The 120,719-nt window shown below is 37.8% G+C and overlaps 2 protein-coding genes, 1 long non-coding RNA gene and 2 pseudogenes across 5 annotated transcripts in view; 3 read left to right on the forward strand and 2 right to left on the reverse strand.

The window, feature by feature from the left end:
* LOC142637283 (zinc finger BED domain-containing protein DAYSLEEPER-like) overlaps positions 1-1,580 on the reverse strand; it is a 5,266-nt gene extending 3,686 nt beyond the window's left edge. Inside the window, exon 1 of the mRNA XM_075811561.1 lies at positions 1,438-1,580. The gene's annotated coding sequence lies outside the window, so the exon portion shown is untranslated. The remainder of the gene's footprint in view (positions 1-1,437) is intronic.
* A 49,338-nt stretch (positions 1,581-50,918) lies between these two features.
* Positions 50,919-57,445, reverse strand: LOC142634241 (putative disease resistance protein RGA4). 3 transcript variants are annotated; one of them, XM_075808535.1, is made up of 4 exons: positions 54,437-57,445; positions 53,607-53,847; positions 53,303-53,507; positions 50,919-51,420 (listed from the first exon to the last, which is right to left on the reverse strand). In XM_075808535.1, exon 1 carries the CDS (start codon positions 57,333-57,335, stop codon positions 54,462-54,464), a length of 2,874 nt encoding a protein of 957 aa, XP_075664650.1. In that variant the 5' UTR covers positions 57,336-57,445; the 3' UTR covers positions 50,919-51,420; positions 53,303-53,507; positions 53,607-53,847; positions 54,437-54,461. The 3 variants fall into 3 exon arrangements, with proteins under 3 accessions (XP_075664650.1, XP_075664651.1, XP_075664652.1); XM_075808537.1 differs by lacking the exon at positions 50,919-51,420 and adding an exon at positions 52,632-52,799; XM_075808536.1 differs by lacking the exon at positions 53,607-53,847.
* Positions 57,446-63,345: 5,900 nt separating this feature from the next.
* On the forward strand, positions 63,346-77,059 carry LOC142636262 (topless-related protein 4-like; annotated as a pseudogene).
* A 10,744-nt stretch (positions 77,060-87,803) lies between these two features.
* Positions 87,804-91,849, forward strand: LOC142636261 (protein EDS1L-like; annotated as a pseudogene).
* A 526-nt stretch (positions 91,850-92,375) lies between these two features.
* On the forward strand, positions 92,376-95,647 carry LOC142636264 (uncharacterized). Its single transcript, XR_012844288.1, has 3 exons — positions 92,376-92,777; positions 94,483-95,024; positions 95,371-95,647. It is a non-coding gene; the product is annotated as an uncharacterized LOC142636264 (long non-coding RNA).
* Positions 95,648-120,719: the final 25,072 nt, after the last annotated feature.

Raw genomic sequence — 120,719 nt, forward strand, 5'->3', positions numbered from 1 at the left:
ATGTAGGCTTGTGAATTACATAAAAAAAAAATAATAATAAAAAAAAAAGAAAATAAAAAAAAAAGAAAGAAAGAAAGAAAGAAAGAAAGAAAAAGAAAAAAAAGGTGGCATGTTTGTGTGAGAGATGTCTAATGAGCAGCAGACTAGTTAGGATAAAGTTTTGATGCATACATGGAAATTAGGAAGGCATGATGATCTAAGACGCAACAACAATATGGCAATTCTTGCAAAATTACGACATGACATGGTGAGAAAACAACAATTAGTTAACTAATACCTATATCTTTAGGTATATTTTATTTATTTTTAGGAATTTTTTTTTATGTTATCTTAAGTTTTCAAAACAAATGACTATTACAAATTCAAAAATATCTTAAATCATTATATATTTCCTCCTTACACACGCTGAGTACACGCCATGCACGACTATCGCTCTGTCCCTGACACGAATACATCAGGGGATTTGGAGCATCCATGCTTCTTAGAGGATGATTATACATACAGAACTCAGGACCAGGAAAGCCTAAAGCCACACAAACAAGACTAGATTCTGATTATTTAACCAACGTCACAAAACCAATTGAGGGAATCATAACTCCCTATCACAATGCCAAACTCTAGATCATCTCAATTCACACAGTAAGTTAATAGTCCATCTGTTTAATTCTTTTTCTTATCTATAATATTAAAATAAAAAATAAAATAAAAAAACTTTACCACCTGAGCTATGATCCAGGGGCAGGTTGCTCAATTAACAAGAGTTAAAAATAGAGTTTCCCTTTTCCAATGGTTTTGATACTCAGCCAAAATACGCACTCCACCACCCATGTTTTGGACTTAAAAAAAAGTTTAAAAAGTCTCACTTTGGGCCATCAAAAGGAGAGCCCATTGGACATGAAAATCTAATGAACTGAAAAACACTTGTATGTTGCAAATTTTATAATTCAAAATTTTAGACTCGTCCCCAAAAGGGAAAAAAAAAAAAAGGAGGCGTGTATCTTGGGGGGCGCCTTTAAAGACGTTCCCTAAAAAACGCGTATTCTTATCTCAATCAGATCGGCCTCCAGTTTCAACCAAAACCCTAAATATACACCCAGTCCGTAATAATCAGAGTAAACTATACATACACATAATTTTCACAGCCACATATTCCACATGGATTCATTTCAACCTAGAGTTTGCAACAGAAAACTGAACTATAATCCCAAACAGATGCTTTAAACACATTAAAACCAAAATTTGAACAAAACCCAGAAAACCCAATACCCAAAAGCCACCACAAATCCAAAGAACAACAAGAATCGGATCCAAAGAGAACCCCCCCCCCCCCCAAAAAAACCCACAGATATCGCCAGAAAACACTGAAAAACACCGAATTCAATACCTATGAACAATAAAACTGAACAAATATATAAAAAAAGTGGAAAGTATTCTTACAGTGAATCAATCGCCGGACCAGAATATCAGAAAAAAACCTCTGCTCCCGAAACTCCGAAACTAGGGTTTTTGAATTTTCAAAGTTTCTGGGGTTTATGTACTTTGAATTTGTTAATAAAAAAAAATTGAATGTTGAAAAAAAATTGAAAAATTGGGCAGAGGGAAGAGGTTGAAGACGAAGTTGATGGGCTTTCTTTCGGTTGAATTTTTGAAATTTCAGGTTCAGAGCTTTCGGTATTGAAAACTCAAAACCCTAATGGACCTAATAACAAGGAGGGCTAGGGCTAAAGCCTTTAGGCCTTTGGAGTTTGTTTGTTTGTTTGTCTGTCTGTCTTTTAGGTTTTTTGGTGGAGTTGTTTGTTGGGGTCCATTATTTATAGTTATAGTAAGAGCCCAGATTGTAGCTGAGGAATCTGGACCGTTGGATTCTGATGGAGCCCACTTTGATTTCAGTTTCAATGGCGGTGGGAGGGTTTTCTTGGTGTGATTCGACTAATCATAAGAGGACACGTTTAATGGGAAAGAGATTAGTGGGTTTTTTTTTTTCTCAAGCAGAATTAATTACTACAATTTAATGGCGGTTGGTATTGCAAAAAAAAAAAAATAACGAAAACGGAAAACAAAGGACGCGTAGTAAATAGTAAAATAAAGACCTATTTGATTGATTAATGAATATGTAATTTTAATTTAATGATTTTTTTTCTATTTTTGGGTAAATTTCATTAACATAGCTGAGATTTGGGCTAGTTCAATTAGGTTCAAAATTTTTTAAACCTGATCAATTTGATTTCTAAAGCCAACTTAATCTCCAAATACCGTTAGGCCAATTAGTCATTTTTCTTAACTGTCTTAGAGATTATAAGTTGGTTTTAGGGACCAAATTAATCAGTTTTAAAAATTTTTGGACCTAGTTAATATTAGCCCAAACATGAGTGTATGCTAATGGAATTGACCCTCAAAAAAACTCTAGAGTGCCATCCAATAGTTTGTCTTGTATCTCAATTTTTTAGTTGTAAATATTTTTTTAAAAAATAAATCATTCTAGGATCACAACAAAATTTCTTAAAATGTTTTACAATGGTTGTATTTGTCAAGTTAACAAGATATTAATGGTATTATGATAGATAATAAAGTAAGGGGAAAGACTTAGATACAGTACTTAGATGCTGTTCCTTAGGTTTCTATCTTAAGATTTTGCTATGTAGATTTTTTTTTTCTCATGGAATTGAAGTGTATTTTTTTAGTTAATTAGTCATATGGCTGAATTTTAAGAGGAGAATCTAAGGAACAACACCTAAGGTACTTGATGATGCCGAAAAATCACCAATAAGCTGCAAGCACTCTCAAATTGAAACAATACTTACAAAATGAAAAGAGAAAACCTAACAGAGAGCACTGGTGTGGTGCCGGCCAAAAACCCTCCAAAGGTCAAGTTAGAATTTTTCACAACCCTAGAGTGTCAGAGTTGAATCAATAATGTGTACCTTAATTTATGAGGGTTTTAGTGTATTTATAGTAATGTAGGGTTAACCTCCGTGCCTTGACCATGAAGTCATTTTCTTATAAAATTGGAACTCTTTCCTTTTACATACCTTCTAGAGTTCTTTTCCTTATAGGAATCATTTGATCAAGGTTTAAACGTGTGACCCAAGAATTCTTCTCATACACGTTTGCGTGGAGATTAAGCAAAACCACATCAGATGTAATTATAAAGTGTAAATCCTCTTTAGGGGTTCTTGGGGCCAATGGCTACCACATTGTATCTGTCCGTCCACTGTGGATCCGACCTCCTTGTCTGTCATTATCAATCCGTCACCCTTATACCATCACATCAATCACCTAGATCCGTCATGTTCATTTTAATTCACCTTCAGTACTGTATCTAAGTTTTGTCTATAAAGTAATGTTAATGGTAGACTTAATCCATTAAAAAAAAAAAGAGGGGGCTCTAGGTAGGAACCAATAAAAACTTGTCAACTTAGTTGTTGTTAAAAGTGTTGTCATTATTCTTAAGAAAAAAAAGGTATTCCATCCGATGAAGGAATGAATTAGGGATGTACATTGGTCAGTGTGGTTGACTTTTAGGGTGTGTTTATTTGGAGGTGAAATAGGATGGATGGAAAACTTTGGAGAGAAAATGAGAAGGAAAACTTTTTTGAAGTGTGTTTGGTTAGGTGAGGAGGAAGGAAAATAAATGGTGGGGTCCAAGTGTTTTCTCTCCGAGCCCACCAAAAAGTTTTCTCCTCAAAATGGAGAAAAAACTGAAGGGAGAAAATGAGGCTATTTGATGAACAAAAATACCCTTGTGCACTTGCACATGGGCTTTGTTTGTATATCGTCTTCTTCACCTTTTTTTTTTCCCCTCCTCCTAGACGTTGCCTCCTTTTTTCTTTTCTTTTTTTCCCCTCTCTCTTAAACGCTGTCTCCTCTTCTTTCTTTCTTTTTCTTCCCTCGTTGCCTCTTCTTTCCTTTTTTTTTTTTTTTTTCCTTTTGATTTAAGTGTACATTGCTCATATCTATTTTTTCTTTTGCTTTCTTTTGTGTTTTTTTTTTTGGTTGTTTGTCACTTTTTTAGTTTTAATTAGGCATCATTTTTAACAAGAGTACATGAGTAAATTTATACAAACGCACTTTCTCCATCCCTCCACTTTTTCACTCCCAACCAAACAAAATAGAGAGAAATTAAAATCTTTTCTATCCTTCTAGTTTTTCATCCTTTCATCATTTTCTATCGTCCCACTTTTCCCTCCCTCCAACCAAACAAACCCTTATGAGTTTTATTTGTAATTAAACTCTCTCTAACCAGCACTATAAAAGGGTAGCCTCAGTTGCGCATAATTCAAAATTTTTTTTTCATAGTGCGTAAGTTCAGAATCTCAAAACAAAAAAAACAACAAAAAAAAAAATTCTTGAAGCCATAAGATTTTTTTCCTTTCTTCTTTCTCAACCAGGTAGCAAGGTATGATTTTTCTTTTTTTTATTGTAACAGAGGCCATTTTGCACCACACCGACCTCGTTGGTATAGAAACCACACTGCATTGTTGGTAGAGGGGAAGCCAAGTTGCACAAGCCTCGGTTTTTCAATAACTTGGGATTGGCTTGGTTGGTGTTGCAAGAGAAACAACAAAATTCTAAAAACCACAAATCACAAAAAATTACCCCATAAAAAAGAAAAAGAAAAAAACCCGTAGAATTTAGAATCTCATATTCAAGAAAATAAAAGGTTTGTCATTGATTTAGAGAAAGGAGGAATGGAGCTAGACTGAGAAGCCCTTCAATTTAAACATGATCTCTTTTGGTTTTCCCATTCCATTCTTGAATAATAGCAACCCTTTTTCTTCTACTATGTTTTTGTTTCAATAAATTGTCTTTGCTCTCTTTATTTTGGAGTTTGTAAGCTTTGCTCCCTTTGATAGAACCATGAATTTTATTTTAAGGGCCCATGTTATAAGTATGTATTAAAAAGAGCTTAATGAAATTATTTTTCTTTTTTGAGAAAGATGTAAACTAACACCATATGAAAATTACTGATTCAATTTCTCTTTTAAACTTCTTAACTTTATATTTTATTGGTAGCTTCTTAGAATTATGAGTTTTAATTGAATACCATTATTTTATGTTGTGTTTGAGAGAGTTAGAAGCAAAGTTTTGTCATGTAAGAGAGATAAAGACTAATTTTTCCTAGTGAGTTAGTGTAATGGCATCTTTGGGTGTGTTAGGGGTTTTGGGTAAGTTCATGTAGATTTTTTTCATGTGTGTGTGGGGGGTTGTAATTCTTTTTATTAATAGTGAATTTTGGTTGGTGTAGGATTGGAATTAGCCTAACCATGTTAATTTTGTTTTTGTGATGCTTCCTATATTATTGTTTTGTGTTTAGTTCACGATATAATTATAAACTAGCTTGTAATCCTATATATGCATACACATGGATATATTTAAAAAAAGAATCATAAATATATGCTTATTAAAATTTCCGCCTAAGTTGAATGCTACTAGTTGGTGCGGTAGTCACTCTACAAGTACAAGTGTTTGTGGAGTGCGGGGGCAAGAGTCGGAGTTCAAGTTTCCAGGAGGGAGTTTTACACATATATACATCTAGATTAGGCTAGAGTAGAATTTTTATCTTGTATTTAAAAAAACAAAAAAGTGTTTTCATTGAAGTTTATATTTGTAAGATAAATTGGATTATTTTTAAGTGGATAATAAGCGATTTTGAATGAGGTTTAAATAGAATGGGCTAGAAGTAATTTTAGGGACTTAAAATGTTTTAAATATGTTAGAAGTATTAGAACATTCACACCAGTTTCCTCAAATATTTAGCTAAACTAACCCAAGAAACACTATTTTTTCTAATTTAGCTATCTTTATACACACACACACACACACACACACACACACACACACATATATATATACATATCAATATTTCAATTAAATATTATTTCTTCCTCTTCACAGCAAAACCAAAACAAAAGCACCCTAAGGCTTCTTCGCCATCATGATCCAATTTAGTAAATCACAACCCAATCAAATCCAACACCAAACTTCAAACCCAACATCATATCACTATGTCGTTGATTTGCAAGGGGGTGAGAGTGAAATTTTGATGGAGTTCTATGCACTCTAATCTCTAGAACCATTTCTTCTATCTGTTTACACACACACACACACACACACACACATACATATCAATATTTAAATTATTATTTCTTCCTCTTCACAGCAAAACCAAAACAAAAGCACCCTAAGGCCTCTTCGCCACCATCGTCCCATTTAGTAAATCACAACCTAATCAAATCCAACACCAAACTTCAAACCCAACATCATATCACGGTGTCGTTGATTTGCAAGGGGGTAGAGAGTGAAATTTTGATGGAGTTCTATACACTCTAATCTCTAGAACCATTTCTTCTGTTTGTTAATAACCATGGGTTTTGCACACCAATCCTCCACCGTAGCCTTATTGGATTAGATGTGGCCTTTTTGGATTTGATTCAATTCTGGTTTTGATGTGGTTTGAGTTTTTGATGTGTTTTTGTTGGATTCAATTTTTTTGGTGTGCTTTGGAATTGGTGGTTGCTAATTTTTTGGCGGGCTTGGAACTAGTGGTGGATGCTCATGAGAGAGAGAGAGAACAAAAAAAAAATACTTTTATTTTTAGCTTTGGCGAGTATTTTCTCTCTGCTTGTGGCGTGTCACTGCACATTGTTAAATTTTCTAGGTCAGTTTGGTGAGTTTTTATGTGTCTTTAGCCATAATTTTAGCATCAAACTAATTTAGCTAGTCTGATAAGAATGCTCTTACATATTCAAAGTGTTACATGGATATATATATATATATATATATATATATATATATATATATATATATATATATATATATATAGACACACACATGCAATAAATTTTAATTGAGCAACTTATAATTTTTTTAAGTGGAGATTCATCAATCTATAAAAGGACATTTGAAAAACAATTAGATATATAATGACTTGGTACAAAATTCAAACTCAATTAAAATCCAAGAATCTATGGCATCAAATTAAAGGGAAAGTAGAAGGATACTTGGCACAAAATGGGAATGCAATTAGAATCCAATTTGGATGTTTGCTTGAACTTTAATTCAATTTTCACTTTAATTAATATAATATATACTAGTGACAACCCTTGCATATGCGTGGCACAATTAAGAATAATCACAATTACATACACTTATGAGTTCAAATTATACCTAATTGAAAAGTTACACATTTTTTAAGACATAAATATATATATATATATGAGTTTTACTTATACACACACACACACACACACAAATACGAGTTTACACTTTTTTTATTGGACTTTTGATGCTTTATTTATATTATTCTCTTATTTTTTTGCACAACATTAACTCACCTAAAACAAAATTTTTTTAAAAAAAAACTTAGATAAGACATGTGACACAAAATTAGACAACAATTGGAATCCAATTTAGAATCTAATTGGATTTTCTCTCAAAGTTGGATTTAAAAAATATATATGAAGTGCATATGGAGTTCTTTTTTTTATCTAAAGAGATATATAAGACAAACATATGCGAATTGGTAGAATCAAGATACAAAAACTTTTATCATTCAACTTAATCTATTTATGTGCTTAGATTTTCTAGCATCATTTTCACAATAGTTGTCACAAGCGGCTATAAAGGTTTTTTTTTTTTTTTTTTTATCATATTCAATGGATGCAATAATTATTTGCATGGTATGACTCATTTTGATTGGTTGGATGGGTGATACATGGTAAATGAGTAAAAATTAATAATATCATTCAAAGTTTATACCTGATTTCCATTTATAAAGGACTTTGAAATTTAATAAAACAATTGAAATCCAAAGTAATGGATGAATAAATGATATTATTGTGGTCATCGATTTTTGCAATGAGTAATAAACCTTCGCGCAATCACAGCTCTCTTTTTCGTCGTGAGAGTTCAAGCGCCCAAGGTTTTGTTTCTCATAGAGATGAAACAATCAGCGGAAGAGATGAGGAAAATAACAGAGGACCTACCTTACCAAGCAGTGTTTGCAGTGCCTAGTTTGGGAAGAAGTGGTGGCTTGCCGATGCTTTGGAAGGAGGAAGTAGACTTGCACATCTAGATGTATTCCCAAAACCACATAGATGCAATCATCTATAGTTCCATGGGTCCACCTTGGAGAATTACAAGTTTCTATGGCCAACCAGATGCGAACCGTCGACATGAAACTTGGGGCTTGCTGAGGCATCTCCATTCCTGATACACAATGCCTTAGATATGTATTGGGGATTACAATGAGATCCTATCATTGGAGGAGAAACAAGGAAAAATCCCAAAACCATTTGCTCAAATGAAGGCTTTTCGCAGCACCTTGCTTCATTGTAGCCTGATCGACCTTGGGTATGGGCTATTTGGAGTGCACAAAACAAATTCTACTTTGAGAGAGCTCAGCTACAGCCTCAGGTCATTGTCGATGGAGCTACTGGCCTCTTGACAGAGTACCAACGCCTCACAGTAGCCCAAACAACCTCTTAATGTACACCTTGTCTGCATATTTGTCTTCTACTTTCTGCAAGATAACACTTTGTGTCGCTAGGCATCTGGTTTTGGCCATTCCTTCTTAGGCTTCCACGTTTTGGTATAAATTTGCCATTGTGTTTAGCCTCCTTGTAACAGTTTTTCAAACACAGCAATGTATTTTCTTTCTTCATTCTCAGAAAAGTAATAAACACTTGCATCAAAATTAAGAAATTGAATTGACACTTGATACAAATTTATACTCCAATTTAGAATTTAATTGGATCTTTTCTCAGTTTTGGTTACACACACACACTAGTGTATAAGCCTATACATATGCACAAATACGATTAAAATTTTAAAAGATGTTCAAATTATACATAGTATTAGTTTACACTTTTTTTTTAAACCATACATTTCTAAAAATATGTAATGGTTTCTCATATTATATATATATATATATGTGTGTGTGTGTGTGTGTGTGTGTGTGTATGATTTAGAATTTAATTGTGTTAACGTGTAATAGGTTGTGGACTTTAGGCCCACATTGTCTACTTGTACTACACACATACTTGTATCATGCACTCTGCCTTTTATATAAAGGCACTCTTGTATATTTTATTACTTGAGAAATACAATATATTCATACGCTATAAAGGCACTCTTGTATGTTTTGTTCTTCTTCAGCCACATGAGTATAAAAAACTTGAGCTTTGGTCTAGACTTTGTTGTTTTCTTAGTTATGTCAAAACTCAAAAGGGGTATCTATGTTATGATCCTGTCTCTCATCATCTTCGTATCTCCCGCAATGTTATCTTTTGGGAGTATCGCTCCTTTGTCGAGCTTTCTCACTTCCGTGCCTCCATATCTACCTCCTCTGAATTAGATCTTTTTCCAGATGAGCTATATATTCCTTCTGTAGTTACTCCTGATCCTCCTATAGACTTTTTTGTCCAACCACCAAATATTTTTTATGCCTCTCCTAGATCACCCTTTAATGAACAAGTGGAAGATGAGCCACCCAATCCTGAGCTTGGGTCCCTTGCTCTTGCTTCGCCTGAAGATCTTGCACAAGACATTTCACCTCGTCACTCAACTCAAGTAAGATCCATTCCTGCAAATTTACTTGACTATCATTATTATACTACCCTTGCTACATTGCACGAGCCTCACACCTATTGTGAGGCCTCCACTGACCCTTTATGACAGATTGTAATGAAAGAGGAACTTGATGCATTATCTAAAAATCATACTTGGGATTTGGTAACTCTCCCCCTTGGGAAATCTATGGTTGGTTGTAAATGGATCTACAAGATCAAGACTCACTTTGATGGGTCTATTGAGCGATATAAAGCTCGTCTTGTTGTAAAATGTTTTACACAGGAGTATGAAATTGATTATGAAGAGACCTTTACTCCGATTTCTCGAATCTCATCTATTCGTGCCCTCTTAGTTGTTGTCGCTGCCATTTCAGATGGATGTAAAAAATATCTTCCTTAAAGGGAATTTAAGTGAAGAAGTTTATATGCAACCTCCTCCTAGTCTCTCTGTTGAACTGAACAAGGTTTGTCACCTTTGACGTGCACTTTAGGGCCTTAAACATGCTCCACGATCTTGGTTTGCCAAGTTTAGCTCTACCATCTCTCGCTTGGGTTACATTGCCAGTCATTATGATTCTGTCTTATTTCTTCGTCGCATCGACAAAGGCTCCATTTTGTTTCTCCTATATGTAGATAATATGATCATAATTGGTGATGATCTCAATGGCATTTAAGAACTCAAAGATTTTCTCAGTCAGCAGTTTGAGATGAAAGATCTTGGTCATCTCAGCTACTTCTTGGGTCTTAAAATCATTTATTCTACAGAGTGTCTTTTTATTACTTAGGCCAAGTATGCTTCTGAACTTTTGTCTCGAGTTGAACTCACTGATAGCAAGACTATTGACACTCCAATTGAACTTAATGCGCATCTGACTCCCTTAGGAGGGAAACCATTGTCTAATCCCTCTCTTTACAGACGATTGGTTGGCAGCCTAGTTTATCTTATTGTTACTTGTCTAGACATATCCTATGTTGATCACTAGGTGAGCCAGTATCTGTCTGCTCCACGATCGACTCACTATGCTGCTGTTCTGCGCATTCTTCAATACCTAAAGTGCACTCTCTTCCATGAACTTTTCTACTCTGCTCAATTTTCTCTTGTTCTCCTTGCATTTTCTAATGCTGATTGAGTAGGAGATTCTACTGATCGTAGATCCACCAGTGGTTATTGCTTTCTTCTTGGTTCTTCTCTGATTTCTTAATAAAGTAAGAAATAAACCCTTGTGGCCCACTTCAGTACTGAAACAAAATATCGTGCCCTTGCTAATACCACATCTAAGCTCCTTTGGCTACGATGACTTCTTAAGGATTTAGGTGTGTCCACGTCCTCTGCTATTTCTCTTTATTGTGATAACCAAAATGCCATTCATATTGCTCACAATGATGTCTTCCATGAACGGACTAAACACATCGAGATCGATTGTCATTTTATCTATTATCATCTTGTCCATGGTACTCTCAAGCTATTTTCGGTTTCCTCTAAAGATCAACTTACAGATATCTTCACCAAGTCACATCCTAAGGGACACCTTCGTGCTTTAGTTGACAGTCTCAAGTTGATCTCACACCCATCTTAAGTTTGAGGGGGGCTATTAACGTGTAATAGGTTATGGGTTTTAGGCCCACCTTGTTTATTTGTACTACACAGCCTCTTATATAAAGGCACTCTTGTATATTTTATTACTTGAGAAATATAATACATTTAGCGAATTGGTTTTAGACTCTTCAGTTTTTCCACCAAATAATTCATTTTTTATAAAAATAAAAAAACTTAGATAGACATGTGGTGAAAATTAGATTCCGATTGAAATCCAACTTAGAATCTAAATTGGATTTCAATTGGAATCTAATTACATTTGGACTCTTCAATTTTTACACTCAATAATTCACTTGGCACAAAATTGAGAATCCAATTAAAATCTAATTGGATTTTCTCTCAGCTTTGTCTATTAATATTTGTATATATAGATATATGGATTAGGTTTAACTTACACTTAGTATAACTTTAAGCAATGTTACACGACGCAATATTTTTTAATTGGATGTGAATTTTGACAAATCCACCATTAGATTACATTATCTTTATATATTCTCCATGCTTGCAAAATTTCAAGGTGATCAAAAATTAATAGTCATGTCATCAATCAATTATTTAATTCAAGTTTTTGTAATTTAAAATAACGTATGAAAGATGAGTTTATGGATTGACAGGTAAATAACATTCAATTCACATGAAAATTGGAATGAATGTTAAGAATATATAGAACATGTAATTCAACAATGAGATTTTAAAATATGAATTTTATAACAAGTTATTGAGTGGTGTAACATTATTTAGAGTTAAACTAGGTGTAACTTGAACCCGGACATATATATATATATTATATCTAACGTGACAATACCCTAGTTTTTGTCATCTTTAAGTGGTGATAATTCTCCTCATCTCATAAATTTTAAGAAAGTGATGATTTGGATGTTTAAGTTCGCTTGAATTTTTTTGAACAAAATTAATTAAACTTTTACTTGAAACACTAAACTATAAAATTATACTATTCAAAAACTATAAAAAAAATATCAACTTGCAGTTAATTATTTACAAAACTTCATTGAATTTGACCAAGGCATGTCGTTTCAAGCGAGGAGTACCTAGAGTCATATCTAGGGATGACAATTTATATCTGACCCGCAGATACTCGGCATGGTCCAACCCTAATGGGTCGGATTTTACCCGGACTAATGAATTATAAGGTCGGATATGAGTTTTTTTTTTTTAAACCCGAAGCGGGTCTGGGTTGGGTTCGGGTTTTATGCATACCCGGCCCAAACCCAACCCGTATACACATAATATTAATAAAAAAAAGTTTAAAACCCTAGTAGTATAAATATTCTCTTTTCCTCAGATTTCATTTTCTAACAACTAAACCTAACCTTCACTCTCTCTCTCTCTCTCTCACCACCGGCCACCCTCCCTCGCCCTCAAACGCTCCCCTCACAGTCACGGCCTCACTAGTTTCATAGCCCCACGGCTTCATCTCACCTCACGCTCCACTTAAGGTGTCACTCCGCCTCACCGCCCCTTACCTCTCTCACTGTCACTCTCGTTTTCTCTCAGCTGCCCCTCACCCAGTCACCTCACTCTCATTCACTCACCAACCTACCCTCACCCTCACTCTCATCACGTGGTGGTTGTTGTTTTTCACGGAGGAGCACGGATCTGGTGGTGGTTGAAGTTTGTCACGAAAGAGCATGGGATTGTTAGATCGGAGCATAGAATTGTTAGATCGGAGAGAGATTAGATGATCAGAGGAAGAGATTGTATTTTCTGTTTATGATTTGTGTTTTTTTTTTTTTTTTATGAGTGAAAAATCTGTATTAACAAAGAAGAGCCAAAAAAACAAGCTGATTAGTGTTTCTATTTATGTTTGGGTTTATGAATTGTGTTTTTTTTTTTTAATGAGTGAAGAGTCTGTATTAACAAAGAAGATAAAAAAAATAAAAAAAAAAAAAAAAAAGAAGCTAATTTGTGTTTATGTTTGGGTTTGAGATTTGTGTTTTTGAATCTGTGCTGATTTCTCATTTCTGGATGTAAAGTTGATTTTTTATTTATTTATTTATTTATTTATGATTGGGTCATATTGGGCCACGACTTTTGATTAGGCTCAGAAACTGTTGGACGGGGCCCACGGGACCTATGGAGCCCGACGGGGTGGGTTTGGATTTTTTTTTAAAACTCGTTTATTGAACGGGCCGGGTTCGGGTAACGAGTAAAGATCTGCGGATCGGGTTCGGGTATCAAAAAACCCAGCTTGAACCCGACCCATTCCCATTCCTAGTCATATCCCCTATTGTGAGTAGTAAGGTGGGAGTTTTAACCAAGTCTAAGTGTGCGTTTAGAGCAATGTGCCCTCAATATCCATTTTTCTAAAACTAAACATAAACATGTTGTTTAACATAAACGTTATTTAAGAAAAATAATTTTTTTTACATTCATTTTATGTTTTCATTTTTTTTTCTATGTGATACACATAAAACTGAAAATATCTTGATTTTAATGGCCATAACAAAAGTTTGAGCTGCAAAATATTTTTTTGAAATCTAACATGTAAAAAAAAAAAAAAAACCCAGAAAAGAAAGAAAAAAAAAATAAAGGGGGAGAAGAGTCTATCCCCTTTTGTCTATCCTAAACAAAAGAATCCTCTTAAAGAATAGTGTACATTATATTTTAATATGATATGACTTAATTTACTTAGAATTATTTATGTTAAACACCAAAATTATTTATGTGTTTACGCAATTTTTTATACTATAATTATAATTTTGATGTATTCTATAAGATGTGGAAGAAAAACGATTTTTCATAATGTAGGGGAACAACATAAAGAACGAAATGCTTTAGAAAGTCTTTTCTGCTAGAATATATGTTTAGATTATAAAGCAAATAGTAAGACTAACGTTGTTATATTCAACAGAGCAATGCTAATTCGTTAGGCTTTTTAGGCACAATTTTGATTTTATATTTATCAATAATTATTATTCTTCAAAAGTGTTTACACAATTTTATTTTATATTTTAAATTTAAAATTTAATATTTTCCATAGGCTATGACAAAAAACAGTTTCTCATGGTGTTAGGGAATAACTTAAAGAATGAAATGCTTTCGAAAATGATTTTCACTGGGATTTCAGTTTTAATTATCAAGCAAATCATAAGACTAACGTTATATTCAATAGCACAATGCTAATTCGTTAGGTTTTTCGGGCACAATTTTGGTTTCAAATTTATTAATAAATTGTTGTTATTTTTCAAAAGTTCTTACACAATTTTATTTTATGTTATACTATAATTATAATTTTAATGTTTTCGATAGGATGTGACAGAAAAACAATTTTTCACAATGTTGATAAACAATTCAGAGAATGAAATGTTTTAGAAAATCCTTTTGTAGGGTCATTGGGCCCAGGAAATATGTGTGGGGTGGTCCAAGAGTATTCTTCGGGCTAAAGGCCCAGTCCGAGGACACTGAACAGTCCGGGAGCGTATGAATGTTAACTCATAAAGGCAGTACTAAATAAAAAAGAGATAATGTCTGAGCAAATATGTCCAAGAAGTTAGTCCGAGGAAGATTATGTCCTCGGCTATGTGAAGCCAAGGTAGGAGAAGGGTTGGTTAACATCCACAGGCTATGTTCTCGAAAATCCTACAGATAAGGTTAGATACGGTAAACGTGGAGGATAAGAAGATGGGCGGTGGAATATTTGAAATAAAGCTGTTACCACTGTCCCTGCATTGAATGCTCTGCAACTGCTATTTTGGCCGCATTAATGGGGAAGTGAGACCTGAACATGAAAGTTGAACTTTGCTCCTATCTTCAAAGATTTCAAGGGAGGTGGATGAGACAAGTATCTAAACTAGGAATCTAACCCTAACATGGTAGATGAAGAGGAAAGGAAGGAGGGAGTATAAAAGAAAGAAGGGACCTTCAGCAAAAAAAAAAAAAGGAAGAAAAAAAAAGGGAGAAATACATTGTAGAACTCACTATCCATAATTGTAATCTATCTTGGGAAGAAGTAATATAAGTCATCCTCGGCTTGTGTCCGAGAAGAAGATTTCTTTGAAATTCATATAAATAGTTCCTTATGTGTATCATAGTGATCAAAACCCATCATTTTTTTGTTATCTAAATATCATTAGAACCTAGATTTCAAGCCCACTCTCTACAAATTTTATTGTAAAAAGGCCTTTTAGGCCCATCCCCTTCTGACTGTGGGTTCGGGCTCGAATTGTGTCCTTACAATTGGCACCGTCTATGGAAAATCTTGTGTTTTAAGAGGTTTAACATTATGGTAGGCTTAGGACCACAACATCGTGCGGAGTCTATGGAGTCTCAGCATGAGGATCATTCCTTGCATCTTGAGCGTGAAGAGGACCGGGAGGGCAGTGTACATACTATGCATACTAATAGAAGTAAGAGTCATTCACGGGGAGGAAGCAGAGTTCCTCACGAGGAAAATGCTAAGGCCATGCAGAAGGAAATTGACCACCTAAAAAAGAAGTTACATCGTGAGAGGTGAAGGCGAACCCATTCTTTCTCTGATCCCTCTTCAGAGGGCTCTGGGGATGACAATTACAGGCAGAGGTCAAGGACTCCCCTAGATGAGTCTTTCTCCGACGAGGAAGACAACCTGCATAGGCAAAAGGGTAAAAATTCTTCTTCCAGGGGCTTGGGAAATGATGCTATGGGTAGGGTATTACATCAAATCTCCAAATCACCCTTCACACACAAGTTAGAAGAAGGGAGGCTCCCTCGGCGCTTCACACAACCAGCATTCACCATTTATAATGGCCGAACAGATCTTGTGGAGCATGTGAGTCATTTCAGTCAGAGGATGGCAGTTCATTCTAAAAATGAAATTTTGATATGCAAGATCTTCCCCTCTAGCCTAGGACTTGTGGCGATGAGGTGGTTTGATGGCTTAAGGGCAGGTTCTATCAATTCTTTCAAGGAACTTACTAGGGCATTTGGCTCTCGCTTCATTACGTGCAGTAGGGTTCCTCGGCCTTTGGATTCGTTATTGTCCATGGCCATGAGAGAAGGAGAAACCTTGAGAACATACTCAAACAGATACTGGGAGATATTCAATGAGATTGATGAGGACTTTGATGATGTGGCGATAAGGACCTTCAAGGTCGGCCTACCTGCAGAGTATGACTTGAGGAAATCTTTGACCAAAAAACCTGTCAGGAGCGTATGTCGGCTCATGGATCGCATTGATGAATATAAAAGGGTTGAGGAAGATTAGCAGTAAGGGAAGGGAAAGGCGAAGGTTATCCCTCAAGAGAGGAGGGATTTCAAGTCGGACAGATACAACAATAACAGGCTTGGTGGAGATTTTACCAGGCAAGCTGGTCATACCGCCCTATAGGTGATTAATACCATTTTTAAAGAACTAGTGCAATAGCTATTAGAGAAAATTAGGCATGAATCATACTTCAAATGGCCTAATAAGATGGCGGGAGACCCCTTGAGGGGCAACTAAAATCTCCATTGCCATTATCACTAAGAGAGGGGTCATACCACTGAGGATTGTCGGACTCTGTGAAACCATTTAGAGCAATTGGTTAAGGAGGGAAGATTAAAGAAATTCTTATATCGGCCTGCTGGGCAGGGAAACCACACAGGGGCGGTGAACCAGGATAGCACTTCATCAAGGCATCCTCTGGGTACAATCAATGTTATTTTTGCTGCACTTGGAAGGACTGGCTCTCATCCTTCCAGGCTAATGTCTGTGGCTTGGACCCTGGCCAAGGATTCTAGGGATCAGCCGAAGAGGATTAAAGCGAATATCCTACCAATTTTAGGTTTCTCAGAAGAGGACAAAATCGAGACTATCAAATCACATGATGATGCTTTGGTGGTTACCCTAAGGATAGGGGCTACAATGTGAGGAGGGTGATGGTTAATCAGAGTAGTGGTGCAGATATCATGTACCCTGACCTATTTAAAGGGTTAAACTTAAAGCTTGAAGATCTTACAGCTTATAATTCACCTTTAATCAGCTTTGAGGGGAAGGCTGTCGTACCAAAAGGGCAAATTAGGTTGCCTATACAATCAGGCCCAGAAGTGGTAAACGTGGATTTTATTGTGGTAGACGCATATTCTCCCTACACAGCCATTGTGGCAAGACCTTGGTTGCATGCTCTAGGTGCCGTGTCCTCAACTTTGCATGTTAAGATCAAATTTTCGTTTGGGGATCAGATAGAGGAACTGCTTGGAAGTCAATCTGTGGCTAGGCAGTGCATGACGACTGCAATTTTGCATCAGCCTGAACCGGAGTCCTTGGCCTTGACTGACGAAAACCCATAGCAATCAAAGTCTCTGGCCATAACCAGGGTACCATCGGTAGAAGAACCTACATGTGAGGAATTGGAGAAGGTTCTTATAAACGACGACCCTGAGAAATTCTTTCAGGTAAGAGTTCAATTGCCACTTGAAGAGAAGGCGGAGCTGGTTATGTTTTTGAAGAAGAATGTAGATGTATTTGCATGGAATGCTTACGAAGCCCCTGGGGTTAATTCGAGTTTCATTTGTCATCATTTGAATGTCAATCCAACTGTAGCACCAAGGAGGCAACCACCTCGGCGATCCTCTAAAGAGCATTCAGAGACTGTTAAGGAAGAGGTGCTCAAACTCAAGAAGGCAGGTGCTATCAAAGAGGTGTTTTATCCTGAATGGTTGGCTCATACAGTAGTAGTAAAGAAGAAGAATGTAAAGTGGAGAGTATGCGTGGACTTCACAGATTTGAACAAGGCTTGTCCTAAAGATTCTTTCACAATACCTCAGATAGATCAGTTGGTGGATGCTACTGTTGGGCATCCTTGGATGAGTTTTTTGGATGCTTTCTAGGGTTAAATACCTCTGGCTTTGGAGGACCAAGAGAGAACGACATTTGTGACTCCTACGGGAAATTATCATTATAAAGTAATGTCTTTCGGTTTGAAGAACGTTAGAGCTACTTATCAGAGGATGATGACAAGTATGTTTGAGCCACAGCTAGGAAAGACCATTGAAGTATATGTGGATGACATGCTGGTGAAAAGCAAAGCAATTTCCACGCATAAGGAAGATCTTAATGATACTTTTCAGATGCTAAGGAGGTACAAGTTGCAACTTAATGCCTCTAAATGTTCTTTTGGTGTTGGATCAGATAAATTTTTAAGTTACATGGTAACTCACCGAGGAGTTGAGGTTAATCCGGCTCAGGTCAAGGTAATTAACAATTTGCACCCACCTCGGAATCCCATAGGGGTTCAGAGGTTGACAGGAATAACTGCTGCCCTTAACCGGTTTATTTCTCAATCTGCGGACAGATATAGACCTTTCTTCTAGTTGTTGAATAAGTGGAAGGGATTTGTGTGGACTAAGAAATGTGCTACGGCTTTTCAACAACTTAAGGATTATCTTTCACAACCACTCATTATGTCTCGGCCAGAGATTGATGAAATTCTGTTCGCATATATTGCGGTGGCTGACTATGCCGTTAGCCTAGTTCTTATACGAGATGATAATAATGTACAGAGGCCAATTTATTATGTAAGCAAGTCTTTGCAAGAGGCCGAGGTGCGTTATTTACCGTTGGAGAAAGCAATCCTGGTAGTGGTGCACGTTACGCATAGGCTTCCCTATTCCTTTCAATCTCATACAGTTGTTGTTCTAACTCAACTCCCTTTTAAGTCTATACTTAGGAGTGCTGATTACACGGGAAGGATTGCCAAATGGAGTACCATCTTAAGGGCTTTTGATATCAAATATATGTCTCGCACCTCTATAAAGGGACAAGTCATTGCTGATCTGGTGACGGAGTTTGCTGAGTCTTCATTAGAAGAGAATGTTAAGGGATCAGACATGGATGGAAAATATGTTGGCATGATCTCGAGCAAAGAACCTTCGTTGTGAAAAGTGTATGTTGACGGAGCAGCGAATCAAAGAGGATCTGGCATGGGGCTAGTTTTGGTATCCCCTAAGGGAATTACTTTTGAGAAATCCTTGAGATTGGGGTTCTCGACCACCAATAATGAAGTAGAATATGGAGCTCTACTAGCCGGAATGAACATGGTTCATAAAATGGGAGGAAAAATGGTACAAATGTTCTCGGATTCACAATTGGTAGTAGGCTAAGTGGAAGGGAAGTTAGAGGCAAGAGATCCAAGAATGCAAGGATACCTAACTCAGGTCAGGTATATACGATCCAAATTTGAGTCTTTTTCCTTATTACATATATCCAGGTGTGGAAATACCCATGCTGATTCTTTGGCCACACTCGCAACATCCTCGACGCAAAGCCTACCTCGAGTCATCCTTGTTGAAGATTTGTGGAAACCCACTGGGACAAGTAGTGACGCCATTCGAATTCATCAAATTAGGGCGGGACCTAGTTGGATGGATCCAATAGTGACATTCCTCAAAGATGATATCTTGCCCAAAGAAAAGTCCGAAGCAGATAAGGTACGCAGGAAAGCACCTCGGTTCTGGCTATCCGAGGACTAGAAATTGTATAAGCGCTCTTTTTTAGGACCATATTTGCTATGTATACATCCAGAAGCAACAGAGTTACTTTTAGAAGAGTTGCATGAAGGAATTTACGGTAGTCACACAGGTGGGAGGTCTTTAGCTCATAAAGCTCTTACCCAAGGGTATTAGTGGCCTAATATGCAACGAGCGGCACGTGATTATGCAAAGAAATGCGACCAATGTCAGAGGTTTGCTCCCAACATCCATCAACCAGGGGGTGTCCTTAATCCTTTGTCTAGTCCATGGCCTTTTACTCAATGGGGCTTGGCCATTGTGGGGTCTTTCCCAAAAGCAGCAGGGAGTAAGAGGTGGCTGCTCATTGGAATAGATTATTTCACTAAATGGGTTGAAGCTGAGACATTTTCGAATATCAGGGATATGGAGGCGAAGAAGTTTGTCTGGAAAAACATCGTCACCAGGTTTGGAATCCCTCATACTCTCATTTCGGATAACGGTCTATAATTTGACAGTAAGGCCTTTAGAAGATATTGTTGTGATTTAGGCATCACGAATAGATATTCAACTCCAGCTTATCCTCAAGAGAATGGGCAGACCGAGGCAGTCAATAAAGTGATAATCAATGGGTTCAAAAAAATGTTAGATGATACTAAGGGAAGATGGGTGGAAGAATTGTCACACGTCTTGTGGACATATTGAACTACTCCACGAAAATCCATGGGAGAAATACCCTTCTTTATGACTTATGGAGTCGAGGCTGTAATACCTCTAGAAACTGGGTTCCCAACACTAAGGACGAGCTCTTTCACTCCAGGCAGCAATGACAATCTATTGGAGAAAAACCTAGACTTAGTCGAAGAACGGCGTGAGAATGTCATGGTTCAGTTAGCTTATTATCAACACAAACTCAAGCAGGGGTATGATTCTCATGTAAAGTTACGGCTACTTACACCTGGAGACTTGGTACTGAGGAAAGTTCTGGGCACTACAAAAAACCCAACATGAGGAGAACTGGCGCCCAACTGGGAAGGACCTTATCGTATTACCTTAGTCGCAGGCAAAGGGGCTTATAATCTTGAAGATCTAGATGAGTATGTTGTACAACTTCCCTAGGATGTAAATAACCTATGAAGGTACTATTATTAAATGAAAGGTACTTTTGTCATTTTTATTTTTATTGACACTGTATTGCGTTGATTATCATCTTTTTCTAAGTATTAAACTGAAGCTTGGTCATACCTAGCTCCTCGGACCACACACCTCGCCTAAATTGATATTTTGTTAAATGTTGAACAAAACCTTAATTATGTCTGGTCCTCGAATCATTTAGTTTGGGAAAATTAACACTTCAGTTTATTTAAATATCAAACTGAAGCTTGGTCATGCCTGGCTCCTCGGACCACATACCTCGTCTAAATTGATATTTTATTAAGTGTTGAATAGAACATTGGTTATGTCTGGTCCTCGGATCATCTACTTTGGGGAAATTAACACTTCAGTTCATTTTTCTAAATATCAAATTGAAGCTTGGTCATGTCTGACTCCTCGGACCACATACCTCGTCTAAATTGATATTTTATTAAGTATTGAATAGAACCTTGGTTATGTCTAGTCCTCAAATTATCTACTTTGGAAAAATTAACACTTCAGTTCATTTTTTTAAATATCAAACTGAAGCTTGGTCATGCCTGGCTCCTTGGACCATATACCTCGTCTAAATTGATATTTTATTAAGTCTTGAACAAAACCTTGGTTATGTCTGGTCCTTAGATCATCTATTTTGGGGAAATTGACACTTTGGTTCTTTTTTCTAAATATCAAACTAAAGCTTGGTCATGCCTAGCTCCTCAGATCACATACCTCATCTAAATTGATATTTTATTAAGTGTCTGGTCCTCAGATCATTTACTTTAGGGAAATTAACACTTCTTGTTATCCGTGTATCTCATGTATGTTGATATTCTATTGGGCATTGGTTAAAATTTAATTATGATTGATCCTCAGCCTATTTATGTTTAAACTTGAATCCAGGCCTAAGTTTGCACTTATGCTTGTAAAACTTGAAGACTCCTAGGTATAGTGATAAATGGATAGAAGCCCATGAGCATCACTTAAAGCATTTGCAAGTATACTGAACATATTTATTGCCTAAATTCATTCTAGATTTCTTCCTTAGAATTGTTAATTAATTTATGAAAGGAAACAGACTATTGTTCTAAGTGTGGTAAACAAGCATCAGGTAATATGAACAAGATAACAAAGCAAATATCAAGTAAAAGAAATAAACTGCTTTTTCATTGATCCAAATTTCAAGTCATCAAAATTACATAGAATACAAGTAAAAGGGAAAATAATGATGAGGGGAGCAGTCATTGCTTCAGCTTTATCTTCAAAAGGCCTTTAGGATCTTTTGGAAGCTGAGGTTGGGCCAAAGAGTCAGAAGCAGTCCCTTTGTCTTTTGGATCTTCCTTAAGGATCATGGGAATGGTTGCTAGGACAAGCTCTAATGTCTGGTCAGACCCCTTTTCTTTGGAAGATTCTTTAGGAGCTTTAGGAGGCTGGATACCTTCATGTGCCACTCCTACTGGTTTAGTATGTTCTTTGGGGGCTTCAGGTTGCTCAACCTCCTTATACTAGCCTTTAGTAGAGGCAGGGTATTCGGCTACATTACTTTGCTCAACGTCTGGCCTTTGACTAACAGTATCATCATTGGCACTAAGTGGAGCAGAGACTCGGATAGCTGGGGGATAGTAGACGTTCTCTGTCTTCCAGAAGGTAGAAGAGGCATCAACCCTAGCTTGGCTGAGTGCCTCATTCGAAACTTGGAGGCATTAGTCTCTACATAATTCCGAGAATTGTGATTTGAGGTCTTCCGTTGTCTCAGCCACACCGACCTCATATCTGGCTTGCTCAGCCTTATCCACTGCCTCTTCTTTGGCCCTTACAGCTTCTTCTTTTGCTTTGTTGGCCTCCTCCCTAGCCTTCTTAGATTCCTTCAGGTTTTTCTTTAAATCCTTTATTTGTTTCTTCGCCGCTGCTTTTTCCTCGTCGGCCTGGCGGAGTTACAAACGTTGGGTCTTGACCTATTTCTCGGTCGTCTTTAACACCACCTCGGCACTTTTCCAGTCACTTTCTGCCTTGGTCAGTTGAGTGGTGACCTCTTGCAACTTTTTCCCTGATACCTCAAGGGTTTTCTGAGTGTTGTTGCACCTTATCTCCTCATTCCTTAAGGCTTTGTAGGAACTAATAGCAATCTCTTCAGCCCTATAAGCATATTGGACAGCCTATTTACAAATAATATTCGAGACATAGGAAGATGGTTAAAATAAAAAATCTAAGGGCAAAAGAGGAAAGAAACGAGAGATAATTAAGCAAGATTCTTACCATGGCAAGCTTTTTTTTTAGCTTCATAAAGACATTTTGATCTCTCATCATCCTTAACTCATGCATGTCCTCAGGCAATGAGAGAGATTGCTCAAGCACATCTGCCACGCATGCAGCAGTTCCTTCATCAGACTTCCTGATGGATGTGTCGACTGGATCAGTGCGTTGGGACTGGGTAGGGGGGGAGGAGGGGTTTTGATTGAGAAGACTTCTCAAGGCCTTTGTCCTTCGCCTGAGGCATTTTAGTCTAAGCAGCCTTATGGACCTCTTGGCCTCCCACCGGAGCTTCCATTAGGTCTTTCAGCTTCTATCTAGGTTTGCACTGGATACCCATTTCCTCAGAGTTGTGAATTTCTCCTTGAGAGAGGGCTAGGAAGGTATCGCCGAGGATAGTATCTTGATCCACAATGGAAGGGGGTTGATCGAAGACCTCAAATTCGTCCTTGGAGGAATATGATACTTCAATAATCTCTTCTTCTTCTTTTATATTGAGTTGGGAAGAGGTTGCTTCACCAATTGTAGGCTAATTTGGAATAGGGACTAGGGGAACACCGTCTGGGATGGGTTGTAGGGGTTGTATGGGTTGTGTAACCAGGGTACCTTGAGGAATAAGAGCTCCCTCAAGTAACAGAAAACCTTCAACGGTAATGCTTATCCGGTGTAAGCGTGGATCCTTCGCTTTGATCACACACTTCGGTGCCTGAAAAGCTTTGGAGATGGGATCGTAACCGAGGTTTAAATGGGCTGCTTGGAGCTAGCCGTCTGAGTGCACAAACACTTCAGCTTGCAGTATTCTGTCTTATCTTGCGAAATCGACAAGATGAGAATGGCAATCTGCTGCGTGTGGGTCTGCAAAGGCATTGAGAAGAAAAAACAAGGTTATAGTAAGTAAATACTTTATATGAACCCAAGTTTAAAATAAAAAAGTAACTGTGAAGTAGATTAGTTGAATCTAGAACTTCACCTGGTTCCCCCTCCCTTGTCGGACAGGGAAGACCATATTGCCAGTCCCCTGATATGATTAGGAAGTCTTTTTTTAAACTCTTGTTGGAATCGGGGAGGCAATGGATTAATCTAACTTCGAGATGCCTAGATTTTAAGTAATATCCCTATCCTTTTAGGTGGTGGAGGTTGTAAACCCAGTTCACATCGTGATAGGTGAGTCTCAGATTCATCTTTTCATTTAAGGCATCTACTGAACCCAAAATCCCAAACATGTTAGGGGCGCATTGGGTAGGAGCTAACCTAAAGGCCCTAAGGTAATCCCTCATAACTGTCCCCATGGGGATTTTATCCCCTCCTCTATGAAGGCGATCATCGAGATTACTACCTCTCCTTCTCACCTTTTTAGGAGCCATTCTCCTTCCTTATAGTGTTTAAGGGACACCCCTTGATGGAATCCTATACTTAGTCTTAAATTGTTCTATTTTTTCGTCTGAATCTACTAGGGATGCAAATCTACCCATTTTTTGGAGCGAAGTGTGGGTGCGATGGAAGAACTAAGAAAACAGATGAGCCGAGGTGAAGTAAAACACCAAAGAAAGAAAGAATAAGAGAAATAATGAAAGATGAAGTCTGGAAAAACTTACTTTAAGAACGACAAAGTCACCTCGGCCTAGTTCTTGGTAAAGGTAAGGGCGCGTACAGATTGCGAAAGGTTGGCAGATACGTTGAATGGGTGTTGTATATGTGTAAGATAGTTTGAATTGCTACTTTTTATACCAATGAAAATCATAAAGCGGGAAATTTCCCGCCTATGACTCTATGTTATCCTCAACCGTTGGATGCGCATCACGTTGCTGAGCGTGGGGGACAGAGGGACGTTAGAATTTAATTTGAAGGCATGTTGATATGTTAGGAATGCGTTTCGGGCAGTTCAAAAGTCATCATCCCTGTCAGCAAAAATGTATGGTGTACACAAGCTAATGCTAACAGATGTCGAGATCCTTCTTTCCTCCCGAGGTAACGAAATGAGAATCTCGAGGGGCTATTGTAGGGTCATTGGGCCCAGGAAATATGTGTGGGGTGGCCCAAGAGTATTCTTTGGGCTAAAGGCCTAGTCCGAGGATACTGAACAGTCTGGGGGTATATGAATGTTAACTCATAAAGGCAGTATTAAATAAAAAAGAGATAATGTCTGAGCAAGTATGTCCAAGAAGTTAGTCCGAGGAAGATTATATCCTCGGCTATGTGAAGCCGAGGTAGGGGAAGGTTGGTTAACATCCATAAGCTATGTTCTCAAAAATCCTACAAATAAGGTTAGTTATAGTAAACGTGGAGGATAAGAAAATGGGCGGTGGAATATCTGAAATAAAGCTGTTACCACCGTCCCCACATTGAATGCTCTGCAACTGCTATTCTGGCTGCATTAATGGGGAAGTGAGACCTGAACATGAAAGTTGAACTTTGCTCCTATCTCCAAAGACTTCAAGGTAGGTGGATGGGACAAGTATCTAAACCAGGAATCTAACCCTGACATGGAAGATGAAGAGGAAAGGAAAAAGGGAGTATAAAAGAAAGAAGGGACCTTCAGGAAAACAAAAAGGAAAAAAAGAGAGAAATACACTGTAGAACTCACTATCCATAATTGTAATCTATCTTGGGAAGAAGTAATATAAGTCATCCTTGGCTTGTGTTCGAGGAGAAGATTTCTTTCATATTCATATAAACAGTTCCTTATGTGTATCATTGTGATCAAAGCCCATAATTTTTTGTTATCTAAACATCATTAGAACCTAGATTTCAAGCTCACTCTTTACAAATTTTATTATAAAAAAGCCTTTCAAGCCCATCCCCTTCTGACTGTGGGTTCGGGCTCGAATTGTGTCCTTACACCTTTCAACTGGAATATTTGTTTAAATTATAAAGCAAATACTAAAGCTAATGTTGTTGTATTCAATAGCACAATGCTAATTCATTAGGATTTTATGAACACTTTTGATTTCATATTTATTAATAAAATTACAATTATTTTTCAAAAGAATAAAATGATACTTTACTCATACTTTAAATTAAGTACTTAAAATTTTTTAATGAATTTGCACAGATATGTCTTTTCTAGCAAAAGAATATCTAGAGGCATAGCACCTATGTTATGAGTAGTTGAGGAGAGTCTTAACAGAGAGTATCTTTAGAGCAACTTAACCTCCTCAAACATTTTACTAAACCTAAACTCAAACATATTGATAAACATATATTTTATTTAATAAATCAATAATTTCTTTTTGTTCATTCCATGTGTGCGTATATATATGTGTGTGTGTATACAATTTTTTTCTTTCATAAAAAGAGAAAATATTGAGATTTTTATAACCATAACCAAAATTTGAGCTACAAAATATTTTGGAAATCTAGTATGTAAAGAAAAAAGTTCTAAGAAACCACAAAAAAAGAAAAAGAAAAAGAAAGGGCATAAGAGTATACATATTTTTCTAGTTTCCAACACGTAAGTTAAAAAAAAAAAAAAATCAAAGAAGTGGGGTTATGATGTTAATGTTTCAAAATTTACACTATTTTATGCCAATGGAATACAAATTGGTGCATGTGCAATTAAGTGTCATGATTTTTTTCATAGAGTTCTTACTATGTGTTTTTCATTATATTGTATTTGAAATATAAAATTAGTATTGTATTTTAATGTAATAATTCTTGGTTGGATTCAGCTACCTTTCTAGTGTTTAGGTGTACTTTAGCCAAAACATTGAGTGGGTGAATGAAAAAATAATGGGTGAAGAACACTATTGCGATAACCACAAATGTGGTAGCCATTTATGGTGCTATCCTTAGTTGCAGTCATATGGATAAATTTGGTAGGATAAAAACACTTCCTCCACAAATAAAAAACCAAATAAAGACCCTGACCCTTCAAGCCAGATCCAAAAGAATCATTCAGTCCTCCATGATTACCTCAAGCAACACCAACGCCATTTCCTTGCCCTTTTTCCAGAAATTGAGCAACCATGGAAAACTCCATTTGCATTTTGGATATCAAACTAGACTGTTGTACACTACCTCTACATGTGGTACTTACTCAATGAGTACTACTTGTGCCTCCATTTCAAACCAGAATTCTAATCACACATTTTTCCTCGAGAGAATAAGTATTTTTACAAATTTTGGCGTGAAATTTTGAAAAATGATGCTCATGATGGTCAATGGTTCAAGTATCCCAAAATAGATTACCCCCGTTTTGGTCGCAAAATTACTTCTGCATGTATAGTTCAAAAATAATGTTCACGCAGAATGAATTTTTCACCCTACAAATATACATTGGGTAACTAATGCTGATGGTACTCTTCACACACACATGGACGTGTCTTGGATATCTTGTCACTATTCCCTCACAATGGCAGAATCTCTTAATCAGGAAATCTTTCCAGACATAGTACCAGCCAACCCAGATGTTTGCAGACAGCAATGACCACATGAAGACCATTGGGAAATGCCTGATCCTTTATTTGGCTTTGGTGATCCTTATTACCATAACCATAACCATGATCCAGATGCAGATATTGATGAAGAATGTTTTCAAGGAAGAGACGGGTGGGATGATTAAAAATAGATATATAAAAGATATATGAAAAAAAAAAAAAAGTTGTTAGGAGACACTTTTGTTGACTTTTCAACAAAAGCTCCTATTTTGGTTTTTTCCTTTCTCTATTGCCGTCACAATTTCTTTAAGCTAGCAACTATTACATAATGTCCTATTGTATGATGGCATTCGTCTTTTTCCCAGTTTCATTATATCTATTGTCAGCAATGAATCCGGAAGCAAATATTTTCTGCACTGACATCCTTACATCCATAAGACAACTGCCACTCCGGTTCCAGAACCCTCACACATTTTGGACAAATGTCAAGAAAAAGTCGGCACTTACATCTTCAAGTTTTTCTCTTGACTGTAAAAATATTTTTGTCTTTTAGTAAATTATTGCCTATAAATAGGCCTCTTGTTTCCTTAGTTCAGCAGACTTGAAAAATTCCAGACTTGAAAAAATTATAGAGTTGAAGAATTAGAGAGAGAATAGAGAGTTAGCCACTTGTGTAATATTTCCCAGTTTATGTCTTCCAGTCCTGTAAAAAACTTGTTCAATCTAATAATATCCCTCAGTTTGTTGTATCTTGTTCTATGTTTTATTCCATATTTTGTTGTTATTTTCTATAATATTTTAGTAATATATGCCATTAATAAGCTTCCATGATCTTCTTACACTCTCATTGTCCAAACAGTTTGTTCGACTTTTAGTTATTACTTATAGTTTGCGTGTCTTCGTCCTTATTCTCTTTCCTTTACCCATAGCTTCCATTTTAGTCTTTTTGTTTGTTCTTAGTCTTTTAGTTCCTTATTCGTCTTTATCCTTCTTAGTCTTTTAGTTCCTTCTTCGTCTTTACTCACATAATTAGTATCAGAGCCATGCACCTTGCAACACATAACTGCTATTGCCTTGCAACCAGTTTCACTCTCCTTTGATTAGTATACTTTGATTATTGTCTTGATTAGTATGCTCTGTGATTTACAATTGCCACAATAAGTGGATCCTCTATGTTTATCACATCAAAACACTGGATTTGATAATCAAGTAGAACACTAAAGGGTTGTTCTTAAAAGTGTCAAAGAATTATTTTTCCTAAGTCATTTTGTGGACGTGAGTCTAGAAGTGGCATTTTAGTCCTGTCAAACCTTAGGAAAACAGTTCTTCATTTTAGAAACTATCATGGCTAGTTCATCATCCTCAGCAGTTACAGATACCATTACAACCATGTGTGATCTTTCTCTTTGTAAATCCACTGCAAATAGATTAGACTACTTGTATAAAATCTCCTATGTACCTGAAGATAGTAAAATTCCTATTACTGATTTTCCTATTGTAAATCCTTATACTGTCTTTGATAAACCTTAAAATACCTTCAAAAAATCCATTAAAAAGTTTTTAGGTCCTTCTCATCCTTCTAGTGTAAAAGAATATGTCCAAGCTTCTAAGTTTGATCAGTTTAACATTCCAGCTAGTGAAAAAGAAAATTTTATCACTCTTGCCCTTCCCAGAGAGTTTGTAATTCCATGGCAAAAACAAGGTTACACTCACCTCCATTTTGGTGTAGTAAAACTCGTACTCACTTTTCATGGTAAAAAAGGACTCCCTATAGCTTCTAGAATTTCTCTTCTTGATTCTAGATTTTTGGAATACCATAATGCAGTTATAGGAACTGTCCAAACCATGCTCAATGCGGGAACAGTCTTTGTCACCCTTTTCCCCAATTTCAACATTTCTCTCAAAGACCCTCACCTTTGTGATGCTCTTGAAGTCCAAGTCCAGATCACAGGAGCTTCTCAAGTGCATGATACTTTTGCAACCACACTCCACTATCAGCTTGCCTACAGACTCCAAAACCATGCTTTTGACATAGCTATACCAGAAATAGCCCAGTCTAATGATGCTCTTTTAATTCAAGTTGACCCAGGCATGACGCCTATGTGCACATTTGTTCCACGATAGTTGAATAAAGAGCAGATGACAAAACTCTTTCCAGAATCATGGATCCCAAAATATGAGACTTTTCATCAGGCAGCCCAACCAATCAAGTCCAACACTCCTTTCTTCATCAGAAACCAAAATGGTGATGTTGAAGTTAGGTCTATGGCAGCCACACCAGGAAAAGAAGAAGTGACAGTCTTTCCTACGGCTATGATCCAACCAGTCTCATATAAAGGTTTTGAAGGTCTTGAAATCAAAGTATTTCGAGAAGATGGAAAACCTTGCTATGAAGGAAAATCATCCACTGGCCATATATGGTGGGAAGTTTGTGACTGTACAGAATGCCAAGAAGAAGAAGTATTTGGAGAAAAGCAGAAAAGATGAAAGAAAAAGTCTTCCCAGCAGCTTCTTAAAGAAAGATATGAAGTAGGAGATCCAAAAGTTGACCTTCTTGGAGAACCCTCTGGAAAGTTTGACTACTATGTCCTCTATCCCAGATCCAGAAAACAAAAAACTCCATCCCTTTCCCCATGTAAAGAAAGTCATGATCAAAACCAACAAAACCAGAGACCACCACTAATTCCATATTACCAGAAAGTCCTTCCCCAAGTACAAAAATGTCAACCCAAGCCTCTTCGTCAAACCCACACACAAAAGACCTTACCTTGTTATATGTTTGACCATGCTTCACCCTCCTATTCACGAAATTTTCCTCCTCTTGAAAGTTTTGGCCATCCCCAAGCCAATGTTAAACATGTTTGGAAAATCAAAAACCCTGTTGGAAGCAATCCAAATGGAATCAAAAAACAAGTCTCCTCAACTGAAGCAGCTCTCAATTGGCAGGCAGAAAATGCTGTTGCACAAAACCAGGTCCTTTCAAAGATTCTTGATAATCAACAAAAGATGACTGAAGCAGTAACTCATACCTTCTCATCTTCAAATTCTCTCATTGAAGATTTGAAGAAAAAAATACAGTTAGTTGAATAAGAATTGGAAACGATTGCCTCCATAGTAAAAGATTTGTCTGTCTCCTGTCCCCTCATTGGGCAAAAAGAAAAAGAAAGCAGTTGTTGATGCAACTCCAGTCTATGGAGAACTCACAAAAGGCAGCAACCCAAGCTCTTCCAATGCAAGTTTGCATGCCTTATCAACCTCGTCAATCATTGTATAGAGATTTGTCCATACCTGTACCCTCACCATTCTCCCCAGTTTCCCCTTACCGGAACCTCTAACCACTAAACATGACACATCCTGCTCAAAATTGTTTTAAACCAAGTGGAATTTTTCCCAGTATAACAAACCCAACACCACCACTCCAACTAGAATCTCAATCCAGACCAGATCCTCAACCCAAACCACAAAATGAACCTCCTCTCATCAAAAAAGACAAAGAACCATTATACCAACCACCAGATCCAACTATTGGTGCTTCTTCCAGACCCCCAGATATGAACATGTTGGTCATAAATTCTGATCCTCCAAACCCGATTTCGTCATTTCTGAGAACTTTAACTCTTCAAGAACCAACAGAACCTTTTGTTCTCCCAGTCATTGATGACACAGATCTCGACTTGTCTGGCCTTGACTTAGATGAAGTCTTTATGGCAGAGCTAAAGGTAGAAGAGGAAGAAGATGTCCTTCATCCTAAACAACCTCCACCACCACCACCAATATTTCCTCCACCACCTTTCATCCCTGATTACCACACAAGATTAACCTACTCATCAACCATAGATTCAAAACACTTGTTTACCATTGATAACAGTCCTCCTTCAAAATAGCATGATGAAATTTTCAACATGTATTCATGGTGTACAGCAGAACTCTAAGCCCCAAATAATACTGTTGCACAGATTATTGCCAAGTTTGTCGCAAGACTTACAGGAAGATTGAGAGAATGGTGGATTAACCTTGGAGAATACAGGCAAAGACAAGCAGCCCAGTGTAACACTCTAGAAGATTTTTTCACAATCCTTCATAATGAATTTCTTGGTTCATTAGCCCATTACACTGAAGTCGCAAGAGATGAATTCTTACTGATGAAATGCTGTTCTTTTGAAAGAAAAGATTTGGAAAAACATTTTGACAGATTGTCAAGTAGGTATTACTCCTTTAATGGAATGGATGACGTCAATTCCAAGCACACTTTCCTCAATTCATTCCCAGAACCATTAGGTGATGAAACTCTCCGCATGATGAATCTTCAAAAAATCACCCTGCAGCAAGCCTCTTTAGGAGAGATTTATCAGCATGTCCTCATTGCTCTAGAAAAACTCTGCAATCAAAGAAAGTTTCTTTCAGAAATTGACAAGATCCACAACAAGCTTAAAGACAATTGTAAAAGGAAAGATTTGCAAATCAAGTGTTATGACAAAAATTGTATTTGTCCAACCAAGAGAAGAGATCATTACATAAAGTACTCTTGGAAGAAGAAACATTCTCATCCAAAGAAGAAGTTTTTCAGAAAAAAGAAATGGAAGTTTCTTAGAAGAAAGCAGTTCAAAGGCAAAACTTCAAAAGTTTGTTTTGTATGTAGAAAGCCTGGTCATTTTGTAAAAAATTGTCCAAAAAAAGAAAAAGCAGCAAAACTTTTAGAGCAAGCCCAAATTCATGCAGATGACACCCCATTTTCAGATGTTGAATCGCTCTTTTCCCTGGATGACGATTATTTTCCCAAAGCCTTGGCAATCATGGCTTATTCTACCTCAGAAGATGAGTCAGATTCAAGCAATACTGATGATTCAGACCCAGAAATCCAAACCATATACACATCTCAGCCTCTTATAGCTCCAATAACTGGCCCCACACCAATAGCTCAAGTTCACATCCTCCTTGATACCTACTCTAGACCCATCCCGATAATAGCTTTGTTTGATACAGGACCACCAGCAATAATCCTTCATCCTAAGATTTTACTAGAAGATTTTTGGTTACCCCATCATCAGATGTTCAAAGCAGCCATTGGAGAAACATTTCTGATTACCCAAAAAAGTAAGCCCATTCACATTCGAATTTTTCCAACCCTTACCATTAGACACCAAGTCCTTGGATTCCCACTCACAGACAGAGACCTTCTCATAGGATTTGACCTCCTTCACCAGATACCCAGTCTCAGATGGTCCTCAAAAGGACTTTTGCATAAACAACACATTCTCACCTGGACACAGGTACCTCATTTGTTTTCAATAAATCCTTTTGACTCCTTGAAATTCCATATCATCAATGAATGTTGTGCAGCCACCCACTCTGAATTCCTCCTTAAAAATCCAAATCCTCTGTGGAAAAACCCAGCCTTTTTCATAACCCTTCCCTTCAAAAAGAATGAAGATGTTAACCCCACAAAGCTAGTCATAGAGGTATGAACCCAGAACACTTGTCCCTAGCTAAGCAGGAGTTATCCACTCTTCTTTCAGAAAACCTCATTGAACCCACAAATTCTCCATGGGCGTGTGAAGCCTTCTATGTTAACAAGTATGCAGAACAAGTTCGAGGAAAGTTTAGATTGGTAATCAATTACCAAGATCTTAATCATTTCCTTGTTGATGACAAGTTCCCTTTGCCAAATAAAAGTGCCCTTTTCCAACATCTCTCCTATGCCAAAGTATTTTCAAAGTTTGATCTCAAAGCAGGATTATGGCAATTAGGAATCTATCCAGAAGAAAGATACAAGACAGCATTTTGCATCCCAGACAACCATTATCAATGGACTGTAATGCCTTTTGGCCTAAAATATGCTCCATCTCAATTCCAAAAAGCAATGGTAACACTGTTCCAACCACTATTGTCAAATGCATTGATCTATGTAAATGATATCCTCATATTCTCAAAAGATGTAGAATCTCATGAACAATTGCTTACTGAATTCTACAATTTAGTAAAAGTTCAAGGGATAATGCTTTCAGAAAAGAAAATGGTCATAGGAGTATCTTCTATTGACTTCTTGGGCGTAAACATTTCAGATGAAAAGTACACTTTGCAGCCTCACATAGCCGTCTCTCTTAGTGAATTTCCAGATACGCTCACCAGCACCAAACAGATCTAGCAGTTTCTTGGAATTGTTAACTACATGTTAGATTTCATCCCAAAAATCTCCAGACACAGAGATTGTTTGTCTAAATTGTTGAAAAAATCTCCCCCGAAATGGAATCCAGTTCATACAGAAGCAGTTCAACAATTGAAAAAATTAGCAGAAAAACTTCCCCCTTTGCAGATTCCAGGAACAGGCAAAAGAATTCTACAGACAGATGCAAGTGATGAGTATTAGGCAACAGCTATCTTTGAAGAAATTGATGGCAAAAGAAACATTTGTGGATATAAAAGTGGTGCATTCAAGCCTTCAGAACTCCATTATCATTCTACTTTCAAAGAAATCCTAGCAGTTAAACATGGCATTGAAAAGTTTTAATTTTACCTCCTTGGTCACAATTTTCTTGTAGAAATGGACATGTCTTCTTTTCCAGAAATGCTCCAATTCAAAAGAAAAATGCTCCCCCATCCTCAGTTACTCAGATGGTCAAATTGGTTTTCACAATGGTCCTTCCAAGTCAAACACATCAAAGGTACAGATAACCTTATCACTGATTACCTTTCTAGAAAGCCTCTAGTCCTTCACACCACAATAATTTCTTCACCCTTATATGTATACCCAATAACAGATCCATCCTCATCCTCAGACCCTTCTACTTCAGCCCCTAATGATATTACCAGAAAGTCCTTCCCCAAGTACAAAAATGTCAACCCAAGCCTCCTCGTCAAACCCACACACAAAAGACCTTACCTTGTTATATGTTTGACCATGCTTCACCCTCCTATTCACAAAATTTTCCTCCTCTTTATCATTCTTAGTCTTTTAGTTCCTTCTTAGTCTTTTACTTCTTTCTTCGTCTTTACTCACATAATTGGTATCAGAGCCATGCAACATGCAAATTAGCCTTACAACTAGTTTCACTCTCCTTTGATTAGTATACTTTGATTATTGTCCTGATTAGTATGCTCTGTGATTTACAGTTGCCACAATAAGTGGATCCTCTGTGTTTATCACATCAAAATACTGGATTTGATAATCAAGTAGAACACTAAAGGGTTTTTCCTGAGTCATCTTGTGGACGTGAGCCTAGAAGTGGTGTTTTAGTCTTGTCAAACCTTAGGAAAACAGTTCTTCTTTTTAGAAACTATCATGGCTAGTTCATCATCCACAACAGTTACAGATACCATTACAACCACGTGTGATCTTTCCCTTCGTAAATCCACTGCAAATAGACTAGACTACTTGTATGAAATATCCCATGTCCCTGAAGATAGTAAAATTCCTATTACTGATTTTCATATTGTAAATCCTTTTACTGTCTTTGATAAACCTCAAAAAACCTTCAAAAAATCCACAAAAAAGTTTTTAGGTCCTTCTCATCCTTCTAGTGTAAAAGAATATGTCCAAGCTTCTAAGTTTGATCAATTTGACATTCCATCTACTGAAAAAGAAAATTTTATCACTCTTGCCCTTCCTAGAGAGTTTGTAATTCCATGGCAAAAACAAGGTTACATTCACTTCCATTTTGGTGCAGTAAGACTCGCACTTACTTTTCATGGCACAAAAGGACTTCCTATAGCTTCTAGAATTTCTCTTCTTGATTCTAGATTTTTGGAATACCATAATACAGTTATAGGAACTGTCCAAACCACCCTCAATACAGGAACAGTATTTGTCACCCTTTTCCCCAATTTCAACATGTCTCTCAAAGACCCTCACCTTTGTGATGCTCTTAAAGTCCAAGTCCAGATCACAGGAGCTTCTCAAGTGCATGATACTTTTGCAGCCACACTCCACTATCAGCTTGTCTACAGACTCCAAAACCATGCTTTTGACATAGCTATACCAGATATAGCCCAGTCTAATGATGCTCTTTTAATCCAAGTTGACCCAGGCATGACGCCTATGTGCACATTTGTTCCAAGACAATTGAATAAAGAGCAGATGACAAAACTCTTTCCAGAATCATGGATCACAAAATATGAGACTCTTCATCAGGCAGCCCAGCCAATCTAATCCAACACTCCTTTCTTCATCAGAAATCAAAATGGTGACGTTGAAGTTAGGTTTATGGCAGCCACACCAGGAAAAGAAGAAGTGACAGTCTTTCCTACGGTTATGATCCAACCAGTCTCATATGAAGGTCTTGAAGGTCTTGAAATTAGAGCATTTCGAGAAGATGGAAAACCTTGCTATGAAGGAAAATCATCCACTGGCCATATATGGTGGGATGTTTGTGACTGTGCAGAATGCCAAGAAGAAGAAGTATTTGAAGAGAAGCAGAAAAGACGGAAGAAAAAGTCTTCCCAGTAGCTTCTTAAAGAAAGATATGAAGCAGGAGATCTAGAATTTGACCTCCTTGGAGAACCCTCTGGAAAGTTTGACTACTATGTCCTCTATCCCAGATCTAGAAAGCAAAAAACTCCATCCCTTTCCCCATGCAAAGAAAGTCATGATCAAAACCAACAAAACCAGAAACCACCACTAATTCCATATTACCAGAAAGTCCTTCTCCAAGTACAAAAATGTCAACCCAAGCCTCTTCGTCAAACCCACACACAAAAGACCTTACCTTGTTATATGTTTGACCATGCTTCACCCTCCTATTCACAAATTTTTCCTCCTCTTGAAAGTTTTGGCCATCCCCAAGCCAATGTTAAACATGTTTGGAAAATCAAAAACCCTGTTGGAAGCAATCCAAATGGAATCAAAAAACAAGTCTCCTCAGCTGAAGCAGCTCTCAATTGGCAGGCAGAAAATGCTGTTACACAAAACCAGGTCCTTTCAAAGATTCTTGATAATCAACAAAAGATGACTGAAGCAGTAACTCATACCTTCTCATCTTTAAATTCTCTCATTGAAGATTTGAAGAAAAAAATACAGTTAGTTGAATAAGAATTGGAAACGATTGCCTCCATAGTAAAAGATTTGTCTGTCTCCTGTCCCCTCATTGGGCAAAAAGAAAAAGAAAGCAGTTGTTGATGCAACTCCAGTCTATAGAGAACTCACAAAAGGCAGCAACCCAAGCTCTTCCAATGCAAATTTGCATGCCTTATCAACCTCGTCAATCATTGTATAAAGATCTGTCCATACCTGTACCCTTACCATTCTCCTCAGTTTCCCCCTACCAGAACCTCTAACCACTAAACATGACACATCCAACTCAAAATCCTTTTAAACCAAGTGGAACTTTTCCCGGCATAACAAGCCCAACACCACCACTCCAACTAGAATCTCAACCCAGACCAGATCCTCAACCCAAACCACAAAATGAACCTCCTCTCATCAAAAAAGCTTTTTCTGGTGTGGCTGCCATAAACTTAACTTCAACATCACCATTTTGGTTTCTGATGAAGAAAGGAGTGTTGGACTGGATTGGCTGGGCTGCCTGATAAAGAGTCTCATATTTTGTGATCCATGATTCTAGAAAAAGTTTTGTCATTTGCTCTTTATTCAACTGTCGTGGAACAAATGTGCACATAGGCGTCATGCCTGGGTCAACTTGGATTAAAAGAGCATCATTAGACTGGGCTATCTCTGGTATAGCTATGCCAAAAGCATGGTTTTGGAGTCTGTAGGCAAGCTAATAGTGGAGTGTGGCTGCAAAAGTATTATGCACTTGAGAAGCTCCTGTGATCTGGACTTGGACTTTAAGAGCATCACAAAAGTGAGGGTTTTTGAGAGACATGTTGAAATTGGGGAAAAGGGTGACAAAGACTGTTCTCGCATTGAGGGTGGTTTGGACAGTTCCTATAACTGCATTATAGTATTCCAAAAATCTAGAATCAAGAAGAGAAATTCTAAAAGCTATAGGGAGTCCTTTTCTGCCATGAAAAGTGAGTGCGAGTCTTACTGCACCAAAATGGAGGTGAGTGTAACCTTTTTTTTGCCATGGAATTACAAACTCTCTAGGAAGGGCAAAAGTGATAAAATTTTCTTTTTCACTAACTGGAATGTTAAACTGATCAAACTTAGAAACTTGAACATATTCTTTTACACTAGAAGGATGAGAATGACCTAAAAACTTTTTTATGGATTTTTTGAAGGTATTTTGAGGTTTATCAAAGATAGTCTAAGGATTTATAATAGGGAAATCAGTAATAGGAATTTTACTATCTTCAAGGACATGGGGTATTTCATACAAGTAGTCTAATCTATTTGCAGTGGATTTACGAAGGGAAAGATAACGCGTAGTTGTAATGGTATTTGTAACTGCTGAGGATGATGAACTATATATATATATATATATATATATATATATATTTGTTGGGTTAAAGTTACACCTAGTGTAACTTTAAGCAATGTTACACCACCCAATAACTTGTTATTCAATTCATATTTTGAAAATCTAACCATTGAATTATATGTTTTTTACATGCATGCCAATTTTCATGTCAATCGGATGTAACTTACTATTTGATCCATAAACTCATCTTTTATGCATTATTTTAAACTACAAAAACTTGAATTTAAATAATTAATTAATTGCATGGTTATTGATCTTTGATCATCTTTAAATTTTGTAAGCGCGAAGAATATATGAAGATAATGTAATCTAGCAGTAGATTTATCAAAATTCACTTCTAATAAAAAAATATTGAGTGGTGTAACTTTACTTAAAGCACTTGAACCTAATATATATATATATAGACACACACACCTAATTCTACACAATGCATTAGAGCCATTACACGTATTAAATCAATCCATTTATTAGAAAAAAGGGGGAAATTTTCACTCTAAACCAATAGTTTAGCAAGAGTCTAAATTAAACCCTATACTTTCAAAAGTATCAACTAGACTTTTGAAAAATAACAAATTCAACCTTAAAGTCAAAAATACTTAGCACCACTACTTTATATATATCCCACCTATAAAATTCCTACAAAAAAGTGCATTGAATTGGAACTATCGGTTGGAGGATTTTTTCAAGCTAACCCAAGCATTTGAGTTCATTCTTTCCCATCCCAACTCATCATGTTTGTAGAAACCAATCTAACACAACACATGTGGGTCAAGTTGAGTTGGGTTGTACTTACATCTTTTATGTCTTGTAAAAAATTAAACCTTCATCAACTATTAATTAATTTATTCAATTATTATAATTTGCATAATAAGCACTAGCCTCATCACATGCGCTCTGCACATGTGATGAGGCTCTTTTATTTATTTATTTTGAGTTTAATGTAATTTTCAATTTGGTTTTTTTATTATTAGTGTGCGCTTCACACATGTAATGAGACTCTTTTATTTATTTATTTTGAGTTTAATTTAATTTTCAAACTGAATTTTTTTATTATTAGTGAGGTTATACAAAAAGAAATTTTTAAGAAGCTAAAATTTAGAATTTTGAAAAGCAATAAACTTTTGTGTTTAGTGTGTGCTGGATTTTAGGAAATAATGTATCAAATGTGTTCCAGTTGCAATAACGAAGTAGCAAAAGCTAATAAATAAACAAATACAGCTCAACTCCTACTTGTAAAAAAAGACATCAGATTACAATAAAAAATTCAATCGTAACCAATATTTTAGGGGACTTATTAACCGGACACATAATTATAATACCCACTTTGTTGTGACTAATCCCGACAGTTTGTGAGGTGGGCCTAAAAATATTCCAGCTGTATTGGTGGCAGAACGTTAGTCACCCTACTGCCTGGTTTTCTTGTGATGTGTCACCTCTTGATGTTGATTCTTCTAGACAAAAGGGAATCCCGCATATTGCCCTCCAAACAAGAAGCAATTCTTAGGTATTTTTGGAGTACGGAAAATTGTACTATCTCCTTTCACATTCATAGTAGGGTCCACTCATTAAATTCATGGTGGGATCCATCATGAATGTGAGAAAAAGAAGCATCATTTCTTCGAATTCTGAAACTACCTAAGAATTTTCCCCAAACAAAACATTAAATAGTCTGATCTGATAGACATTTCAACTTGATATGTTTCACCTAAGAAATGTGTCATACTTGATTTTGCCTGTTTTTTCTTGTCATATTTAGATGCTGCACTTATATATTGAGCCTTCTGGAAATCATGAAATGCTAGACTTGCTTTGTTGCTTTGCAGCAATGAAATGAAATGGAGTTGAAGCCCTTTTCAATCAGCCATACTAGTGCTATATTTCTCTCTCAGATGCTTTGTTTTTTCACTTCATATCTGTGACAATTTTCTCCAAGATGGAATTAGTTCCCACATCTTGTTGAGTCATGTGAAAACCACAGCACTTTGTCTACAAACGGAACCAATAAGAGTAATAACCAACTTTGAGATTATATATGGTTGTGTAGTTTTTGCATCAGAAAATGAGGTAGATATGACTTGCACCCTTCAAGTTATCTTAAGGATAGTGAGAATCAGAGTATCGTTTAGCAACCAAAAAAAAAAAAGGTACAGTGAGTATCAGAGTAAATTTACCGAAGGTTATTGGGAGTCCACTACAGCCGAAAGAACTTTGAGGGCTCACCAATTAGTTTCCTGCAAAGAAAGAATACGCTGTTACGCAAATTTCAAATGTACATATGATCATTTTTAACACGACTTTCTTTTTTTTCTTTATAATTGATAAGTTGGGGACACAAATTCATGGTAAGTCTCACACATCCGTCATGACGTTCCAATTATGTGCCACAGAGATTATGTGACAAAATACATGGTAAATGTTCTACATGACCATTCCCAGCCCTCTTGAGCAGGATGAGCTTTCTCATAAGGAAAATAGTTTAAACAAGACGAAGGAATGAAAGAATAACAATTAGCATAGGACCATTTTGCTAAGATTCTTAGCCGAGATCATTTTGCAGTAGTAAATGTCATTCTAAAGTGACTTCTAGGATCACGTTCACATAATGAACTATAGTCAGGTATTTTGGTGATGGTCACACAAAGTATTTGCTTACCAAAATCTTTCTATTATTAGTGATGAGGTTGAGAATATCACCAGTAAGTTGCAAGCACCCTCCACAACCGATGAAACCTGCAAACAGAAAACAAATAGACCTAAAAGAGGGCACCGGTGTGGTGCCGGCCAAAAACCCTCCGAAGGTCAAGTTAGAATTTCTTTTCAACCCTAAAGTGATAGAGTTGAGTCAGATATGCGTACCTTTAGTCAAGGGGGTTTTGGATGTATTTATAGGGGTGTAGAGTCGGCCTCTTTTCCTTGATTACCAAGCTCTTTCCTTTTATGACCAAAACTCTTTCCATTCCCATACCTTCAAGAATTCCTTTCCTTATAAAATTCCTTTGATTAAGGCTAATGTGTAGCGCAAGAATTCTTCGTATTTACGTTTGCGTGAATCACACTCAAGGCCATGTCAGCCCTAATCTCATAGCGTGGTTTGAGGTAGCCTGGAGAGCGATGCATAAATTCTTTCCATCCGTATACCACCCATCCGTCCTCTTTAAGCCATATTGCCCGTCACCTTAATTTGATCATACCAGCCAGACCGTCATATTAGTTTTACCCTCATCAGTTGCCCCCTCATTCCGTGATACCGTCATCTCTATGAAGCGGTTTCACGGAATGACAGTTATAGTTTCTGACGGACAGGCTGGAAGCTGTCATAAATGCTCAGGGACACGTAGGGAGATGTCAATGGTTGTTTGCTGGAATCGATGCGTCGCTTCGTTTACCGCGCTATTACCTCTATATATATCACCCTCAGTATTCACTTTTACACTTTTTAGAAAATCTTGTTGTTCAGAGCGCTACCGTCGACCTTGGTCAGAGAGCAACCGTCTCCTTTGGGCAACCGGGAAGAAACGTACCGATCATTTCCCCGTCGTGTTTTTCTTGGCGTTTACTAGTAAGTTATTCTTATCCTACGCCTCGTTATTTATTTTTCTTGTTAGTCCCGTCGTCAGCACAAATATAGAGCCTTAGGTTTCCTTTACCCGTCATATGTAGGTGTCAGATGTCTAGTGAGGCATCGAGTAGTCGGTCTTGTGCCCGCGAGGGAGCGGGTTACGAAGAGGTGTTCCCGTCAGGTCAAGCAGACCAAGACACCTCTAGTGGGGAGAGGGAACCGTCATCAAGCTCTCCTTCCCATGAGGAAGACGAAGGGCAGGATGGGAATGGGTCAGAGTATGACTCGTCCGATAACTTAGATGGTGTCGACCCGCCTACTCAATCCGTCATAGGACCTGACGGTTTCAGGGAGTTCGCCCTGCTCCCTTTGTGGACGGTGAATGACTTCGTGTCCACTATTAAGCCAGCGCACTTCAACACGCTGAGGCAAAAATATCAAATACCCGACACCATATCCATCCGTCTACCATTCAAATCAGAAAAATGTTACTACCGCGGCCTCGAAGATGTCGGTGTCTATGAGCAAATGCTAAAAGCGGGTCTCCGATTCCCCTTAAATGCATTGCACCGTCGTCTCCTCCAGTACCTAGGTTTGGCCGTCACCCAGATATCTCCGAACGCATGGAGGGTTTTCCTGAGCGTCGAGGTACTGTATGGCGTCATGTCTGACGGAGCTAGACGGTTAACAGTGGAAGAATTTTTTCATTGTTACCGTCCGTCCGAAATCACAAAGTCTAGAGGGATGTACAGCTTTGTACCGAGGAGTCCGGTACTCAGGCTAGTATCCGAGACCCCAAACTCCAACTGTAACTGGAAGGGTCGTTACTTCTTCCTTCGAGGAGATAATTGGATGTGTCGTCCAGGCGACGATGACTACATGCCGGTTGATAAAACGTGGGGTATAATGCCCCCGTCTGGTACGAGCCCGTCTATTCGTTAATCATCATTCATTTTCATGGATTTTCTCTTAATCCCTTTTTTTTTTTAATTTTTTTTTTTAGCGAGGGACCGTCCACCTATCTCCACCGAACAATTTGGTTTCTTAGAGAAAATTTTCCAGAAGACGAAGTTGTCTGAACGGACCTGGTCGAAGCTCGTCACCTTGGACACGTTACATTGGTACTGTGACGGTCCTGAACCTACACCCGTCGCCAGAAGATACGACTCAGGTGTACGCAAACGTAAGTTCTGGAATCCTTCCGTCGATAATCTGGCTTTATGTTGCTTTTTGTTGACCGTCTTCTTTTGTAGAAATGGACGACGCTAGGAGACGGGCGCTCATCAAACAGCAAGCAGCTAAGAAGAAGCAGGGGAGTGATGCTCCAAGGGCTGATCCGTCACAGCCGGCACTCAAGAGGTCATCCGTCGAGAGGTGGGACCGTCATTCGAAGAAGCAAAAACTTGTGATGGGTCTACCTGCCGGTCAGGGGTCCGGCATGGCAAAACCAGCCCCTAAGCTTGGAATCGGCAAGGGGAAGGGTTTGATGACCAACCCTGACCCCGTGAAGGAGAAGCCCCCCGTCCTGCTTCGTGAAGACCCCCAATACGCTCTCCGTCGTATTGGTTCCATCATCACCGATGAAGATTATGAAGACTTAGGGAACCATGCCACCGAGACCATGGGGGAGTCTTGCCTGTATAGCTTAGCCCAGGTTAGCTTCCGTCATAAGCCCATAACCTTGTTTAGTTCTTTTCCGTCATGAATTGATTTCTAATCGAACCGTCGCAGGGTGTGTTAATGGCCAAGGGCCTGTCAGACCGTTGCCTTGCCCAGGAAAGGGCCCTCGAGCGTGTTCGTGCGAAGGCAAAGGCGACGGCGGAAGAGCTGGACGAGTTGAAGTTGTGGAGGGTCCGTCATGAGAAGAAGCTGACGCTCTCCGAGCAGGCTCGCGAAAACTTAGAGAAGGAGGTGGAGCTGCTCAGGAAGACAGTGAGATCTCATGACGACGATATTCAGCAGGCGAAAATTGATGCCGTCAAAGAATATCGAGATTCCGAAGCACTTCTGGCGGAGCTGGGTTCCTCCTTTAACGACGGGTTCGATGATTGCATCCGTCAGGTGAAGGCATCATTCCCTGACTTGGACCTAGCTCATATAACCATAGATGCTGAAGCCCGAACTCCTGCTCACCCCGTCGACTCTGAAGGGACCGAGGAACTCTTCGGCGAGGTTCCGGATGACGACGGGGTTGCTAAAGCTACAGAAGGAACGACCGTCACTGAGTCTGTCCAGCCGTTGCCTGAAGCTCCTGAGGAACCCGTCATCGCTAAAGATTAGTTTAGTTTGTAGCGATAAGGAACAAGTTTATTTTTTGTATTCTGTTAAACTCTTTTGGACTCCTTTTTGTTGAACTGTACGGTATCATTTATAATTCTTTGATAATCCGTTCATATTTTGATCCGTTGTTTTAATTTTTTGCATGATATCTTCGACGTTCTGGGACTATCCGTTCACTATTTTCGGAATTTGTTTTCGGTTTCGCTTTTGATTCTTTAGTGGATCCGTCCACTATATGGCCAGAAGGTTTTTGCCCTCCTGTACGACCCGTCCAGTGTATGAAAAAGGGCCCGGTTACTTTGTGGGTTCGAAGAGTTGCACTCTTCGGATTATCCGTCCGCTTTGTGGACTTGTCGTATTGGTTATCGTTTGGTTGGTCCGACCACTTTGGGGACGTAGTCGTTTGGATGGTCCGACCGCTTTGTTTATCCGTTCAATTTTTATCTTTTAGATGATTCGTCCACTCTGTGGACTTGTAGAGTTTTTTATCCTTAGGATGATCCGTCCATTCTGTAGACTCGTAGGATTTTTCATCCTTTGGGTAGTCCATCCACTTTGTGGACTTGTAGGTTTTTCATCCTTTGGATGATCCGTCTACTTGGTGGACTCGTAGGATTTTTCATCCTTTGGATAGTCCGTCCACTTTGTGGACTTGTAGGTTCTTCATCCTTTGGATGATCCGTCCACTTTGTGGACTCGTAGGATTTTTCATCCTTTGGATAGTCCGTCCACTTTGTGGACTTGTAGGTTCTTCATCCTTTCAATGATCCGTCCACTTTGTGGACTCGTAGGATTCTTCATCCTTTGGATAGTCCGTCCACTTTGTGGACTTGTAGGTTCTTCATCCTTTGGATGATCCGTCCACTTTGTGGACTCGTAGGATTCTTCATCCGCATACGTTTCTCATTTTCTTAAATAAAAACTCCATTCTCATAAATTCAATAGACCAAATTGTCAATGGAAAAGAAAACATATTGTCAATGGAAAAGAAAACTTGAGTTTAAAGTAGAAACGATGACTGTCTAAAAATGAACTAAAAATAAGGTAATAGGTTTCCGTCTGACGACTGCTGCATTACTGGTAGTATTTCTTCAGGTGCTCCGCATTCCAGGGGTGGCCCAATCTCCTTCCGTCTAATGCCTCCAGGTAGTACGTTCCTTTCCTGTGCCATGAGACGATTCTGTATGGGCCTTCCCAGTTAGGACCCAGCTTTCCTAGGGATGCATCCTTCATAGAGCCTAGCACTTTTCGTAACACTAGATCTCCAACCTTGAAGTCTCGGTGCCGGACCTTGGAGTTGTAGTGTTTTGCCATCATGTCTTGATACCGCGCCATTCTCTGGGCAGCTACTGCCCTGACTTCGTCTAGAAGGTCAAGCTCTAGACGTAATGCTTCGGTATTCTTGCTCTCGTCATAGCTCTCCACGCAGTAGCTTGTTAATCCCACTTCTGCCGATATGAGGGCCTCAGCGTCAAATGCCAATCGAAACGGTGTCTCTCCTGTTGGCGTCCTTGCCGTTGTTCTGTACGCCCATAGCACACTTGGTAGTTCATCTGGCCATATGCCTTTTGCCCCCTCGAGCCGGGTCTTGATAATTCTTAGCAAGGACCGGTTCGTGACTTCAACTTGTCCGTTGGCCTGTGGGTGCGCGGGCGACGAGTAGTGGTTCTTGATTCCCAACTGAGAGCAGAAGCCTCGGAATGCATCGTTATCGAATTGCGTCCCATTGTCGGAAACGAGCACTCTCAGGATCCCATATCGGCAAATAATACTTCTCCATACAAAGCTGCGAATATTTTTCTCCGTGATAGTAGCAAGGGCTTCGGCTTCCACCCACTTGGTGAAGTAGTCGATGCCAACCACCAAGAACTTCAGTTGTCTTGCTGCTATTGGAAATGGGCCCATGATATCTAACCCCCATTGTACAAACGGCCATGGGGCCGTCATGGGTGTGAGTTCCTCTGTTGGCTGTCTAATGAGATTGCCAAACCGTTGACACTTGTCGCAGGCTCTAACGTACGTATGGGCATCCTTAACCTTCAATTTTCTTGCATCTTCCCTGCTGTCTGGCAGCTTCCCGTCCTTAAGGTACGCCACGATCGGAGCCGTCCAATCGTACTTAGTGCTTAATTCCTGTATTCGAATGTTATCTAGTAGCGATGAATATTGGACGAAGGACAATACCTGTTCTGGAGCGATCATGGGTTCAGCCGAAGCAGCCTTGGCGAGTCGGTCCGCCTCTTGATTCTCTTCTCTTGGGATCTGAGCTATCGTGAATTGGAGGTTACTCATTAGTTCCTTCACTTCTCCGAGGTACCTTCTCATTCGTTCATTCCTGCAATCATAGCTCCCATTAACTTGGCTGGCTACGATTTGAGAGTCGGAGTAGACTACTGCCTTCCTTGCCCCAGTTGCTATCGCAAGTTCCAATCCTGCCACCAGGACCTCGTACTCTGCTTCGTTATTCGTAGTGGGGAACTCTAGACGGATCATGCATTCAATCTTATCTCCTTCCGGGGTGTGGAGTACAACTCCGACTCCTCCCGCATGTTTATTGGAGGACCCGTCTATGTGAATTCTCCATGTGGGCGTCTCTTCTGCCCCCTGCTCCTCAGTTGTAGTGAATTCTGCGATGAAGTCTGCCAATATTTGCCCTTTCATTGCTGTTCGTGGCTGGTATCGAATATCGTACTCACTTAACTCAATTGCCCATAAAGCCATCCGTCCGGAAGTTTCAGGATTATTCATTGCCCTTCGCAGGGGCTGGTCCGTTAGGACTATTATGGCATGTGCTTAAAAATAGGGCTTCAGTTTTCGTGCCGCGGTTATAAGAGCGAAGGCAAGTTTCTCCATCCGTGGATATCTCTCCTCTGCACCCCTTAGTGCTCGGCTTACGAAGTACACGGGCTTCTGTATCTTCCCTTCCTCCCTGATGAGAGAGCCTTTGCAGCTTCTTGACGAGACGGCAAGGTATAGGAATAATTCCTCCCCTGGTGTGGACGGACTAAGCAGCGGCGGGGCGGAGAGATATGCTTTTAACTCCTCAAATGCCTTTTGGCATTCGTCCGTCCATTCGAAAGATCTTCTTAGTGTTTTAAAGAAAGGCAGACATTTGTCCGTTGCTCTTGATACAAACCTGTTCAGAGCTGCTATCTTCCCTGTCAAACTTTGCACTTCCTTCACCGTCCTTGGAGGAGATAGCCCCATAATTGCTTTCACTTTCTCGGGGTTGACCTCAATGCCCTGCTGGGACACCATGAATCCTAGGAACTTTCCAGCGGTTACTCCGAATGCGCATTTGCTTGGGTTCAGCTTCATTTTATACGTTCGAAGGGTGTTGAAAGTCTCCTGTAGGTCCCTCAGGTGATCCGAAACCTTTACGCTCTTCACCAGCATGTCATCCACGTAGACCTGGACGTTCCGGCCAATTTGGTGCGCGAACATTTTGTTCATCAATCGCTGGTACGTGGCTCCTGCATTCTTCAGTCCGAACGGCATCACTTTGTAGCAGAAAAGCCCTTGGCTTGTCACAAACGATGTTTTCTCTTGATCTGTTTCCTCCAACTTGATCTGATTGTACCCTGAGAAGGCGTCCATGAAGCTCAACAACTCATGTCTAGCGGTGGAGTCCACTAAGGCGTCAATGCGTGGGAGCGGGTAACTGTCTTTAGGGCACGCTCTATTCAGATCCGTGAAGTCGACGCACATTCTCCACTTCCCATTTGACTTTTTGACCATCACCACGTTTGCCAACCAGTCTGGGTAGTACACCTCTCGTATGAAGTTTGCTTCCCGTAGCTTCTGCACTTCCTCTGCTGCGGCACGATCCCGTTCGGGGGCAAATACGCGCTTCTTTTGTCGAACTGGAGAGAACGAAGGCGACACGTTCAATTTATGGACTATGACTACGGATCTATTCTGGCATGTCGTCATGGCTCCGTACGAATACGTCTTGGTTCTCTTTGAGGAACGGCGAAGCGCATGTCGAATCGTTTGGTCGGCCAGGGTTCCTATCTGGTGGTCGGTCGAGCCTTGAATCGTCCGGTTGCACCTCTTCCAATCTCTCCACGGGTTACTGCTTGTTCTCGATTTCTTCGATGCTCGTTGCTTATACATGGTCATCCATCTCCATCATGGCCACGTAACATTCCGTGCGGCCACGATTTCGCGCGGTTCTCCGACTCCATGTTCGGTGGGGAACTTGATCATCGGATGGTAGGTAGAAGTGACGCCTTCCATGCGTTGAGAGTGGGTCGTCCAAGTATGGCATTATACGGCGAGGAGCAATCAACCACTAGGAAGGAAACATCCTTGGTTATTTGCGCGGGTAGTCTCCTATCGTCCTTTGCCAATGTGACGGATCCTAAAGGATGGACCGGGTTCCCCCGAAGCCGACAAGGGGCGTGCATGCGGGATCGGTCGCTCTTTTGCAATCCCCGTCGTTGGAACGCGGGGTAGTAAAGGATGTCCCGCGAGCTCCCGTTGTCCACGAGAACACGGTGGACGTTGAAGTCTCCGACACGTATACTAACCACGAGCGCGTCGTCATGAGGGTGGTGAAGGCGCGGGCCTCTTCTTCGGAAAACTCGATGCGGAGCCGTTCGCCGTATTCTTTCAAGTGAAGAGCCCGTGTTGGACACTTTACCTTTGCCCGTAAATAGGTCTTTACGGCCTTTTTAGACGACCCCGTTGGATGCGCCCCACTATTATCATCCGTATGTCCGCTACCGGTGGTCTGGGACGTTCGTTTTCCCGTCTATGACCCTGCTCCTGGGGTTGATCCGTTCTCTCTTTCCTCACGAACCTCTGCAACCTTCCTTGCCTGATAAGGGCTTCGATCTGTTGCTTCAGGTCATAACAGTCCGTCGTATCGTGGCCGTGGTCACGATGAAAGCGGCAGTATCTATCTCGTGGCCTTTTGTTCGGATCTCCCTTCAACTTGCCCAGGAAAGTCAAGATTCCTTCATCTTTGATTTGCATTAACACCTGGTCAATCGGGGCTGTGAGGGGGGTGAAACTTGTAAACCTCCCCGAAGGTGGTTTGGATCTCCGATCTTCTCGTCGATCTCTGGTTCTTGCCGTTTTTCGTCCATTATCTGGTTTCATATCTTCCTGTCTTTCCATTTTCCTTGGTTTATAGTCGTCCCTGGCCAGCAAGGCGTCCTCCGCGTTCATATACTTTGTCGCCCTGTAGTATACATCGGACATAGTTTTTGGGTCATTTTTACATAGAGAGAACAAGAACTTACCCTCTCGTAACCCGTTCGTGAATGCCGCCACCAATATCTTGTCATCTGCTTCGTCTATCAAGAGGGACTCCTTATTGAAGCGGGCTATATAGGACCTTAGTGTCTCATCTTCTCGTTGTTTAATACCCAGTATACAGGCAATAGACTTCTTGTGACGATGGCTTCCAATAAAGTGTGACACGAACTGTGCGCCTAGCTCCTTAAAAGTGCCGATGGAATTTGGCGTCAACCTACTGTACCAATCCCTTGCAGGTCCTTTCAAAGTGGTGAGAAAAGCCCTGCACATTATCTCATCCGGTACACCCTGAAGATGCATTAGGGTTCGGAAGGACTCCAAGTGATCCACTGGGTCTTTAGATCCGTCGTAGTTTTCCACATGGGGCATGCGAAATTTCGGAGGAACGGGGCACGAGTTCACCGAAGCCGTGAAGGGCGAATCCGTTCTGTGGACTAGGTCGTCCAGGTTGCTGGATACCCGTCCTCTAAGGGCGTTCATCATCGCATCCATGCGTTCCCTCATCTCCTGCATCTCAGCGGTGATATGAGGTGGCATGGAGTCCGAGGCAGATGGCGGGTTTGTCTCCGGCCGGTCCGGCCTTGTCGGTGTGGTGCTACCTTCAGGCCTGAAATCATTCCTCCCCTGTGGGCTCGCGACTTCCTGGTCCTCCACTGGTGCGCTCTGGTGCGCAGTCATCTGCCGTAGTTGTTCTTCCAAATCGTGATTCTGCTTAGTGAGGCGCTCAACAGCAGCAACGAGCGTCTGAACTTGCCTTTCTAGCGCTGTAGCCTGCGATTCTTCGCCTTGATGGTTGACTGTCGCCATCGATCTGGTGAGTACCATGCAACTTTTTGTCTTTGGAATAGAGCGAAAGGCTGAATTAGTTTTCCTTTCACTCTCGTGTTCTTCCCACAGACGGCGCCAACTGATGAGGTTGAGAATATCACCAGTAAGTTGCAAGCACCCTCCACAACCGATGAAACCTGCAAACAGAAAACAAAGAGACCTAAAAGAGAGCACCGGTGTGGTGCCGGCCAAAAACCCTCCGAAGGTCAAGTTAGAATTTCTTTTCAACCCTAAAGTGATAGAGTTGAGTCAGATATGCGTACCTTTAGTCAAGGGGGTTTTGGATGTATTTATAGGGGTGTAGAGTCGGCCTCTTTTCCTTGATTACCAAGCTCTTTCCTTTTATGACCAAAACTCTTTCCATTCCCATACCTTCAAGAATTCATTTCCTTATAAAATTCCTTTGATTAAGGCTAATGTGTAGCGCAAGAATTCTTCATATTTACGTTTGCGTGAATCACACTCAAGGCCATGTCAGCCCTAATCTCATAGCGTGGTTTGAGGTAGCCTGGAGAGCGATGCATAAATTCTTTCCGTCCGTATACCACCCATCCGTCCTCTTTAAGCCATATTGCCCGTCACCTTAATTTGATCATACCAGCCAGACCGTCATATTAGTTTTACCCTCATCAATTAGGAACTGTACAGGGTTCCAACTCAAAAATTGATATAATTGGGTTATTAGAAAGGGAATTGATGCTAGATTACTGCCCAAAGAAAGTTGATCTGGTTACGGACTCTCCTCATTGTTAGTTACGCTTACTCTGTGACTAGTACTCAAAATTCTCACAAGCAAACGTTCAATTTCTTTTTTGAGGATAAACGGCAAAACAAACGTTCAATTTCAGTACTAATAGTTGGTGGTGAAATACAGACAATCGTGCAGTTGAATGATGTGGTACTTTCAAATAGGATTGACCACTAATTCAGAGAAACAAGAAAAGGGAGTTATGAAGCATGTCTATATAATTCTCTTCATAGTATAAAGAAGCGAAAAGCCTTTGTTAATGAATGTCTAGTCAATCAATACAGTATCTGCACAACAAAGAGCGGAATGAATGGCAAGAAAAGTTATGATCAATCATACTTTGCCTAGCAGGCATAGGGTACGTACATAACTAGACCTTAAAACACCTTGGTTGGTTGTGCTATAGAATCCAAAGGCAAATAGAGAATTAGTGAGGTACTTGGTGAGTTGTAGAATGTTGGGTAATGGCTAACTTTTAAGAATGAGAGGAAGAATTGAGAGAGAACTGAGAGTTTAGGAGAGAGTTACTTGACATTTTTGCTTAATAAAGTTCGAAGGCTTGGCAGCCTTTTATACAATAATACAAGTTCTCATCAATTATTAGAGCCAAGACTAGCTTAATCGCTCTCTTTCTGCCTGCCAACTTGACTGCTAACAACCTCCTAGCTCTCAAATAGCTCTCTAATTGAACACATACTGAAATAATTGTAGGTAATTAACTAAACAGTAGTACATTCATTCCTCAGTACGATGCATCACTTGCACATTCAGCATGCACATCTGTAGGATCTGCTGAACAGAATGTAGGGAGCATACAGCAGCACAAATAGCAAGCAGCACATGAAGTAGCATAGGCAGTAGGCATAACACACATGCAGTAGGCCAAACACAGAACAGCCGCAGGTAGATATAGCAGCACAGGCAACTCTTTGCATCAGGCAACACAGCAACACACACAGCATACACATGCAGGCTAATACAAGGCGTCAAAGCTGGCAGCAAGGTAGCTTGCACCTGCAAGGTTCCTAACAATTAACAAACTGAAATCTTATATATAGAATACCTTTAATTTTTGTTTTACAACTTATGGATCAATTTAAAAGTTCCAGAAAACTTATTTGCAGGAAAAAGGATTCCTAAAGCAATCCTGATTAATATTCTACAATATAAGAACTCAGTTTTGATTAAAATACTCCTCAAAACTTTTCAAAACAAGAAAATTAAACCTTATTCTAGAAAATTCTTAAATACAAAAATTAGAAATAAAAATTTTCCATGACAAGCACAATGTTCTTTGTTAGGCCCTTTCACTTAAAAAGAACCTGTCAACAAGTTCCAGCTTCAAATTGAAAATTTCCAATCCATAGGAAAGATATTTCTAATGCTTCACAATCTTTAAATTCCTAGTAAATTTATTCTAGGGAAACGCAAATTAAAAACTTTTCACCTCATTTTTTAATTGATTTGAAACATTAACCAGCAATGAATTGATGACAAAATTAGAAGCTTCCATATTTCTAAGAAGCTTCCATATTTTCTTCCTTGATCCTTTATGAATTTCTTGCTAAAGCTTTTTTTCAACCTCCAACTTTTTGACCTGACTTGATATCTCAGAAATTTTAGAATGAAATTCTTCTTTACTAAATTCAAGAATATGCTGGGACTTCTCTTAATAATAATAAAAAATTTCCCATCATTTCTCAACAAATCTATATGTCTCTTTAGAATTATATACATTTCCCTTTCCTCAATTCATGGCATACCTAATAGTATATGACAAAGATCTTTTGGATCCTTGGTAATGAAATAGCACTAAATTTTATCGAGATAATTACTTACAGTGTTGTATGCAATTATAAATTTATTATCAAAACTCATTTTAGCTTATGCATCTAAATTTGTGATAGATTGAGCAAACTTTTGGTTGATACACTCCTTTGGTGAGTACTATATACCTATAATAATTTCTGCAGTTCTTCCACTCCCACCAATTGTATATTAAGATTTGTGATGAATGATAGCAACTGCATGACTAAGAGAAGAAAAAAAGGCAGGTAGAGTCACTATCAATTGTACTTTGCATTAGCCCAAAGAGGAGGGAGGCAGTACATCTAAGTTTTTAGTGTTAAATACCTACTTCAAGGAAATAAACCAAAACTAAATAGGAAAGTCTTCGAGTGAGACATGATGGGATCAAGACAGCATAGAAGTTGTAACAAACCCATATGGAACTCTGTTCACTTCCAGGAATGTTGCTCTAGAAAAAGAGGTTTTCTAATTGTTATTAATATAACTCAGAAAGCCAAGGTGTTTATAAGACTTCTTCTCAACTCCTGATAGTCAGTTGACTTGCCATCCCTCACATTGAAGTCCATCCCATGACATTCTTCAGCCTTTGAGAAGAAAAAACATAAAGTATTGAATTAAAACTTGATACATAGCAAGTAAATAATCCAATAATATTAAATCCGGATGGAATGCAGCTTCAAGGCTAGTGGGCTCCTTTCTTTTTCCCTAATTTTTATTTTCTTTTTGATGAATTTTGACAAAATTATTACTTCTAGATGCAGGATTACGCAAAGATGTTACTGGCAAATTGCCATTCATATGTCACCACATTGATGTACTAAAGGTTTGCCTTTTCATGTGTCACTACATTGATTGAGTACTAAAGAAAGCCACAATTCAGGTTCCGATTGTCTCACAACATCTTTGAAATGATAAAAGAAAAATGTTGTACAAAAACCTTTTGCATGATATCTGGATTCAATGAAGTCCAGAAAGAATGAAACATTTTATATGATGTCTAAGTTTGAGAAACCAAAATATTTTTGGGAACTCAATATGTTGGAAATGCAACCATAGCACCAGAAGAAAAATAAAAATTCAAATTTACCTCTTGTTGAATCAGAATTTAAATACTTGGGTTGAACTCAAACCAAGAGTTAAATAGCTTGATTGTGTACTGCATAAGTATTGGGCAGCAACAGATAGTAGCAAAGGGCAGCCATTTATCAAATCATCCCTCCTTCTCCTGGGGGTAAAATCCCTCTCTTCCCCTTCTCCATGGAATATTGTAATGCTTCAATCACTCGGAAAACCTGTGACAGTAAAAAATCATTGAAAATTAGCACATATGTTTCCAAACTCAAAAGATAAGGATATTGCTTAAGTTGCAAATGGTCAGCTATTTAATTCACCTTTCATGCTTTACCATATGGCATAGATTACTCAAAAGGAGTACACTGATACGATATGCTAGTATTTTTTTATGATTATGAAGAGAGAGTTTTTTGGAGGGCCTTTCGCTGGTCAAGCTTTCTAAAAGAAACAAAAGCAACATGAGACTATTTTCTCTAATATAAGCTTCATCCTTGTGCATTTGCTTCGCCCATCATGTGAGCCTAACGGAGTGCCAATCAACAAAGCCACCACGCATGCCTGACAAGTGCATCCACATGTGAATATTGCACTAGTATAAGATATGCTTCTTCATATACTAGAGTTTGGTTTACATGAGAGTAAAATAGAACAAATATTTACCACAAGATTGGTACAAGGAAAACATCTTGTGAGAAAAGATTAATAAGCATGCCTTGCACTAGAAGATTCCATAACATCTTGTGCAGTTGTTGCATGCACATCACCACTTGGCACTGGTTCTTTGATAAATAACATTGTTATATTGGTGGAAATTGCAAAACATTCCGCAATTGCACAGCATTTTGCAATTTTAAAAGAATGAGATATATGATGACATAAGTTTGGGTAGAGAAAAATCCATACAAATTAACTATATATAGAAATAAAAAGAATAAAAAAATTCCCTGTCCATAACTTTCCATTCAAACATGTACTTTTTTCTTTTGACATATGTACTAATTATATTTGTTCTTAAACACCATCAACATTGTTTTTTTTTTTTTTTGAGAGGTTCTGCCAGGCAATTATGCAATTAAATTCATATTTGTATCCAAATAGAAGTAGAACAGTAAGTTACTAGTGGATGGATGAGTTTTGCAATACTCACATGGAACAGAGAGTCGACTTTGCCTTTAGTGATCTTCTTCTTTAAGATGCAGGTGAATATTGTAGGTTCTTGGGATATGAATAATCTTGGGCCCACTATCTCTTTTTTGGAAATCTTCTTTGAGAATTGGACTCTCCCTAATACACAATTCCTTCAATGGAGTTGTATGAAAAAAGTGTGGCAGTGCCTTTAGCTTAGGGCAGCCAACAATTTCCAAATACAGAAGACAAGGCATTATAGTAAAACCATCTTCTTCTTTCAACCCCCCAATCCCACCCCATTCTTCCCACTCTTTCATGTTCCAAAATTTTAAAGATTTCAAATTTGGGAACAAGATAAGTGATGCTGCTAATCCCTTGTATTTCTTGTCTTTAAATTCTATTCCCAAAAATTCAACTCCCACCTTCTTCACACTATCTGCATTTCGTATTTCTAATAGTTCAAGGAATGGAAGCTTCCCCAAAGGAGGTATAGAATTTAAATTTTTGCAACCTATGATTTCAAGCTCTTTCAGTTTGGTTAAGGACATAATCCAATTGGGAAACATTGTTCTGCCTTCATACCAATAGATTTGTAAATGCTCCAAGTTTGGATGTGGATCTAAGACATTGAGAATTAATACATTATTCTCCATTCTTCTACTCTCTTCACTTGTCCCATCAAAATTTAAACACAAACGACAAAGGTGTGTTTTCTCTTTGAGATGTGCATTCTCAGCCTCAACCACATCTATCACATTTCCTAACCCTTTTATCACAAGAGCTCCTTGAAGGTAGTTCAAATTTTTCAATTCTTCGAGTTTACATCCTCCACTATCATCCCTACCACTTACAACGAATTGCTCCAATGTTCTAAGAGAACTCAATTTCCCAATACCCATTGGAAATGGCTTTGTAAAATCAATCCCATGAAGAACAAGATGTCTTAACTTAATTAGTTTACTCATCCCTTGAGGCAGTTTCTCAATGCCATGGCATCTACTAACATTCAAAGTTTGTAAATTACACAAATTACATATTGTTTCAGGCAAAACTTTCAATTTACGGTTATAAGATAAGTCAATGAATCTTAAATGTATTAATTTTTCCACCGCATCTGGAAGTTTCTCAATAGAACTACAACTCAGATTTAATGCACGTAAACATGTCAAATGTTGTAGTAAATCAGGTAGGACATGGTTAATGTTTGAGAATGAAGTCTTCAAAGGTAAGAGAGTGCGTAAATTTTTTGCCCTGTACACTGCCACAGGAAATTGTGTTTCTCCTCTAGGTGTTAATGACAAATGGCGAGCACTTTTGTGGAAAGAATCTATCCCCAACTCTTTATCACCATCGAATTCGATTGAAAAGCATTCATTTTTCATTATTAATTGAGCAAAGTCATGCACTATATCATGCATTTTGCAACTTCTTATCGTATCATCACGCTCATCTTTTTCAAAATCTTGGAAGAAGGAACGCATGGCCAAGTTTTCAAAGTACTCTTCTCCTATAATTTCCAATTCCATATCCATATTTTCTTCTGAGTCGAGATATCCTTGTGCCATCCACAGTTTGACCAAATCATTTGTATAAATCACATAATCTTTAGGAAAGATGGCACAGTATGAGAAACATCGTTTCAGTGTGAAGGATAATTCATAATAACTCAATAATAATGGTGCAAAAAGACCTTTTTCAACATCTTCTAATATCCACAAACTACTATCTAAAACTTTTTTCCATTGTTCTTTACTTTTCTTGAAGCGCATAAGACTCCCTAGAGTCCTTGCAGCAAGTGGCAAGCCTTTGCATTTCTTTGCTATTTCTCTGCCAAGGTCTTCTAGTTGCTTACATTGCTGTAGACTCTTCTCAAAAAATGCTATTTTACGGAATATCAGCCAGCAATCTTCATCAGACAGTGCCTCCAAATTGATCCTGTAGGCACTCATAATTTCTGCAACTCTTTCTTTACTTGTAGTCACTAGAATTCTACTTCCTTGGGCACCATATTGGAGTGCTAGTTTAAATGGCTCCCAAACTGTGTAGTCTTCAGTCCATACATCATCTAAGACAAGAAAGAACTTCTTTCCTATGATCAAATTACAAATACTTTTTAGTAGAGTTTCCAATTCAGTATTGTTGTCGGGGGAACAACCTCCAAGTTCTTGAATGATTGCTTTAGCAACCCTAACATTATCAAAAGGTTCAGAAACACAAACCCACATTCTACTTTGAAAATGGGCCTTCACCTCATGATCATTGTAGACTAATTGGGCAAGTGTTGTTTTTCCAATACCTCCCATACCCAATAAAGATATGACATGAGGAGTTCTCACTTCATGACCACCCTTGCCTAATAGGTTGCTTATTAGATCACACCTATCCTTATCACGACCACATATATTAGACACATCAACAAAGGATGTACTTTTTGGTCTCTCAACTTCTTCAATGCCCCTAGACAATTCAAACCTGAAAATCTCTTTCTCTCTAACAATCTCATCTACTTTTCCATTCAATTCTTTTATCTTGTGAGCAAAATCATAACGGAAAAAAAGTTGTTTTACTTGACTCAAATAACCAGAAGAGGAAGGAATGATGGAGCTTACCTTCCTCTTGAGATCAGAAATCTTATCAACTCTTCTTTCTTTCTCAATTTCTGATTTGAGTATTGCAGTTTTCCACTCGTCCAACACATCCTCCACATCATAGGATACATCTTTGAGCTTATCTATCCAAAGCTTCACAGGTTTCTCTTTCACTTGTCTTTTCTCAGCATCATTGAGCACCATCTGGATTATCTGGAAATTGCTTGCAAGCTTTTGGACTTCCTCGTCAACACCCAGAACCAACTTAAACTCTTGAGTAGTGATTGAAGACAACTGCTCTAAGATGATACAAACTAGAGCCTCAGCCATGCTAAAAGTAGCAGATTGATAAGAACAAGAATAGGAGATTGTTGAACATTTGTTGTATACTTGGAAAAACTAGTTACAGGAGAAAGTAGACTTTTTGTTGTACAGTAAGAAACTATCGAGTTATGGAGGTGGGTGTGCTAACTTAGCTCAGCTAATTGACTATATAAAAATATCTTTAGCCACCTAATTTAGGAAAGCACTACCCACCTAATGCGAAGCTTTAGCAATTTATATTTTATACAATGTAAAATATACTTGGCTTTTACAAGCAACCTTCGTATCTTTGTAATCAAGAAAACCTAATGCGAAATATCAGCAATTTATATTTTATACAATGTAAAACATTCCTGGCTTTGGAATATAGAAAAAGGTTGAAAAGACCGGATGGCAGGTGAGAAAGCAGTTGTAATAAAGTAATTAAACATATCCATAAGTTTGGCGGTGAAGCGTAACGTTATAATAAAACTTAATATTTGTTTTAAGAAATATTTTATTTATACAATTATATATCTTTTAAAAAAAATTTAATTTAAGAAAGAGATGAATTATTTTTTATGATTTTTTATTTCAATAATTGTTACCTGTAAATAAAAAGTTTGTTTATTTAAAAATATATTAATTTTAGAAATTATTGCATATGCTGAGGAATATTTATTACAATCATTTACCACCGCACACCTTTGGTGCGATGGTCACTTCACAAATATAAGTGTTTGCAAAGTTTGGGGGCAAGAGCCAAAGTTTGGGGGCAAGGGCCGGAGTTAAAGTCTTCAGGAGGAAGTTTCACACATATATACTTAGGGTTCATTTGATTGAAGGGGTGAAAAAGGGGTAAATATTGAGTACTTCTAGAGTTCCATAAATGTGTACTTTCTCCTCTCACATAACTGTGGGTCTTACTAATTAAATTTATGGTAAGACCCACAATTCATGTGAGAGGGGGAGTACGTATTTATGGTACTCATAGAGTATTTAATATTTTTTCGTGGAAAGTTGGGAGGATAGAAACACATATATACTTAGGGCTTGTTTGGTTGAAAGAGTGGAAAAGTGGGAGGATAAAATGGTAAAATAATGGAAAAGTGAGAGGATAGAAAAGATTTTAATTTCTCTCCTTTTTGTTTGGTTCGGAGTGGAAAAGTGGAGGGATGGAAAAAATGAGTTTATATAAATTTACTCATATACCTATGTTAAAAAATCATGGCCAATTAAAACAAAAAAGTGACAAACAACCAAAAAAAATTACCCAATTTATTAAAAAATAAAAAGTATGTCCAAAAAAAATAGTTAAACAAAGAAAAATTAAAAAAAAAATAGATAAAAAAAAAAGAAGAAGAAGAAGGCAACGCCTAGGAAATCCACAAAAAAAAAAAAAAAAAAAAAAAGAAGGAAGAAGAAGGCAACGTCCAGCCTAGGAAAAAAAAAAAAAAAGGAGGCAACGTCCCCACAGCCCCAAAAAAAAAAAAAAGGAATTGGATGAATTGCCTATATGCAAGTGTACATGAGCATTTTTGTCTATTAAGTAGCCTCTTTTTTTCTTTCAAGTTTCTTTCCAATTTGGAGAGAAAACTTTTTGATAGACTCAGGAAGAAAACACTTAGGCTCTACCATTTATTTTCCTTTATTCCTACCTAACCAAACACACTTTAAAAAAAATTTCTTCTCATTTTCTCTTCAAAGTTTTCCCCTACCTATTTCACCTCCAAACAAACACAGCCTTAGATTAGGTTAGAGTATAATTTATATCTTATATAAAAAAAATTACAATCCTTTTAGTGAGAAATAATTATTCCTAATTTGAAGAATAGTTATTCATAAAAATGACTATTCCCTATAATAAAAACATAATCAAACTAAAAAATAACTAAATCATATGAATAACTATTACATTATAATACATATTATAGTCTAAAAACACTCTCTTAGAAATTTTTTATGGGAGAAAAATCATTTATCTTTTTATTTATGAAAATGATATTAAAATTCTCCTCGGATAATCCATTAACAAATGTCCTAATGACATCCATTAACCAGACCCATCAAGAAAAGCTCAAGCTGCTAATAGTTTGGTAACTCAAATGATATTTTTTAGTTTTTTCAATGGAAACACCTAGAATTCAAATTTTCCTTCTCTAATATAAATATCAAATTATTATAAATAAATAAACAAAACAAAAGAAAAAAGCTCTACGCACTCACACTCGTAGAATTTTATAATTCAATTATTACAATAATGGGGAGGAGAAATTGAACTCTGCTTTCTCTTATAAATATTAAAATCGACCAATCAATGCCATTGAATTACAACAATATGAAACAATTTTTTTTAAAAAGAAATTTCGAATCAACTTAAGTTACTTAACATAGGAGCCAAAAGAAGCTTGGCCACCAAACTAAGAAAAGCACAACCTGCCTAACCTATGGGCTAATCTTAAGTTTTGGCATTATATACTTCGGTTTATTGTTATTATTTTCCCCAAATTATGGGACATTTGTAATGTACACCATAAATTAGAAAGTTTTATAATCAATATCTTTATTCAAGATTAATTTCATAATTTGTGATGCCGACTCCACCGCTCATATTGGTAATTAATTAATTTTTTTCTTTTATTTGAATATTGGTAATTAAATTTACAGATATTAGTGGGCAAGTTTTTGTAATTCTCTGCTTTTCTCCTTGGTTATCATTGTCAACTCCTATTTTCCAACTTCATCTAATCCAATTCATGTTTCTTTAGTGGGCAAGTTTCACTCCCACTTGTTGGGGGAGAAAACGCTTGAGAAAACACCTTGGCAATTCATGATTTTGTTTTCTCTTTTTTTTTTTTTTTTTTTGAATCAATCAATGCGGGAGTTTTTCTCACACTTGTTGGACGAAAAAAAAAAAAAAAAAAAAAACCTAAGGAGACTACTTGAGTAATTAATTTAATATATAGAAACATACTTAACCCAAAAGACATATAAACCTAATGGGTATAAGCAAAATTATGTTATATTAACCATTTATTTTTCTCATCAATTATCATTATTCAAAGTGGAACTTCACTCACACGTAAATACTCAACACCAATGCTGCTTTCATATTTTTAACTCAATGATTCTTTTTTGATGTGGCACCTTTCTCATATTTATTTGGTTCAAAAAGTTAGCAATATAATATTTGGCTCACTGTTTTCTACTCTCTTATCATGTGCAGCACATAAAATTTGATCTTGCTGACTAATAGAAAATAATTAGTCTGTCTTAAAAGTTTGATGGGTTTATGTGTCATCAAGGAAAAAAGATACTCTCAATCTAATTGAGGATTCAATTTTCATCAGTTACTAGCAAGTGGCAACACTAAAAGTGAAATTCGATTCTTGTAGGGCTTTAAAAATATCGATCCAGATACATGGGAGTTTGTCAATGAATGAAAAAAATAGTTCAAATCAAATCCACTATCTACATAAGTTGTCCGAATTTCAAACTGCTGCATATGGGGATGAAGCAAACTAAAAATGACATAAGCAGTGTATTCAACCACCTTCTCAGCACTAGCTGCAAATAATTGATATATGCTTTGACTTCCACAAGTAGTTTTAACATGGTAGCTTGCAGTAACCAAAAGCTGAATTGCAGCAAAACCTACTATGAAGAGTGGCTGAGGATGCAATCATAAGGGAATACTGAATGAAAATTGATGGGGGTATTTTTTACAGAAAAGGGCAGACGACCTTGGCAGGGTTGTCAGCCTCACAAAAAGGCAACAGAGGACCCTCTGAAAAGACAACCACAAAGCTGACGGATGTGTTCCATATCGATGGGAAAGCTAAAGCGACAGTCGACCATAAAGCTAATGGGATGAAGAAAACCGATGGGTCCTACGTTTCCATAAGTGTTCCCCACGCATGCTCCTATAAGGAAATATCTTGTGCATCACACACCAAGGACATATCTCGCCCACGTGTCTTCCTCATATGGAAAGACACCCTGGAATCACGGAAACCCTAACACCAAATATCCTCTGCAAGGAAAGATCCCTTCCTCTAAGGGATCTCGATTCACTACTCACCACTATATAAGCACCAAACCCCCTCTTTCCTCAGGTACGCAGGAAATCCTAGCTCTCTCACTATAGAGTTCTTAGAGATTTCTTATTCACTAACTTAACCTTCAGAGGGTTTTTGGCCGGTACCACACCGGTGCCTTTTGCTTGGTCCATTTGTTTTTATTCCATAGGTACCCATTGGAGCGCTTTGGAGCCTATAACTCATTGACAATTTCAGCATATCATCAGCTGGCGCCGTCTGAGAGAAAATATCAACAAGTCTAAGACGAAAGATTTGTAGGCTAGCGTACGGCTTGCACACCCAATGTCCTTTTGGCATACAGAACAACGACTCGCACACCTATAGGAGAGACACCTTTCTGCCTAGCGTACAGGCATGAGGTCATCATCCTTGCAGAAATAGGAATGACTAGTTATTGAGTATCCCACCATGACCACGAAAAGAATGAAGAAGGATTGCGCCTGTAATTAGTCCTCCTTGACAAGGTCAGAGCAACGACAGAACAAAGGATGGCTCATTTTCAGGACCTAATGGCAAAACACTACAACACCAAGGTCAGACCTTGTCATTTTCAGGTTAGGGATCTGGTCTTGAGAAAGGTAACAATAGCCACCAAGGATCCCTTACAAGGCAAGCTGGGCCCCAATTAGGAGGGACCCTACAAGATCATTGGTTGCCGTAGAAAAGGGACCTACTACTTGGAAACTCTTGATGGGCAGAAGTTCCATCACCCGTGGAACACTGAGCACTGAGGAAATACTACCAGTAGTGGTCCGATACAGCTTATGTTATCATTTCTTTTGCTTATTTTACCTTTTCTTTTTATGTTTCTATTGGTTTTAAACATCAAAAGATGTTGGGATGTTAAGTTTCTTTTTGGACATCATTACTACTAATATGAATTGGAGGAATTATTAGAAATATTGCTCTTTTTTTCTTCTCCTCAAAAGTCCTAAGTCCTACCTACGGGGTGGACGGACGACCACGTATACCGAGTGGTACCTGGTCCTCAAGAATTATCCTAAGTCCTAGCTACGAGGTGGACGGACGACCACGTATACCGACGAGTACCCAGCCCACAAAAATTGTCCTAAAATTCTACGGGACAGACAGGTAAAATGAAATATTGAGAACTCACATGTGATAAAGGCATATTCAAACAAAAAATAAGACCAAGTGCAAGCGACGAATATAAAAAGAAAAAGACAGTAGATAAAAGCTCATAGAGGGTAAAATGTTTACATCAAAGCCCAAAAACGAAGGGGCATTCTCTATTGTCTGAAAAGTAAGATAAAATGCTTAAATACAATTTAAAAATTATAAAACTAAGACAGAGGGGCATCTGAGACAGTCGGGTTCATGATGCTTTGGCCACCCTCAGCAGACGAATCCACAGCAGACGGGACCGCAGGGACAACGTGGCCTTCAGGAATAAGTTGGGCAATGACCACACTGTCGTCCTTCACCTCTTGCTCAACTGTATAGGTAGAGTCGTCGAGCACATTACTGACGGTGTCATCTCCTCCAGGTGTCTGCGGCATAACGTCATCTAATTAAAAAAAATGAAGTAATAATCACACGAGCATATATATGAAAAGTGCTACATTAATAACATTCTCATTATTAAGTACTCCAAGAGGACAATAAATGCATACTCCTCCCTTTTACATAATTATAAGTTTTATTAATTAAATTTATTGTGAGACTTACAATTCATGTAAGGAAAAAGTGTAAGGAAAAAGTATCCATTTATGGGTGAAAACATTAATTTTAATAATAAATAAAATTAAAATCTATAACAACTTATCGCTTAAAATTTGTAAAATTGAAACCATTTCCCTTTTTATTCACCTTTTTATGCATAAGTGGGTCACTTGCTGTGAGAGAGAATTTAGGAAGAGAGGGAATATATATATATATATATATATATATATATATATATATAAAGCAGAGTTCTTATCATTGCTGCTCATTTTCATTCGGTTTCAGTTTCTCTTCTTCGCTCACTCTCTCTTTCTCTCAGTCTTCTTTCGCTGCTACTTTCTCTCTCCAACTCAATTCAACCAAGCAAGGTGTGTGTATATATATATACCATATATTATGTATGTATGTAGGTATGCATGTATGTATGCAGGTATATTTTGTATCAGTGTGTGCGTATATGATATATGAGTATGAATATGATGATTGTGAGTGGTTTTGGTTTGGAATTGTGGGAATCGGAACCCTAAATTGTGTGGTTTTTGTTGTGATATTAGGAATGATCGGTTAGTTTACTTAATTTTTAGGCGGGTGTTTGGATAGGAAGAAAATATGTCTTCGTTGAACAGAGAAGCTGTTTTTCTGATACTTCAGTTTCTGGACGAAGAGATATTCAAGGACACTGTTCACAAATCACAAGTATGCATTCTTTTTCCTGTCTATTCTGTGTTGTTTTCTTTTCTATGCAAGTTTGTGTTTTCTTGGTTTTCAGTTTTCACTGGTGCCAAATGATGAGTATAGTGAGATTTTCAAGCATTCAGTAATTTTTTTTATTGTTGGGCTCGCTTTGCTTTGATGCTGATTGTGTATTTGGGTATGTGTGTGTGAATGAAGGTTGGAGAAAGAGTCGGGGTTTTACTTCAATATGAGGTATCTTGAGGAATGTGTCAGCAATGGTGAATGGGACGAGGTGGAGCAGTACATTTCTGGGTTTACTAAGGTCGATGATTATAAATTTTCAATGAAGATTTTCTTCGAGATTCGAAAGCAAAAATACCTTGAAGCACTGGATAGGTAACTTTCTTCTTTTTTTTTTTTTTTTAAGTAATGTAAAAATTGCTAATGCTTTTTTGCACAAAATGAATTGTGTATCGCTAAGTTTTCAGGGAATAATGACTTTGTCTAAGTGGTTATTCTTATCCTTTTTGGGTTTTTGTTTTTGTTTTGCAGGCATGACCGTGCTAAAGCTGTGGAGATTCTTGTGAAGGACTTGAAAGAGTTCTCTAAATTTAATGAAGGGATTTTCAAGGAAATGACACTGCTTCTAAACTTGGGAAACTTTAGGTATGTTGAATGTTTCTTGGTGAAACTATATTGATAGGTTATATTGTCGTGTGTTATGGGATTTGTGGTCTAAGTTTTCTCAAAGTAACCTGTATTATTAGACATTGAAAAACAAGGAAGGTAGAATGGTGCAATGGGTTCATTATTCTGTATCACTTGGGTTGATTTGTTGGATTGTAACACAAGGATTCCTGGAACTCACAGGACAGTTTTTTTTTTTTTTTTTTAAAGAAAATATTGAATAAAAAATCATAGAAAAAGCTTAAATGTAATGTGCCTCGTGGAAATATTTTTTGGCTTGAACTTGTTTAAGGTGCATTTTCTGTTGGTATTAATTAATGAAGAGCACATCTTTAGGTGTGTGTTGATTCACTTACATTTTTTTATTTGGAGTTTTTGGATTGTAGTGTGCCTCCCTATACCTTTTATAACAAAGATTAATAAAAACACACAGCCATGCACTTCTTTAGGTAGCATAGAGTACTAGTACCAATTATCCAAAGAGTGTATGTATCTATAAATGTTTTCTGTTTTTATTAGTTTCTTCTTGTGGCTTAACATTTGAATTTTATCTAAAATATTGGTATGTATTAAAGTATTAGATTCCAAATAGTAAATCCAATGTTTGATCTCGAAGGAAAAAATGTTATTGAAAATGATACTTTGAAACCAAAAAAAATGAGAAGAAAAGAGTGTTAGATTATGTATTTTTGGTTGTTGATTGTTCAGTTTCAGCTTTTTCTGGTAATAGTTTAATATGGAAGTTTTATTGAAAGACACATGCATTGAGGTGGTAGGGAGGATGTAATGTCCTTGGATTTAATGGAGTTGATAGCTTACCAAGATTAAGGTCTTTTTGAGTTACAAATCAAGAGCAAGAAGTTAAAAGTAGATGATATTGGTATTTTCATGAATTTTTTACTATGTGAAGGTCAAATATAGAAGGGAAAGACAACAATGTGCTAAAACACAAGTGAGGATGCTAAAGAGACTATGGATATTTTTGAGATGTGAATTTTGATTTAGTGTTATGCTTTGTCCCTGTTAAAGAAAATAGGAATATATATTATGGTTTTACCTTGTATTGTATAGGTGGTGAGCAGTCTCTACCAGCTGTCCCTTTCAAGGGTATTCTTGTCCTATTCTATTCACCTTTTCTATATAAGGAATGAATAGTATGAAGACCGTGGCAGAATTCCAGCGCCTCCTTTCTATGCTTCTATGAATCATTTATACATACATCATTTATTAACATGGTATTAGAGCCCTAAGTCTTGTGCCTTTGATTCATTTGGGGATTCCTTTTTTTCTTTTTTTCCTTTCATTATCTGTCTATGTTTAGGGTCCTTTCCATGTTGCCTCCAATCGGTTTCAGTATTTTGTTACCTTTGTAGATGACTACTCTTGAATGACTTGGTTGTTCTTAATGAAAAACTGTTATGAGTTGCTCTTATAAAAAAAAAAAAATCGTTCTATTTTAATGTCCATCTTTCAATTTTTTTTGCAAAGAAATAAAAATTAATTTGGTCACAAAATCTGTATCTTGCGATTCAACGGTGCCAACGAATATGTCTTGAAGACATCCTTTACCTTGTATCTTTTTACAAAGGCATTGTCAACCTAACTACTTGTCCTCACATGCCCCAATGAAATGGTGTTTCTTAGTGAAAGAATCGCCATTTATACATGTCTCAAAATCTGTTCCTCCTCCTCTTGGCAAACATATTTGTCGGTTGTAAATGGGTCTATACCATTAAGTTTCACCTTAATGGCTTTGTTGATCACCTTAAAGCTTTTTTAGTTGCCTAAAGGCTATACATAGCCACATAATATTGATTATGATGAGACATTTTCTCCAGTGGCCAAGATCTCTTCCATCTCTGTTCTGATATCCCTTGTTGCCAACCATGATTGATTGCTGTATTAGATAGATATCAAGAATGCTTTTCTTCATGGTGATCTTCTTGAGGAAGTCTAGATGGGGCAACCACTGGGGTTTATCTCTTAGGGGGAGTATTATAGCAGTGTTTGTAAATTAAAAAAGGCATTATGCAGTTTCAAGCGGTCACTAAGATCTTGGTTTGGAAAGTTCTTTGAGGGAGTCTCAAGCTTCAGCCTCCATCGCTGACAAATGGGTCATTAAGTTTTCCACTTACATATTGATGTCAGTTACATGCCGCATATTGTCTATGTGAATACTATAGTAATTACGGGAAATGATTCTGATGGTGTTACTTGATTGAAACAATTCCTGGAGCAAAATTTTCACACTAAAGACCTTGGTGAGCTCCTCTACTTATTAGGTATTGAGGGGTAAAATCCAAGCACAGCACCAGTTAATCTTGAAGGATATATGTGGTTGATATCATTGAGGAGACTAGATTGTTGGGTTCTGGCCCTGTGGATACTCCTATGGGCCCAAATCAGAAACTCTTAATGTGATAGGGAAATGTTTTCAATCCTAGCTGACACCGTTGCTGGTTGGGGAACTAACTACCTCACCATCACAAGGCCGGATATTTTATTTGTTGTTACCGTGATAACTGATAAGTTAGTTCTTAGAAGCCTTGTGGGGGATCCTGTATTGGGATGCTAGTATTCAGATATTCTGTAACTGAAGAAAGCCTTAGGTCAGGGCATATTATTTATGAATAATACTCATCTTAAGGTAGAAGGTTATGCCAATACAAATTGGGCAGGATTACCTTCAGAGAGAAAATCTACCATGGGATATCCCACCATGAGAGGGAATCTTGTGACATGGAAAACTAAGAAACAAAATGTATTTGCTCAATCGAGTGCATAAGCATAATATAGAACAATGGCACATGCTACTAGTGAACTAACATGGCTAAAACACTTCTTTTAGGATTATGCTTCACAGTACCTACCTATTCCAGTATCCTGTGATAACCTAGCTGCTATACACATTGCTTTCAATTGTGTATTCCATAAGAGGACCAAGCACATCAAAGTAGATTATCATTTCATTCAAGATAAGATTTTAGCGGAGACATAACTACACCATTCTTGCCCTATTTTATTCACCCTTTCTATACAAGGAATGAATAGTGTGATGCCTATGGCAGAATGCCAGCACCTCCTTTTTGTGCTTATATGAATCATTTATACATCATCAGTCCTTAAATACAACTTTGCCTAGTGTCCATTGGGAATTCTACCAAGCTTAGACACATTTGGTGGGGTGGGATAAGCTGCATGCGCCTATGGCGAATGGTGGTTTGGGAGTAAGGAGATTAACTACTTTTAATAAAGCCTTACTAGGAAAATGGTTATGGTGGTTTGGGGTTGAGGAGATACGGCTTTGTAGAAGGGTTGTAGCTTTGAAGTTTGGGGAAGAGTGCGATGGTCTTCCAAGCTGGGTAGGGATGTACATGGGTGTGGTTTGTGGAGAAGTATCCAGAAAGGTTGGGTGGTTTTTAGCAAAAATATTCGGTTTGAGGTAGGGGTGGGGGATAGAGTGAAGTTTTGGACAGATTGGTGGTGTGGGGATTTATAACTCCAATTGACCTTCCCAGTTGTGTATGGGATTGCTACTAATAGAGAGGCATTTGTGGCCTCTTCTCTTGAATGGTTGGGGATAGAGGAACAAAGAAGTTGGAATGTTCATTTAATTCAAGAACCAAATGATTGGGAGAGGGGTGTTGTAGATGAATTCCTTTGTACTTGGGGATATAATTTACCTCCAACTGAGAATGGAGACCGTATGAGATGGAAGTTGACAAAGAATGGGGATTTTGACATCCGCTCGTTTTATAATAAGCAATGAGGTCCCTTGCCCATTATATTTTCTTGGAAAGGTATTTGGAAGGTTAAGCCTATTCGGCGTGTTTCTTTTTTTGTTTGGACCGCAGCTTGGGATAAGATTCTTACAGGAGACAATTTACGGGGTAGAGGCCTTGATATTGTTGACTGGTGCATTATGTGTCGTTGTAATGGGGAGACGGTGGATCATATTGTGAAAAAGCTTATCGGTTGTGGAGCTTAGTTTTTAGATCTTTTGGGATTTCATGGGTCTTGCCAAGATCGGTTGCAGATACTCTTTTTGGTTGATTGAATTGGTTTGGGAAGCACTCTTCTAGTATTTGGAATTTAGTTTCATTATGCCTAATGTGGTGTATTTGGAGGGAGCAAAATTGGTGAACTTTTGAGGACATGGACAAATCCGATGACCAGTTGCTTGCTTCTTTTAGTGGTTCCCTTTTTGAATGGTTTAGGGCTTGGGGACTCACCTCTAGTGATTCTCTCCGTTTGTTCCTTAGTTCTCTCCTTTGTAATTAGCTTTTCTTGCCTGTTTGTTATTTTTTCTGAAATCTTTGGTCTGCCTTATGCATTTTTTGCATGAGGTAGCTTTTTGAATATACATCCTTCTTACTTATTTTTTTAAAAAAAGATTGTATAAAATAAATGTTTACAAGATGTTGTGTCCTTTTTGGACTCCAAAACAAAATGGATTGTTCTAGGCTTGTTACTGTAGCTTTTGAGCAAATTGTACATGGGGTTAGATGAGGGTACCAAGTGTTGACCTGCTTGGAAACAAGTTATCTACAGGGAGAAAGAAAAAATGAGTCACAGTTGTGAATTGTGATTTGAAATTAATTTGTCAAAGTGTGCGACAAGGAAGGGATGGTATATGATACTGCTACATCTTTATCTATCTATTTAACTTATCTATCTATCAAGCTTGATGAATTTCATTAAATAACAGAGAATCTAATTTTAGACGTATACCTCTTGTTCCTGCATTCATGTACAAATCTACATTATCCCCCTATCCCTTTTGTTATCCCATCATCATTATTTCAATTTTTTCCAAAGAGAGCATTCAATAATTTAGTATTCAAATAAAAAGCTATTACTTTCCAAAATTACACCCAGCACCTTTTAAAAGATGTTATTCAATACTTTTCTGCCTTAAAATAAGGCTTTGTTTGTTTCAGCGTAAATATTTTCCAATATTTTTAATTTTTTAATTTTTTTTGTATATGCTGGATTCAAAGAAAGTGGGACTTATAGCTTAATTCTGATATATGAAGCTTCATGCAAACATTTGTCTTCTTCAGGGAGAAGGAGCAGCTATCCAAGTATGGGGATACTAAGTCAGCAAGAGCTATAGTGCTTGCTGTGCTAAAAAAGTTGATTGAGGCAAATCCACTTTTCCGTGATAAGCTTCAATTTCCCACCTTAAAGAACTTGAGGCTGAGGACATTAATCAATCAGAGGTAATTAAAACAGTCTCCTAAATAACTATTTATGCTTTCCTTCAATAGGAATGTCAAGTTTTTGTTGCCTTCTCTGATTGTTTCTATTGTTATTCTTGTTATATTGCAGCTTAAATTGGCAGCACCATCTCTGCAAGCGCCCAAGGCTCAACCCTGACATCAGAACCCTTTTCGCGGACCACACTTGCTTAGAATCACCTTGTGCTTATCTTCCCGTAGCAATTCTAGCGGATTCCATTCCAAAAGTTAGTGCCTTACTGCCTTTCCTCCACTAGGTGTTAATGGTGTAAGTCAAATATAATAAGTTTTCTATTTTGGGGATAAAGGTGTTCTATATTTATCAACAATATTACCTGGCTGTCTATTTGTTTTAGCCATTTCAGCCAGCACAATCACATGTTAAACCTTTCATTGGGACCTCAATGTGTTTTTCTCTTGTCCATTTTTTTAATTCTTTATATTCATTAGAATGGAGATAGCCGAAGCCTGCCAGATGCAAAATTAAAATATTCTGATGAAGAGATATCTAAGGCTTGGAAGCTGACTGAACTCAACAAACCATCTCAGCTTCGTTCCTTGCGGCTTCCTGACTGCCACTTGCCTGTAAGGGTAAGTATATTTTTCCTAACCCCCATTGAGGTTAATATGATGTAATTCCTCTCTTTTTCTACCATCATTCTGCATAATTTGAACTTTAGTTTTCTAGGTAGTTGGGCGACTTTAAAAAAAAAAAAAACTTTTTCTTCCAAGGCAGGGGTGTGCCAAAATATTTCCATATTTACTTCTATATTTCATTGAAAATAATGATCAGATTAAGTTTTTCCTATGATCATTGATGACTATGTACTAAGAGTGTGAGGGATCTTGATCCATTTATTTGGGGGGTGGGGGAATCAATGCTTACATGATTGCATATTGCAGCAAGTTTAAGTCCATTTTGTTAGGATCATTTTGGATTGTTTGTGAATGGTTTTTCTTTTGTATTATTAATTGATGACATATCTTCTTGTCTGGATTAGTATAGTACTGTTAGTGCCACAGTGGATCACATGCAAGCAACTTTAGTGGAGGGTGTATTCATCTCTTGCCAGATAATGTCATACAGAGTGCGGCTGCCCTCATACTCATGTTTTGCTAGTCAAGTCATAGACTAAGTTTTTTAATACATCCATGATCCATGCTTTGATGAAAATTTCATGGAGATTCTGTGGTTGCAGGGCACTAGTACCATCCATTTTAACCAATTCTATTTTTGTTGCACCTTGTTTGTAGACTGTTACATAAATGTGCACTTCAAGAAATTAAATTGTTTCTGACCTCATTCTTATAAAAATAGTTGTTTCTGACCACATGGTTCACTGACACTGTATATTGTGCCTCAAAGGCCCTCAAAGCCTTGTTAGTGTTCTCATCATCTTACCATTGCTCTACAAAGCTTAATATGCTGTTTTGTTTATTTTTATTTTTTGAAACACTGTTATGCAGATTATAAAAAACTAGATGGATGGGAAGTGTTGGATTAATGGAAGATGTTATGTTTTAAATTGTCATAGTTTTGATGTGTGATCAGTGATAGAGATGCTAATAATTACCTTACCAGTCTTCCTAGAGCAGGTCTTAATGCAAATTTGTTTTGTATAAGTGTTGCCCATTTCTCCCTATCGATGATCTTAGCACTCTAGGATCAAGTGTTGTCCGTTTGATAGTAGGTCATACACATGGTTATTATATATGTTGGTTATCTTTGGTTTTATAGACACGAAGTTTCTAGTTTATTTTTTCTTACAAAAAAATTTGGAACAATTTACATTTTAAACCTTGTACTTTAGGGATGACTTCAAGTTAAATCCAATAGTTTCGAAGTATTAAATAATTCTATAAATTAAACACTATAGTTTTGTTATTCTTAAATTGAATCCTATACTTTAGGGTATGATATTAAAACTTTAGGGTTTGATTTGAAATTAGCAAAACAATAAGGTTTATTTTGTAACAATCTTATACTTTAGGGTTTAATTTGAAACCTTGAGACTATTCGATTTAATTTGAAACTACCCTTAACATATATGATTAAAATTTGATTGGCCCAACAATTTTTTCAGCTCTGGTATCATTTTGTATTTCCAGTATGTGTTTTATTTAGGCTCATGGACCTATCATATTCTGAAATTAATTTCCAAAAAATTAATTCTCTGACATGGTAACCCATCCTGTTCTTATTGTTCATATTTTATTTTAAATATAGATAATCACTTATTGATTGTGTACTTTGAATATAAGTCTATAGCTTTTGAATTATAAGCCTGTTGGATCATTTTCAGGCTTAAACTGGCCAAACTGATGTTTAAGTCTACCTAGCGGTTATTAAATCATATACTTTAGTCTCCTTTTTCAATATTATAGAAATTTTTTTTGTTTGTATTGTTTCAAAATAGGAACTTATTTCAAGTCCATGGGTCTGTATTTGTCTACTGTCAATCATGTCCTGGTTTAAGTTTACTATCCACTTCCCAGAATTCTTAAGTAATGTTTTTGAGTTAATGTTCTAAAATGGAGAGGAAGGAGGTCAAAGAAAGAATCCCTCAAGTTAATTCTATAATGTTTTTTTTTCCTCAATTGTAACAGTTCCTTTTCCATTTCAGATTATTGGGTTGACATATACACACATGGGAGGGGCCATTTTGGCATTAGCATTTAATGCTGTACACAAACTTTGGAAATGGCAGACAAGTGATGGGAAGGTATGGATGCCTTTGTTATTAAGGGCAGCATGCCCAACTATATTGTTATTGTAATACACTTAGCACTTTACTAATGCTTCGCTTATTGTAGGCAACTTCTAGTGTGCCACCACAATTGTGGCAACCGCCCAATGGAATATTAATGACCAATGATATAAGTGACACACGTCTTGAACGTGTTGTTCCATGTTTTGCTCTTTCGAAGAATGATTCTTATCTTTTGTCAACGTCTGGTGGAAAATTTTCCCTTTTTAATATAACTACATTCAAGGTAATGTCATTTAATATATCTAGTACCTTTCTAGGGGTCAAATTGCCTGGAAGGTTTATAATGGGAACACATTCCGACTTTTTTACTCCCATCTTTAAATGAACCCAAGCATTTGTTGTGCAGACCATGACAACATTCATGTCCCCACCACCTGCGGCAACATCTGTTGCTTTCCACCCAAATGACAACAACATTGTTGCCATAGGCTTTGATGATTATTCGATTTATATCTACAATATCAGAATTGATGAGGTAGTAGCTTGAACAAAGACCTATATTATTCAACCAACATGAAATGTGTTTATGAAATTCTAAATAGTGACACTTAAAATTTTTTATGTGATATTTGGACAGGTCAAAAGCGAGCTCAAAGGTCATCAGAACAGAGTAACTGGCCTAACCTTTTCTAATGTTTTAAATGTTCTTGTATCATCAGGAGCTGATGTTCAGGTATGTTCTTTAAAAATTGTGAAATGAATAGAATCTCTCTCTCTATGAGCTTGTGTGTGCATGCTTGTGGGGTGTACTTGCATGAGTATATACCTGTGAGTTTCTATGGTGAACACAAGAGGCTTAATTAATGGAAAATAACATTTAAAGCTGTCATTTTATGATTCATAAATGTGTAAACTGCCTGAGGGCCTAAGAGGCAATGGCCCTGTACCTTTTTTATTTTTGAGTTTTTCATATTTTAGTACAACGTCACCTTCTAATATATTACTATTAATATGTACTGGGCTGATTTTTCAACTCTATGTCTAATTTGACATGACATATTTGCATATAATATTTTATCGAATTTTCCCTTCTTTTTTTTCCTACTTTGAGTTTGTTCCTTTACTTGTTTTTGTCTACTGTCTCTTTTGTTGTACTTGATTTCCAATCTCATCTTCTTATGTGGCTTCCTATGTGTTTTTAATTTTATTTTGGTGCTTCATTTATGGTGATCGTTCAAAGTTGAATGCATTATTTGTGTTTACAAATTGCACTGAAGTGAATTGACCAAAAGAAATTTTATGTGCACAACAATAAAGATTGGGTGTTTTACAAATATTTTCCCAAGTAATACAACTGACTTTTCCTGTATTATATATTTGGATACACATAAATTTTAGTCTGGTCATTGTCCATGGATTTATATTAGAAGAAAGAAGCCAAAGGTGAGTCAAGCGCGAAAATTTTTTGGCATGTTGGTGTCAGAACTCTTGTCTGGAATTTTTGTTTCATGGACGAGGTCAATTGTAGAATAATGTTAATAATTGTAATACTTTAAGCTGAATTTATAATGTGATAATTAAAGCTGAGGTTTCCTGAAACTAAGAACAACTAGTCAAAGTCTACAGAAACATTGAAGCTTTTAATTTTCTGAAGAATATTTCAGGAGAAGGAGCTTTAAATTTTATCGATATCTATGCTTATGTTCAGTCTACATGTCTGAATATAGAGGAAAAAATTATTGATTCTGTGAAAGTTCTATCATAGAAAAAAAGCATGTCTGTTTGGAATAACATTTTTTTTTTCATGTGCTTTATATCGTGCTTTTGGTTTTTTGGTAGTATGAGATAATGCAAACACTGGCATCTACTGTACAGTTTTCTCAATTATTTTTGAATCTCTTTTATAAATCATTGCAACCAGAGTATATGCTTCATCAAACTGTAGGTTTATTTTAAGTTGAGTATGTAGCTTGACGCTTATTAAGATGCGTCATGCAAGCTTCCTGTACTCAATTTTCCAGAAGGTGTAGTTTGATGCAGTTAATTTGATGCCCTTAATCCCTTATGGCCTGTTTGGAAGTTTAGAGAGGGAGGAGAGTAGAGGGGAGTAGAGGGGAGGGGAGGGGAGTAGTGGGGAGGAGAGTAGAGGAGAATGATTACCCTCCACCTTGTTTGGATGTTTTTATAATTAGTAAGGGGGAAGGGAGTAATTAGCCCTTCCCCTTGTTTTTAACATTGTAATTTTATAAATATAATAAAGGTAAATTAGGTAATTTACTTTATCAATAATTTTATGTGCTCTACTCTCCCTCCAAATCTCTCCAATTTGGGGGAATTAAAAATGAGGGGTTGGAGGTAGTTGAAATCCCTTCAAACCCCTCCCCCTCCTTCCTTAAAAAACTCCCAAATAAGGTAATTGAATTACTCCCCTTCCCTCTACTCTACTCTCCCTCCTTTTTTAAACATCCAAACAGGCCATTATTCATATGAAGCAAGCATAATGATGTGGCTGAGTGTGACTGGATGATGTGGCCATAAGGTGGCAGAATCAAGACACTCCACTAGGACTAACTGTGTGGCCAAGTTTACTTTTCAAGCAAGGCTATCTTTTAGAACATGTGATCAAATATTTTAACTGTGTGCACGATTGATTAGGATTAGACATGTGCTTAATTGATTTAGACATGTGGGATAAATGTTGCGTTATGTATAGCTTGTAATTATTTTAGCATGTGACTAATTCATCTACATATGCTTATGAGTTAGTTTCTTTTTATTATGTTGTCCTAACTAATTCGTTGGTGTATAAATAGCAATGTTCAGCCATTTTAAAGGAAGCTTTTTGACATTGAATGAAAAATTACGTCTTTGAGTCTCATGTTTGAGGCTGAGAATTTTTCTCCCTCCTGAGCTTGAGATGCTTCTTCCTCACTATCCACCCAATCAATGAATCAAAGAGTTTCTCACTTTTAATATGAAGCATTCTATTTTCCACTGCATCATAGTTGCAGATGCAAGAAATCAGAAATATTTTTGTGTTGTATCTTGATTTTACTTGGATGGGTGACTGACTTGAAGAAATGTGCCATATTAATACATTTTTATTTTATTTTATTTTATTTTTTGTGTACTGATTCCAGCTGTGTGTTGATGCTTGTTAAGAAGCATCATGAAATTCTAGTGTACTTAATTTTTCATTAAGGTGTGGTTGCAAATGCTAGAAATGAGAAATATTATTGTATTATGTCTTGATTTTATGTGCATGGGTGACTGAATTGAAAAAAATTGCAATATTAATTTTTATTTTTATTTTTTTGGTTTTTGGGTACTGATTTCCAGTTGTGTGTGTGGAGCATGGATGGATAGGAGATGCATACTAGAAAATTCTTGTATATTCCCCATGGACGAGAATCATCATCTCCTCTTGCACCAACCGGTGTTCAATTTCACCAAGATCAGATACATGTACTGGCTGTCCATGAAACTCAAATAGCCATATATGAGGCACCAAGGTTGGATTGCCTTATGCAGGTCTGTGACTGTGAGGCATAACTAGCAATTTCGATTGCAACACACTGAACATTGGAAGACACAAAACATTTTTTCTGAAAATATTTTATGCTGAAAAAGAATGGAGCCAATATCTCCTATGTTGAAAATAGCTCTATAAATGCTCAAATCTGCATGCTTTTTATGGAGGGAAAACCGGTTATTTTTTTGCATCACCGGTAGTTAGTTATGTTGAAAATACCTTGGTATTAATTTTTTTTTTATTAATAAATTTTATTGGTGACAGTGGTTTCCTCCAGAATTAAGTGGTACAGTCACAGATGCTACATATTCATGTGATGGCCAGTTAATCTACGCAAGCATTAAAGATGGTAGTGTGTGTGTCCTTACTGCCACAACCCTCCAACTGAGGTCTAGGATTACTCCTGCTGCATATATACCTCTTAATCCCAGGTGCGCCTTGATGTTGTTCATAACTCTTAAGAACTATATGGTTTATGGGTGCTTGTAATCAAAGTAAATTTATATACTCCACAGTTTGCTTTCTTCTAACTGATGCTACTGTTGGTTATCACTAGGGTTTATCCAGTTGTTATTGCAGCTCATCCGTCTGAACCTAATCAATTTGCAATTGGACTAACTGATGGTGGAGTACATGTTATTGAGCCCCCAGAATCAGGGGGATGCTGGTGTGTCGCACCTCCACTCGAAAGTGGTGTTGGTCCTAGCGTCAACTCTGCAGCTGGTTCAGGATGATTCAGGGCTTTAACTAATGAGCATGCATAGTAATGCACAGTAATGCACACATCAATTTTATAGACCCTTTTTTATTCCAAAAGGGAACTGCAAATATTTAGGCTTTTAGGTGCTCAGATGATAAAGCTTTCATCAACCGGTGGTTTAAGACTAGAAATTCTTCCAAGGTTCAATACATACAAAAGAAAATGTACAGTAGTGTTGATATTACGATAGAAGAGGCATAGAGGAGAGATGTTATTAGGGCAGAGGGAGACATATTTACCTCTTAAAATAATACTGAATAATAATCTTGAATGTTTAGGAACTCAGCAAAATTTGTCATGATAGTGGAAGGTATTGATTGAACTTTTTAACTTTTTAACTTATTTAGTTATTCCTTTCTATCAGCTTTAATTGGTCAAGCACCCTCTATACCTATTTGCTTTATGTTTGTGCAACCACCATGTTTTGTACATTTGGGATTGCAGTGCTGCACTCTTCGAATTGATGAATCAATCATCAATGTCCAATGTCACGAATGTGTAAAATGATCCAAGGCATGACTGGTTCAAACAAATCTTAGTTTAAGAACGAGGGTCATTTTGTGTGGAGATGTCTCTGGTCATTTTGGCGAGGGAAAAGGAAAAGAAAATTGATTTCACGCGGAAGGAATACGACTTTTCTTTGGAGTTTTAAAAAAAATGAAAAGCACCAATTATATTCACCATTTTTCTTCATCATTCTCTTGGGGAAAAAAAGAAAAATACAAATACATGTCACAAAAAAGTTATCTTATATTCACCATCTTATTGTCAAGAGTCCCGTCAGTTAATTGGTTAATATTTTTTGGTATTTTTGATGAAAACATTTAGAATTTAAATTATCTTTTCCTTTATTGTTACTATCGGATTATACAAAAATAAATAAAAATATTATAATGAGAATGAAGCTATATAAATATATTATAGAGACAATACAAATATTTGACTTAAATTGCATTTTGTACTGTAAATGTAAAATCTTTAAAATTCTTAATTTTGTATGACAGTTGCCTATTGATATGATTAAAAGTCATAATGTAGGAAGTTATTTATATGAAATAAAATTATATAATGTTAAGTCTCAAAGAAGAAATTGAATTAATAATCTTTACTTTTAGTGTTAGTTAACTTTTTTTTTTTTAAGTATTATATTTTTTCCTCAACCACTTTTATTTAGGAGAAATGTTAAGATCACATAAAGTTGTACAACTTTTGTCATAACTCACCATGTGGTGAGTTATGAGTAGTAGAGATGTGATGATGGGTTCATGTAGAAACACATCTCTATTACTCACGACACGCCACGCCACGAGTTGTGACAAAAGTTATATAACTTTGCGTGGTCCTAACATTGCTTATAAATGTGTGTATATTCACAGACGTGTGTATTTATATATTTACGTGTGCGCACGTGTTGCATAGTTTTTAGTGGTTATATAAGTGTAATGCTAGCCGGTTATTTTAGTGATTTTTTTTTTTTTTTTTTACAGATTGACGCTCAACTCAGAATGGTTAATGATCTTGCCTTTTCAAATCGAAACAGACAACTATCCATCATAAGTTGCGGAGAGGACAGGACTATCAAGGTTTACTTGGCATATTCTTTCAGAATAATAACAAGGTTGGACTCCATTTGTGAAAGCTCATTTCTGTGTAGGAGTGGGATGCTGTCACTGGTAATAACTTGTACACGTTAGCAGGGCATGAAGCACCAGTTTATTCTGTGTGTCCTCATCCTAAGGTTAACCTTCCGATTCAGTTATTTTATCTGCACTTTTGGTGGTTGACAGTTTCTTTAATTTTTTTCTTGAGAGACATCCAAGGCTTGTTTCTCATGCCTCAGCTAGATTTTTAGGCTGAGGCTGTTATTCATGGTTAAGAAGCTTCACCTAAATATTCTGGTGCACTTATTATACGCTAAGGCTTTGCTTGCAGAGGAGGCTCATGCATTAATCAAAACAAGGAGTAGCAAAAAGAGTTGGAGGAGAAAGATTTCTTTCTTCCCTTTATATGTTGCTTTTGTTTTCTCGAATTTACATTTCTTTTTTCTTTTTTCCATTTGAAGTATTTTCTATGATTTCATTAATAATCCTTATTATTAATATATATATATATATGTGTATATATATATGTGTGTGTGTGTATATTGCAATTTACTAAAAACGGCACTATTCATTCCGTCCTTTTCCGTTAACCTTTGAATTTTTGTTTAAAAAAAAAGGGGAAATGTGAAGCTTTTGAGTTGCAACTTGGTCTCCCCCCTCCCCTATTAGTGTGGACTTGGTTTAGATCAATCAAGATTTTCTTTCTTCCAACAGTTCATCATTTCAGTGGATATTGATACGATAACTGCTGTTCAAGAGTTGACTATGTCGCTTGGGGCCAATCTTGCACGAGAATGGCCTACAGTGCTGACGGGACACGGTGGTAATGATGTTTTACTACTGATCCATATGTTTATTTCCTTCAAATTTTCACTATGATTGGGTGATTGCTCATGTTTCTTTTGTGTGCATCATAAGCTATTCATATGTGGGACTAGCAATGGAGGAGAATCATACCTTGTGGAATGGAATAAATGTAAGGAGGCTATCAAGCGCGTATATCATGGTCTTTGGAAGCAATCTGTGGGGGTTGTGCAATTTGATACAATGAAAAGCCGGTTCCTGGCTACTGGTGGTGAGTCTAAAATAAAATTTTGGGACATGGATAAAGGTAACATCTTGACAACTACTGCTGCAAAGGGTGGATTACCGGTAATGCCCATGGAAGCCCTTTTCTTGATGTGCTTGGCATTATTTTGAAGCTGTTTTTATAATTAAACAATTTTACCTTGAATATCTTTTAGGTTTCTCCTTGCATTCAATTTAGCAAGGAAGGGGTACTTCTTGCTATATCAACAAGTGAGAAAGGAATCAAAATACTTGCAAATGCTGATGGTGTACGACTTCTGCATTCTATTGAAAATACTTCTAGAGTGGCTCCTACAACTATCGCAAAGGTTCTAGTTTCTTATAGCAGCAGTTCTCCAGATACAAAACCCAATGAAGTGGAGAAATCTAAGGTTTGTAAGCCAACAGAATTCAATCAACCATCTCAACTTTGTTCCCTGCGGCTTCCTGACTGCCTCTTGCCTGTACGGGTATGGGTTCCCCCCTTCTCCCTCAACCTCCATTGTAGTTAATATGATATATTCTTGTCTCTTTTTTTACCATCATTCTGAATAAATAGAACTTATAGTTTTCTAGGTATTAGGGCCACCTCTTTCTCCTTGTTATCATTATTTTTTTTAGGTGAATAATTTGTTTTCAAGACATGAGTGTGCCAAAATATTTCCATATTTTCTGCTATATTTCATAGAAAAGATTCATCAGCTTAAGTGTTTACCATGTTGATCTTTAATGACTATATACTAAGGATGTGAGGGGTCTTGATCCTTTTCTCGTGGGGAAAAAATCGATGCTTACATGACTGCTTATTGCTACAAGTTTGAGTCCATTTTGTTAAGGTCATTATGGATTTCCTTTGAGTGGTTGTTTTTATGTTATAATGATTTGATGAAATATCTTCTTGGCTGGATTATTATGGTACTGTCAGTGTCACAACGGATCATATGCAGGCAACATTAGTTGAGGGTGTATCCATCTCTTGGAAAATAGTGTCATATCAAGTACAACTGCCCTCAAACTTATGTTTTGCTTGTCAAGAAATGGACCAAGTTGTTAGACCGTAAGCTATACCACTTTGCCTCAAAACCAGTTGGTGATTAGGGAGACTCACTCAAGTTTTTCATGGAATTCAGAATTATGCCCTACGAGCATGTTTTTAGAGTGGTCACAAGGAGCTGAATTATGGTCCCCTCAACAATTCCCCCACGTGATAACACTCTCATGACTTGAACCATGACCTTTGTACCTCTTGTCAGACCGTTGCATTACTTAGCCTTAAAACCAATTGGTAATAAGGGAGACACTCAAGTCATATATGGCAATTCAAAATCATATCCTGCGGGCTTTTTTTTAGAGTGGTAGCAGGGTGCCAAATTGAGGTCCCCCTAGCACAAGTTATTTAATATATCCATTTTCCATGCTTTTGATGAAAACTTCATGGAAATTCTGTGGTTCCAAGGCATATTTGCTATTGATGAACCAGTGTGATATTTGTCGTACCTTGTTTGTAGATTGTTACTGAGAACTTCAAGAAATTAAGTGGTGTCTAACCACATAGTTACAAGCAGTGGCGAAGTTAGGATTTGAACTTTATGTTCTTCCCCACAAACAAACCAGCAAACTCAGAAATTTTCTTGAGAATCAAACACACAAAAAACCCAAAAAATTCAGCTCAAAAACAAAATCATAAATCTCAAAGCCCTCATTTTCTCAAACCCCAGCAAAATCATCAAATCCCAAAGCCACAAGCACAAAAAGTTCAAAACCAGAAAATCATCAAAACCCACAAGCCACAACCCACACTTCTTCAATCACCAAACTCACTTTGAAACCCAAAACCCCACCACCACACTTCTTAAATCACCACCCTCATTCATTCGGTTAATCTTCAACCAAAGCACCACCTTGAACTCATTTCAACTTCACTGGTTTCGCATTAGGCTACCGCCAGCCATGCTGTGGCAACAACTGAATCAATACAAGGTCAATCTGCAAGTCAAGACCCAAATCCACAAGTCAAGATCCAAATCAATAAAAGGCTGATCTGCCTCTTGATGGAGGTGGAGGACTAGCCAGAGCGATGAGGAAGACGATGCGGCGGTGGAGGGTGTAGAGCTGAAGGCTGAAGCTCTCTGGTCTACAAATTATTCTGATTTTGATTTTTGGGGTTTCAAGGGAATAATGTTTGATTGGCTTCAAAATGGTTCAGATTTGGGTTAATCTAAAAAACAACTTGGCTGTGGGCTACGGCTATGTATGTGGGCTTTGGGGAATTTGGTATAGATTAGGGTTATTTTCTTTCTGCCAATGGTAATTTTTGTTGCTTAGTGTTCTTTTCAATGTTATGAATACTATTTCGGACCCCGTTTCTGTTTATCTAGTGGAATGAAATATTTCGGTACCGGACAATTTCAGCTACCGTTTCAGGGTGTTTCAAGGTTCCTAAAAAATAATTTATATATATTCTTGTACAACATAAAATTGTCAATTCAAAGAAATAAATAACTAAATATCAAATAATACAAAATCATTTAGTCTTAACTCTTAAGTCTTAAACATCAATATAACATCACACAATAAGAAGATTTACAAGTCAATAACTAAATATCAAATAATACAAAACATTTAGTCTTAACTCTTAAGTCCTAAACCTCAATATAACATCAAACAATAAGAAGATTTATAACAAGTCATTACTCGTTACATAAGTCCATAATAACTAATAAGCCAACAAAGTTTATAACATAGTATTACTCCTCCTCCTCATCATCATCCATGAGAAAAGGATCAAATTCGTCATCAAAAGAACTCCCACAAGAACTACCAGGACCCATTTGAAGATTTGTCAAGCCAAGTTCATTGTTGTTGTCATCATCAACATCAATAGTTTCAAGTTCATCATCCTCTTCCACATTCACTAGGGCTCTTGGTTCATTAAGACAATCCCAATTTATGCCATCTAGATTAAGAAGTGCAGGTTTTTTAGCCACCCAAACTCTCATCAAGTCAAGTGCAGGTTCTTATTTGTTGAAATTTCTTGTGAATATTGTTGTTTGCTGTGATTGTTTGCTGTGATGGGGTTTTGGGTGAGTGGAAAATGAGAGTTTTTTTTTTCTTTTTTCTTTTTTGGGTTTTAGGCTCTGTTTACTGTATGGTTTTTGGGATTTTAGTTTTTTTTTTTTTTTGAGTTTCTTTGGTTGCTTTAAAAATTTCCCACCAAATAGAAAACTAGAACTAATTTAGTTTGAGTCACAACTCTAATTTCCCACTCCTATCGCCTTAAGTGCTAAAAAATTCACGAAACATGGACAACTTACTTTACTCGAAATTCATATTAATATGTGAAATTCAAGGTGTGTTCGGATACCGCTTATTTGCTGAAAACTAAAAACTAAAAACACTGTAGCAAAATAATTTTTAAATGTGTGAATAGTGCTGTAGAACCCAAATTAATATTGAAATTTGTGTTTGGATAACTTTTGTGGGTTCGTGAACAGTGTCATGGGACACACATTTTTTCAGCAAAATGCACAAACGTAGACTTATTAAACGCTATCCAAACTCCACCTAATTTGTCATGTTCTAGAAAGTTATTTAAATATCAAAATATAAAAGAAAAGGAAAACACCAAAAAGAGCAACAATAGAAAAGAAGAAGGCAACAAGTGTATGTTTTAATTTGGGGAAGAACATGAAAAACAAGTTTCTTACCCCAAAAAAAATGTAAAAATGTTTTTAATTAAATTATTTTTTAATTTAAATTTATTTTATTTAAATTTTCTAACATGTTTTTTTAAAAAATTAAAATGCTGACGTGACATTTAAAAAATGCTATTGCGAATTTGGACAGCTCGGGGCCAAGGGGCCTGGGCCCTGGCTCAAATTTTTTTTTTTGGTTAGCTAATTTTAGAATTTTTTAGGGTTAGGCCCCTCTTTTCTATAACCTTGGCCCCCTTATCCAACAACCCAGATAGCCTAGCAAGCCCAACTAAAAGAAAAACTAAAAGCCCAATTCAAACCCACGGTTACAACTTAACCTTATTCAGGAAAAAAAAAAAGAAAAAAAGAAGAAGAAGAGATAGGATTCGTCAAGAGAGAGAGACCGAGAGACTAGAGAAGAGAGCAATGTGAGTTTTCAATTTTCAAAAACAGAGTTTAATGTCATTTTGGTTATTACTTTCGGATTCATATCTCGTGCAATACCTTAAATCTCAGCCATAGATTTAATCTAATGCTCAGAAAATTAACACGTCATAACCCACGCTGGCAATCTGCGTGCTTCAATTTCTTTCCACTCTCTTCTCTTCTCACTTCGGCAGTTCAGCTTTCCCAAATTTGAATTTCAAAAAACAAAAAACTCTCTCTTGGAATCCATGGCCGAATCTCAGTGGGCTTCAGCTCGTCCCACACCACCACCACCACCACCACCGGTGATACTTCCCGGTCTAGTCTTCTCCTCTTTCAAGGTTTTCTCGTAGCTCCCTCTCTTCTCATTGCACCCACACCAAGGTTGTCAAAATCGGGATCCTACGTGAGATCGTTGAAGGTAGGTGGGATCGTGAATCGTAAGATCGGATCGTAAATCGTAAGATTCTACATATTTTCAGATTTAAAGCAAAAAACACATTGATAATGACTTTGTATGTTGAATAATTACATAAATTTTAAATTCATCCACAAAAAACTAAGATTTGCATCATATGATATTTATACTAACGAAATAAATATATTTAAGTTTTGATCCAATGTATTTAAAAAGTTCAATAAATGTTTAAAAAGCAACCAAATACCAAAATATTTATCAAAACATATGGAAAATATTTTCCAAGTTCTAAGTTCTAAGTTCCAAGTTTGAAATCCAAAATAAATTAGCAAATGGAAACTAGCTAACTACAATATGAAATCCAAAAGTAAAATGAATATTAAGGTGAAGTGAACATTTAATTATTCTCATTCCAAGGTTCTTATAACTACCGTCCTAAATTCCTAATCATCATCACCCATTTCATCATCTATGTAGACATTATATATTTGTATACTAGAACTATAAAAGACATCAAGATACAATGTCACACTCAACTATTCAAGTTACACCACTCAATAATAATTAAAGAGCATACTCAAAAAAATCAATCAATCAATATACAAATACAAGCATAGCTGATAAAATTATATATATATATATATATATATATATATATATATATATATATATATATATTAGTAATATTAGGAGATGAATAAAAAATGTAGAATCAGTTTCCTAGTAAATATATCTAAAACCCAACTCTCATGACATGAACATTATTACTTTTGATGATTTAGGATAATAGTTCACACCTCACAAGGTCTTCTATAAAACTCTAGTGTTTGGTTGTAGAAGGGGAGCCACATATATTCATGTTAGAGTTTGTAACCGCTAGAGAAATTGCTTGAAAGATTAAACTCAAAATTGTTGCTCGCGATTTCTAAACAGTATGGAACTTTCCAAAGAACATATATAAAGACACATTATTATAGAAGTCTAAATATTTTATCACTAATCAGCAGCTATAAAATGATCAAACAAACTCAATAAAAAATAATTAGATAAAAAAAAAACCCAAAAATTTATGTTGTTGGTAGGATCGGTAGGATCCTATACGATCCTACACGATCCTACATACGATCCTAGTATTTTTACGATCCTAGTGCGATCTTAAACGTTTTGATGAGGTGGGATCGTAAAATCGTGCGATCCTACGATCTGGATCGCGATTTTAACAACCATGACCCACACCACTGCCGTTGGCGGTGCTTATTACCGGTGTCACCACCACTAGTGGCTACCGGGTTTCCCTCTCTCCCTCTCAAATTTATTCTCTCTTATTTTTCTTTTTATTTCAGTTTTAATTATTTTGATGACTAGAGATGTATGATTTTGTTTGGGTTTGAAAAATGGGGGGTTTTGGGTATGGCTGAATGTGCTGCGATTCAATATCTGTTTGATGGTGAGCTTGTGTGTGTCAGATATGTGTTGTGGTTATAGCTTTGGTTTGGATTTTTGGGTTTCAAATGAACGGTGGTTGGATGGGGGGTTTACACTTTACAGACTTGGGTTAATGTCAAAATGGGTTTTGATATGAGTTTGTTTTATTGTGTAAATACATGTCATTTTGTGCGTGAGTTATTGAGTGAGTGAAATTTTTGTTCTTAAGCGTGCTTAAATTAGTGTAAACACATGGAGTAGTTGAGTGTAGATCTTAAAATCTGGGTATGTAAACGGTAAGTTCTACCTTGTTTTTTTTTTTTTTCTTCTTCCTTTGCTTTGATCTTTGTTATTGCTTTGCTTCTTTATTGTTGTTGTTGCTGTGGCCTTTGAGTCCTCTGTTATTGTTGCTGAAGGTGTTTGTTGAAATGCTTCATAGAGTTTTAGTTTATCTCTTTCTATTCTGCCTTCTTTTTTCTTTTCTTTTTGGATTTTTATGTTAATGTGATGCTAAAACTGTGATCGTAAATCTTTTGGTCCAAGTTGTAGTAATGTGCTTTAAGTTGCAAAAAACAAACAAAAATGTGCTTTTCAATTGTTAACAAAAAGAGCGCTTGATATGGTTTCTTACTCTGGTGTACAGGGACGAAGTGGTCAAGTTTAAGCTACTTTTGCAATTTGTTGATGTGCAATCTTATAGCATTGGTAGAAGGGAAGGGAGGTTGTTGAATGCCAAATGATGAGAGTTACTTTTTGCACTGCATTGTTGTCCAAGGTTGTTGGTTTCCAATGGCTGATTTGTTCACTTATATAAGATCATTTGTGACCTTGAGAAGTAAATGATTATACATGTAAATCTTTGATTGTAATATTATTCTAGAGAAATCCAATTGAATTATAGTAAGCAATTGTTTTCTATAAGAATGATGTGTTTTTTCTCTCAATTGTTGCTCCCTTTGTCTCTAATAACTATTTGTCCCAATAAATATTTGGTCTTGGCTAAGCAATCCCTTAGTCACTGCTTTGTTAAGAGATCTTGGTTTTCTTTATACTTTTTGAAGAAGTAATAAAAGTTGGGAGATTTCTTTGTACATGGTTTGTGAAAAAATATGATATGAAAGTTTGCAACAATTGTAAAATTAACAAGCAATCATGCAACTTACTTGAATTACTAGCTAGTTTTAATACTAAAAGGAGCTGGTTTTGTTAATGAGGCCTCTCATAACAGTGGAGAAAGGAATAAGGGAGCACATTTCATAGAATTATTCACAACTTTATGATTCAAATAGGTGATTTCACACTTGGTGATGGTAGAAGTGGAGTTTCAATATTTGGTGTGAAGTTTGCCAATGAGAACTATAAACTAAAGTACACCAGGTTAGGAAATTTAGAGTCCTACCTACCAGAATTCTTTGTTCATTGAGAAATGTCTTCCAAAAGTTTATGGTAATCTAATGTGTTTGATTGGTTTTGCCCCTATAGTGTATTTTCTATTACTTGGGCTGTGTTTGATTGGAAACTCCACAGATTTTATTTCTCTCTCGGTCTGTGTGTGTGATTCCTTTCTTCTTTTTCTTTTTTTCTGATCAATGATTCTTTCTTTCTTTTTTTTTGGGTTTTGGGTTTCAAAGAGAAGAATCATGGGTGGATTGGAAGAGAATTGTTGTTGGAAACCCCACAGATTTTATTTCTCTCTTGGTCTGTGTGTCTGATTCCTTTCTTCTCTTTCTTTTTTTCTGATCAATGATTCTTTCTTTCTTTCTTTTGGGTTTTGGGTTTCAAAGAGAAGAATCATGGGTGGATTGGAAGAGAATTGTTGTTGGAAACCCCACAGATTTTATTTTATTTTATTTTATTGTTGTTGGAAACCCCACAAGTTTTATTTCTCCCTCGGTCTGTGTATATGATTCCTTTCTTCTTTTTCTTTTTTTTTTTGACCAATGATTCTTTCTTTCTTTTTTTTGGGTTTTGGGTTTCAAAGAGAAGAATCATGGGTGGATTGGAAGAGAAGCCTTTTGCAGACTTGCAGTAGTTTTAATTGGGCGGGTGAAATCTTTTAAGGGCAAAATAGTCTTTTTGCTATTTGGTGAGGTGTCAAATATTTAAGCCATTAGATTAAATCTATGGATCCCAATTCTACCACTTAATGAGAATCTAAAAATGTACTATAATTGAAGTATTCCACACGCGTAGTTGCCCAGCAGTTACTTCACTAGGACTTCAGAATAAAAAGGAGGAGTGAAAAGAAAGGAAAACACAAGTCGTGCAAATCCAGACAAATAGGAAGCTCTGAAATCAGCAACCTTGATCGTGCCAGGAAACTTTATTGAAAAAATGTCTGTCACAGTTTTCACTTTAGAGACTTTTCATTGAAGGCTTTGAGTCTCTCCAATATAAAATACGAAGTCTTGGTCAATATTGTTTCACCCATAACTGATCCATAAAAACCACAGAAACAACTGAAAGAAAAAAAAATGGCCAATTTAAATCTTGGAGAAAACGTAGAAGTCAATACAGAGCTAATTAAAAAAGCTTACTCTCTTGCAATTAAGGTTCATAGCAAGTCTTCAGAGAAGGCATATGATGTTGAAGGAAGCAGTCGTCGTTCATCAGATCCTATCATCTTTAGCTTTTCTGGATGTTGGTCTGAAAATAGTTGGTATGATGGAGAACCTTTTGGAGTAACGGAGATCAATCTTCCATTATTGTTTCCTTCTCTTAGAAGTATAGGCGTTAATGAAAATGCCTTGGTCAACAAAGCCTTTTTGCAGAGATTTGTAGACAAAATCTTGGGGAATTCAGATTTTGATCGTGAGGTACTATTTGCTTCCTTCTTCTTCTACTTCTTTTTCTTGGACTCCTTTTTTAAGGGGTACTTCTTGTTCATACTATGGATTTTTCTATAACTTTTTTTTTTTTGATGAACAGGATTTTTCTATAACTTGCTCACATTGTTCATGCCTTAAATAAATTAAGAATGTAACCATGTATTTGTTTTGCTGCATAAAGTTTGGTAGAAATTTAACATGAACTGTTGAGAATTTTAAAGAAAAAAATATATACAGTAGTAATCTCAATTTTTTTATCTATCTAGTGGAGTGGTTGCATGATTGCAGGGCGGAGATACATGTACGAGTGGAGGGCCATGCTTTTAAAAATATCTTTATACTATAATAAATATTTGATATTTTAATTATTAGTCTATAAAAATGGGACAACCTCCAAATATTTGAGTTAGTCTGGTCTTAAATGTTTTTTTCCCCTCATATTTAATTTTTATTATAAAATGTGATCTTATATCTGTTAAAGTTTTGAATTATTCATGTCTTTAAATATTTCATTAGTTCAACTGAAATTTTTTTTATGCATTTTGGTAGACAATTTGGTAACTTATATTAAAAATGAGAACTTTAAAGATTCGTTATGGAGGATACTAAGTTGTGTGTATAAATATTTGTATTTGTGCATGTTTATGGAAGTTTGTTTAAGCTAATAAATTAATATTATAAGTTGGCCCCCAAACAAAAATTTTTAGTTTGTAGAACACAAACTGGATTTTAGTTTAGGGTAAAAATTATAAAAATAAAAGGTTGAAGCCAAATTAATATTAAAAATTTTAATTAACATTAATAAAGTATGTAATTAATGAAAGAAACAAAAGTTGAATAAATAAATCGATTGACATCGAAAATAATGTAAATACGAGTGATAGTTTTATTTTTCATGTTTAGTGTTAATTTATTTTTATCTAATGTTCGAGTTGAAAGATAATGTAATCATCCTTACGTTTAAGGCACCTCCTCATAATCTAAGTTAACTATAAATACTTATAATCAACATATAGTAATTGACAGCTGGAGTTACAAGACTAATTTAAGATTTTCAAACAAATTTGTTTTATTATTATTTATAAGTAAAGTAAAAAAAAAACTAAGAAGTATAATAATATACTCAAAAATTTTAAAATATTATATGTAAGCCTTGAATATATTTAAAAGAGATTTATATGATGTTTTTTAGATTAGATTAAAAGTATCAATATTGTGGGTTCTAGTTAGCTCACCTGGTAAAGTCTCTTATGGTTGCATAAGAGATTTGGGGTTCAATTCCCATCTACACCAAAAACTAATTGGTGTCTTGGTTTGATGATATAGAGCTATCATCAGGAGGGGACGCTATAAGTTGAAACTCTCTAAAAAAAAATAAAAATAAAAGTATCAATAAAAACAAAAAATAATCGGTTAGAAGAACATAGTGAAGGTGTGGGGGATTATTCTCCATCCACATCGATAAACTTCTAACATGTCTAACATTGTTAGCTACATTGTGAGTTGCAAAATTGTCTAATAGAGTTCTAATAAAGAAAAATAAAACATTTTAATCAAAGATAGTTCAACTAGAGAAAAAAATATATATATTCAAGGCCCCTCTATTTGCCAATAGAATGCACTGTCTAAAAGAATGTGAAGAAAAAAAATTAAAAACCTATTTTTGTAGTTTGATTGTTTTTTAGTAGGTCTAAATATGGAACTTTAGTTTCAATAAGAATTTAAAGAGATTATAGAAAGGATGTCATGCAAGCACTAAAACATACTCATATAGTCATATGGAATTGGAAAACAGGTGATATCTTGTTACTAAATATTACTACATTATTCAGGTGCAAAAGGCAGTGAAAGAAAACAAACAAATACTGTTTACAGGACACTCCTCAGGTGGTTCAATTGCAAACCTTGCAACAATTTGGTTCTTGGAAAAATACTTAAAACCAGAATATAACTCCAAAATTTCACCTTCCTCACCTCTGTGTGTGACTTTTGGGTGTCCCCTAACTGGTAACCACATATTTTCCCATTCTCTAAGGCGTGAGAACTGGGCTCGCTACTTCATACATTTTGTCATGAGATATGACATTGTCCCGCGAATCATGCTTGCTCCAATCTCATCCATTAAATTGGAATTTCAGAAAGTTCTCCAATTCCTCAATGCGAAATCCGTAAATCTTGCACATGCATCCATTGACACCTTCGATGCTTCAAATTTTCACATGAAAGTAATGAAGAATGCATCATCTGCGGTAAGCCATGCTGCCTGCAATCTCATGGGAAACACAAACTTGCTATTGGAAACTGTGTCAAATTTCATTCCATTATGCCCTTACAAGCCCTTTGGAACACATGTCTTCTGCACTGGCAATGGAAAACTAGTTATCTTAAGGAATCCAGATGCTATTTTGCAACTATTGTTATACTCCTCTCAATTCTGCCGTGAAGAAGAATGCACAGATATTGCCCATAGAAGTCTTCAACAACATTTTGGCTATGAGAGTGATTTGCAAGATAGCTTCCAAATGCTAAATGTGGTTTACTTGGAGTCGGAGCAACTGGAACAGCTTCCATTATCTTCAGACTCTACAAGTAGTGATATTGCAACAATTAATTCAGCCTTGAATGACCTTGGTTTGGTAAATTTTATTTCCTTTGCTTGTTTCAACAAATTTGAAAATCTTGAATTCAATCTCTTTTTAAAAAATAATTGTTTTTTAAACATGACTTGCAATAGACTATACAAAGTGAATAAAAAAAGTCTTTCAATGCTAGGAAATGTGTTGAATTTAGAGCACTGCTCACCAAAGAATTTTCTTTGTTATATCTTTGTGCTAATTTCCTGTGTGATAAGTTCTAGAGCACAAGAGCTAGATTGTGTCTTTGTGCTGCTGGAGAGCTGGAGAAGCGAAAGATTGGAAACAAAGAAAGCATCGATCTCAAGAAGCCAGATATTGAGAAAGCAATGAAATACCTTGAAGAAGACTACCGATTGAACTGTGAGAATCGTGGTCTAGGTTGTTATGATGCCTTCAAGCTTCAAGAAACCCCCAAGGATTTCGATGCTAATGTAAAGAGACTTGAACTAGCAGGTATATGGGATGAAATCATTGAAATGTTAAAAAGGTATGAACTCCCAGATGCATTTGAGGGCCTAAGAGACTGGGTATTGCTTGGAACAAGATATCGCCGCCTTGTTGAGCCCCTAGATATTGCCAACTACTATAGACACTTGAAGAATGAAGACACAGGAGCTTATATGATAAGGGGCAGGCCGAAACGTTACAAGTTCACGCAAAGATGGCGCGAGCATGCTGACAAGATGCCTGCTGAATCCAGTGGAGAATCATGCTTTTAGGCCAAGGTAGAGGAGCTGCGCATTAAAATTAGCAGCCAAGGGTTTGACCCAATCAAGGAAGAGGTTTTGCAGCTAGAAGAACAAGTGCAGAATTGGATCAATGTTAAAGAGTTGGATAGAGATGTGCTGCTGGAGAAATCCACTTTTAAGAAGTGGTGGGAAGGTCTCCCTACAGAGCATAAGTTGACATCCTGCATCAAAGATTTAATCATTTCATGAGTGCCAAGCATGTTGGTTCCTTATTTGGCTACTGCCAACAACTCTCTGTTATCTTCTATAGTTTTATGTTTGAGTTTGCAATTGCTCAGTAGGCTACTTGTGTGGGGTTATTTATTTATTTATTTATTTATTATCAAGAGTTTTATACCAGCAACAAAATAATGTATTATTTTTATGCCACTTAGGATGCTATATGAACGGTCACTCGACTTAAAATTAAAATAAATAAAAATTGAATGGTTTTATTCATTCAATTTTCTATCATTTTGTGATCGACCAAACATCCCATAACAACCCCAATTTTATATGGAAGATCTCATGGCTAACCATGATGCAGCATACCATTCCTTTTTAGCAAAACTTATGTTCATTTCTTTAGGTCTCAAATTAATTTTTCAATCACATAATTTTATTGACATTTAGCATAAATAATGTTTTAAAAATAATAATAATAATATTTTTGATAAAATTTTCAAAAGCGGCTAACTTTAACCATTTAATTGGGGGATACATCCACGTGTTTAAATTTAATTTAGTGCAGAAGGAGAGATAGGATTCGTCAAGAGAGAGAGACCAAGAGACTAGAGAAGAGAGCGATGGGAGTTTTCAGTTTTCAAAAACAGAGTTTGATAGTATTTTGGTTATTACTTTCAACTATGTGGGACCCGGTGCAGTGTATAGTCACATCAAATTTCAGACCGGTGGAACTCTCAATTTATTTTTGGCTTCTCTCTGACTTAAGCAAGAGATTTTTACGCTACCTTTTGCCTCAATTTTTTGCTCTCTTCCTTCAGATGACATTACTCGTAACCCAACCTCCGGATTCACTCATCTCACCCACCTCTCTGAACCAATATAAAATCACTTGACTTTTTCTGAGACCCAGCCTTTCTATCAAACTCCAGTGGTGTTGTTCGTCTCATAATCTCACGCGTGGGGCACGGTTGAGAGAAGAACCCATCCAAGCAAAGACCTAGCACCACCCACACCCTCATCTCTCACCTGCGTCGACATCAGCCAGTTCGTCAGCTCCGACCTCTGCTCAGGTGACCACGTTTTCTCTCTCTCCCTCCGTAAACCCACCTTGCTCTGTTTTGTATTCCTCTAAATTTCAATGTTTGTATTTCAAAGTTTTTGTTCAGGTGCTCTGTTTTGATTTTGTTTGTGTTTCAATGTTTTTTTTTTTTTTTTCCAATTTCTCTGAGCATTGATGGGTTTTGTAAAATAATGAAATTTGTGTCTGATGGGTTTTGTAAAATAATCGACTCTGTCTGTGATGAAATGTGGACTGAGAAACTTTGATTCGGGTATATGTTATGGGTTACTGTTTGGGTCAGCACTGTTTTATGCTAAAAATCCCATCTTTTTGTGACTTTGTTTGCCATTTTGTGTGCTGAGTCTTTAATAAATATTTCGCTGCTTCTGTCTCCCTTCTTTTCTTTATATTGATGGTTTATCAGAAATTTCATATTTTGAAGCACTCTTTTATAATCACTTGAAGGGACTCTGTGTGTGATTTATTATAAATTCAATATCTATGGTCATTTCTTCTTGACAAGAGTGGCTGCTTTCTTTCTAATAACAAAGTGTACAACTGGGTTTATTCATTCTCTTGGATCAGATTGAGTCATCGCTTTTATTTTGTAACTTTGTTTTGTAATTCTATAAAACTTGAGGTTCTGTCTACTTGAGGTTGCATCCTCTGGATTTGTTTGGATCTCACTTTCTGTACATAATTCTGGAAGACAAATTTTGTTTGATCTTTCAAAAGGCCAAAGGGACCCACATTGACATATTATTAAAACCTATGATCTATAAAGTAACGCATTGTTGTGCTGGGATATTTGTTACACTTGGTAGCCTCACAGATTTCAGAAAGTTATCTTAGTAAGGAAATGATTTTTATTCTTTCTCGTAGATTGTCTGCTTTTGTAGTTTTTAGCATAAGTGTCATGTTTACTTCCTAGCGTAAATCTGACCAAGGTTATCATACACAGCAAGAGGTATTTGTGGAAATTGTTTCCTGAAGTTGCAAGGTTTTGTAGTTTTGAGAGTAGACAGTGGTGGAGACCACGACCTATGAAGAGCCAATAAGGGTCTAGTTGGTTTAGACCACCACATGTTTCTAAAGAAAATTTGATTGAAGCTCAGAACTGGATAGAATGTATTAATTACAACCTGGGATTATAAACGACAAATAACTTTGATTAGTTTCTATGCGTTACTCCCTAACATGGTGTTTAAATTAAATATAACATGTTTGCCATTTACTTTATTGAACTATAGTTTATTTGGGGGTCAGTATATATCTTCATTGTCAAAGCCTTGTTGACAATGTATTTTGTAACTTATATATTATTCCTATAATTTGACAATGGAATATGTTATATCATCTTTATGTTAACATTCAAATTTTATATATATATATATATATATATATATATATTGTTTCCTGGATATGTAAACAAATTAGATTGTTTACAATGCACACAGGTTATGTCAAAGCATTGTTGATAATGCATAGGTTATGTCAGAATGTTGATATTTATGTATTTTGATTAGTTTATTTATGTCAAAGCATTGTTGATAATGCACAGGTTATTTATGTTTGATATATATATATCCAATGTGTATGTGAAGATATCACTATTAAAGCAATTAAGGCCTCTTTATTTATGTATTTGATGAGTTTATAAAATAGTTTTGTTGACATTTGTGAAAATGTTGATATTTCAGTAATGCTGTTTGCAGGCGATGGGTCTTCAGGATATGGAGGCAGAAGTATAGAGAAGGAAAAGGAAAAGAAAAAACCACAAACCTTTCTCTTCCATTTGGGGTGTGTGTGTGTGTCTGTGGAGATAGGAAGACAAAACAGTGTTTTGGGTGAAAGGAGAGAGAAGAGGACACGCGCGAGAGAAAACCAACCTTCTGGCCTGTGCAGGCTGTGGGCTCCACCAAAAAGTGAAAAAATTGAGTACTGAGATGTGGGGCACGGTTTTGAGATATTGGAGCCAAACAAAGATTTTCAGTTTTGGGTTTTGAGTGAGATAGAGTTTTGAGAAATGAGTGATGTTTTTGAGTTATGAGTTTTGAGATACTTCCAATCCAAGCACTTTACAGACTTGGGTTAATGTCAAAATGGGTTTTGATATGAGTTTGTTTTATTGTGTAAATACATGTCATTTTGTGTGCGAGTTATTGAGTGAGTGAAATTTGTGTTCTTGAGCGTGCTTAAATTAGCGTAAACACATGGAGTAGTTGAGTGCAGATCTTAAAATCTGGGTATGTAAACGGTAAGTTCTACCTTGTTTTTTTTTTTTTTCTTCTTCCTTTGCTTTGATCTTTGTTATTGCTTTGCTTCTTTATTGTTGCTGTTGCTGTGGCCTTTGAGTCCTCTGTTATTGTTGCTGAAGGTGTTTGTTGAAGTGCTGCATAGAGTTTTAGTTTATCTCTTTCTATTCTGCCTTCTTTATTCTTTTCTTTTTGGATTTTTATGTTAATGTGATGCTGAAACTGTGATCGTAAATCTTTGGGTCCAAGTTGTAGTAATGTGCTTTAAGTTGCAAAAACAAACAAAAATGTGCTTTTCAATTGTTAACAAAAAGAGCGCTTGATATGGTTTCTTATTCTGGTGTACAGGGACGAAGTGGCCAAGTTTAAGCTACTTTTGCAATTTGTTGATGTGCAATCTTATAGCATTGGTAGAAGGGAATGGAGGTTGTTGAATGCCAAATGATGGGAGTTACTTTTTGCGCTGCATTGTTGTCCAAGGTTGTTGGTTTCCAATGGCTGATTTGTTCACTTATCTAAGATCATTTGTGACCTTGAGAAGTAAATGATTATACATGTAAATCTTTGATTGTAATATTATTCTAGAGAAATCCAATTGAATTATAGTAAGCAATTGTTTTCTATAAGAATGATGTGTTTTTTCTCTCAATTGTTGCTCCCTTTGTCTCTTTTAACTATTTGTCCCAATAAATATTTGGTCTTGGCTAAGCAATCCCTTAGTCACTGTTTTGTTAAGAGATCTTGGTTTTCTTTATACTTTTTGAAGAAGTAATAAAAGTTGGGAGATTTCTTTGTACATGGTTTGTGAGAAATATGATATGAAAGTTTGCAACAATTGTAAAATTAACAAGCAATCATGCAACTTACTTGAATTACTAGCTAGTTTTAATACTAAAAGGAGCTGGTTTTGTTAATGAGGCCTCTCATAACAGTGGAGAAAGGAATAAGGGAGCACATTTCATAGAATTATTCACAACTTTATGATTCAAATAGGTGATTTTACACTTGGTGATGGCAGAAGTGGAGTTTCAATATTTGGTGTGAAGTTTGCCAATGAGAACTATAAACTAAAGTACACCAGGTTAGGAAATTTAGAGTCCTACCTACCAGAATTCTTTGTTCATTGAGAAATGTCTTCCAAAAGTTTATGGTAATCTAATGTGTTTGATTGGTTTTGCCCCTATAGTGTATTTTCTATTACTTGGGTTGTGTTTGATTGGAAACTCCACAGATTTTATTTCTCTCTCGATCTGTGTGTGTGATTCCTTTCTTCTTCTTTTTATTTTCTGATCAATGATTCTTTCTTTCTTTTTTTTTGGGTTTTGGGTTTCAAAGAGAAGAATCATGGGTGGATTGGAAGAGAATTGTTGTTGGAAACCCCACAGGTTTTATTTCTCCCTTGGTCTGTGTATATGATTCCTTTCTTCTTTTTCTTTTTTTTTTTGACCAATGATTCTTTTTTTTTTCTTTTTTTTTGGGTTTTGGGTTTCAAAGAGAAGAATCATGGGTGGATTGGAAGAGAATTGTTGTTGGAAACCCACTGATTTTAATTTATAATATTTTATTGTTGTTGGAAACTCCACAGATTTTATTTCTCTCTCGGTCTGTGTGTTTGATTCCTTTCTTCTCTTTCTTTTTTTTTCTGATCAATGATTCTTTCTTTCTTTCTTTTGGGTTTTGGGTTTCAAAGAGAAGAATCATGGGTGGATTGGAAGAGAATTGTTGTTGGAAACCCCACAGGTTTCATTTATCTCTCGGTCTGTGTATATAATTCCTTTCTTCTTTTTCTTTTTTTTTTTGATCAATGATTCTTTCTTTCTTGGTGTGAAGTTTGCCAATGAGAACTATAAACTAAAGTACACCAGGTTAGGAAATTTAGAGTCTTACCTACCAGAATTCTTTGTTCAATGAGAAATGTCTTCCAAAAGTTTATGGTAATCTAATGTGTTTGATTGGTTTTGCCCCTATAGTGTATTTTCTATTACTTGGGCTGTGTTTTTTTTTTTTTTTTTTTTAATTTTTATGTTACTTATCAAAGCGAATGTGTTTGACTGGGTTTTACAGATTTTTGTAGAATAGCTTTGATTTTGGGAACTCTTTATTTATTTATTTTTTCTATTTTCAAACCAATGCCATTTGGGTTCTAAATATTGCTCTATTTTCTTGGAGGTAGTCACACTCAAAAGATATTGATTGGAATGCAGGCTATTTAAAAGAGAATTGTGATTTTGCTTATATGACAAAAAGATTTCAATTCTGCTTTTCAATCTTTTATTTATTTTTGCATGCAACTATTTAGAGTTGATACATTGATTTTGTTTCTGATTTGTTCACTTCATTGAAATAGTATCATCTCATGCTTATGTTGTTTGATGATGTGCGATTTTATAACTTTTCGAAATCCAATATTTGTGCAGTGAGGTTGATTTTTAGTTAATATATTTGTTTCTGATTTGTAGTGAGGGCTGACATGAGCCTACTTAAATGATTTCAATGTAGGTTAATTCCAGATGTCAAATTACAGGGTCACTTCGTTCCATGCTGCTGGGGACAACACTAAACAGTATCATCAATTGACTTTGGACAAGATTTACCAGATCAAGCTCCACAACCCTGAATGAAGTGCATCACATTTGCTCTTATATTTTACTTGAAATACCCAAAATGCCAAGAATTGATGCTACTATTACCGATGCTAATAAACAAGTAAATCGCTGTCCTAGAAGAACTCACATAAAGGAAGAAGAATTAATTCAAAAATCAATTATTTAAATTAAAGAGTATTTTAAAATATTTAGTATAGATTTTTTTTTTCAACGAGTTGTGGAGAGATTTGCCATTGTATTAATTTTGGTGCAATTCTTTTATTGAATATAATCACCCGTGCATAGAAAAATTAGAAATACTATGAATTTTGGTACGGCCATGCATAAACAATGTTTTTGTTTGTCCACAAGATAGAGATCACTTACAGGTTAAACTCGTAACACTTTTGAAAGGTAAACAATAGGTTTTGTATCTTTTTACTCCTGAATTATACTTTTTAATTTCTTCTATATTTACTTATTCACCCTTTTTTTTAAAAAAAACTTTCGAACCTTAAATTTTAATTTGATATAAGGTAAATGTTAACAAGCATCGTGCGGTGCTTGTTAACATTTTCTTTTTTATGTTTTATTTAAGAAGAGGAAAAAATGCTGTCAAAAAATTGCCAAAAGAGATAAAATTTTTTTGCCAAAAACTGAAAAAGTGTCAAAAGATGAAAAAGTTACACAAAAAATTATCTAAATCATGTTGTTAACGGGCACCGTGCCCGTTAATACAACCCTTTGATATAATAGGAAACCACCTAGACTCCCTTGGTGCCATTGTTGTTTTGAAACCCACAGATTTTATTTTATCTATACTACTATTTAAGCGGTTGTACTTGTTTTGGCTGTATTTTTTTTTGTTCCAAAATAACCCTATACCCCTAGGTTTAAGTTGAGACAGAACTAAATGATAGTTCCGTAAATGATTTTTTTTTGTCCAAAATACCCCTACAACCTATGTTTAAGTAGAGGCAAAACTTGGTAAAAATAGTTCTTTAACTTTCAAGTAAAACATTATCTACAAAATAGGAACACATTTCCAGTACACTTATGTTAGTTTTCAAACTCAAATTGCTTCTTCTTCAGTTATGCAATTCTCTCAATTCTGTGTTTTCAAACTCCTTTCACCCACCTTTTTGTTTCAAATTTCAATACAAACAACAACAACAACAACAACAACATAGATTTGAGGTAAGCTTTTTCTTATATCAAATCTTAGCCCTCTCTCTCTCTCTCTGATATCACTTTTTTGTCTTTAATGATGACTGCACGAACTGATTTTGGGTCATATGGAACAGGTTTTATTTCTGTATGCATGAAGTTTGTTTCCCTCATGTTTATTTTTTAAGTTTGATTTTTTTTTTTTTTTTGGGCCACATCGAACAGGTTCTATTATATGTACAGGTTTTTTTTTTTTTGCCACCAAGCTTAATGCCTTGCCATCATAATGTTCAGGGTTGAAAGTTGTTTCCCTCAGGTTAGTAACATTTTTTTTTTGAAAGTCTTGGATTATGGTTTAATAAAGGGTTGTTTTATCTCCAACAAAAATATATTATTTTTATCGTGATTTAGATACTAAAAGGACTCCACTTTGTTAACATTATCATTATCATTATCTTATCTTTTCTTATATTTTTTTACTTTTCTTTTATTTATTATATCATTATCTTACATTATCTTCACTTTTTTCTTCTTTTTTTTTTCTTTTTTTGCTTGAAGTTGCAAACAAAAAAAAAATTAAACCAACGTTGATGGTTTTTTTTTTTTTTGCTTGAAGTTGCAAAAAATAAAGGAAACTAACGTTGATGGTTTCTTTATAGTTGGGTAAAACTATATCTTTAAACTCTTGCAAAAATATTGCCTACAAAATAGAACTACTCTCTATTCAAGTATATGAAATGCTCCAACTACCCATTCCTTCCATCACTAAACTCACATTTGCAAAAAAAAAAAAAATTCATTTTGTTTTTTTACCTTTATCAAGGCTCAACCGTTTTAACATTAAAAAAAAAAATCCATTTTTTTTTTTAGTTTGTAGTTTCTTACTCTAATCTCACGTTACTTTTAAATTTTTTTATTAAAAAAAAAAAAAAAACCTGCTCCCAGTTAATTGTTTATGTTCACGTTCATTCTCCTTTCTCACCCTAAAAAATAGGCCCTACAACTATCCAATCCTCATCCCTATCCTCAAGTCCTTTTTTTTATATATATAATAATTTTATATATACCAAGAACAAAAGTGTAGTCTATACTACTATTTAAGGGGCTTTCTCTATTTGGATTCCACATTTTGGATGCCTAAAATACTCTCATCATATCCACTTACAAGTTTTCAACTAACGAGGATAAATATGTAAATTAAAACTCCTACACTTTAAAACCCACAAACTCATGTACGCTTTGCAGTTTCCATCTCTCATTCTTCTTTAGATTGAAGATATTTAGTTTTGCTTTGCATCCTCCTTTCTTTTTCTTCAGATTAAAGACATTGTTAGAGGCTCCAACAAATTTCCAGGTTCTATCTTTTGCAAGTTTCTCTTTGTTTTCTTTTCTTTGGTTTATGATTGACTTTCTTTGAGCTCTACTTTTTTTTTATATGTATCACGTTAACTCTTTTTTTTAAAAAAAAATAATATAATTTTGAAATTTTGAAATGAATGGTTCATTCATATACTCTACCACTATACTTTTTAATGAATTGTCATTTCATGTTGTAGGTATTGTGATCCAAAGACATGGCTGCCTTATGCTACAAAATAAGCATTCAACCAACAAATTTTCAGGTTCTATCTTTTCCAAGTTCCTCTTTATTTTCTTTTCTTTAGTTTATGAATGAATTTCTTTGAATTCTACTTTGTTCTTTTTTTTTTTTTATATGTATCACGTTAACTCTTTTTTTTTATTTTTAAATGTAATTTTGAAAATTTGATTAATGATCAATTACTATTTCCTCACTTTTTTTTCCTTCTTCGTATTTTATTTTTACCATCATTGTATATGTTTTTGGCCTTAAATTTTTTTTTTTAGTTATTTATCTAAATATTTGATGATGTGGTGGTTAGATTTTAAATTGTCCATGATAGAGTTTGATGATACAAAGAAAATCAGTAGGCTGGATGCTTCGGACTTGAAAAGATCACTTGCTTTCTTGATGGCTTGAAAGACAAAGAAAAGCGATCAAAGGTGACCGGGATTGCCGGCTAAGAACCCTCCGATGACAAAGTTAGTTTTCTCCCTGTATTTTTGGAATTCCAATTTTTTTGGGAATCGTAAAAATGTACCTTTCATTGGTCTGAACGGGTGTTTATATAGTGCCCAAGGAGCGGTTATTGGAATTGTAACCTCTCCTAGATTTGAGGAGGTCAGGGGTTCTTGGATAACTCCTACAACCGTTTAGGAGTTATATCTTCTCATACAATGGTCACTGGAAGTTATGCTTAAATCACGGAGTGGAAAAATGTACTTAGTAATTTCCAAGTGTAAAGGTCTCGTCCAGGGGTCTTCATGTGGACGAATTCTTTCGAGATGGGAATGTGCGCCTCCCTTGGACGAGTGATGTAGGTTTGTCCCCGTCCAAGGACGACCATGCGCGTTAGACTCGTCTTGATGCTACCTTTTGGACGGACGGCTGATGGTGTGATGACCATGGACGGTCTGAGCATCTTCATCCCTATCAGTTGCCCCCTTGTCCAGGGGTCATGCAGCATATTACCAAACTTTAGGACGAGTTTTTTTTTTTTTTTAAGAAGCGTGCCACGTGTTGCCATTTCATACGGGGTTGGTTATGTCGACTTACTTTCTCGATGCAGATGCCACGTGTCACTTTCTCATTGGTTTTGTCATTGCGATTACCGAGACTTTTCCTCCTATAAATAGTGGTTTCCCTCTCATGCCCCTCTCACTTTTTCAGATTTTCTGTTTTGACACTCTCGTCCGTCGCCTCGTCTAGGAGTATTCTCAGCGTCCTTAGTATCTTTCGTCTAGAGCCAGGTATTCCCTCTACTCTAACTCTCAATCTTTCCTTTCTAAGTGTTAGGATGTCTTCAATGGCTTCCTGTTCGTCTAGCGACAGTGTAGTCAAGGCCATAGACGAGTATCACGATTTTTCTAGTTATAGTACCTCCAGTGGTGACAGTAGTAGTAGTGGTCACACAACAGAGGAATACACCTCTGGCGTTCCTGGAATTCCCATCGAGACCTTTTAGGAGAATGTTAGGACGAGGATAGCCTTGGGGGCTGATACCTCGACAAGCATCCCGCCGTCCTCCCCTTTGGACGAAGAAGAAACTGTATATAGTTGTGCCATTGAAATCCCTTCCAAGACGGACGAGAGGAGGTTGGACGCTCTTAGGACTTGGTTCCAAATCCCAGACGATCTGAACCCTAGGTTAGCCGTCCGAGGAGAATGGTGTTGTCAACCCCGTTTTGGGATAGGTGTCTACGAGGCTTACCTGTTAGGGGGGCTTAGATTTCCTTTAAATGCCTTTGTTAGGGAATTACTCACTAGACTGTGTTTGGGAGTGTGTTAACTTAACCCCAACGCGTGGAGACTTATTGTCTCTATGCAAGTCTTATGGAGGGAGGTATTTGATGGGAACCGTCCTATCACCGTGGACGAGTTCCTGTACTGTTATAAACCCTCCGAGATAAGTCAATCTCTAGGCTTTTATCAGTTTACAGCTAGGGGCAATGACTGTAGATTGATTAAGTCTTTGCCTTCGTCTGACAGAAACTGGAAGACAGAATTTTTCTTTGTCTCTGGTTTCTGGGCGGGGCATCCTATCGAGATTGGTAGAGATGCATTTGCCCCTTACACTAGAGAATTAAGGAACCTTCGTCCAGAAGGTATGTTATGTTTTTTCCTTCGTTTTTTTTATTTGTTTTGTCATGTTTCATACAGTGGTCTAACCTTAATTTCTCTCTTCCTTTTTTAGCTGTTGGACGTCCCTCTTTGAGCAAGTTCCACCGTGATCGCGTCCACAGGGCTCGTCTACACCCCGAGAGAGATTTTCACTCGTTGGTGACCCTTCAACGCCTACACAGGTGGGGACTTGGCCCTGATCCGTCCGTTGAAGCCCTAGCGCACGAACAAACCGTCCGTAGACGTGAGTGCTTTTCTTAAAGACATGTATTTTTTATTTTATTATTATTATTTATTTATTTGTATGTATATGTGTTCACGTGTTTTTTATTTTTATTTTAGGAATGGCAACCATGAAGGGGAATAAGGGAAAGGAGGTGATCGACGAGGCGGCTAGACCTGAAGTTCAAACCCAGCCTCGTCTTGGTGCTGGAGACAAGAGGAAAAGCTTGTCCAAGCACTTGGACTTGGCTAGCCTGCCCAGTCGTCGGGGAAAGAAGGCCAAGCATGGGTCGTCCAGGCCCGAAACTGCTAGGCCTGATCCTCCTTCCTCCCAGCCGTCCATCCCAGTCGTCGACATCGACTCGTCTACGCCTGTTAGCGTCACTCCGTCCAAGTCCCCTGCCCCTGATTCGTCCCAACCTCCTCAAAGGATTTCTACAAATTTGTTGGAGAACGAGGATTTGGCTTGGGAACGATTCCAAGAGGCTGTGAAAGGCAAGGACGTGGCTGCGTACTACGACATGTCTTTGAAGGACTTTAAGCACTCCGGCGTCCATGATCTTTTTAAGGTGACCATTTTTGCCTCGTCTTGGTTTGCCCATGTTATCCAATGTTATTTTTATCTCTTGAACTCTCTTATCCTCCATGTAGGCAATGTCAAAGTTCATAGCTGCGTCTAGGCAGGCCACAAAGATGGACAGGACGAAGATCTTTTTGGAGAAAAGAATAGAAGAGATCAAGAACGATTGCAGGACTTGGGCTGAGGTGGCAAACAAGGCCAAGGATGAGGCTGAGGAGTTGAAGGCTTTGGTGGGGGAGCTGAAATCCGATGCTGCCAGGAAGGACGACCGTTTCAACCTTCTTCAAAAGAAGAATGACGAGCTGAGTCTTCTTCTCAAGAATGCTAAAGACGAGGCAGTGGGGGAGTTCAAAGCGTTCAAAGAGTTCACTGACCTGCTGGACACGAACTACGAAGCAGGGTTTGAGGATTTTAGGATGGACGTTATAGACAACTTTCCTGGAGTTGACTTTAGCACCATTAAACTCAACCTTGGCGCTACTACAAGTTCTCTCGTTCACACAGGCTCAGACGATGTTAACATCGAGGACGACGCTTCCACCAAACCAGCTCAGGACGACCCCAACATTGATGCCCCCCCCCCTCTTAAAGAAAAATTTATTTAACTAGTGTTATTGTCGTTTGGTTTTCTCTTCTTCTTTTAAAAAAAAAAAAAAAGTATTTAAGTACAATTACCTCGTCTGGAGTGTTCTGGACGAGTTTATTAACAATTGCCTTTTAAGGCTTATTTTATTAGGGTTTTTGGACGGTGGTCGTCTACCCTCTTTAAACTAAAGAATATTTTCTTTATCTGTTATCTATTGTATGGACGAGCTTATACATTGTTGTTACCATTTATGCAATTGTCTTTTAAACAATGTTCTAAGTTTGAATGATCATCCATGCGATTTCTTTATGGACGACCCACTTAGGACGATAATGATGACTGCATTACTTTTGCTAGTCCTTTAGGCAATTATTACTCGTCTTCTCGCAAGGAGTTTATAATGTTTATGTTTTACTCGTCTTGACTAGCTGCTCGTCTTTGGAATGTTATGCCTTAATGCCTACTTTCTTTCTTAGACGAGTGGGCCTTAGCCTTTTTCTTTTTACTTTATACTCATTTAAAGGAGATCTTGGACGAGCATGCCTTAGCTTTTTTCTCTTTGCTTTATCCTTATTTCAAGGAATGCTTGGACGAGTATGCCTTGGCTTTTTCCTCTTTGCTTTATCCTTATTTAAAGGAAAGCTTGGACGAGTATTACTGGGTCCAAAGATTTTAATTCGTCTTAGGCTTTTGCCCCCCTTGTGGGTATTACTATGAAAATTAGATTCATGCATTGAATACATTAGAAATCCAAACCATACTATTATATGAACATTGTCCACAGGTATGACACACGCTTATAAGCTAGTGCCTTATTGAAATACTTTAGGAAATACATAGCCTTGTCTTTCATAAGCTGGCCTGTAAAATGGTGCAAAAGTTTAAGAACTAATGCACTTTTTATTCTTAATACACACCATAGTAGTAGTTAGAACACAATAGTAAATATAAGCGAACACGCAAATCATAGCTATAACTTTGTTACTGACATCCCTCGTCCCTACTTATCACTGATAGTACCTCCTCAGATGCTCCACGTTCCAGGGATGCTCTAACTTCCGCCCGTCCAGAGCTTCCAAGTAGTAAGACCCCTGCCTCTTGCAGTTGATTACCTTGTAGGGTTCTTCCCAATTGGGTCCCAATTTTCCATGAGCTGGGTTCCTAGTTGCCAAGGAGACTCTTTTGAGGACAAGGTCCCCCACACTGAATCGTCTGGGTTTCACCATGGCATCATGCTGTCTGGCCATAAGATTTTTGTACCTTGCTGTCCTTTGCTCCGCATCCATTCTTACCTCGTCAATAAGATCGAGATCAAGACGAAGTTGTTCCCCATTCTCTTTCTCCTGGTACTCCATCACTCGGTGACTAGCCATATGAACTTCCGCTGGTATGACAGCTTCACTTCCATAGGCTAGTTTAAAGGGGGTCTCTCCTGTCGGAGTTCGTACAGTTGTCCTGTAGGCCCAAAGAACGCCTGGTAGCTCGTCTGGCCATATTCCTTTTGCCCCCTCGAGCCGAGTCTTGATGATTTTCAGCAGGGATCGGTTTGCTACTTTTGCTTGTCCATTTTCCTGTAGATGGGAGGGTGAGGAATAGTGATTCTTGATCCCAAAATGATTGCAAAAGTCCCTGAAGGGTGCGTTGTCGAATTGACGTCCGTTGTCCGATACTAATACCTTGGGTACTCCAAACCTACATAGAATATTCTTCCATACAAAATTTTTCACGTTTTGCTGAGTGATTGCTGCAAGAGGCTCGATTTCTACCCACTTGGTAAAGTAATCGATTCCTACCACTAAAAACTTTATTTTTCTAGTTCCCACGGGGAAGGGACCTAGGATATCCAATCCCCACTGTGCAAAGGGCCACGGGGCCGTCATTGGGGTCTGGTACTCTGACGGCCGTCTAGGTACATTGCTATAGCACTGACACTGGTCACATACTTTGACATAGGCTTTAGCATCTGCTTGCATTGTAGGCCAATAGTAGCCGGCATGGACGATCTTATGGACTAGTGACCTCGCCTCTGAATGATTTCCACATGCTCCTTCATGGACTTCCCTCAAAACATAATTTGACTCGTCAGGAGCCAAGCACCTTAAATAAGGTTGAGAAAATCCTCGCTTGTACAACATTTCATTTATGAGGACGTATTTGGCTGCCCTGACCCTCAACTTCCTAGCTTCATCTTTGTCCTCTGGAAGTCTTCCATCTTTAAGATAAATTACTATTGGACTCATCCAATTTTCTCCTCCTTCTATCTGTTGTATGTCAGGAATGTCTATGCTTGGCATATACTGGACGTTGTCGCACTCGTCCTTAACTCCTGCCGAAGCTGCTTTTGCTAAGGCATCCGCCTCCATATTTTCCTCCCTGGGGAGTTGAACAAAACTTATCACTGAAAACTTTCGTGCGAGTCGTTTCACTCTGCTGAGGTATTTCTTCATCCGGTCCTCCTTAGTATTACACATTCCATTTACTTGGTTGATGACTAGTTGAGAATCTCCTCTGATTGTTATCGACTCCGCCCCTAAGGACTTATCCAATTCCAATCCTTTGAGTAGTGCTTCATACTCAGCCTCGTTGTTGGTGGTTTGATACTGCAGACGGGCTGCATACTCCAGCCTGTCACCCTCAGGGGACTTCAGTATAACTCCAATCCCTCTTGTATACAGTGTGGACGGTCCATCTACATTAATCACCCACCTTTCAATTCCCTCGTCCTTGTCCAGGTTGTCCTGGCTGGGGGTGAACTCTGCGATGAAATCTACTAATGCCTGCACCTTTATCGCACTCCTTGGGAGGTATCTGATATCAAATTCGCTAAGCTCAACAGCCCATTGTACTAGCCGTCCAGCAGCTTCCAACTTGTTCATTGCCTTCTTTATGGGATGGTCTGTTAGGACGTTGATGATGTGTGCTTGGAAATAATGTCTCAGCTTCCTGGAAGCCGTGATCAATGCAAAGGCTAGTTTCTCCATCATCGGGTATCGTCCTTCTGCTCCTCTCATTGCATGGCTTGTGTAATAGACCGATTTCTGGACTCTCCCCTCTTCTCTGACCAACGCTGAGCTTACGGCGTGTGGGGACACTACCAAATACAAATACAACTCTTCCCCAGGTACAGATGGACTCAACAGCGGCGTTGTCATGAGATATGTCTTCAAGTCTTGGAAGGCCCTTTGACACTCGTCCGTCCATTCAAATGCCTTCCTAAGGACTTTAAAGAAAGGAAAACATTTATCAGTAGCTTTCGAGACAAACCTGTTAAGGGCGGCGACCCGTCCGGTAAGAGACTGGACTTCCTTGATATTCTTTGGTGGTTCCATATTCAATATCGCCTAGATTTTGTTCGGATTTGCTTCAATTCCCCTGTGCGACACCATGAATCCTAAAAATTTCCCCGATGAAACTCCGAAAGCACACTTGCTTGGATTTAATTTCATGTTGTACTGTCGCAATGTATCAAAAGTCTCTTGAAGGTCGTCCGGATGTTTATCCTCGTTCTGGCTCTTTACCAACATGTCGTCTACATAAACCTCCACATTTCGCCCGATTTGAGGACGGAACATATGGTTAACTAGCCTTTGGTAAGTCGCCCCTGCGTTCTTCAAACCAAAGGGCATTACCTTGTAGCAATACAACCCTTGGCTCGTAATGAATGAGGTCTTCTCCTGATCTGCTTCATCCATCTGTATCTGGTTGTAACTTGTGAAAGCGTCCATGAAGCTAAGCACTCTGTGACCTGCCGTTGAGTCCACCAACTGGTCAATGCGTGGCAATGGGTAACTATCCTTGGGGCAAGCTTTGTTTAAATCAGTGAAGTTTACGCACATTCGCCACTTTCCGTTAGCTTTCTTGACCATGACCACGTTCGCCAACCAATCTGGATAATAAACTTCTCGGATGAACTCCGCAGTGACCAACTTCTGTACTTCTTCCTTAATGGCATTGTTTCGCTCAGGAGCGAAAATCCTTTTCTTCTGACGCACTGGTTTTGAATAGGGACACACGTTCAGGCTATGGGTAATGACACTCAGATCAATGCCAAGCATGTCCTCATGACTCCATGCAAAGACATCGAGGCTTTTCTTCAGAAACCGGACCAAAGCGTGCTTTTCCCCCTCTTCCATGCTCGCCCCAATTCTAGTAAACTTCTCATGCTGGTTCTCGTCCAAAAGGGACGTCTTCTAATACTTCAGTGGGCTCCGCCGCGATCCTTCTCCCGTCTATACTCATTGCCTGCATGTGCTCGTCCATTGCCAGCATAGCTAAGTAGCATTCTCTGGCGGCCAACTGATCTCCTTGTACTTGGCCTACTCCGTGTTCGGTTGGAAATTTGATGGACAAGTGGTAGGTAGAGGTTACCGCCTTCCAGCTATTCAAAGTTGGTCTTCCAATAATTGCATTATATGACGATGTACAATCAACAACAAGAAAATTTACCTCCTTGGTTATCTGCTATGGATATGTTCCAACGACCACTGGTAATGTGATGGTGCCCAATGGTTGCACCTTTATTCCTACGAATCCTACCAACGACGAATTCACTGGTCGAAGCTGATCTCGTCCTAGCCTCATTTGCTGGAATGCGGGGTAGTAGAGAATGTCTGCAGAGCTGCCATTGTCTATCAACACCCTCCTGGTCATGTAGTCAGAGATGAGTAGGGTGATGACTATCGCGTCATCATGTGGGTGATGACTATCGCGTCATCATGTGGGTGATGAAGTCATCCTGCTTCCTCGTCCGTGAACGTAACGGCCTGCTGGTCTACTTCCCTCGTCCTAGGAGGTTGTCCGGATAGCTGGATGTTCTGCACCACCTTCAGCTATGTCTTTCTTGACTTGGATGACTGCGTTGTCGAGTTTCCTGCTTGTAGAGCTTATGAATGAACAAGTCAGAATTGACCCCATTGTGGAAAGCGGCCAGCAATAACTTGTCATTCATCTCGTCCACCGTTAAGGCCTCCCTATTAAACCGGGTAATAAAGGATCGCAAACTCTCATTTTCCCCTTGCTCTATAGTCAGTAGACTAGAGGAGGAACGCTTGTGACGCTGTCCTCCAATGAAATTGTTGACAAACAACTTACTCAACTCTTCAAATGATCCCACCGAGTTTGGGGGTATCTTACTGAACCACACCCGCGCTGGTCCCTTAAGTGTGGTGGGGAAAGTTCTGCACATAATCTCGTCCGGGACCCCTTGAAGGTGCATGGTCGTTTTGAAAGTTGCAATGTGATCACAAGGGTCGCGATTTCCATCATACGAGTCCAAAGAAGGCATTTTGAATTTTGGGGGTAAAGGATGACCATTGATGGAAGCTGTGAAAGGGGAGTCCGTTCGGTGAACCATGTCATCCACTGGGTTTGCCCGTCTCATATTTTCCCTCATCTCATCCATGGCTTTCCTCATCTGGTCCATCTCTCTTTCCAAGTGTGGCATTCTTCTTGAAGCGGTACCCCTTGTCTGATTCTCGGACTCGACATTTTCTTCTTCCTGACTTGGTGCCCGTCCCTCCGTGTGCCCATCTTGGCGCTGCTTCCTGAGGTTAATCTACCTATTCAACTCCTGATTCTGACGTGTCAATTCTGCCATAGCGGTAGCCATGGATTGTATGTGTTGAATAGAAGGCGGTTGCATGACAGGCGCTGACCTGTGATCGTGAAGGGGATTACTAGATGCATCCCTACTCTCCTGGTGGCCTGGGCTGGTAGCCCTTGATCTTGTTCAAACCATTCAGTCTTTTGTCTGGGACAGAGTAATCCTTGACAACAAAAACACAATCGAATCAAAAGAACAGTGAATAGTGTTTGTTTGCTCTTCCCACAGACGGCGCCAACTGATGATGCAAAGAAAATCAGTAGGCTGGATGTTTCGGACTTGAAAGGACTACTTGCTTTCTTGATGGCTTGAAAGACAAAGAAAAGCGATCAAAGGTGACCGGGATTGCCGGCCAAGAACCCTCCGATGGCAAAATTAGTTTTCTCCCTGTATTTTTGGAATTTCAACTTTTTTGGGAATCGTAAAAGCGTACATTTCATTGGTCTGAACGGGTGTTTATATAGTGCCCTAGGAGCGGTTATTGGAATTGTAACCTCTCCTGAATTTGAGGAGGTCAGGGGTTCCTGGATAACTCCTACAACCGTTTAGGAGTTATATCTTCTCATACAACGGTCACCGGAAGTTATGCGTAAATCACGGAGTGGAAAAATGTACTTAGTAATTCCCAAGTGTAAAGGTCTCGTCTAGGGGTGTTCATGTGGACGAATTCTTTCGAGACGGGGATGTGCGCCCTTGGACAAGTGATGTAGGTTTGTCCCCGTCCAAGGACGACCATGCGCGTTAGACTCGTCTTGATGCTACCTTTTGGACAGACGGCTGATGGTGTGATGACCATGGACGGTCTGAGCATCTTCATCCCTATCAGAGTTAAATTCTAAAAAATCTTTATCTTCTATTTCCTCACTTTTTTTTTTCCTTCTTCGTATTTTTTTTTTCTTTTTAAGATTTTTTTTTTACCATCGTTGTATATGTTTTTGGCGTTAAATTTTATTTTTTTTATTTAGTTATTTATCTATACTACTATTTAAGGGGCTATTCCTGTTTGGACCGGATTTTTTTTTTCCTAAAATACCCACACATCCCTATATTTAAGTAAAGATAAAATTAAAGGATAGTTTGGTAAAACTTTGTCTTTTAACTCTTGCAAAAATATTACCTACAAAATATGATCACTCTCTATTCAGGTATTTAAAATGCTCCAACTACCCATTCCTTCCATCACTAAACTCACGTTTGCGGAAAAAAAAAATTCATTTTTTTTTTTTGCCTTTATCAAGGCTTAACCATTTTAACATTAAAAAAAAAATCCTTTTTTTTTTTCATTTATAGTTTCTTACTCTAATCTCACGTTACTTTTAAATTTTTTTTATGAAAAAAAAAAAAACTTGCTCCCAGTTAATTGTTTATGTTCACGTTCATTCTCCTCCCTCACCCTAAAAAATAGGCCCTACATTCCAATCCTCATCCCTATCCTCAAGTCCTTTGTTTTTTCTTTTTCTTTTTTATAATTTTATATATACCAAGAACAAAAGTATAGTTCTAACTTCTAAGTGACGAAAGTGCCTTTCCATATCCAAACTAATTCAAGAACCCTCATTTCATTTTACTGTATAAAACTGGTGGGAAAGTCCATCCACGCAAAAACCAAAACCCAACTACTTCCAATAAATAAAAAAATAAAAACCTTCACGCACAAAAGGAAAAAAAAAAATTGTTATTCTCAACACCCACTTGTATTCAAATGTCTGATTCCTATATGTACTTGTTATCTACTAGAATTCAAATGCTTCAATTATCTTTATAAAAAAAAAGAGTAAACGCTACCACAATTCTTATCTCAATCCACATAATTATCAAAACAATTATCATTTGAACAATAAAAAACCACTCTATTGAAAATTCATCCACTCTCTTCTCAAAAAAAAAAAAATTCGTCCATGTACAAGTTTAAACCATTATCATCTAGCAGTTAGGAATCTAGCGGTTACAATTTTATTTGATTCTATCCATCCTTATCCTCACATCCCATCTTTTTTGCATATTCAAATTTAAAAAAAAAAAAAACAGTATTTGCTACGTTAAGAGCCCTAGAGGTCTGGTATCAAACCAAAAAAATAAAATAAAAGATTGGCAGAGTGGACATGCAAAGAAGGCCAACGCTCAAAATAAAATTCAAAGGTTGGTACTCTAATCTTTCCTTACGTATTCAGTAATTGACATTTTAGTTTTTATGTGTTGTGATTTTCATAGGTTGTGATTTATTTATTTATTTGTGTCAATTTGGTGGTGTGTAGAACCATCATTTTTGAGGTGGACGCTGAGTCAAGTGATCAATTCTATTCAAGTAAGGAATTAAATGGTCTATTCCTTCCCAAATTTGAAACCACTGTCTAAACAACCCGCAACATACATAATGGGTTAGGCTATACGGGGAACCTCTCTCTGGATTTGTTATCTATAGATTCTATATTCTAATTATGAGGAACATAAATTGTATTCAGGCTTTTTTATTTTTTGGATGAGTTACACAATGTAAAAATATTATTGCTCTATTTCCCTGTTCTGTCCAAATTATATAATAATGAAATAACTGCTTTTTTTTTTTTCAAATAGAATGTACGAATCTCCATTAGACCGAACTCAAGAATAAGAGTTGAATTATTGCTTTGTAAAACTTTTTTTATAATGATTTTTTAAGAATATTTTAGTTGAAGTTGGGTCTTAATTTTGTATCATATTAATCATGAGACTCATACAAAATTTTGTTGCTTAAATAGTGATGATGCAAAGAAAATCAGTAGGCTGGATGCTTCGGACTTGAAAGGACCACTTGCTCTCTCAACGGCCTGAAAAAAGAAAGAAAAGCGATCAAAGGTGACCGGGGCTGCCGGCCAAGAACCCTCCGATGGCAAAGTTAGTTTTCTCTCTATATTTTTGGAGTTCCAACTTTTTGGGAGCAATAAAAACGTACCTTTGCTTTGTCTGAATAAGCGTTTATATTGTGTTCTAATAGACGGTTATCGCAATTATAACCTCCCCTAGATTCAAGGAGGCGTAAGTATTTAAAAATAACTTCCATAACCATTTAGGAGTTATGTACTACAACGGATACCTGGAAGTTACGCGTAAAATAAGGAATTGTCACATTATACTCGGAGATTTTCCAAAGTATGATACCCTTGTCCTAGTATCCCCTTGTCGAGTGTGCTTAGCTCATGAATAGGGGTCGTTCCGTCTACAGACGAATTTATTAAGGACGAGATCTCCGACACCCTGGACGAGCGTCTCATTCCCTGGTCACGAGGACCTCGTCCTAGTCTCTTCCTCTTTGGACGAGATGGTTATAGGTAAGGTTTTCAGGGGTGCTTGCAATACTGTTGGGTCACGGACGACCTCTATGGACGGCTTCAAGGTGGGAAAAACCAGTACCCCATCAGTTGCCCCTTCGTCCAAGGGTCGTCCAAAGCTCTTGGTTTTTAGACACGTCTCATTACGCCACCCCACGTGTCTCGATCTATATGGTGGGGTTCCAGGGACTCTAGATCACGCCACGCGTCATCATTATATGGGTTAACCATTGTGTCGTTTTAAGTTTTCGAGGAAGTTGACACGTGGTTCTTCTTGATTGAATGCTTCGTTCCAAGTTTCATTTTTCAACGCCTATAAATAGTGGATTTCCTCCCATACCCTCTCTATTTTTCCAAATTTTCTTGTTTGACATTTCTCGTCCATCGACTCGTCTAGAAGTATTCCGGCGTCCCTAGTTTTCCTTCGTCTAGAGCCAGGTATTTTCTCTACGCTCGTCTTTAGGTTTCCCTTGAATTTCCACAATGTTAGAAGTTTTTTCTTCGTCTAGTAATAGTGTTGATAGGGAGATAGACGAATATCACAATTCAACTAGTTACAGTGGTTCTAGCAGTGATAGTAGTAGTAGTGGGGGTAATACCACAGATGAGTATGTTTCTGGGGTTCCCCTAGAAGTCTTCCAAGAGGAATTTAGGACGAGAGTGGCGTCTGGGTCTGGGGCTGGTCCCTCCGGTGCGCCCTCGTCCACTGAAAAGGACGAGGTTGAGACCATATACAGCTATGCTGTGGGGGTTCCTGCTAAGACAGACGAGAGGAAATTAACTTCTTTTAGGAGTTGGTATCAAATTCCAGACGAGCTAAACCCTAGGTTGGCCGTCTATGACGAGTGGTGTTGCCAACCTCATTTTGGCATTGGAGTTTATGAAGCCTATTTCCTAGGAGGTCTTAGGTTGCCTCTCAATGACTTCGCTAGGGAGTTGCTCACTAGATTGGGTTTAGCGCTGTGTCAGCTTAATCCCAATGTATGGAGACTAATCGTTTCTATGCAAATTTTGTGGAGAGAGGTTTTTGAAGGGGATTGTCCTCTTACCGTTGGACGAATTCCTTTTCTGCTACAAACCCTCTGAAATTGGCCAATCCTGGGGCTTTTATCAGTTTACAGCTAGGAGAAGAGATTGTAGGATTATAAAGTCGTTGGTTACGTCAGATAGGAATTGGAAGATGGAGTTTTTCTTCGTCTCAGGTTTTTGGGCAGGGCGCACTGTTGAGGTGGGCAGGGATCCATTTGCCCCTTATATAGGAGAGTTAGGGAACTTTTGTCCTGAAGGTATGCTTATCACCATTGTAACATTTCCCTTATCACATGTCTTTTTACACTAACTAATCTTCTCGTCCTTACTGCAGGTGTTAGAAGGCCGTCTTTGAACAAGTTTTATTTGGGACGTGTTCAAAAGGCTCGTCTCCACCCAGAGAGGGACTTCCATTCTTTGGTCACCCTTCAACGTCTTGCGACTTGGGGACTTGGCCCAGAACCTCTAGAAGCCTTAGCTCACGAAATCACAATCCGTCGACGTAAGTTCTTGCCTTGAGATTTTTTTTTTTTTTGGTTTTGCCACCAACTTAATCATGCCGTCATAGACACATTTGTTGATTTATTCATCTATTTTTTTGTAGGGATGGCTACCATGAAGGAGAACAAAGGCAAGGGAGTCGCGGACGAGCCTACTAGGTAAGACGCCGAAACTAGAGCTCGTCCTGCTGCTGGTGACAAGAGAAGCCTGTCAAAGGCTATTAATCTTGAAAATCTCCCCAGCCGGAGAGCGAAACATAGGAGGTCGTCCAAGCCTGGGGTCGTCTCTCCTGTTGTCCCTGTTCCTCCTCCATCTCAATCGCCGTCCATCCAGATTCTTGACGTGGAGTCGTCTGAGCCTACTCACCCTCCTCTATCTAAAACTAGTGTTCCTACTTCGTCCCAGCCTCCTGTTGAAGTTGCGTCAAACCTCCTTGAGAGTGAGGATTTGGCCTGGGAGAGGTTTGAAAAGGCAGTTTCTGGCGAGGACGTGGCTGCATGCTATAACATGTCCTTGAAAGATTTTGAACACTCAGGTGTCCACGATCTTTTCAAGGTAATTGATATAAATTTCTTCTCCTTTTTTTTATTTTTATATTTTCCTCGTCATTAAGCTTATTTGCTTTGCTTAATACGAAAATTCGTAATTGCTTGTGCAGGCCATGTCAAAGTTCATAACTGCGTCCAGGCAGGCTACTGAGCTGGATAAGACGTGGAGAGGAGGATACAGGAAGTTAGGGACGACTGCAAAGGCTGGGCTGAAATAGCGTCTAAGGCTAAGGACGAGGCCAAGGGTTTGCTGAACCTCGTCGAGGAGCTAAGAGTTGACATAGTGGAGAAAGACACTCGTCTTGACCACTTTCAGCGGAAGGCCGACGAGTTAAGCAACTCTCTTGAGAAGGCTAAAGACGATGCCGTGGAGGAATTCAAGGCCTCGAAGCAATTAATTGACCTTCTGGACTACAACTACGCGGCTGGATTTGAAGATTTTCGCATAGAGGCAAAGGAGAAGTTTTCAGAGGTTGATTTTAGCCCTATCGTCCTTCAATTAGGGGGTGCTGCTAGTTCTTTTATTAAGACTAGCTCTGAAGATGTCAATATTGAAGACGATGCCTCGACCAAGCCTGCCCAGGACGACCCCGATGCCTGATGCCCTTGCTATCCGAAGATTTTATTATTATTTCCTTTCAAAGTGTTTTCTTCTCTTTTTTTTTTTTTTAAATGTATTCAAGTACAATTACCTCATTTAGAGTGTTCTGGACGAGTTTATTAACAATTGTCTTTTAATGCTTATTTTATAAGGGTTTTTGGACGGTGGTCGTCTACCCTTTGATCTTTAATGAATGTTTATTTTCATTTGTTGCTGTCGTTTCATGGACGAGTTTATGCATTACTTTTATCATTTATGCTTTTGTTCCTAGTGTCAAATGATCGTCTATGTGATTTCCTCGTAAACGACCCACTTAAGACGATAATGATGACTGCATTGCTTTAGCTTGTCCTTTAGGCAATTATTTCTCGTCTTTCCACAAGGATTTTATGTTTTACTCGTCTCAATATATTGAGGTGTCTTGACTAGCTTCTCATCTCTGTTATGCCATAGTGCCTACCCTTTTTTTTTTTTTTTTTCTTTTCTTTTCTTTAGACGAGTGGGACTTGGCTTTCTCTCTTTGCTTTATCCTTATTTAGAGGAAAGCATTTTTGCTTTATCCTTATTTAAGGAAAAGCTTGGACGAGTATGCCTTAGCTTATTTCTCTTTGCTTTATCCTTATTTAAAGGAAAGCCTTGGACGAGTATGTCTTGGCTTATTTCTCTTTACTTTATCCTTATTTAAAGGAAAGCCTTGGACGAGTTTTTCTGCGTCCGAAGATTTCTATTCGTCTTAGGCTTTTGCCTCTTCTGTGGGTATTATTATGGAAACTGGATCTATGCATCAAATACATAAGAAATCCAAACCATATTATTACATGAACATTGTTCAAAAACGTGGCACATGCTTATAAGCTAGTGCCTTATTAAAATACTTAAGAAAAATACATAACCTCGTCTTTCATAAGCTGGTCTGTAAGCGGTGCAAAAGTTTAAGAACTAGTGCACTTTTTATTCATAACACACCATAATAGTAGTAAGAACACAACAGTAAGTATAAGTGAACATAGGTTATAGCTGCAACATTGCTAGTGATTTCCCTCGTCCCTGCTCGTTACTGATAGTACCTCCTTAGGTGTTTCACATTCTAGGGATGCTCTAACTTCCGTCCGTCCAGAGCTTCCAAGTAGTAAGACTCCTGCCTCTTGCAGTTAATTACCCTGTAGGGTCCTTCCCAATTAGGTCCCAACTTTCCATGAGCTGGGTTCCTGGTTGCCAAGGAGACTCTTTTGAAAACAAGGTCCCCAACACTGAACCGCCTGGATTTTACCATGGCGTCATGCTGCTTGGCCATAAGGTTCTTGTATCTTGCTGTCCTTTGCTCCGCGTCCATTCTTACCTCGTCGATAAGATCGAGGTCAAGACGGAGTTGCTCTGCGTTCTCTCTTTCCTGGTACTTCATCACTCGGTGATTAGCCATATGGACTTCTGCCGGTATAACGGCTTCACTTTCGTAGGCTAACTTAAAGGGGGTTTCTCCTGTTGGGGTTCGTACTGTCGTCCTGTAGGCCCAAAGAATGCCTGGTAGCTCGTCTGGCCATATCCCTTTTATCCCCTCGAGCCGAGTCTTGATGATTTTCAACAGGGATCGGTTCGCTACTTCTGCTTGCCCATTTGCCTGTGGATGGGAGGGTGAGGAATAGTGATTCTTGATTCCGAAATGATTGCAGAAGTCTCTGAAGGGTGCGTTGTCGAATTGACGTCCGTTATCTGATACTAATACCCTAGGTACTCCAAACCTACATAAAATGTTCTTCCACACGAAATTTTTCACATTTTGCTGAGTGATTGCTGCGAGAGGTTCGACTTCTACCCACTTGGTAAAGTAATCGATTCCTACCACCAGAAACTTCATTTGCCGGGTTCCCATGGGGAAAGGGCCTAGGATATCCAGTCCCCACTGTGCGAAGGGCCATGGGGCCATCATTGGGGTCTGGTACTCTGACAGCTGCCTAGGTACATTGCTATAGCGCTGACACTGGTCACATACCTTGACATAGGCTTTAGCATCTGCCTGCATTGTAGGCCAGTAGTAGCCGGTATGGACGATCTTATGGACTAGCGACCTTGCTCCTGAATGATTTCCACGTGCTCCTTCATGAACTTCCCTTAGAACATAGTTTGACTCGTCAGGAGCCAAGCACCTTAAGTAAGGTTGGGAAAAACCTTGCTTGTACAATACTTCATTTATGAGGACGTACTTGGCTGCCCTGACCCTCAACTTTCTCACTTCATCCTTGTCCTCTGGAAGCCTTCCATCTTTGAGATAAATCATTATTGGACTCATCCAATCTTCTCCTCCTCCTATCTGCTGTATGTCAGGGATGTCTATGCTCGGCATATATTGGATGTTGTCGTACTCGTCTGTCACCCCTGCCGAAGCTGCTTGTGCCAAGGCGTCCGCTTCCGTATTTTCCTCCCTAGGTAGTTGAACAAAACTTACAACTGAAAATTTTCGTGCAAGTCGTTTTACGTTGTTGAGGTATTTCTTCATTCGATCTTCCTTAGTATCAAACATTCCATTTACTTGGTTAATGACCAGCTGAGAATCTCCTCTGATTGTTACCAACTCCGCCCCTAAGGACTTAGCCAATTCCAATCCCTTGAGTAGAGCCTCGTACTCAGCCTCGTTGTTGGTAGTTTGATACTGTAGACGGACTGCATACTCCAACCTGTCACCCTCAGGGGACTTCAGTATAACCCCAATTCCTCCTGCATACAGTGTGGACGACCCGTCGACATTGATCACCCATTTCTCAGCACTTTCGTCCTTGTCCAGCTCATCCTGGCTGGGGGTGAACTCTACGATGAAATCTACTAATGCCTGCGCCTTTATCGCACTCCTTGGGAGGTATCTGATATCAAACTCGCTAAGCTTAACGGCCCACTGTACTAGCCGTCCAGCAGCTTCCAACTTGTTCATTGCCTTCTTTATGGTATGGTCTGTTAGGACGTTGATGATGTAAGCCTGAAAATAATGCCTCAACTTCCTGGAAGCCGAGATCAGTGCAAATGCTAGCTTCTCCATCATCGGGTATCGTCATTCTGCTCCTCTCATTGCACGGCTTGTATAATAAACCGGTTTCTGGACTCTCCCTTCTTCTCTGACCAACGCTGAACTTACTGCCTGTGGGGACATTACCAAATACAAATACAACACTTTCCCAGGTACAGATGGACTCAATAGCGGCGCTGTCATGAGATATGTCTTCAAGTCTTGAAAGGCCCTTTGACACTCGTCTGTCCATTCAAATGCCTTCCTAAGGACTTTAAAGAAAGGCAAACACTTATCAGTAGCTTTCGAGACAAACCTGTTAAGGGCGGCGACCCGCCCGGTAAGAGACTGGACTTCCTTGATATTTTTTGGTGGTTCCATGTTCAGTATCGCCTGGATTTTGTTCGGATTTACTTCAATTCCTCTGTGCGACACCATGAACCCTAAAAATTTTCCTGACGAAACTCCGAAAGCGCACTTGCTTGGATTTAATTTCATGTTGTACCGCTGCAATGTATCAAAAGTCTCTTGAAGGTCGTCCAGATGTTTATCCTTATCCTAGCTCTTTGCCAGCATGTCATCTACATAAACCTCCACATTTCGCCCGATTTGAGGACGGAACATATGGTTAACCAGCCTTTGGTAAGTCGCCCCTGCGTTCTTCAAACCAAAGGGCATTACCTTGTAGCAATACAACCCTTGTCTCGTAATGAATGAGGTCTTCTCCTGATCCGCTTCATCCATCTATATCTGGTTGTAACCTGAGAAAGCGTCCATGAAGCTAAGCACTCTGTGACCTGCCGTCGAGTCCACCAACTGGTCAATGCATGGCAATGGGTAACTATCCTTGGGGCAAGCTTTGTTTAAATCAGTGAAGTCTACGCACATTCGCCACTTGCCGTTAGCTTTCTTGACCATGACCACGTTCGCCAACCAATCTGAATAATAAACTTCTCGGATGAGCTCCGCGGCGACCAACTTCTATACTTCTTCCTTAATGGCATTGTCTCGCTCAAGAACGAAAATCCTTTTCTTCTGACGCACTGGTTTTGAATGGGGGCACACGTTCAGGCTATGAGTAATGACACTCGAATCAATGCCAGGCATGTCCTCATGACTCCATGCAAAGACTTCGAGGCTTTTCTTGAGAAACCGGACCAAAGCGTGCTTCGCCCCCTCTTCCATGCTCGCCCCAACTCTTGTAAACTTCTCAGGCTGGTTTTCGTCCAAAGGGACGTCTTCTAATGCTTCAGTGGGCTCCACCGCGATCCTTCTCCCTTCTATACTCATTGCCTGTATGTGCTCGTCCATCGCCAACATAGCTAAGTAGCATTCTCTGGTGGCCAATTGATCTCCTTGTACTTGGCCTACTCCGTGTTCGGTTGGAAATTTGATGGACAAGTGGTAGGTAGAGGTTACCACCTTCCAGCTATTCAGGGTTGGTCTTCCAATAATTGCATTATATGACGATGCACAATCAACAAAAAGGAAATTTACCTCCTTGGTTATCTGTTGTGGATATGTTCCAACAACCACTGGTAGTGTGATGGTACCCACCGGTTGCACCTTCAGTCCTCCGAATCCTACCAACGGCGAATTCACTGGCCGAAGCTGATCTCGTCCTGGCTTCATTTGCTAGAATGCAGGGTGGTAGAGAATGTCTGCAGAACTGCCATTGTCTATCAACACCCTCCTGGTCATGTAGTCAGAGATGAGTAGGGTGATGACTACCGCGTCATCGTGTGGGTGGTGAAGTCGTCCTGCTTCCTCGTTCGTGAACGTAACAGCCTGCTGGTCTACTTCCCTTGTCCTAGGAGGTCGTCCGGACAGTTGGATGTTCTGCACCACCTTCAGGTATGTCTTCCTTGATTTGGATGACTGCGCTGTCGAGTTTCCTCCTACAATTACCCTTATTTCTCCTAGTGGGGGACGTGATGATTCTTCCACCTTGGCCTTCATTTTCTCATCTCTTTGGTCTCGTCCAAGGAAGTTCCTCAGTTTTCCTTGTCTAATGAGATTTTCTACTTGCTGCTTCAAGTCAAAACACTCGTCCGTATCATGCCCGTGGTCTCTGTGAAAGCAGCAGTACTTGCTCCTATTATGCTTGTTGGGGTCTCCCTTCATTTTATCCGGCCACTTCAAGGACGGATCATCCTTGATCTACATAAGAACCTACTCTAGTGGCATTGTCAGGGGCGTGTATTGCTGATTCCTCGCGGAGGAACTCGCCTTCTTACCATCCTTATCTTTCTTCTCGTCTACCCGAGCTTTCT

This window comes from Castanea sativa, chromosome 5, assembly GCF_040712315.1.
Source record: "Castanea sativa cultivar Marrone di Chiusa Pesio chromosome 5, ASM4071231v1".
Lineage (NCBI taxonomy): Eukaryota > Viridiplantae > Streptophyta > Magnoliopsida > Fagales > Fagaceae > Castanea > Castanea sativa.

Excerpts from the sequence above, each read along its gene's own strand:
- LOC142634241 (XM_075808536.1), bottom strand. The coding sequence starts at position 57,335 with ATGGCTGAGGCTCTAGTTTGTATCATCTTAGAGCAGTTGTCTTCAATC.